The sequence below is a fragment of the Manis javanica genome, chromosome 8 (assembly GCF_040802235.1).
Source record: "Manis javanica isolate MJ-LG chromosome 8, MJ_LKY, whole genome shotgun sequence".
NCBI lineage: Eukaryota > Metazoa > Chordata > Mammalia > Pholidota > Manidae > Manis > Manis javanica.
Window position 1 is genome coordinate 74,144,551 of NC_133163.1, and position 138,865 is coordinate 74,283,415.

Consider the following 138,865-nt stretch of genomic DNA (forward strand, 5'->3'; position numbering starts at 1 on the left):
CAACATTTTATAACCTTCCTCTAATTTATTCCCCATTTATCCCCTTCACTATGTCATCTCACACCTTGACAAACTGCAAAGGTATTTATCAGAACAAGAGTCAGCTTGCCAATATGACTTTGCACCCAGTATTTTCCTCTCAGAACTTTTTAGCTGATCCTCCCGTGAGCCCTGACTCACAAAAGTGTCTCATCACCCACAAAAGCTTGATGAGAATCAGCAAGCTTGCCAATAGGTCTGGGTTCCGCTCCACACACTCGCACCTAAGGGGCCTCTTCCATATCTCCTTTATGAGGTTGACAGACTTAGTAAATTAAAAAATGAGGTGCCCAGTTAAATTTGAACTTCAGATAAACAACAAAGAATTTTTTAGTAGAAGTATGTCCCAAATATTTCACGGGACATACTTATACTAAAAACCTTAATCCTGGTTTATTTGAAATTCAGAGTTACCTGGGCATCCTGTACTTTATCTGGAAACCATACCATTTTACCCTAGTGATGGTGATTCTCCATAGAACAGTGACAACTTTCAGTTACTAATTGATCTTAAAAAATACAAAAATTGTATAAATTTTACATCCAAGGGGAAAGATGAAGACCAACTGTTATTTATAAAGCACACTTAAATGATACCAGTAATACATGAGTACAGTCTCCTTGAAACCATGTACAAAATACAAAGGAAGCAAGAGTCCTCCACTCTTAAGCCACCAAATGCCTGTACCCTTCCCAAAGTAACCACAGTTAACAGTGTGTTCTTCTAGAACTTTTCTATGTGTTTTCATACATATATGTAAGTATAGAACACGTAGATGTGTTTTGTGTGTTATTGTGAACACACTCTTCCATTATTTAGCAACTTGTTACAGGACAGTACATAGAGCTCTACCTCATTATTTTTAAAAGATGTGTAATATTCCACAGAATAAACATGAGCCTAGTTTAGCAGTTCTCAAAGCATGGTCTGGGAACTCCTTTCAGGGGGTCTATGACCTCAAAATTATTTTCATAATAACAGTAAGATGTTCTTTGCCTTTTGCACCCTCACTCTCCCATAGAGAAAATGGCAGAATTTTCTAGAGACTACAAATGTGTGATGATGTTGCTCTGACAACTAATGAAATGGGTATGTGTATTTCTTATGTTTTCCAGAAATTTCTGAAGAAGTAGGCTTACAGTATAAATATGTGCATTTTCAGTAGATTACTTCAGTTTGTTCTCAGACTCCTATTGTATCTTCCTAGCTACCTTCAGTTACACCATCTATAATTTCAATATTATTATCCAATAAATTGTTATCTCAAAATTCTGGAATTTCCCTCACACCCATGTGGAAACACAAGAAATAAGCATAACTTACCTTGTTTTGCAGTAATATTTTTAATGTTTTTCAAAATCCTCTCTAAATTTTGCAGTTTTATCTAAAATTGTTATTCTAAGCTTCAGTAGTATTTTATTCTAACAAAGATCATTTCTTTACAGTATATTTTTCCTTTTATTCAAGGCTTCATCATTGTTTTAAGAAAGATAGACTAAAAGACTTGCCCTCTTAACCCACAGCTGCACCATCCATGCCTAAAAATACTAGAAAAGCCTAAGAAATTGTGCAACACTGAAGAAGAAACAAAAATATGGTAAATCTGTATTTCCCTCAACCATATAGATACTAATCCTTTACCTTATTATGTCTTATGCAATAGAACATATGGAACAGCATTATAGCACAAGGTAAGTTGCAGCATCATTTAAGAACAGTTATTCAGAGTTTAAAGAAAAAGGAATTGCCTATCTTAAATGTGGACATGATGAGCCCTTTAAAAGCTAAAACTTGTTTCCTACAGTTTTTCAAAGTAGAAATGAAAAAGCCAATGACATATCTTACAGAGAAAGTTATCATATTGCATTAGCTGGAGAAGAGCACACAACAACTGAGAGATAATAAAGCCTTGCACATTGTCCTTGCTGAATGCCTGCTGGGTGAAAAGTCAGTCAAAGGAACCCTGGGTGCCACCACCTTGCCACGACACAGTCACTCACTAGTCAGATTAAAGATTCAGCTACAGACATGAAAACGGGGTTCATTGCTGCTCTGAAGAATTGTGCTTTTGCCTCACAAATGGACAAATTGACATCTGGAGGAGGGGGATCTTGCTGTTTTCTTGTGTTCATCCCATGTCAGCACCAACTAGTCGTTAAAGATCTTTTATGTGACTATCTGACACCAGCTGTGAACACAAGGGGGTGAAATTTTCATGGAATGCATGGTTTCTCCTGAAGCACTGATTGTGATACCTGCATCAGTGGCACAAAGGCAGCAATGGGCAAGGCACTGAGCAGAAATAAGGCAATGACACCAAACTGTCCAAGTATTCACTATGTTCTTCAGGCCATGCACTTGCAGTTTGGGGGAAAAAGCCAGTTTCACTTAAGATTATTTTATTAAATCTTGATCCTTGAGAACACATCTTTTTAACATTGTTTGTGAAGAAATGGGAAGTATACAAAAACATTTCTGTTGCACGCTGAAGAATGATGGGTATCTCAAGAAAATGCACTTGTGCAATCCTTTGAGATGTAAGCTGAACTATCTGCTTTTTTCTTGGAACATTATTTTTACTGGAAAGAATGACTGGCAGACGAACTATAATTACTCAGGTTTCTGTATTTGGTAGATATTTTCTCAAAAATGAACAAAGAAGACTGTCACTTCAAACAAAATAATTGACAAAATTTGCTGCTTTTGATAAAATGTGAACTTTCCAGCAAAAATTAGAATTGTGGAAAATTTGTATCTGCCGACCTGAGTTTGACAACTGCTTAACACTATAAGATTTTTCCAATGAGATCAACATTGTTATTGATAAATGTGAATTTTTTATTTTGTTCAATAGAATGTGTCAACATTTGGAGGCTCTGCATATATTGGTGAACCAAAATTTTCCAGATGACCAATGCATGTTGCAACAAAATCACGTGTGGGTGGAAGATTTACTCAAAGTGCAAGATCGATCAAAGGAATTTTAATATAACAGAGTACAAAAAAATAATTGATATGGTTTCAGATTGCACATCGCGGCTAAGCTTTAAAAAACTACTATTTAAGTTTTGGTGCAGTATCAAAGCAAAATGTTCACAATTACCTGAAAAAGCTCTCTTTTCCAACTGCTTATCTGTGTGAGGCCAGATATTCTTTTATACATTTCCATCATACAGCATATTGTAACAGGTTAAGGGTAGAGCAGGTAGGAGATCCTAGTTGTCTTCTACCAAACCTAACATTACAGAGATTCATAAACATGTGCCACTCTTCTCCCTAATTTTTTAGAAAATACAATTATATTTTTCATTTAAAATGGTATTTATGTAGACATGTAAACTGGTGTAGCCACTATGGAAAACAGTGTGCGGAGATTCCTCAAGAAATCAAAAACAGAACTGCGATATGACCCAGTAATTCCACTTCTGGGTGTACAGCCAAAGGAAACAAAAAGCATTGTCTCAAAGAGGTGTTTGTACTCCATGTTCACTGCAGCATTATTCACCAAAGTCTGGGTATGGAAACCACCTAAGAGTCTGTCAGTGGATAAATGCATCAAGAAAATGTGATATAAATGACTGAAGATGCAGTCTCTTGCCTGGCAAAAGATCAGAGAGGGAAATCTGGTGTCACAGCCCCCAAACTCCCTGGAGCCCCTTTTGGGGGCCTTCCATTTTCACTAAGGTTTTAATCTATTTTCCAGCCTGTACCTGCCTGAAACGTCGTGAAGCTACTCCCACCAACCTCCCTCGCACCCACCCCACCCCTGCACCCCATCCCCGCAGCCTCTCAAATCTGAGGAGCCCACTCTGCACCCTGAGGGGCAATCTGCAAGTGTGCCGCTGTCCCAGGAGGTGATCAGGTGGACAGCCAGGCTGTGGCAGAGCTCCCCTCGGGATCCCATCACCAGGTTCTTGCTCCAAGGAAAGTTACTCAGAGAGCAGGCCTCCCACCCTGCCCCCACTTCCTGCCATTCCCCCAGGGGCCAGCCTCTCCCTCTGGGAGACTGTAGCCCAACTGAAGTTCTGTCAGTCCCCAGCTACCCGCAAGGCCAGCCCAGCTGAGTACAGGTCAGGTTCCCGGAAATTACAGATCGTCAGTGGAAAGACTGAGGACCCAGCCTTCAAGGCTGCAGGCATGCAAGAACTTCAGGAGCCTTACCAGCCTCCTCCTCTGTCCTGAGGGTATATTCTACCTGTCAGTCCTAAATATTGACTCAACAAACTGTTGCTAAGCCATAAATTATTTTTCTAAGAACCAGTTAGCTGTGTCACAGCAAATATGCCCAATGAACATCTCACCAGGATTCTGCTCCCCTCTAGGCCCGTCCTCCCTCCCTCAGTCTCCCTGTTGCTCCCTCCTGGGTTCCCAGCTCCGGTGCATCAAGTCACCTGCTCCCTAAACCTCACCTGCCCCCTAAACCTGGAGCACAGACTTAAAGGTTAAACTTAAAGCTATAAAACTTTTACAAGAAAACATAAGAGAATCTTCCTTAGACTGTTAATATGGTAAATTGCACAAGTTGATTTTTGAACATTGAATTTTTAGGCTCGCATCCTCTGTTGGTCATGATTTATAATGATTTTAATGCATTGTTGAATTCTATTTGCTTATATTTTGTCAAGGGTTTTTGTGCCTATACCCATGAGGGATATTAGACTGTAGTATTTTTCTTCTTTATTTTTTTTTAGTACTGATTTTTTTCTGGTTGTATTATCAAGGGAATACTAGCTCCATAAAATGAATTGGAAAGATTTTTCCCTCCTTTTCTATTGCTGCAAGAGATTATATAGAATTGGTCAAACCTATCTTGTATACTCCAGAGAGAGAGGTCTTCTTTCCTTCTCCCTTCCTTCCTTTCACAATGATTAATCTTGAGGGGATGAGCCACTTATCTAATGTAAGGTTCAATTCTGCCCCATTTGTTTTTACATTTCTATAATACTAATACTGCTTTTGCTATGTACCAGAAGCTATTCTAAGCACTTTATAAATAGTAATTCTTTTAATCCTACAACCATTCAATCTAAGTACTATGATTCTCCCTGTTTTACAGATGATAAAACTGAGGCACTGAGAAATAAAGTAACTTACACAAGGTCACACGGTTAGTAAATGACAGAGTCAGGATTTAAACCCATGCATCTGTTCTCTTAACCACAATGCTCCTTCTGCCTAAGAGGATATTAGTATTATTTCCACACCCTAAATACTAAAACTGAAGTTGAGAAAGCTTTCGTGATTTGTCCAGCTGAACATAACCAAAGCAGAATTCTTGATTCACCCCCTTCCTCCCCATCTCTACTGTCCCCTCTCATCTACACCATTATTGAAGGAGCCGCCTAACTCGCCTCCTTCATTCCACCTCTAAATCCTCATAAATCATTCTCCCTCTGTCCTGCAGCTAGAATTACCTTTTCAAAAATAAATCTTCTCTGCTTAAATTTTCCAATGTCTTCCCATTTCACTTAGATTCAAAACTTAAATTCTTTCCCCAACATGCAAAGCCCTGCTGGATGTGTCTCCCAAGTACTATCAGACCACTTCACATGCTCTGCACTTTACCTGCATCCTCTAGCTCTCTCGCTTCTTTCTCCCCAAAACCTGCCAGCTCAAGCCTGCCTTTGCATCTGCTATTTCCTGAAAGCTCTTCCCATATATTTCATAGCCACTAAATGTCACCTCATCACAGAAACTCTCCACACCACCTACTGCAAGGTGGACCTTCAGAAGCCCTCTCTCCCACCATTCTCTCTCATTTTCCTCTTATCATTGCCTAATAGTTTTTCTCATTCATTAATTCCCTTACTAGAATATAAGCTCTGAAAGCTAACATTAATGCATAATGCTTATGTAGCTCCTATTTTGTGCCAGGCATTGTTCTAGCACTGCAGACATGTAAACTCACTTAATCCTTCCCACAGGCCTAAAAAGGTACAGTATGAACAGCTCTATGTTTCATAGGATGAAACTCAGGACAGAGGCAGAGTAACTTACCCCCAGTCACACAGCGTGTAAACAGTAGTTGGGATGCAAGCCCAGGCACCCTGGCTGTAGAATGTGTGCTTCTTAACCCTCCGCTTTATGGCCTTTGTGAGTGGGCCCTTATTTGTATTGTTCTTTGCAATATGTGCAGCACCCATAATAGTGCCTGTCAACCAAGAAACACCAGTAAATGTTTGTAGGATAAATAAGTGAATGTTATGTAACTAAAGACAAGCCTGCCTTTGGGTCAAATTGGTCTGACTCCAAACCCATATTCTCCAAAGTATAGGGATTAGAGGACTATAAAGTTCAAACCAGATGTTCATTGAAAGCTGCCCTCTACTCCAAAGATGCTTATAGCCCTGTGGAAAATGCACATGTAAATAACTATAAAGCAAGATAGAAAAATTTAAGTGCCACATGAAAAGATGCTCCATCACTAACCATCAGGGAAATGCAAATTAAAACCACAATAAGATATTACCTCACACCAGTTAGGACTGCAAACATCAAAAAGACAAGGAACAACAAATGCTGGTGAGGATACAGAGAAAGGTGAACGCTCTTACACTGCTGGTGGGAATGTAAATTAGTTCAACCATTGTGGAAAGCAATATGGAGGTTCCTGAAAAACTAAAAATAGAAATACCATTCCACTAGTAGGAATTTACCCAAAGAAAAAAATATCCCAGATTCCAAAAGACATATGTACCCCTATGTTTCTTGCAGCACTATTTACGATAGCCAAGATATGGAAGCAACCTAAGTGTCAATCAATAAATGAATGAATAAAGAAGAGGTGGTACATATACACAATGGGATATTATTCAGCCATAAGAAGAAAACAAATCCTACCATTTGCAACATGGATGGAGCTAGAGAGTATTATGCTCTGTGAAATAATCCAGGCAGAGAAAGACAAGTACCAAATGACTTCACTCATCTGTGGAGTATAACAACAAAGCAAAACTGAATGAACAAAACAACAGCAGACTCACAGACTCCAAGAAGGGACTAGCGGTTACAAAAGGAAAGAGGTTAGGAAGGGTGGGTGGGGAGGGAGGGAGAAGGTGATTAAGGGGTATGATCAGCACACATAATATAGGAGGGGCACGGGGAAGAGTGTATAGCCCAGAGAAGACAAGTAGTGACTCTATAACATCTTACTATGCTGATGGACAGTTACTGCAATGGGGTGTGGTGGGGGGACTTGATAATATGGTTAAATGTTGTAGCCATAATATTGCTCATGTGAAACCTTTGTAAGATTGTATATCAATGATACCTTAATAAAAAAAAAAAGAAAGGAAAAAGTGCCACAAGTAAGGAGCATAAGAAGTACCATAGGAGTTTCTGGTCAGCGGTAGATAACTTTTAACTGGAAGTTCAAGGAAAGATCTGTGAGAAAAGTAGCATTTGTACTGGATTTTGAAGCATTTGGCCAGGCAGAGATAAGAAGAGTGTAACTTGAGACTATGAGTTGTCCCCTATTACCTGTTCCCTCCTTTCCTTCAGCGATCATACCCCAAAATTTTAGGTGTGCAACTGAGTACCCAGAATAAAGATTACATGTCCCAGTGTCCTTACAGCCAGGTATGGCCACATGATCAGGTTCTGGATAAAAGGATACAGCTGATGCAGGGTATGCAACTTCCAGAAAGTATTCTTAAATGCAAGAAGCATGCCCCTCCTTTCCTTTCCTCCTTCCTGCTGGCTGGAGTGTGAACTTAATGCCAGCTGGAACAGCTCCCTTTGACCTTTGGAGGAAGCCACATATTGTGAATGGTGGATTATAATGGGTCCGTGATGATCATAAATTGCATATGAAACCCACTGTGATCCTGTTTAAGCCGCCATTGCATTAGTGTCTTAGGTTGAGCTGCCAGCAGCAGGTCCTCAGACAAGGCTTCTTTTGCAAGTGAATTATTAAGCAAATGTTCCCAGGAAAAACCAGTAAGGGAGTGTGGGAAGGAAGCCAAGGAAGAGGAGGAAGGCAAGAGTGTGCTTTTGGCAAAGTCCCAGCCTCAGCCTGATCCTGAAGGGAAGCTCTGGAGGCAAATTACACCTCAGAGTGTGTCCTAATTGGAGACAAGGGGATTGGACTTCGTCCTTCTTCACCAGTTTAGCTAAAGGCTGCCCCAGGCCCTCAGCATGTGTAGAAACTGTGGTAGATGATCAGCAGGTCCAAGGATATCGGATACAACCTCAGCAGGCCCCCAACACTGGGGTTTCAGTCACTCATAGCTGAACCTAATCCTAACAAGTACCAGAGCCATTCTGGCAGAAAGAGTGTGAAGTGCACAGAACCGGGTAGAACAAGGGTGTATATGAAAGTACAGGAAAGGAAGAAATGGAAAACAAAGTTGTGAAACCAAATTGGAGTCATTGGGACTATATGGAAAGCTTTAAACACCTGGCCATTCCATATAAAAAGAAGCCAGGAGGATCTTTGAATATATGATTCAGAAGATTAATCTGGCAATTGTGTGTGGGTGATCTGGAATGAGACATGTGTGGGGTAATACCCATTATAAGTCCATGTTTACAGAGTAGGCAAGAAGACACAATAGCCCAACTCAAGGTGGTGGTTCTGGAAAGGGAAAGGAGGGGACAATTGCAGTCTTGCAAAGACTCAGTCTTTTTAATTGCTTCAGTGTGGGAAGCAGAAGGCAGGGAATCTGAACATGAAGCCAGGGCTGGGTTCTAGCCAACTTGATGAAAGGAGAGTGGTGTCGGCAACAGAAATGGGAACAGAGGGGAAGGAAGGCAAGTGAAAGGGAAGATGAATTTTGTCTATTGGACATAGTGGTTTTGAGATGAAGGGGAGGCTTCTGACTGGAGTTGCCCAGCAGGCAGTTAGAAATGCAAGGCCAAGAAGTCCCACATGGGGCTATGGATCTATAGATTGTTGTCTACAGAGATGTGATTATTGAAGCCACGGATGTAGATAGGATCGCTAAGGGAACGCGCACAGAGGAGAAGGCTGAGGCAGAATACTTGGAAACTGTGCTGTTAATTACCTTTTGTCTCTCAAGACCATGGCCATCCACCTGTAATGCTGGCTTGAAGATTGGCAAATGACTTTCCCAGACTCGTGCCAGGGGCTTTCTATTAGATTCTGCTAGTGAGAGGCACTGGGTGTCATTGGAAGAAAGTTGGGTGAAAGTGGAGCTGCCTTTCCTGTTTCAGCTCCTGTCAACATCCCTCCAGGATGGCTGTACCCCAGGGGTCTGCAAATTCTTTCTTTTAAGGGAGAGATATTAAGTAGTTTAGGTTCTGCAGACTATATGGTCTCTGTTATAACTGCTCAGCTCTGCCATTGTAGCATGAGAGCAGCCACAGACAATATATAAGTGACCAAGCTTGACTGTTCTAATAAAAACTTTACTTAGGGACCTTGAAGTTTTGGAATTTGTATAAATTTCATGTGTCATAAGATATTTTTTCTTTTCCATTTTTTCCTCTATTTCAGAATGTAATAAACATTCTCATAGGCCACAGAGAACAGGTGGCAACCAGACTTGGCCTATGGGCTGGAGTTTGCCTTGCACTGGCCAACTGGTTTAGGTGTTCCTACCATGCTTCCTCGGAGGAACCAGCGCTGGCCGCGAGGCACCCACCCAGGGTCCACACACCAGTCACAGGGCATCCCTATTTGAGGTCTGACTAAGAGCCATTGGACACTGCTCCTCTGAGCCCAGAGGTTCCAGCGACACCTCTTATCTCTGTTCCTCCTGTAGTTACCATATCAGGTCACCACGATGCCTCCATTTGTTCTTCCCACCCTGGACACACCTCCCTGTGCACACCCCCTCTGTTTGGAGGGCCTTGCATGGAATTGATTTCCAGCTGGACCCAGACTGACACTGAAATCCTTCCATTTGAGGGACAGGAAGGGTAAAAGGATACCAAAAAGGAGGCAAACTAAGAACATCTTGACACAGAAGGGAAAAGAGTTTCAGGATGAAGGGCATGGTGAGTGGCAGTTACTGCCACTGCAAGAGAAGGAAACCTGAGGAGCAGATGATGATTAGAAGACCAGGAAGAACAGGAGACCCTCCAGAAGCAGCCCCCAGGGATGGCAGGGCTAGAAGCAAGCTGGAGGCCAGCAGCTCCTCTGGCAAGCATGTGAAGGATAGTAGCTTGAGGGCAGGCTCTGGTGTGATGCCTGGGACGCTTACCCCCACGGGAGACAACGTGCCCATGGCAGGACTGCTGATCACCTCCACCTTGGCTCCCAGGAAGTAGCCACCTTCCCTCCTCCAGTAACTCACCCCCCCGAGCACCCTCCCTGCCCTGCCTTTGATGGCAGATCACATGAGGGCAGCTGGCCAAGGGTCCCTGCTCTTGCAGGTGGCCTAGTGCTGGACTCTGCCCCAAGGGTTAGGCAAGTGTAGGCAGATTGCCATATGCTGCTTCCTCAGCCCTTGCGGAGGGCTGACCAGAGCGGGACAGTCAGGGACACCCTGCAAGAGCTGCCACTGTGGGGGCAGAGGGCTGTGGGTGTTTTCAAAGTCTTCATGACTTATTAGTTAACTCGGCAAATGTTACTCAACTTCTTATGTGCCAGGCACTGCTGTGGGTGCTGTGAACACAGCAGTGAGTGAAAAACTCTATGGCTTCCAGGAGTTTACATTCCTGTCCAGGGAGACAGGTCATCAAGGAAGAAACATCAAAGGGCAGGTGCTGACAAGTGCTCTGAGGGGAAATACAGCAAGTGAGGGGGTGGGGGCGTGCAGTATGGAGTGCTTGCTCCATAGAAGGTCAGGTCAGGGATGGCCTCTGATAAGGTGAAAGGTGAGCAGAGGTATGGAGAAAGAGAGTAAAGAATGTTCCAGACAGCTGGAAAAACTAAAGCAGAGTCAAGAGGTGGGAAGGTATTTGATGTCATTCAGGGGTCCTCTTGAATTCCTCTCTTCTCACCTCCAATCAGGGGACTGTTTCCCTGGAAAGCTCGGTCCTTACATGGTCAGAACAAAGCCAAAGCGTGAGGGAGCCACAGCCAGTCCGTGACCCCTTCCTGGAAGGCAGTGGAGAAGAGAGTCCCTATGTGATCTTGGGTCCAGAAAGAATGAAGCCTGGAAGCAAGAGACCCTGGGTGGCTGAGTCAGGCAGGGGACTAGAGCCAGTTCCTGCCCTGCAGAGACATGGGAGCAGCTTGCAAGATGCCAGCCTTGAGGATTCCCAAAGGGTCTGTGCCTCCACGTCCAGCTTCCTGCTCCAGAGCCCCAAGCAGAGTCCTGGGGACTGGACAAAAAGCTGAAGCTCTGAGAGACCACATTGGCTGGGGACAAAGCTCCTGGCCCAGAAACTGTGCAGAGAACAGGTGGTAGCTCTGCATACGCTAACTGCCTGGAGCTAGAGGAAGGGACAGAGGGGGAGACCAGGTCCAAGAACTACTGGACCAGTCATGGTGGCTCACTCTCTGCCAGGCTCTACCCCAGGCTGTGGAGTTTAATTCTCTTAACCTGAGAGTCATGACTATGCCCATTTTAGCCCATAAGAAAACTGAGTCTCACAGAGGTCACACAGATATCCTGAAGACACAAAAACTACAGACCCCAGAGCCTGCTCATACACCCACGCTGCTGGGAAAGCACCTCTGCAGCCTTGCCAGGGGCCCCCAAGATCAAGGCTAACACCCAGGTCTGCTCTTTGGTGAGAAGATGGGTCAGGGAAAGTAGGATGACAAGTGATTCACTCCCTTCTTCTGAGACCCCAGGCCTTCAGCCTTTGCACCCTAAGCCTAGTCAGATCCCAAACTCATCTGATAATGGTACCAATTAGCAGGAATGCGTTCCAAAGGGAGAGTGGGCCCCAGCCCAGGGGGTCGACCACAGGCCTCTCTCCTACAATTGCTCGAGGCTTGTTGCAGCCTCTAGAACTTCTGGGCTTCTCTGTGCCCCTACCACCCACATTTCCTCTCCTTTCTGCAGGGACTTCCATGCTGCCACCAGAGTCTAGCCTAAGGAACAGCCCCTAGTCCCTGCACAGCTCTACAGCACCCTCAGGCCCCTCTCCCTGCCTGCCTCTCCTCCAGGGTGGGGACTGGGCTGAAGTAGTAGCTTGGGCTTTGAATTTCAGAACAAATCGAGAAAACCAGGCCCTGGTAACCCACTGGGACCTTGGAAGGGGCTAGCAGCCCCAGGGGTCATGTGACAGCCTTCAGTTTCTTGTTCCCATCAGGCTTTGCTAAAAGGAAGCCACTGCCCTCTCGGCCCTAGGGGTTGGGTCGGGGTGGCGCATCCACAAATAATGCAATGTCAGAAATTCCAGAGCTGCCCTAGGAACTAAGCCTCATATTCTGCTTGAAGAGCATCCAGAACGTGGTGAGACTGTGAGGGAGAGAGAGTACCTGTTCCCAGGTAAATTCATGAAGACAAAAGCCCAGAAATCGAATCTGAACTGAGGGCAAAGACCAGGGGCTCTGGTATGTCATTGGTCAAGGTGAAAACTGACACAGTATCTCTAAAGTTGTTCAGCAGTCTCCTGGGTAGGGTTTGGGGCCATCCCACTGCTACCAACCTTTAAACCACCTTTCCTGTCCACAGCCCGAGGTCACCACTGCCCCTGGTGTCTGAACTCTAGAAATAGAAACGAGTCACTTGGCCTTCTAAACACTTGGTGCTTAATCTAATGCTTGATTTATGAAGGATGAAACGGTGGCCTTTTGCAGCAGTTGCCTTACTGGGCACTGGAGTTCTGGATGTAGTGTCCGGATCCCAGCATTCACATTGTCTCTGCACCATGCTTTCCACTATACAACAGGGTCATGCTATCCCCTCACTCTTGCCCTAAGACTTTGCTCTGGTAGGGAGGGGTGCTGGGATCACTCAGCCCTAAATATCAGTACAATAAAAGTCAGCTTATTCTCCTTTTCCTGTGGCTTATGAGCGCAGGAACACAGTGGTAGTTGAGGGGAAGGGAAGCTCATCTCCCAGGATGGGATTTTGACCTCAGATACACATCATGGGGAAAGAATGTCCTCCCTCTGAACACAGTCAGGGCAGCTCTTGCCCTAGCATAAACCGGGCATTGACTCAGCTGCAGGACATCTGCTGCGATCCCAGTGAACAGGAGGGCAGCACCAGAGGCCCGGCCGTCAGGGATCCTGGGACAGGATCCCCAATCACTGTGCACTCTGAGGCATGAAGCCACAAGGGCAGACCTGGATGTGTGAAGGAGCCCTCGGACAACGGGGTCCCAGCAAAGCCAGGAGCCAGGAACCACATGGCTTTGAAGCCAAGCCAGCAAATGATGGCCACCTGCTGGGTCCCAGAACAGAGGGCAGAGGAGAGTGTGGAGAGTGGTGTTAGGCAGGTATCCCTCGCAGGGTGACAGAGCCACAAGGGCTATGTGCTGGGAGGCTGGCACAAGGCTTTCCAGGTGGAGAGACTATCAGTGTGATTAGGGTGAAGAGAGACAGGCTGGCTGCCCTCCTCACCCAGCTCGTCCCCCACCAAGGGCAGGGTTCAGGGGGATCTCCATGGAAAAGGCTGTAATGACTTTTGGATCATGTGCAGTGGTTAAAAAACACAGGCTTTAGAGTCCAAAGGAACTGCTCTAAGGACATGACTCTATTAGTATCTGAATGGTCAGGCCAACAATTCTCCAAGTGTACTGCTAGGTCTAGCAGCATCAGCCTTACCTGGGAACTTAATAGAAATGCAAATTCGTGGGCCCCACCCCAGCTTTCTCAGCAACACTCTGGGGGTGACATTCGATGTACTATGTTTGTTCAGGCTCTCTAGGTGGTTCTGCTGGATGAGAAAGTTTGAAAACTGCTAACGTAGAACAAAGTTACCAACCTCTCTAATACACAGTGTTCTCATCTGACAAATGGGGATAACAGTGTCTACCTCAGAGGGTTATTGTGAGGACTAAATGAGACACTGCAAACACAGGTTAGAGCTCAGCCCACAGTAAGCTTTCTGTGAATGGCAACTGTTATTACTGTTGTCTCCTACCTAATATGCAAAATGAGGATCCAGGGCCTGGTGCTGCCCTCTTCCTGGGCCACCCAGTCAGTGTCATCTGTCAACACCCAGGGCTGACAGGAAGATGCCTGGTGCACCTCCCCCTGGGGGGGAGGCTCACCATGTAGTGAGCAAGCCAGAAGGGCTGGTGGGTGCCCTGGGTCAGGTCCTAGCTTGGGAGCTACCAGCTGGGCAAAGCTGTTAGATGTGAAGCTTCCTTTTGCATCTCCCACACCACCTAATGGGGGACATGCTCTCTGCTCAGTCCTCACTGAAGCGTAAAAATCGTGCTCAGCTTCTCTGTGTCTCACATGCCCATGAGCCTGCACCACCCCCAGCTGTCCCCCCTACACCTTCCACCCCCTCAGGGGTATTGGAAAGCTATCAATCGAACAATAGACCAGCTGGGTAAATGTGCTTGTGCAAACACAGACTGTTAGGGATGTGTGGGAATTGCAAGCTAACCTCATGGTGTGAATGCCATTGTTCTCCCACCTGACACTTGGGCAAGGGCACATTCTGGTCTCTATGGTTACCAAGAGCAGCCTTGCTCATGAAGACCTAGAATGTAAACAACAGGAACTGAGTCCGTGGTTGTCTTGTCTGGAAGGAGACATCACACTGGGGCAAGAGAGGAAAAGCGGGATACTTGGGGGCTCCCTGGAGCAGGAGAAATCTCTTTACCCAAAACTGAATTTCACACATGCAGAAATTTCCCTGATTTATTCTTGGCACACAGGATTTTGAAGTCTTTCCCATTTGTCTTCATAGATGTCATTTTTAAAATGTGTTTTCAATTTTTCTTTTTGAGTTAACTACATGTCAGTCTTTCTTTAATACATGTTAATTTCCCATTTAATAAGGAAGCTCTGTGAGAAGTAGTAGTTGCAGCTCCAAGAGGTAAAAATTCCACCTTGGAAAATAAGGTGGGTGAGCTACTGAATTCAGAGTAAACATCAGAAACTAAGAAACCTAAAGTCAAATGTCCTGTATTCACATATGTATGATGATTATAGTTTAAATTCTAGGTCTCTGGTGGCAACCTTCTTTTCTTCATGCAGCTGCCAAACAGGGATATGGGTAATGATATGGTAATGATCACAATTTCCTGGATCCTCAGGTTATTTTTGTGTACAAATATAAACCATTATTATGAGATAAAACAGAGTACTGGTGTGAGATTTAAGAATGCTCAGGGGTTTTTTTCTTCATATCTGATGTGCTGGCTGATTCTGGCCTTAACTCTTAGCCTTTGTAAGCTCCTAGCTCCTCTTTCTGCTGAGATTCTCAGGGGTCCTAAACCCACCTTCCACCCATACATTCAAGGGGGCTATGATTTAGAGCAAGTTGTGGTGAAATAACACTTAGAACAGTGCCTTGGTAGAAGGTAACCTGCCTGGTTTCTCCATCTCTTGGGCCTCTCACCCTGCCATAACCCATGGCTCAGAGGTACAGATTCCAAGATCATCTGGCTTGGGATCAGCCTTCTTCCCCAATCTTCTGCTCCCCATGCTAGTGGTTTAAAGCACACAGACATATGAACCTCCGTGGGAGGCAGGGTGCCTCAGTGTGTACCCAAATCTAGTACAGCCCAACAAATGCCGAGGTACTACTGGTACCTCCCCTTCCCCATCCCATCCCACCCAAGGGCAAAGTCAGGCTCTTTCTGTCAGCTCCACTGTATGAGGCCAGAGGGCCAGCCTGTTAGCCTAACTCCCAAGACCCCCCCTTGTTTCCAACATCAAGCTGCTCCCTTTGCAGCCACCATATGCAGCAAATGAGCTTGGGAGGGAGGAGGGGGTCCTAGAAGATACTGGACTTTGGGAAATACGGATCCCCTTTCAGAATCTCACAAAAGCTATTGTCCTTCCTCTGGAGTGGTATTAGAGGAGGCGTGAATGGATATCCATGTCCCATTTTCCCATTTTCAGAGGGTTCACAGTCCCTAAGGTCCATCCTTGGGTCCCGCAGTCCATGGACCTTGGGATGAAAATCCCTGCTCCAACTTTTTTTTTCTGGATCTGTCTCCTCAGGCAAGGGAAACAAAAATAAAAATAAACAAGTGGGATTACATCAAACTAAAAAAGCTTCTGCACAGTGAAAGACACCATCAATAGAACAAAAAGGTATCCTACTCAGTGGGGGAACATATTTGCAAATGATACAACCTACAAGAGTATATATCTTAAATATATACCAAACATACAAATGTATATAAAGAACCCATACAACTCAACACAAGAAACAAATAGCCTGATTTAAAAATGGGCAGAGGACCTGAATAGACATTTTTCCAAAGACAACATGCAGATGGCCAACAGACACATGTAAAGATGCTCAGCATCACTAATCAGGGAAATGTAAATCAAAACCACAGTGAGCTATCACCTCACACCAGTCAGAATAGCTAGTATCAAAAAGACAAGAAATAACAACATGAATAAAAACAATATGGAGAAAAGGAAACCTTCATGCACTATTGGTGGGAATGTAAATTAGTAGAGCCACTATGGAAATCAGTGTGGAGGTTCCTCAAAAATTAAAATTAGAAATACAATACAACCCAGTAATTTCACTTCTGAGTATTTATCCAAAGAAAACAAAATCACTGATTCAAAAAGGTATATGCACCCCTATGTTTACTGCAGTATTATTTATAATAACCAAGATATGGAAGCAACTACAGCGTCCGTTGGTAAGATGACTGTACAAAGAAGACGTGTTCATCTACACAACAGAATATTATCCAGCCATAAAAAAGGATGGACTCTTAAAAGGGAACCCTCCTACACTACTGGTGGGAATGTAAATTAGTTCAACCATTGTGGAAAGCAATATGGATGTTCCTAAAAAAACTAAAAACAGAAATACCATTTGGCCTGGGAATTCCACTCATAGGAATTTACCCAAAGAAAACAAGTTCTCAGGTTCAAAAAAACATATGCACCCCTATGTTTATTGCACCACTATTTATAATAACCAAGATATGGAAACAACCTAAGTGCCCATCAGTAGATGAATGGATAAAGAAGAGGTGGTACATATACACAATGGAATATTATTCAGCCATAAGAAAGAAACAAATCCTACCATTTGCAACAACATGGATGAAGCTAGAGGGTATTATATACAGTGGAATAAGCCAGGCAGAGAAAGACAAATACCAAATGATTTCACTCATTTGTGGAGTATAACAACAAAGCAAAATTGAAGGAACAAAATAGCAGCAGACTCAGACTCCAAGAAGGGACTAGTGGTTGCCAAAGGGGAGGGGTATGGGAGGGCGGGTGGGGAGGGAGGCAGAAGGGGATTGAGGGGTATTATGATTAGTACACATGGTGTATGTGGGTGTCACAGAAAAGACAGTGTAGCACAGAGAAGACAAGTAGTGACTCTGTGGCATCTTACTACACTGACGGACAGTGACTGCAATGGACTATGGGTGGGACTTGCTAATATGGGTGAATGTAGTAACCACAATGTTTTTCATGTGAAACCTTGATATCAATGATACCTTAATAAAAAATATTCATTCGCCATAGTAAACCCCATCCCACAGAAAGTGTAGAGAAATAGGTAGAGCCAAGTTCACAAACACCCCTTCTGTTTCAAGTAAGCCAAACCTGGCAACAGTGACACAGGGATAGTCACGCAAGGAAGGATATCCATTCAGAACGTTCTGGAATCACTAAAAGCAGTGGGGAGCTGTGTGTCCAGCCATCAGTGGCCAGAGAGAGGAAATGCAGTGTCTGGCTGTTGGCCATTCTTGCCCTCGCTCCCTCCACCAGGATCTCTGGCCCCAGCCTGAAACTTCATGGCTGCCAATGGGATGAGGTGGGCGCTCTTCCCAAGCTTCTCCCTGCCCTGGGGACAGAAGGAAGCTGGCTGGTCTCTGGAAAGAAAACTCCTCACCCAGTGAGCCCCAGCTGGGGTTCCCCAGAAGGTACCAGCTTGTTTCCTAGGGGTCCTTCAGAAGGGTGTGCTCCACTGCAGTCACCAGTTGCTTTATCAACATAAGCCTAGCAATCAACCAAACAAATGTATATAAAGCACTTCCCACTAGTCAACTTGGCAAAAACTGTGTGTGTGGGTGTGCTGTGGGTGTTACAACTGAAGGTCAATGCAAGTCAGGGTGCAATAAGACCAGAGCTCACATGTATAGTTGGTGAAAGCACAAATTTATACAACCTTTTTGGAAGTGATTCCAGCAAGATGCATCCAAAATCTTAAAAAGTGTTTCTGTTCTCTACAGTAGTAATTCTACTGTTAGGAATCCAACTTCAAGAAGTCAATAAACTGAAATAACATGGTACCTGGAATTTGAAATAAATGGGAGAGAAGAAAACAAGATTAGCCAAGAGTGATAACTGCTGGAGCTGGGTGATGGCCACCTAGGAGTTATTTATTCTGTTTTTTTGGTCTACTTTGATATGTGTTTGAATTGTTCCATGAGAAAAGACTTAAAAGAAAGCATCAGAGATTCAAAAATTTATATAAAAGATGTTAATTTTTAATAGCAAAAACTATGCAAATGGCATAAAATTGCTATGCTAGAATGGTTAAACAAATTATAGGCTGCATCCAAATAGTGGAATATTATGCAGCTGTTAAAGTTCAAGGATGCTTTAATGACATGAAAAATGCTTAAAATGTAATGCAAAGCAAATAAGGATACAAAATTGTATATGCAGCATATAACTACTTTTGTTAAATAACAAGTGCATGGAAGGGAAGACTATATAAAATTTCATAATGCAGTAAGACCGTGGTTGATATTTATTCTTGATATCTTGATATGGTGCCTTTTTTTTCCTAATTCTACAGTGAGCATGTTTTACTTTTATAAATATCCCCCCAAAATTGCATGTTAAAGTATACTAACTTGGACCCAGATATATACTCAACTCCAAGGACTGCCACCTATTAGCTTTTTAACATTAATTAATTAAATCTGTATTTAATTAGTTAAAGAGCAAATTAACCCCTGGGTCCCTGATTCCTCACCTGTAAAACTGGCATAATGCCAACCTATTTTTCAAGCCACTGTTTACTAGATATTTACTATTTGCTAGTCACTATGCCTTCTGGCTTTCTCCTTGTGTATTATCACATGCTACTCATACATGATCATTTCAATCCTCATAATAAACTCTGGAGGAGGTTATGGTATTCCCATCTTAGAAATATAAACACTGCAGCTCAGGGAAGCTAAGGAATGTGCTCAGGTTTACCGAGCTGGGAAGCAGTAGAGTTGGGATTCAGACATAAGTCTGTCCATCTTTGAAAACCCAGCTCTTGGCCTCACAGTCATGGTTTTGTGGCTGTGACCCACAGTGCCAGCTCCAAGCACAGAGCTACCCCACTTTGTGTTGGTTCCCTTTTCTATGACCCCCAGACATTGGTAAATGGTGGCAAAAAGAACCAGTGCAGCATCTCTGTCTTAAGAGGCTACAGGACCTGTATAGGGACAGATCAGAGAGGCATTGGAAGGCTGCTTCACTCAGGGAGACATGGGGGGCTGCCACTGTGTGCCCTGCAAATTTCAAAGCAGTTCCTTCAGTGACTTCTTCAGGGGTTCAGCAGCCCCTACACCTTGATTGGCAGCTTAGAATTCAGTGTGGAGTCACTCTACCAACAAGACATTGCCCTCCACCTTCCACTTACCCCTGCTACTCTTTCTCACTGAAGAACAGGGCATATGTCTCATGAGGCTCAAGGTTTGTTTTTTCGTGTTTTCCTCCTTTCCTAGAGAAAAGGAAACTCTTAGGGGCTGAGTAGGACAAGGCCCTGTGTGGAGAAGGAAGGCCTGACTATCTAGGGGTAAGGGACGTGATGCAGCTGGGCCTGCCCCAGAACTCCCTTCTGGATTCATGGGAAAGGCCTCTTTCCCTAGGGAATCAGCATGTTAGGTTCCACCCCTATTGCCTGTTTCTACCCTTCGAACCTGTCACTTTGGACCAGCACTAACTACACTACTATTTCTTTTCAGTTGTCTGTCTTCTCTGATAGACAGCATGCTCCATGAAGGCAGGCACCATGGCCCTCACCACTGTATATCTAGCACCTGGCACTGTGCCTGGCATGCAATAATCTAAGTAAATGTCTAATGGAGAAATGGAGAAAGGGAGGGAGGGAGGGAGGACCTCTCCACCACCAGTCTTGCCCCAAGTGAATGCATGCTGCCCTTTTCCATGCTGGGCACCTAGAAAATGTTGTCCCTGAAAGCTTAACATTTACATTTCTCCAAACTCATATCCACCTTTAGGAAAACAAAGTGCAAGGGAAATTCCTGTTTATCCCAAACTTCATGCTGTTTATTTTACCGAAGTCCTCAAAATGGAGCTCCTGAGTCTTGGAGGTTTCCCAGTACACAGAATCCTGGGAGGAGTTACAGGGTGCAAAAAGTCTGAGGTCTAGTGTTCTAATTGTGTAATTGGACAGCGTCCTCCTTCCTCAATGCTTAGATGTAGGGTCTAAGTAAGCTGAGGAGCAGGAAAGATAGGATATAACTACTTCTGTCTATAAACAGTAAGGCCCAAGATGTGCTGCCTTTCTGGTGAATAGCTGGGGAAGGGTGGTAGGCTGAGGGGGGCTTTGACATAGGGTCCACCCAAACATGTCTATGTGTCTTTACCTCTATGTTTGCAAGAGAGAGGACTCCAAAGCCCAGGATCTTCACTGGACAGCCAAGCAGGAGCCCCTGTTCCCCATTCAAAAACATACCCTGCATGCCTCCCCTCCCCGTTCAGAGGGGCAGCCCAAGGAGAAATCGCTGGGGAGGGTGGAGGACGGCAACCCTGGAAGAGCACTGGCAGGGCCCCATTTCAAGCTTCTTCAGAAAGTACGAGTGGGGGAGACCCCTGGTCCCCTGCAGGGGTTTCTTAGGGAGGACAGTGGACTTGGTGGCCACAGGCATCCAAGCCCAAAGGCTTCCTGGCTTCAGACCAGCAGCTGGCAGGTTCTTCCTTCTCCCCATAGCCCCACAAACACGGCTTCCAGCCCTCCTGCCTGTGCTCTGGCTCTCCCTGCCTGGATTTCTACACCCATGCCTGCTGTTGCCTGTGCAGAGCTTTCTTCTTTTTCCCTCCACAAACCTTATTTCACTGCCTCCATATCTATTTCTTTCTCCTCCTCCTCCTCCCCTGCTTCTCTCCTTGCCATCCCTCACCAGCCCCAGAATGTGTCTCCCTCCCTCCTGCTCCTGCATATCTCCCTGCTCCTTAGCGCTCACCCCTGCACCTTTCTTTGTATTCCTCTGGCTCTCTCCTGGCCACACCAGCATCTCTCCTCCTCTCCTGGCTTAGCCTCCCCCAGCCTCCCCATCTTGAGCTCAGCCTCCTCCCCCTTACTCTTCTCTTCTCCCCACCCCTCCCTCTCACCCCACACCAAGAAGAATCCCAGGGTTACTGTCCACCCTGGGGGTCTCTGTGCCTCATTTTCTTCTCTACTCCCCTCCCCACTCCCTCACTGCTGGTTTACTAGGCACTCATCCTGGTCTGCCTGGGCATCCCCCCCACCCCATGGCTGTCATCGCCACCATCTCATCACCTCCTCTTCTCCCCACCCTCTCCTCCCTTCTTCCTGCCCCTTTAAATCTGCCTGGCCCAGCCTCTCTGGTGATGCTGGGATGGAGCAAACATTGATTTGTGCTGGGATGGAATCAGAATTTTGATTTTTTTCCTCTCCCAAGCATAAGAAGAAAAAATAAAAACACCCCCTCTAGATAGCCTCCTCTTCCTCCATCCAGCTCCCGGCTCCTCTTCCCTATCTCCATCCAAAACAGATTTTTTCCCCCCCTACACTATTCTCATCCTCCCCACCCCCCACCACCGCCGGCTCTTCCAGCTGGGGAGAGAGGGGACTTTCTCCTGCGGATCGCCCACCTTCGTTCTGGGGTTGGAGCAGTCTCTCCGGAAGGGGAGGGGGCTTGGTTTGGCGGGGAGAGGTGGGAGTGGAGGTATCCTGCCATGGATGATCTGCCTGGGAAGCGGCTTGAGCCCCAGCCCACATGGTGAGTAACCTGCCCCCTCCCTTCCGCCTGTCCGCGCATCCCCACCCTCTCCTTTTCCCTTAAGAGACTCCCCCATTCCCATCCTTTCCCCCCAACAAACTCTCTGTCCAGCTTACTCCGATCTCCCCCCTGCATTTTCACACATCTTTCCCCCTTGTCTGGGAAGCCAAAGAACTGGGACAGAGGGGACTTGACAGCAGCCGGGGAAGCGGGTGGCCTACGACTCTGCCCATCCCCCTCTGGGGACCCCCACAAACTGCCATCCACACTCGACACTTTGGGGTTCTAGGTTGAAGTGGGACTCCCGCTTGGGGTTGAGACCGCAATTCCTGGGAGGGGCCCTATACCAGAATGAAAGGGTGGGGGAGCCCCCACGTCTCCAAAGCTTAGGAGCTGTTGGAAAACGCTGCTGAAGGGTGGGGGGTTGGGGGGCAGTGCTGGCCCCGGAGCTACTGGGCCTGGGAGCGGCGGGCAAAGAGGAGGGGCCTCGCCGCCACTTCCCCCCTCTTTCTCCGCAGCCACTCAGGATGAGGGTCCGGCCCTGCCAGCCCGCGCTGGGCGACCCCCGCACGGCCCCGGTCTAACTGCCCCCGCCCCCAGGCCTCGCCCCGCTCCCAGGCCCCCAGCCGGCTCTCCAGCCCCAGGATGCTCTGAGCCGCCAGGGGGCCGAGGCCGCGCAAACTACTTGCATGTCCCCCGGGGGCAAGTTCGACTTTGACGACGGGGGCTGCTACGTGGGGGGCTGGGAGGCGGGGCGGGCACATGGCTACGGCGTGTGCACGGGGCCCGGCGCCCAGGGCGAGTACAGCGGCTGCTGGGCGCACGGCTTCGAGTCACTGGGCGTCTTCACGGGGCCCGGCGGACACAGCTACCAGGGCCACTGGCAGCAGGGCAAGCGCGAAGGGCTGGGAGTGGAGCGCAAGAGCCGCTGGACGTACCGCGGCGAGTGGCTGGGCGGGCTGAAGGGGCGCAGCGGCGTGTGGGAGAGCGTGTCTGGCCTGCGCTACGCCGGGCTTTGGAAGGACGGCTTCCAGGACGGCTACGGCACCGAGACCTACTCCGACGGAGGTGCGGGCCCGGCCCACTACAGCCTGTCTGCTCGTCCGCGTGCGCCTCGCGGTCGGCCTGCCCAGCGTATGCCTCCCCAGCCGCCTGTCCCCAGTGCCCGCCGTTTTCCCATATGCCTTCCCCATCGACATCCGCCCCCAGTGCCCATCTTTCTGCCCTCTCCGCCCACCATCACACTCGCCTTCTGCATTTGTCTGTCCCTTGCCTGCTTCTCCTCTCTCCAGTGTGCCTGCCCTCACCCCTCCCCTATCTGTCCGTCACACCACCTTCTGCCTGTCCCTTACACCTTTCCTTTCCTCTCTGCCTGACCCACACACCTCCCTCTCCATCTGTCTGCCTGTTCCCTCACATTCCTCAGTCAGCTTGCCCCTCGCAGTCCTGTTTGTTTGTCACATGACTGTCTACACCCACCACCACGACCACCACCACCCGTCAGCCTGTCCTTCACACCCTCAGGACTGCCTGTCCTTCACTTCACATGCCTCAGCTTGCCTGTCCCTGCCTCTTTCCCTTGCCTACCTGCACTGCCAAAATCCATGTATCTTCTGCTACCTGTCTTCACTCTGCTTTTCCACACCTTCCAACCCAAACTGACCTGTCCCCAGCTCCCAGTGCTCTTCCCCGACCTTCACGCTGACTGCCCCCACCTCTCGCACCAGACACTTAGGCTTCCAGGGGAGCTTGGGGCCTGGGGTGCAAGGAGCAGCAGATCCTGACTCTTTCTCCCCGCCCTACCCCGTCTGCAGGCACCTACCAAGGCCAGTGGCAGGCCGGGAAGCGCCACGGCTACGGGGTACGCCAGAGTGTGCCGTACCATCAGGCGGTGCTGCTGCGCTCGCCCCGCCGCACCTCCCTGGACTCGGGCCACAGCGACCCCCCGACGCCGCCCCCGCCCCTGCCCCTGCCAGGCGACGAGGGAGGTAGCCCGGCCTCCGGCTCCCGGGGCGGCTTCGTGCTGGCCGGCCCCGGGGATGCTGACGGCGCGTCCTCCCGAAAGCGCACTCCCGCGGCCGGTGGATTCTTCCGCCGCTCGCTGCTGCTCAGCGGGCTACGGGCGGGCGGGCGGCGCAGCTCCTTGGGCAGCAAACGGGGTTCTCTGCGCAGCGAGGTGAGCAGCGAGGTGGGCAGTACAGGACCCCCGGGCTCCGAAGCCAGTGGGCCACCGGCCCCTGCGCCACCGGCCCTCATCGAGGGCTCGGCCACTGAGGTGTATGCTGGCGAATGGCGCGCCGACCGGCGCAGCGGCTACGGCGTGAGCCAACGCTCCAACGGGCTGCGCTACGAGGGCGAGTGGCTGGGCAACCGGCGGCATGGCTATGGGCGTACCACACGCCCCGACGGCTCCCGCGAGGAGGGCAAGTACAAGCGCAACCGATTGGTGCACGGAGGCCGCGTGCGCAGCCTTCTGCCTCTGGCCCTTCGGCGGGGCAAAGTCAAGGAGAAGGTGGACAGGGCCGTTGAGGGCGCCCGTCGAGCCGTGAGCGCTGCGCGCCAGCGCCAGGAGATCGCAGCTGCCAGGTGGGCATCAGGTGCATAGGCCAAAGCTGGGGTCAGGGGAAATGATACCCTGGGGACAGGGAAATGGGGTGGTGCCTAAAGGAGGACCAAGACCCAAGGCCTCAGGCCTGGTGGGCAAGAACAGGCCTAGGCAGTTGTAGCCCTGGGGATTTGGGGTGTTTATATCTGAGTCTGCAGGTGGATATGGGTGACTGGGTATTTGAGGGAAGCCGTGTTAGCCTGTAAGTGTGTCTCAGTGTCTTTTGTGGGGATGTGTGTCATTGTTGTGCATGGGAGTGGCAATGAGCACTGCCTTGTACAGGTGCAGAAACCTCTTGGAACTCAGACTTTCCTAGTCTTCCTTTTATTGCAGCTGATCCAGCCTCCAGGGTGGGAGCAGCAGCAGCCCTGACAGAGAGATAGGGGGTGTGCATTCCTAACCGTATCACAGCCTTCCCACAGTCTGGTATTTCAACACTGGGCCTTGGGGAGGTCGAGTTTGTACATCTGACCTATCCACCTGAAAAGATAGTCCCTCTCAGCATGGCCTCCTCTGCCTCCCTTTACCCAGCTGACAGAGGTCTGAGGGGAGGTGGCTTGCCTGTAAATGAAATTTTCTTTCTGTAATCATATTACATTTCTATGCATCAGGAACTTTGTTGTCCAAAACAGCACTGTCCAGTAGGAATATGATATAAGCCAAATATGTAATTTTAAATCTTCTAGTAACCATACAAAAGAATTGAAAGAAACCAATGAATTTATTTTTATTTAAACCAAAGTTTTCAAAATATTATTCAATGTATAAACAATAGAGAGTTATTAATGAGATATTTACATTCCCCCTTTTTTATAAGTCTTCAAACTCTAGTATGTATTTTCCACTTACAGTACATCATTTCAATTCAGGCTAGCCACATTTCAAGTGCTTAATAGCTACGTATGGCTTGTGACTACTGGTTTAGATATCACAGATCTAAAGAAAGCAAGAAATTCTTTTGTAATGAGATTTATAGGTCCCTGATTTATAAAATTCACACATACTGATTTTTATATATAGGATTTTCTTTAAAGGGGAGGGCACAGTTGAAAGATTTTGTTTAAATTTGAGACTGTTTCAGGGGATCACAGGTCAAGCATATTTGTCCAAAAATGCTTCAGTGGGTTTCTATAATGGGCGACAAGCTGTGTGTGTGTGTGTGTATGTGTGTGTGTGTGTGTGTGTGTGTGTGTGTGTGTATGAACATGTCATATCCAGAGTAGATGCTTGAATCAAAGAATGTACATCTGTAGCTATATCTAAGTGTCTGGGTGGGTAGAGTACAGGACCTTAAACCAGGGAAGTGGGAGGGCAGAGCACCAGGGAGTACTTAGGCTGGATCCAGAGCAAGCATGTGCAGCAAAACTGATTTCAGTAACTGGAGGATCAGGCAGTAGGAGGAGGCTGGTTGGTCTCCCCAGCAACAGGCCTGGTAAACCTGATTGGCTGCCAGATGCCATGGAAACAGCAGAGCCTGAGCAGCAGGTGTCTCTGCCAGGTAGCCTAGCATAGCCTGATGCCTAGATCTACAGACTGGGTCTGCTGCCTAGAACTTGATTATCAAGACGCTCCAAACTCAAAAACACAGGCCCTTGTCAGGGTTGTGGTTTCTCGGCTTACAATAGAAGTTAATGCAACCTGAGACTGTAAACCTTATCTCCTGCCCTAAACCCTGAGACCAGCTCAGTTTCAGGACTGGTCTGGTCTGGTCATATAGAGTTTAAATGCCCAAGATGGAAGAACAGGGTTATCTGAGGTCCCTCCAAGCAGGCTCTAAAGGTCTTTGACCCACCAGGTGTGAGGGGCCGAGACTAACCATATCCCCCAAGAAGATAAAGAGGTGGACCTAAGACTACAGTGGACACTACTGCCCTTCTCCCCATACCCAGATTGCCTTCCGAAGCCAGAGAAAACAGGCCTGAGGCCAGGGGAAGTCATGGGTCTTGATCCATTCAAGCCCATAGCAAGTATATCTGATTATTTCTGTCTCTACTCCTTTGTGCTTCACCTTCAGTCAAGATTACATTAAGTTACTGATTTAATTACTACAAGGCATCCACACTTAACAGCAGAGGACAAAGAGAAGGGAAAATTGAGGAAGCAGCTGACATCAGAGGGAGAACTGGGAAACAACAGTAGGGAAAAGACTGATAATGCTTCAAGGTTACCTTTACCTAGGGGCAAGGCAGGATGGGAGGGAACTGTGGAAGAGAGACTAAGAGTTTACCAGGAAGATGTCATCACCATAGTGAGAAAGCATGCCTGTGGCAGGGAGCGGGAATAGATAATAGCAGAAAGGTGGGACCTACCCTTACTCTAGTTTCCAAAGCTCAGAAAGGGTGAGCTGGGGCAGGGAGACAGTGACAGTGACTGGGGCAGGGAGACAGTGAAGGAAGGAAATCAATGTAATAACAGAAGAGGCTGAAGAAAAGCAAGCTTTGAAATCTCATGTTGGGAAATCTGCAGGGAAGGAGCAGGGTTAAATAATAAGGGATGGCAGAATAAAGAAGGCAAAGCCTCCTAACACAAGGAGAGGGTGGCCCAGAACAAGGGGCAGAGTGGGGTGAAACTGCTGGAAAGAGCTTCGTGCCCTCAGGAAGTGTGAGAGGAGCTGATAAAACAAGTGGTACCAACAGAGCAAAAGGGGGCAGGCAGGAATAGCGTGGAAGCATCAAGCAGGTGCTACCGCAAAGGGATGTGCTAAGAGTGGGTCTTGTTTATTGCCAGGAAGAGCGGAACAGAAATGGAATAACAAAGTTGAGGGCAGTGGGGGAGGGTCTGGCCCCTGCAGCTGGAAGTGTTACTACAGGACATAAAGGTGGAAGGGTGTGAGAAGAGCTGGAGGGTGTGATGACAACTGGTACAACCTAGTCCCAGGCGAAGAAACCAAAGGCCAGATGCCCTGCCAGGCCAGGGGAGGGGAGCAGCTGGCAGGGTGGGAGCAAGGGTGAGGACTCCAGAGGTGAGCTCAGATCCAGAGAATGGTATGTGGTGGGGATGTGGGCCAGGGGCTGGAGCACCAGGACAGATGTGCTCAGTCCCTGTCCCCGGCACCCAACAGGGCAGCAGATGCCCTTCTAAAGGCAGTGGCAGCAAGCAGTGTCGCGGAGAAGGCTGTGGAAGCAGCTCGAATGGCCAAGTTGATAGCCCAGGACCTGCAACCCATGTTAGAGGCCCCAGGTGAGGTGGGGGCAGCCTGCGGTGGGAGCTGGAGAGACTTGGGTTTAGGGGGAAGGGGAATGGAATCCCTGCAGGGGACTGGGGATGAGAAAAGCCAAGGTATGAGGGTCCAAGGCGACAGAGGGTGTGGGCCAGGCCCAGTTGTTTGGGTAGTGGAACTGGGAATTCATGAAATAGGGTAATAAGGACTAGGGTATTAGGGCCTGGCAATGAGAGGCTATAAGCCTGGGGAATGCCAAAGTCCTGGGATGTGCCCAGAGGAGAGACAGCTATAGCTTTTGCAGCCCAAGGCCAAGTTAGGCCCCTCTGATTCTTAGCTATCCCTGCCCCAGGCCGCAGACCCAGGCAGGACTCAGAAGGTTCCGACACAGAGCCCTTGGATGAGGACAGCCCTGGGGTGTATGAGAATGGACTGACCCCTTCAGAGGGCTCCCCTGAACTGCCCAGCAGTCCTGCCTCCTCCCACCAACCCTGGCAACCTCCTGACCACCGGAGTCCACTGCCTCCCGGAGGGGACCAGGGTCCCTTCTCCAGCCCCAGAGCTTGGCCTGAGGAGTGGGGGGGCCCAGGTGAGCAGGCAGAGGAACTAGCTGGCTATGAGGCCGAGGATGAGGCTGGGATGCAAGGGCCAGGACCCAGAGATGGTTCCCCACTCCTCGGAGGCTGCAGCGACAGTTCTGGAAGTCTTCGAGAGGAGGAGGGGGAAGATGAAGAGCCCTTGCCGCAGCTGAGCACCCCAGGGGGCTCGGAGCCTGAGCCTGTGGCCAAGCCAGTGTGGAGAGGCCCATCCTTAAGGGGTTCTGAAGCCAGGAGCCTGACGGAAGAGCGTGAGGAGGCTGCTGCAACCGAGAGGCCTGCCCAGCCGGTGAGACACCCTCCATCCCTGCTCTGGGCCCAGAGTCTCTGCTCCTTTCTGGTCCCTCTTCTCCTCAAAGCCTTGCCTCTCATCCTTTGCAGACCTCTTTCTGATCCTCTGAGGGGCTTTGATTTGGACTCAACTTCCTCTATGACTGCCTCTATTGGATCATACCCCATCTCAAAAAAAATTGAGAACTTGCAAGCTAGAAGGAACCTTAATGACCCTCATGTCCAACTCCCTCTGTTGGCAGATGGAGGAGCTGAGGCTCAGAGCACTTAAACTAGCCCAAGGTTACAAAACTAATAATTAACGGTAAAGCCAGAACATTTTGCCTGCTCTTTTTCCATATCATTTCCAACTTCCAGTTTCCTACTCTACCCCCATCCCACCTCCACACTTTCTCTCTTTGGTGCCCAGAAATAAAAAGGGAAAAGCTTGTTCCCTCCCTACTCTGACTCTCCCTCCCTCTCTTGGGAAGAAGGGAAATGGGAAAGAAGGCAGGAGGGGCGGAGATTCCCCAGAACCATTCTACTCTGATTGGACTCCAGGCCTTCTCTTGTTTCCTAGCAACCACATCCTCACCCTCTCATCCCTCTCTGCTTTACTGCAGTACCAGCTACTGCTGCCAAGTCGTCTGCTAAGGCCAGGCACCTTCTGCCTGGGCCACGTGACATGCTGGTGGGAAGAGAGTGGAAGCAGGAGGGAGGAAGTGCTGTTCCCGACTTGAGGGAGGCAGAGGGAAAGAGGGACCCGACCTGGGAGAAGAAGGGTGCTGTGCAATCTAAAACAAAGACTGGAGATTCCCTGCCCTGGCCTTTGAAAAGAGGTGCCTGGGACCCTTTGGCTTTGCCACCTTAGCCAGGCGAGGAAGGTAGGACCTGCCACTGAACCTGGTCCTCAGGGATTAAGACTGCATTTCATTTCCTCTATCTCTCTAGGGAGCTGCCAACCCCCTGGTGGTGGGAGCCGTGGCTCTCCTGGACCTTAGCCTGGCATTCCTGTTCTCCCAGCTCCTCACCTGAGGCTCCTGCCTGGCCGAGTTCTGGCTTCAGTTGCTGCCTCAACATGTCCTTGGCCTGCCTTTTTCTCTTTTCCCCCTTCTGATTGTTCCTCCTCCTATCTTTCTTCCCTTTCACCCTTTCTTTTGTCTCTCTTTGTTTTTGTCTCTTGCTTTTTCGTTCCCTCTGTCCTTTCAGATTCTCTCATTTATTCTGGATCTGTTTCTGTCTTCCTAACTCCCTTCTCCTGTCCCCCTTCCCTTTCTCTCTCTCTCTCTTTCTCTCTAGATTGTTTACATATGAAGGGCTTTTCTCACTCAGAGTTGCTCTCTTCTCTGAGACACACAAATCTAAGTCATACCTTTGCCCCACACCCTCCCCGCCTTTTCTTTAGACCTAACTTTTATGAGTTTGGGGATTTGGTGTCCTGAGGAGTCTCCTGGAAGCTGAGTAGAAAGAGAGAAAATGAAGAAGGGGAGACTGTATGCAGGGCAAGCTACTGGCTCAAAGGGCCTGTTGTCCATCTGAGGCCTAGGGAAAAAGCCAGAGGAGGTGCAGCCTCCATCTCTGACTTTGGAGAACCTGTGTCACCTCCAAGCACTGAGCCAGGTTTTGCCTAACTCCATCCTTCCCTGAAGGAGCTAAGGGAAAAGAAAAGTAGAATGACTCCCCACCATCTATCACTTTCCTCAACAGCCAGCCCCTCATCCAGCCCCCCAGGGTGGCATGCCATGTCAAGAGCAATGTGTAAAGGAAAGAAAATGTACAGTGTAGCCAAATCCACCCACTGACACTCCAACCCTTCTCTCTCCCCCTAAAAGTTTATTTGGTTGGTCTAGACTCACTTGTGGCCTTTGATTGAATTTCTAAGGGGCCTGGAGAAGACATTTCTACTGCAGAGGATTAGAGGCACTTGAGCAAGGACCCCACTTCCCAGCTCCAGCAGTTGTGGTGTGGGGAGGCACAGTTCCATTCTGGAGAATGGAACCACAGGAGAAAAAAGCTAAATGGGTTATATCCCTTCCCCCATCACATCAGAATCTTGTGAAATGGGAAAACAACAGAAAGAGGGGATCAAAGGAAGCCAATCTCACATACTTTCCAGGCAGGGTAGAGGTGGGAGTCAAACCAGGGTGAGAGGTGACAGAGAGCCCTGTTTGAGGTTGTGGCTGATGCCTGGTGATAGCTTTCCCCTGGGGAAGCCCTAGTAAGAGAGGACTGTAGGGTCCCCAGGGGATCTTTTCTCCCTCCCCTGCATGAGGCAGTGCAAGCTGCCTTCCAACCCCCTGCCTCAAGGAATGGCCTTGCCTGGGAATGCCCACCACACACACCCTCTTCTTTTTTCTAGTCAAACTGTTTACTCCCTGGCCTGTCTCCCCTCCTTCCTCTCCTCTCAACCTTTACTTCTGATTTCTACTTCATGGAATTTGGGATTGAAGTTAAACTACAACAGTGCCGCCAACACCACGTCTTGCAGGAAAAAAAAAAATACAAAGAAATTTAACAAAAAATATATTAATAAAAAAGTTCAAAAAAGCGGGGGACTGTCATCTCCTTTGGGGTGCGATGGCTTCAAACACAGCTGAGGGTCTTCGGGTGGTAAGAATGTACGAAGAGCCCGTGAGGAGCCCCAAGCCTGTTACACAGTCTCGCCGCTCCTGTGCGGGTAAGAGCTCCATCCCCCCGCATCCTCCAAATACGGAGACCTGAGGTCCGCGGATTCCAGGCAGCTAAGCAGAGCGGCCCAGGAGGGGCGGGGTCCCGTGGTGGAGGCGGGGAGAGGGGAGGACCGGACCGAGCACCAACCCCCGTCAGCCCCGTACCAGGAAGCGCTAGGGGGAGAAGAGCCGAGTTGAAGCACAAGCCAGGTGAGGCTGGCGTCCTGGTGTGGGGAAGCTGAGGCCGCCTGGGATATGAAAGGGGGCTGGAATCCCATGGGAGACATATCGCAGGGCTCAGGAAGGAAAGGAATCTAGCTAGGGATGGGAAACCAGGGTGGGGGAGAAAAATGGGCGGGGTCCTGGCGCATGCTCAGTAGGAAAGGGCGCGAGGTGGGGTGGTGACGCACGCGTAGTGGTGATCTCCTGCGGCGAGGTGGGGGCGAAACTGGGAGAAACGCAGGGGGAGTACAGGTAAATGCCCCAGCTTTAGGATAGCTGTGGGACTCGGGCCCTCGGAATCTTAACATAGGGCAATCCTGAGCAGAAAGGCCAGCATTCCCGGCCAGAGAGGGTTAAAACCCTCTCCATTTCCGGGCTCTGACCCTCCCCCCTCAGAATGGTGACACCTTCACTGAAGCTTCAAGATCTAATCGAGGAGATTCGTGGGGCCAAGACCCAGGCCCAGGAGAGGGAGGTGATCCAAAAGGAGTGTGCCCACATCCGAGCCTCCTTCCGCCATGGGGATCCTCTGTACAGGCACCGCCAGCTGGCCAAACTGCTCTACGTCCACATGTTGGGCTACCCCGCCCACTTTGGACAGGTACTGGGCAGGGATTCCTCCATAGGCCTCGGACGCCTTCACCTATTTACGCCCTTAATGTTTTTATTATATGGGATTTCTGAGACCGCCCTCAGCATGCACCACTGACCTCCTTTCCTTTTACAATTGCTATAGGTTATCAGCAGGACTGAACCCTTCATTCTCCGGCTACTCCCATTCAAGGCATCTCCTTTCCTCTCCCATCCTCCTACTTACTCTTAGTTCCTCGAAACTACCCACTTTGAGTCTCTTGAGCTTCGCCTCTTGTTGAAGGAAGGGTGATAGGATATGGTGCCACCACAAGTTAATCTGGTGTTAAGAAGGAAGATAGAAAAGGGGTGTTTGTGCCTCGGTTTCACCCCTGCCCCTTCCTGGTCTGCCCCCTTTTCTATAGATGGAGTGCCTGAAACTGATCGGCTCCCCCAGATTCACAGACAAGAGGGTGGGCTACCTGGGTGCTATGCTTCTACTGGATGAGAGGCAGGATGCCCACCTGCTCATTACCAACAGCATCAAGAAGTGAGAGAGTTCCAGGAAGCACTTGGAATCAGGGAGATGGGAGAGTGGGACACTGGGAAATCCCAGGGGGCTGCCTGCTATGAGGCACTGGGAAGATCTGGATTTCTCAGAGGCTTGACTGACCACCCTCCCAACTCTGCAGTGACCTGAACCAAGGGATTCAGGCAGTTCAAGGCCTGGCCCTATGCACTCTGAGCGCCATGGGCTCTGCTGAGATGTGCCGGGACCTGGCCACTGAGGTGGAGAAACTGCTTTTGCAGCCCAGCCCCTATGTACGCAAGAAGGTGAGAGGCAGGACACTAGGCACTTGCCCCTCCAGAAACTGTCCCTTGTTTACCATGTGGTGGAGGTGGGGGGTGTCATGTTCTGGCACACCCCTGCCCTATCTGAGCCCCCTGACCCCTGCAGGCTGTTCTGACTGCAGTGCACATGATCCGGAAGGTCCCTGAGCTCTCCAACATCTTCCTCCCACCCTGTGTCCACCTGCTTCATGAACGCCACCATGGTAAGGCCACAGAGCTCCCCATCCCTGGCCTCAGCTCTTGCTACGGACACAAGTGAAAAATGGGGACACCAGTACATAGGAGAATAGCTTGTGCACACAGTCGCACACAGGCAATAGGCTCTGTGTCCATGGCCCATCGTTTACTTCCCCAACCTTCACCCCAGGCATCCTGCTGGGCACCATCACATTGATCACAGAGCTCTGTGAACGAAGTCCTGCAGCCCTCAAGCACTTTCGAAAGGTGGGTGAAGGGGCAGGCCGTGGGCCAGGAAAAGGGGCAGTGGGGTTGGAATGGGGCAGAAACTGCAGAGCATTATGGAGAATGCCCAGACAAGGCTGTATCCTCCCTCCAGGTGGTACCCCAACTGGTGCAGATCCTCCAGACTCTGTTGATGACAGGATACTCCCCAGAGCATAGCATATCTGGAGTCAGCGACCCCTTCCTGCAGGTAGGTTCACCCTTCCCTGTTACATCCCCAGAACAAATCTTAGCAGTGAGCCCATGGCCAGTGGTCACCCAGAGAACACTTTGGCTCACTCAGTGTCTTGAGCAGGAGGGTGGCAGACACAGGACTGCCTAGGTCATCGAACCAGTGCAGGGAACTAATGCCTGAAGGTCAGAAAATCCGGTTTGGTAACAACAAGAAAAAGCCTGTCCCCAAATCCCCTGGCCTCACATACCTCCGATGCCCTCATGGGGGCCAAGGGACCTGTGGGGAAGGGGTAGGGAGGCTCACTGGAACCAGCCGGACCCCTCCCAATGCTCTCCTCGATGCTGGACTCACCTCCTCAGCACTGTGACTCCTTACCCTCTGAACCTCTCCACCTTTCCACCTTCAACACAAACTCAGGTCCAGATCCTTCGTCTGCTTCGAATTCTGGGCCGGAACCATGAGGAGAGCAGTGAAATCATGAATGACTTGCTGGCCCAGGTGGGGAACTGGGCAGGGGTCTCTGGCTAGGTGTGTTGCTTTGTAATCCCTGGGCATCCCTCACACGATTACTTAAAATTGCTGTGGCCGTGTAGACTCTCATCTTCGGAAGACGAACACAGTCTCAGTGTGGTAGCCCCTGACATACGTAAGAACTCAGGGAATGTCATTAGATGGTTGAGGGATGACCTGGTGGAGACCTTCGAGATACCTGAGAAGAGGACAGAACCCTTACAGATGTATCTTCTCTCAAACCTATTCAGGTGGCCACTAACACAGACACCAGCCGAAACGCAGGCAATGCGGTCCTGTTTGAGACAGTCCACACCATCATGGATATCCGCTCTGCTGCTGGCCTGCGGGTACCCTCCCATATGCCTCGCTCACTGTGGCCCACTCACAACCCCAGCCAGGCAGACAGGCCCTGTTGCCGAGTTTCTCCTCCCACCTCATCCTCCTGCTCCATGCAGTCCCTATTCCTGAATGAGCAGGTTGCTCCTTCCCTGACTGTCCCCAACCTCTGCCTTCCATAGGTTCTAGCTGTCAACATTCTTGGCCGCTTCCTGCTCAACAGTGACAAGAACATTAGGTAACAGTCTCAGGTGTCTGGCTGGGCTGTGCCTCTGAGCCCCTGGCCCTGTGCCTTCCCTCTTTCAGAGTCTCCTGACTCACCTACCTCTTATCCCATGACCCAAGGCAGGACAGGGCAGGGAGGGGGCTGATGGCCATGGCATGAGCAGGCCTCTCCCACTATGGCCAGGTACGTAGCCCTGACATCATTGCTGCGGCTGGTGCAGTCTGACCACAGTGCTGTCCAGCGGCACCGGCCCACCGTGATAGAATGTCTGCGGGAACCTGATGTCTCCCTCAGCCGGTGAGCAGGATGGAGGGCTCAGCACATGGTGGCCAAGACCCAGACCAGCTCAGAGCAGCTGGTGTGAGGGGCCTAAGGAGACAGGTGCCTGGGCAATGAGAGGGCCTAAGGCATGTCTCAGGGTGACCTGGACATTGTGTAGACACACTTCTTTCTGCTGCCAGGCGAGCCCTGGAACTCAGCTTGGCTCTGGTGAATAGCTCCAACGTGCGAGCCATGACACACGAGCTGCAGGGCTTTCTGGAGTCCTGCCCTGCTGATCTGCGGGCTGACTGTGCCTCAGGCATCCTGTTGGCAGCAGAGAGGTGAGGTGACAGGTGCCCAGGAGACAGAGGGTAGAATCTGGGGAAGGTCAGCACCAGGGCTGAAGAGCCCCATGTCCCTTAGGTTTGCCCCAACCAGGCGGTGGCACATAGACACTATCCTGCGCGTGCTGACAACGGTGAGGCAGGGACTGGTCTGAGAGCTGGGTGGGAGTGGACAGCACTCACCACACTGATGTGGCTGCACCACCATCTCCAGGCGGGCACCCACGTGCGGGATGACGCGGTGGCCAACCTGACTCAGCTGATCAGTGGTGCCCAGGAGCTACATGCCTACTCTGTGCGCTGCCTCTACAGCGCCCTGGCAGAGGACATCTCCCAGGTGCTTTCCCACAACCCAGACTGCCCTCCCCACCTTCCTGGGCTACCTTCTCCCTACACTTGACTCCTGTCTGGTTTTCCTTGAAGCTCAGTTACCTACTTAATGGAGGAAACACTCAAGGTCAGAGCCCTTTTAATTAGAACACCTGGACTTCTGTCCCAGCTTGGTACTTACTGGCTGTGTGACACACATGACTTGTTTACTTTTCTTCATGGCCAGCATACTCAGCTTTCTACCCTATCTTCACAGAGCTGTGTTGAGGACCAAATGAAATAGATGAAAGTTCTTTCTGCATGTCTTAGGTTTTACTACTATTTTGAATGCTGAATGACTTAACAGATGTCAGCCAGTATCTGTAGCCCCGTTACCACATTACTTAAGTAGGGTGCTTAGACACACCATCCCTTCCCAAGGGAGGGAGCCTCCGTCCTTGCTGCACCCCTTGTGGTCGGGCCATGTAGTTCAGAAGCTTGGCCACCAGAGGGCAGAGGAAGCCCAGGAGCCAGGACAGCTGGAAAACAAACGCTAACCTAACTGCTCTGGTGCCAAGGCCCTTCCCTTTCCCTACCCTTCCAAACCCTACCGTTCTGTGCACCACCTTACTGGATGTATCAGGGTCTGGAAGTGAGGGGACCCAGATACTGGCCCACACTTTTCTTACTCCATGCAGCAACCACTGGTGCAAGTGGCAGCCTGGTGCATCGGGGAGTTCGGGGACCTCCTACTGGAGGGTAGCTGTGAGGAAATGGAGCCTCTTCAGGTGGGACCTGCTTTGGGGGTACACTGAGAAGGGACTTGGCAGAGCTGGCCCTAGGTTAACCACCTGTGTGTCACCCTCTCCCCACCCCTCCTAAAGGTGGAGGAAGAAGAGGTGCTAGCCCTGCTGGAGAGGGTACTGCAGTCCCACATGTCCCTGCCAGCCACCCGAGGATATGCCCTCACAGCCCTCATGAAGCTCAGCACCCGGCTCCGTGGGGACAGCAAGTAAGGGCTCCCAGCCCTTCCCAGAGACCCTCTTGGTGCATCCAGTGAGACATCTCTTTACTATGCCCACCAGTTTCTCTGTAGGCACACACCCAAAACTCCAGTCCTCAGGTTTCTCCTTTTGAGCTAAGTGTCATGGGTATCTCCCTGTCTTGTGGGGCCTCCCCCTTCCCTGCCCCATCCGAGAGTTGAAGGGTGATGGCAGATGGCCAGTCCTACTCAAACCCAACCCTGTGGCCCAGCCGCATCCGCCAGGTGGTGTCCATCTATGGGAGCTGCATGGACCTGGAGCTGCAGCAGCGGGCCGTAGAGTATAACACGATCTTCCGGAAGTACGACCACATGAGGTGCGAGCCACACTCTGCCGCGATATAGGACCCAAGCCCCTGCCTTCTTCCTAGATGTCTCTCCTAGTGTCCTTTTCTGAGTATAGGGGCATCCTCCTACCTACAGTTCATTGAAGCTAAGCTGGCTTCCAGGTCCCCTCGCTCATCTGAAAACCAGTAACTATGCCATCTAGGAAATCTGAGGGGCACTTTCAACCTACCATGTTCTTACACCCCCCACATGCCTCTTGTGAAAAGCCCAGGGTCCGCCTAAGAGGGATACACCTTAATTCTATTCTCCCAGGGCTGCTGTGCTGGAAAAAATGCCTCTTGCAGAGCGAGGTGGCCCTCGGGCTAATGAGGAAGCAAAGGAAAGCAAAGAAGTCCGACCTTCAGAAGCAACCCCTGTTCCCACAGAGCCCCAGGTGAGGAGGCCAGAAGCCACAGAGGGAAGAGGACTTGGGCTTCCACACAGCCCTGACCCTGTTGCCCTTTCCCCCAGGCTTCCCAGCTCTTGGATCTGTTAGACCTTCTGGATGGCCCATGTGGGGCTGCCCAGCATCCCCTCGCTCCAGATCCCTCCCCAGGCAGCGCTTTAGGACACCTCCTGGACCTTCCCTGGGCTCCTCCACCCCCTGGTAGGCCTTAGCAGGGGGAAGAAGGCAGATGTCTTGAGGGGTTGGGGGGCGGAAATGTGATGATGCTTCTTAGCCTAAGGACTAAGGGCCATGCACCCTCTTCCCTGCCGTGTGTCCCCATCACACCCGCATCTTGGCAGGTAGAAGGGTTCATCGGCTTGTGCCCGGCCCCCTTCTATACACCACTCACTGTCTTCCTTTTGTTCAGTACTTGTTAATGGCCTGTAGGGCCTGCGCCCCCCCAAGCCCATCTCATATACTTAGCACTACACACACCTCTGGCACCTCAGCTCCTCAGACCCTCTCTCCTCCAGCCCTTGGCAGTTCGTGCTTCTTTTACATAGAATGTGCTTTCTTCAGCACAAATCACCAGCTCATTCTCTTCAGGCCCCAGCGAAAATGTCAGATGCTTCCCTCACCACTTCTTTTTAAGTTCGTTCCTCCAAGTTATTCTGGCATGGTTTATTTCTTTCATGGCACCAATTATAGCCTGTGATTATATTGGTTGTTTTCTTGTTTATTGTTTCTATCCCTCCATTAGACTATAAGCTCCAACAGGGACTTATGTTCTTGTCCACTTTGTCAGCAGCATCTCAAGCAGTGCCCTGCACCCAGTGGGCACTCACCTAATTGTTGCTGAATGAATACATGAACTCATTATCTTCAGCCTGTACACTGAGCTGCTTCTCTCTCCCTACTCTAGCTCCCATCCCAAATCTCAAAGTGTTTGAGCGCGAAGGACTCCAGCTGAATCTGTCTTTTGTTCGACCCCCTGAAACCCCTGCTGTGCTCTTAATCACTGTCACTGCTACCAACACCTCAAGGGGTGATGTCACCCACTTCATCTGCCAGGCTGCTGTGCCCAAGGTTTGTGGAAGACCAGCACTCAGTAATGGCCAGGGCACTCTGGGAGAAAAAGCCACTAATAGAGAAACTGGGTAGGGAAGGGAGTGACATGCAGAGACAAGTACTTGGGGAGTTCTGGGAAGAATTTAAGACCACTGAGTGTAGAGGGGTTGCCTGAGCCCAGCTTGCTGCCTTACTGTGCTCTGCCCCAACCTCCTATCTTCAGAGTTTCCAGCTGCAGCTACAGGCCCCCAGTGGGGACACAGTTCCAGCTCAGAGTGGCCTTCCGATGACCCAGCTCCTCCAAATCCACAATCCTAACAAGGTGAGCTAAAAAGCACCCTATGGATAAGATCCAGGGACAGATGTCAGAGGTGCTAACCCTGGTCTCTGTCTCCCATTTCTAGGCCACTTTACGGCTAAAGCTGCGCCTCACCTACAACCACTTTGGCCAGTTGGTGCAGGAGATCTTTGAGGTGAACAACTTGCCTATGGAGACATGGCAGTAAGGCAGCCTCCACTCACAGCCTGAAATTCTCCTGTGGCTCCAACACCACAGGAGGTCCCAGCACCTTGGAGCCTACCTACACCAGAGGACCACCAGCGCTCTGTTCCTGTGCTTGCCACTGCAGAAACTGCCGGGGGGGCCTGCCCCCTCCCCATTGCCACAAATGAGAAAAGCCCAATAAAGCCTGAGGAGGAATAGCCTTATTTGGGCATATTTGAGGCAGAAAACATCTATGAATAACAGCAAAGAAACCGACTTCTTAGGAAATACTTATCTTCCCCTGAGCCTTAGGATCCTGTTTCAACAAAGAAGGTTTTCTTTCTGCCTCTTTTCAGGTTGGGGAGCAAATCTGCCCCTAAACCTCCACTAGGGGCACTCTGCCTTCTTGGCCAGAGCCTGGCATAGATGCAAAATTAAACCAGGATTTCTGGATTTCTAACACGGATTCCCACCCATTTACCCAACCTGCTGCTGTTCTCCATACCCCAAGGCAGGGAAATCCCTGCTACCTCCCCTCATCTCTAACTCAGCTGTAAGGCAGTTTAGGAGCCGCTGGCAGAATCAATGGCATCGACCAAGGGAGGGGGTGGCAGGGGATTTTCCTGTGCTTAACTACTGATCACAGCTAAGTGGAAATCCTATAAACACGAGCGGAAATCAATGGAGGCTGCTTAGCGGCCAGGGGAGAGGGGCGGCCCACAGATTGCATCTGATGGATGAGGGAGAGGAGGCAGTCTGGGAGGGCTGGAGGAAAGATAGCTGTGGGTAGGGTGAAGGAATAGAAGGCTGGAGAGGAGTCACTGTGGGAAAGGAAACCAGGGAAAGTGGCACAGCGAGCCCAGGAATGAACCTGGTCAGACCCAGAGCTCTCTTCCCCACTGAGGAAGTGACACCCTAGCCCAAGATACTGTCAGGATCATCAGTCCCCTGTGGCTTCTCTCTGGAGCTGTGCACTTCTAGCAGGCGCTGACAGTCCTGAGGCCGGAAGCGCTGGAGGTACACTATCAGCTTGGCAGGCGCCTTCTCTTGCACCGACACACCTACAGGCAAAAGGAGGATGAGGAGAGAACCAGACAGAGCCGTGAGTGCTTAGACTCCTGCTCATGCAGCTGGAGCTCAGTTGTTTCCAAGACAGCCCTGGGATTCTGTGCTGTACAGCCAGCTTCTATAACCCACTAGCCCACTTCCTGAGAAGCCTGTGCAGTGGGGTGTAAAAGGGCCACTTCAGGCAGGAGGGGGGCTGGGAAGACAGGGTGCCTCAGTATCAATTCTTTTTAGTCACTGCTCATGTCCCCCAATCCAGATTAAAGCCTATCTAGGCAAGACAAAGCTCATTAGGTTAGTAATGAAGCACATGCAGAGACATACGTAAAGACACCAAGGGATGTAAAAGGGAAGCAGCTACAACCATGGGGTGGGATTGACAAATTCCAGCCTCTGTGTGATAGGGAACCATGATAAGTCGGTGGCTTACTGTTAGTGCCTGGCAGCATGCTGAGCATACAGCAAGGAATTCAGTGGATGTTTGCAGAGGAGGCAATAGGACCCCACGGCTGTGAGGCCCTGTGGTGCACAACCCCACACTCATGTGGATGACCTGCCTACAGGGGAGCTGAGCCTGGGAACAGGAAAATCATCTCCAATGCTGGCCCTGCCATCACATACATAGAACGCTCTGGTCTTTTACTCACAGCCAATGGGACAAATTAAATGAGGATCTAGGTGGTTGTGAAAATGAGAGGATGGGAATTGGGGTCAGGAAGGGTGGGTTGAAGGACTGAAGCAAAAAACCAGCAAGGAATTGAAGGAAAGTTGACATGGCTAGAGGTATGAAAACCAAATAACACAAACTAGAGACACATGTAAGGATTAAATTCAGGTTAGTCGGCTACTGTAAAAAGAAACTATTTGATAAAGCCTAAGCAAACTGGGTTCTTTAGAAAACTAAAACAATTCCCATTAGAGAAATAACCCTAAGACCCTCCTCACTAACTGGCCCAGTGGGTATATCTGGAAGAGGAACTGGGAAAACACAAATGGGCCTGTCTTCCTCACCAAGCATGTTGCTGAGGCTGTAGATCTTCTCTAGCGCAGCTGGGACTTCAGCCTCCTCGTGCACCATGGCCTCTACCTCACCCACAGTGTAACCAAAGTCAGCTATGTCCAGGTCTACCCTGAGCAGCTGTTCCTCTTTATCAGCTCCAGGTAGCACAAGCTTCCAGGCTCTACGTTGAGTCACGAAACTAGCTACTTCGTGCAGCCCCAGTGGGCCCAGCACAGCGGCCACACCTCCAGTCCCCAGAACCTCAGCCCCCAGGACCTCACAGAGCTGGGCCACAATTGCAGGCTCAGCTGTGAGTTCCATATACTCAGTGTGGGGTCCTGAGACACCTGCTGCTCCAGGGCATTTGAGCTCCCATCCACTACTTTCTCGCTGTCGCAGCCAGTGGTCAGCTTGCATGAGGCTCAGCTCAGGGGTGTCATAGTAGCTGTCTTGGAAGGTGACCAGGTGCTCCAGGGTAGCCCCCAACTCCTGCAGACGCTCCTCTGTGCCAGGCCGAGGAATGAACTTGCGCTCCACCTCAATCAAGCTCTGAGCCATGCTACCTGCAATCAGTCAATCAACAAACATTTGCTGAACTCCCAAGGGTGAGGCTCAGCCTTGCAGGGTGACAGTCTAGTAAAGATCGCCCTGAAGAATTTATGAGGGTTCGATGTTGGGGGCTTCAGCTCTTTCTTCCTGCCTCAGTGATGGATGGCCTGTCTCTGATGTTTTCTGGTTCTGCAACAATACCAGTTCCCCAGTGAAATCCCTTCCACTGCTAACGATGCCCTCAATCCAAAGCGCCCCTAGGAAGCAAGCCATGTAGCAGGTGCCCTCCTCTCAATGTTCCACCTCTACAGTTTCCAGGCCGGAGGCAAGTGGCTCACGGATACCCAGGATGACCCCACCCTCCCCCGCCACAGCCCCGGCCAGCCTCAGGTCTCACCTCAAAGCCCGAGGGTGTCCCTCGCGTGGGGTCTGGAGATGGGGAAAGGGAGCCCACGCTACGCCCGTGAGGAATGCCGGGAACAGTCCCTGGCCCCCGACCTTAACCCGGCCTCTGCGCACCCCACCGGTCCCAGCACTAGCGGCCATATTAGGCCCGATGTGTAGGTGCCGAAGGCAGGCCGGGGCCGAGAGGCTGCTAGGTTATTAGGGGCCGGGACCTCCGCGGTGGGCCGGGAGCGCAGCCGTTCACCAGCGCTCAGCTCCTCATCCTGGACGCCTCCCGGGTCCCTGGGGTCAGCCGGGGTCTCAGGCCTCAGGCTGGGCCGGGCACCCTGGGGCCTGGGTGCATGATGGGAGATGTAGTTCCAAAGGGAGACTTTGCTTTCTTGCCCCACCGTCGCTATGGTGACAGGACAGCTGCGCTCAGTGCCAAAAGGACTCTACCAAAGTTGAGTGGGGAGAGTAAGATGGAAGGAGCTGAGGCCCCAATCCACTTTCCAAACCCCTCACTTTGGGGTAGTAGCTAGTGTAAAAAGAAACTATTTGATAAAGCCTTTAGTAGCATATGGGCCTGGAATACAATCCATTCACTCAGACACTGTCCAGCAGATATTTTATTAATTATTATGGCTGCCCAGTAAGTGCAGGCCCCAGTGGCAATGGGCTGAAAAGAAGGATAACTAAGACCAGTTTAGTTACTCTGGAGTTTTAGAGGAGACAAACATGTCCTGGCCTGCATATTCAGAATAGGGGTGGGTAGGAAGCTTTCTGTCAGAGGAGGAAGTATTATATTGGGTGGGAACTAAAGACATGATGGGATTTCAACAGCTGGAGATCTAGATGGAGACTGGAACAGCATAAACAAAGGCCCAGAAGCTGGAGAGCACCTGGCCAGAATGTAAGGAGAAGGAGTTGAGACTAGAAATAATAATGTTGAAGAGTAGGTTGGAAAATGCCTTGAATGCCAGACTGAGGAATCTGTCACTGAGTTTCCAAGGGACTCTAGGAAAAAACTCAAGTTCATTTAAAACACAAGAAGACATGGGGGTGACTCTTTGACTGCTTTGGGAAGTATTGTGGGGAGCACACTGGTTTACAGACATGCCATCTTGAGTTTGGGATTTTTAGGCAGAGACAGACAGACATAAGCAGGGTGGAAGAGAATAAAGTCAGTAAAGCCCACTAAAAGGGACTCAAAGAGTTAACCAGATAAAACCAGAGAGCCAGACAGACTCACAGACTTAATTAATTAGTTTAAGTTTCAAAGGCCAGGAGTGACTTGGACTGTCCAGATATTCCCCAGATAAAAAACAATTTTCCAGATAAAGAGAAACATCAGAGCACAGCCCATGCCTTCATTGTACCAATTAGATCAGGCCTCTAAGACCAAAGATTGTCAATCAAGGACTTCTCTCCCTACCTCATGAGGTAGGGCAGAGAAATAGGACAAGGGTCACGTCATTATAAAATCTACTTAGTCTGAGAAAAAAGCCCAGTTTATTCTTTAACTTAATCTATTTGCTGTTCTTCCTCTTCTTCCCGCCCCTTAATTAAGTAACTTTGTAACCAGGACAGATAGATAAAGCATGCCAAATCTGAACCAACATAGTCACCTAAATAACCCTGTTCTTAGGACAAACTTCAAAGGAATTATGAATCACTCATATACATCATGTCTTATGCTGATCCTTACTCAAAAGGCCCTATAAAACCCAAAACCCTAAACCCTTAAGTGTGCCTCCTGAGGTTGCCCACATTCCCCTTTCTTCGAGTGTGTACTTTTTGCTTTAAAATAAAGACTTCTTACTGCTCAACTTATTTTTTGTCTCTGTGCTCTTCCAGTGGTAAGCATCTTTGTTACTTCATTTCATTGTATCTTCTAGACTTAAGCACAAGTCTTCACCCTCTCTGTCCTACTTCAGATAAGCAGAGAGGGACTACTGAGATCTCTGATTTGGGCTTGCAAGTTCCCTTCACCTGGGTGACCCAGACAGGACTGCAACTGCACAGTCATACTCTTTAGTAGCCTACCTGTCAGAGCTTGGGCAGGCCCACCCTGTTACTCTTTTACAGGGTATAATAAAACTTACTTTGCTTTCTTGACTTTGTTTTCACTCTGAATTCCCTGTGTCTTTGAACCAATTCCTTCCCAAGGGATGAACACATCTCTGCCCCCACACTATAATAAACACCAATAGTTAAGGGAAGGAAGAGACCCCAGCCCCTAGCTCCTCTCAATGGCCTACTTTTCATCCATACTTTGTTTTTCATTTTTGTTCCCTGGGGAGAAGACCAAATCTTTTCCCTAAGTTTTAAGGTCCAATTCAGTGGTACAGAGGTAGCAGCTTAATGGAAAGGAAAGATTAGACTGAGGAGCCAGACGGACATGGGGTTAACTCCCAGCTTCACTTTCCAGGTATTTGGCTTTGGGCAAGCTACTCTGCCTTCCTAAACCCATTTTTTTCATTGGTAAAGTGTGGACTGCTTCACAGTTATGCATAAGAATTCAATGACAAACTCACATAATATTCCAAGTATTAGTTTCTTTTTCCTTTTTTCCCTGTGAATTCGTGTTTTTTCTTTTCTTTCTTCTTTTTTTTTTTTTTAAAGAAGCTATAGCAGCAGTGTGGGCTTTGGAGCCAGACCATTGAGGTTTGTTTTGAACCCTAGCTCTATCACTTACTGACCCTGTGACATTGTGCCAGTTAATTAACATGTTTGTGCCCTGGTTTCCTCAACTGTAAATGGGACTAGTTATAAAGATTAAATAACGCACGTAAAAGTGCTTGGAACTGTCCCTGGGCACTCAATAAACCTTAGCAATTACTGTTACTAGAATACAGGAGAGTTTATGAGCTGATAAACTAAAGATGAGGACCATAAGCTAGAATCTCCCCTTCCCCCACCCAACTCTGGGGATTATGCGACCGCATGGAGGAGACAGAAGCTCTGAGACTTTGGGGTAATTGCTGTCGGAAAGAAGGTTCTAGCACCCAACTGGAAAGGAAGAGGAGGACTAATAAGGCAGGAAGAAGTTTGTGAAAAAAGAAGCCAAGGGCGGCTCTGGGAAGCTGGTAGAAGCCAGGGCTTGCTCTAGAGCTGATATAAAATAAAAGCTCAACAAGCAGGCGTATGGTTTCTGTAGGCAGGCGAACGAGAAGAAGGGGAAGAGTTTAAAGGCACCTGTTCTCTCTGCAGGCACTTGTTTGGGCCTGGCGCCGGAGTCCAGCAGGTGGCCAGCGCATGGGCCCAACAGTTCACTGGTCTTGGGTCCGCAGGCGGACAGGACGCTTAGGGACTGGCAGGCGGGGCCGGGGCCGAAGCCGAAGGACTACCACTCCCGTCATCCACCGCGGCGGGCGGGCCGCTGCACCTGCTCAGTGGGGCCTCCCCGGGCGCCTGGGTATTGATTATTCCATTGTGTGGGACGCCTCGGCTCCAGCCAGTGAATGTGGCGGAGGAGTGAGGGCGAGGAGGAGGCGGAGGGCGAGGAGGAGGAGGAGGCAGGGAGCGAGCGAGTGCCCAGGGTGAATCAATGGAAACCCCCTCACGAAGCCGGGAAAACACTTCAGCCGCAGCCAAATAGCATTGATTATTTTCCTTCACTTCCCTCACCGCCGTGAATTTATTTATTTATTTTTTCCACCTCCGTCCCCGACGCCCCGGAGTGAGCGCTGGAGGGAGGGAGGAGGAGGGGAAAAAAAGGAATCAACACACCGAAGAAGTCCTTTCCAAGAGCCGCCCCCTCCCCTCCCCGCCTCGCGCTGCTCGGCGGCCGCGGTTCGACTCCTGTCCCTGCTTCCAGCTGAGGTGTAAGTGCATCGATTTCCGATGCTGCTGGGTTGGGTTTTTTTCTCCTCTCCCTCTCTCTCTTCTCCCTTGCTCTTTGGAAGCTTGACACGGAGGGGAGAGGAGGCGCCCGGAGACAGCCGCTGGAGGGCATGGAGAGGGACAGGAAGGGACAGGAAGGGGCTAGGGTGGGGGTGGGGGGCACGGACGGACGGACAGACCGGGAGCCCGAGGAGGAGGAGCAGGGGTTGAGGGGGAGAGGGTGTGCGAACGGGGATCCGGGGGAAGAGAGAGATGAAGGGGTGGAGGGAGACATGGGGAGGGGAAGGCATCGAGGCTGGACCAGGAGCCAGCCGGACTGGCTGAGGGTCACGGGAGCCTAGACGGACTGCGCCGAACCGTGCGTGGAGCGGGGGTCTCAGAGGGAAGGGGAGGCCGAGTGAGTGCGGGGGCTCAGAGCTGTCAGCCCGGAGGGGTCTGGGTCTCGGCCGCCCCCCGCCGGCCGCGGGATGGTGGAGGAACCGCGGCCGGCGGGCTGGCTGATGGATGGGCTAGCGCGCCAAGGGGTGGGGGTGGAAGGGGACGTGGATACCTTTAATCTCAGATCTTCGTTTTTGCCTTGAGCTTTTTTTTTTTTTTTTTGGAAAGGTGTGAGTAGGTGAGGGGAGGTCACTGCTCCATTCAAGGTGAAGTGTGTCTCTCCTGGCCCCCAACTCTCCACTCTTGTCTGCCCCTCTCTCTGAGTAGCCGTATCATCTCTGAGCATTCGACCACGCGCGTCTGTAGCCCCACTGATCTCCGTCCATGTGCCCCTGCCTCTTGATTTTGCCATTCTTCACCTCATTCGTTCTCCCCACCCTTCCATCTCCGGGTCTGGGTGTCACTGTCTCCACATGTGACTCTTCCTATCCGAATGATACTCTCCCCGGGTGTCCCTGCCACGGTGTGTCACGCCTTGGCTTCCCGACTGTTCTGCCCGTCTAAGACTCTATTCCCTCTCCTTCAGGGTCCTTATGGATAATATTTCTGGCCTTTTCAGGCTACCTTGGAGTTGGCTTATCAGCCATGATTGTGATAGTCAATGGTCAGAGGCCTGGAAGAGTGGAGGAATGGAGCAGATGTGTCTCCCCCAAGGACTCCAGTGCCCTTTCAGCACAGCCAGGACTGCCTCGTCAGCCACCTTCACCAGGGAAGCTTTGGGACTTCCTAGCATTGTTGACAGTCTCCTTTGCCATGTGCCTGTCTCCCCCATCAGGACCTCACTTCTGCTCTCCGGTGTGTTGTGTGCCTCTCCAGGAGCTTCCCACCACAAACCTCTTCCCTGCTGACTTGATTTTCCTCCCTGCCCTCACTTTACTATTGAATATTTTTTCATCTCCCCATTTTGTTTCACCCTTTTTTTCCATCCCTGTCCCCCATCGTCTCCCTTGACTGTTCACCTTTGTTCCTATAATTTGCCCTCTTCCTACCTTTTCTTCTTGAGCAACCTAATTTTCTTTTTTATCCTGTATCCTGTCATCCAACATTTTAACCCCAGAAACAGAAGGTACCACAGAGCAAGGGGCTGGAAGAAGTGGGGAGTATTGTTTGTGAAGGCACATAAACAGGCCAAGAAATCAATTTAACAGGCTTCCAGGGGCATATAACTCCTTCATCGGTCACAACCATTATGTCCATCAACTGTCAGCTTAAATTTTGTAAGAGGAAATTCTCTGGGATTCTGAGCTCCACCCTGCTTGGTTCCCCCTCATCCTTCAGTAACTCTCCACTTTCTAGTTCATCTTCTTCCTGGGCCTCTATTATTTTCATATTTGGATTCAGCATGAGTCTTTAGGAGGTAGTTTTCATTTGTGTGACAGAAGCTATCTTATTCAAGGGGCCAGGTTCACTCAGCGTAAAAATGGGAAAGGTGAATTATGAGTCTGGAGAGTTTACCTTGTTTTAAGACCATCATTGTTTCTCCAGCCCTTGGGAGCTTGGAAGGGAAAAGGAGGAGGTAGACAGAGGCAGAGGTGAACACAGTTACAGAAAGGAAGGAGAGGCCAATGCAATAAATGCATGAGGTAGAGAAATGCATGATGTAAGGAACGTGCAAAAGAAAGGGAAGAAAATCCATGTGGAATGGAGGGCAGGAGAGAAAGCCAGGGGTGATTAATGAAATAAAACACAGGTTACTAGTGATACAGCAGGAAAGAGGGAGAGAAATGATAGCCTATTCCTAAAGAGGAAGTCAACGGAAAAAGCAATATGAAATTAATACAGTGGCAAAGTGGGGGAAGGGAAGAATTGAAGAATAAGATGAGGTGGAAAAAGAGTATGGTACCAAGAAGATAAATGGAAGGAAATGGAGGAGTGTGGAGGCAGAGCGGAGCTGCATGGAGCTTGGTAGGGGGAAAAGAGGAGATGATGAGGTATCAAAGGAAACAAATGCCTCTGGTGTGCTAAGGGAGACAGTGTGACTGGTGCAAAGAGAGAGCACACTGCAGGAGCACCGATTTGGAAAAAAGGCAGAGCAGAAATACCACTGGGCGAAACCCCAAAAGAGAGAGATGCCAAAGGAGAGGGAAAGAGCATGCAGAGATACTGGTGAAGAGAGAGGGAAAGAGAACCTCACAGGCATTCATTCCAATGGGTAGGTCACTCACCACCCAACCAAAGGCCTTTGATTTCATTCCTAAGCCTGAGGGACTGAAGCAAAGAGATGAAAAACTAGAATTCCCATTTAGTGTAGCTAACAGGAAGGTGGATCTTTCTAGCCTCCTGAGAATCAAAAACCTCAAGCCTCTGATGTCATAAATTGCTAGTGTTGCCTTGGCAACCAGACAGGGTGCCTCCCTCCGTGATGTCAGAGCAGCTGGTGCTACCTTGAGACCCAAAGAGGAACAACTTGTTGCTTTGCTGGGGTGCTGTATGTGCGCATGAGGCTGGGGCCTGAGTCAAATCTGTAGGATTCCTGGGTTTGGTAGCTTGACCTGCCTCTGTGCAGCTGTTCTTAGCTCAGAATGAAGTCTCATTTGTGAGTGCCTGAGGTTCACTAAGCCTACAGGAGCCAGAGGAAGGGACCTCGGGGGACAGGGCATTGAGGACGGGATGGTAGGGCTGAAAGGTAGGCAAAGAAGGAAGAGAATTGGAAATGGCAGTTACATAGTGTGAAAGGAGAAGGGCTTTGTGAGCAGGGAGGAGAGGTAAAATTTAAGATGAGCCTAGTTTTGGATTTAGGGATGGAGACTGAAGCTAGAAAAACAGAAGGGATTGGAGCTGTGTGAGTTGTAAATGACTGCAGGGATTGAGGAAAGGGAAGGGTTCTGAGAAGCCTGAGGGCACAATGGGAATTGACTGTAGAGGAAGGAAAAAAAAATAAAAAAGGGACTCTGAGCCAGAGAGAGAAGCTGGTGGGTGAGAAACCAGGTTAGTCATGATGACCAAATGAGGGAGGGCCTCGAGGTCTAATTTCTGGTCATTTCCTAACACCTAGCATGGTGCCTGTCACACAGAAGATGCTTAATAAATATAGTGATCAAATGTTGAATTAGTTGAGAGAGGCTAAGGAGAAGAGTTGTCCACCTTTCTCTTCACCCACCCTCAAGCCTAAGTCTGCATAAATGGGCAACAAGTTGGGAAAGCAGAAACGAGGAGCGGGGAACTCACGGAGCAATAGTGAAGGTTAAGACAAAGAGAGGAGGGACTGGGTGAGGGCCTCACGTGGAGGCAGCCAGGGCTGATGCTAGGGTCTGATCCGGGAGTCTCTGTAGAGGCAACGGGAGGAAAACATGAATGAACAGTTTTAGGAGCCCAAGAGGAAGATGCGGAAGAGGGTGGAGAAAGGAGGTGGTTTCCAGAAAAGGTTGGGAGTGGTTTCCAAAGACAAGAGTGGGCAGATTTGAATGGAAACAGCATCCCCACCTCACCCCATTCTCAGTCATGAAACTGCAGCTGAATCAGTCATACCCATATATATACACTGGTCACAAATAGAGAGCTCATAGGTCAATACCAGGCCATCCTAAACTCCCCGAACCCATCCAGACATTGGCCACGTGGACCAAAGGCAGAGGGGAGGCACAGACCTGGATGTAAGGAACAATGTGGAGGATGGCATGACTGCCCTTTGTTGAATGAATCCAGAGGTACCTAGGTGAAGAGGGGGAGGTAAGATGCAGAGCTCTCCCCACTCTCAGTGGGGAGATCGAAATACACAAAAGCCATAGAGGAGAAAGACGTACCATGTCAGGGATTATAACCTGTCCTGTTCATGTGGTAAAGAGTCAGAAAGACCCTGAATAGGTTGTGGACTCTAGGAAAGACACCTGGAAGAAATGGAGTGGGCTGGGAGCTCTGGGGGAGAGTCTGGCTATAGTAACAGCCAGGGCAGCTGGAGAAGGGGCTGGTGGGTGGGGGCCTGAAGGGAGGACAGTGGTGGCTGGATGCATTGTCAGCCGCAGCCATGGACTCAAGCAGCTCATATTTTGCATCAGACGACAGGCTGTCGACACAGCGGTCCTTTACCTCACCGTTAGAAACTCATTTCATTGATTTTTCCATCTTTCTTCTCTAGCTTCTCAGTCATCCCACCACTCACTTTCCCAGAGCCCCTTGCCTCTCTGGAGAAAGCCCCAGGGGACCACCTGCCCACCCCTCCTCCACCCCAGGCTGCTGAGATGGGGTGAAAGATTTAGAGATGCTGTGTAGCACCTGAGGTACTCCTACCGACTCTCAGTGTTCCCCTCATGTAGGAACTACTCCAGAGACCAAGGCCTCTGTACAGTTACTCACAGTGCCCATTTAAGCGGGGACAGGACTAAGATTTGCCTACTCTCCTGTCACCAAGCTGTGCCACTGGAATGCAGGCTGTGACGTCTTTCTCTAATTCCTCCCCAGACTGCTCAGGACCCCTCAAACATTATTTTCAGTCAGGTGAGGGAACAGGAGCTGCCTCTGTGTATTCAGGCAGGACTGTGGAATTACATAAAGCAAAGGTTCCAGCCCTGAACTCACAGCAGGCCCATCAGCGGGAACACTGCTTGCACAGTGGCCTGTGCAATTAGGAAGGCATAGTAGTAAGAGCTCTGTGAGAAAGAGGGTTTATGTATGCAGGAGCTGGTCCTGTGTGGTGCTGACACACAGTCGTTAGAGCAGGAGGGTATGGGTCAGAAATTTTTACTTCATGTGTGGACATTTCCCTAGTGCCTCTTCCAGTCACAGCCAACTACCCTCAGCCTGTCCCTTTGGGGCTGGGATTGGGCAGAAGATCAAGAGTCAATTGCCAGTCGTTTGGCTTCTCTGTAAAGGAGGGCAGAGGCTGGGACAGGAGTGTTAGATGTGTGTCCCTGAAGAACTGGTGGGGTAAAGACCATTTCCCTCCTCCAATTTTTCATTCCTTGTTTTGTCAATGGTGGCCCCCCACTCAGTCTCAAGCTCAAGGCCCTCTGGCTCTATCCTCCTTTTTCTCTGGTCTTGGGGAGGAGGCTGTTTCTCTGGGGCCCAATGTGTCTCCAGTCTTGGGTGTCTAAGTTGAGACTCTGACTGTGATACTTCCCTTGACTCACAGGCCTGTCACCCCCATGGCAGCTGTCTTCCTTTCTAACCAGCCATTGCCATGTTCTGTGTCACTGGCCTGCTTGGGCCACAAACACCTTCTTCCTACCTTCTTTAGGCTAGGTGTTTTAGCTCTGTGGTTTCCAAAACCTTGAGATAAATCCTGCTGCATTAGAGAAAGGTGTGCACTTGAGGTTAGGAAAAGACAAGACCAGAAAAGGCCAAGAAAGGAGTTTGGGGTGGATGGGGCAGGGACACGTGGGAGAAAGGAGACAGGCCCAGTAAGACGGGAGACGGAGACCAAGGCAAAACCCTGTGACTTTAGCTGGGAAAAAGCCCGAGAAAAAGCCATGATTTAAATGAAAAAAGGAAGGAGTGTTGTATCTTAGAAGACTGAGAAAAAACTGGAATAGAAGGAAAGGACGAGGCTGACCCCCTGCCGGAAAATGAAGGCAGGGAGGAGGAGGAGGAGGAGGTTCAGTGGTTGTGAGAGGCTTAAAGCAGAAAAGGCAGCCCCCATCTCGGCCTCCCTTGTCAGTCCTGAGTTCAAGCGGTGCAGGCTTTGACCCTTGTGGGAGGAACTGAATTGGCAAATTAATGACGATAATGAAGTCACTGCTCCTTGTTTGTCTTTGCTGGTTTCCCCTTGAGATTTGTCCTTTGGCCAGACGGGGCACCGTGGGGGAGGGGAGGGACAGCGGCAGAGGAGGGCGAGAAAGGGGCTGGGAGAGGAGGCCGGGGATGCGAAGCTGGGGAGGACAGACAGACGGAGCCAGGAAGAGGACCGGGAATGGAGGAGAGGAGCGCAGGGAGGCGCGGAAGGGGAAGGGACGAGGAGAGGGGCGCGGAAAGACGGAAGGAGAAAGAACAATGGGGCCCACGAGAGGGACGCCTGGAAGGAGGAGCAGAAGACCGGGAGGGACAAGGAGAGGTGGACCTGGGAAAGAGCGAGCCGGAGGGAGAGAACGTGGCCGGGCAGCGAGGGCTGCAGCTGGCGGGGCGGTGGGCGGGGCCTCATCTCCATCTCTAATGGCTGTGAAATGAGGTTAGCTCCATTAGAGGCGGCGCGAGTGTAACGGGATCGCACTCATTAGGGCTGGGCCATCCCAGTAATTACCACCTCCCCAAACACGCCCCCGCCAGCCGGGCCACCGCGCACAAACAGGCACGCGGCCGCACACCCGACACCCCGCCGCTGAACGGGAAGCCAAGGCCCACAGCCGGGGGCTTCGGCGGAGCCCCAGCACCCACAGCCAGCCAGAGGCCTGAGGGCCAGCCAGCACCGTCACTAACCTGAAGAGGTGCTGGGACAGGGCCACACAGCCATTCACACAACAAAAAGCAATAAACACACCTACACCCCAACTCAAGAAATAAGGCACGTGGGTGAATAATTATCTTTTCCATTTATTGATCACATTCAAAGTACAAGTCTCAATAATGATCATTTCGATACAACTCTGTGAGGAACTCTTTCTCATTCCATGTGAAGAAATAGGGTTTCAGCAAAACACTCCAGGTCATTTACCTAAGGGAATGGAACTAGAATTAATTCCAGGCCTGACCCTAAAGGTTGTGTTTTTTTTTAAATACCATACTGCTTGTCTGATGAAGCTTATATGTTATTATGGATATAAATATATAGACTTTGAACTTTAAGAGACATTATCACGAATGAGTACACATATAAGTAAATAACCTTTGATACTGATCTCCACCCACCTCCCAAAGGTGCACACAAAAAGAATGGCCAGGGCCCCTACCTAGATTGCAGTGTGCATAGTGCCCCCTGGAGTTGCACAAAACAGTGGTCCTGGGCCATCTTTTACTAAGAAACTAACCAGAGATGGCCATCAAACATGACACCTTCAAGCTGAGAGGAGTATGACATATGCTCAAGGCGACACACTTAAGGGCAGTACACACTCAAAGACCTCACTCAAAATGCATGCCAGCCAGAGTCCAGTCAGAAGCTTATAAATTAAGCCAAGATAAAAGTGCTGGGATCAGGCTACCTGAGTCCATTCTTGACTCTACTTCTTTCCAAGTGTGAGACCTTTAGAATTACTTTACCCATCTAAGCCTGTTTCCACATTTGTAAAATGGGAATGAATAGCTGTATCTATTTCAGGAGACTGTAATGGAGGATTAGGTCATGTGATGTTTGCAAAGGGCTCAGCTCAGTGGCTGGCACGTGGTAAACATTTGAAGATACTATTATTATTAGTTGTTTTTTTATTGTAATAGTATTTAAATAGAGTCATTACCATCAGAAGGGTTCATGTAGAATTAAAGAACCAGAGGATCTATTCATATATGCACTTACAATGCTATCCTTCCAAATAATTCTAGAAGAATTGCATGTAATCCCTTTGATGCTACAGGGGTCCCCCTGCCAGGATCTGACAGGATCCTGAATCTGAATTCAAGGGCACAACTCCCTGTCCCTCAACTCCTGAGTGCTCCTATAGAGGAGTTCAGAGCTGGCTTTGTGTGGTTGTCTAAGCCCCAGTCTCTCGGTGTACCAACAAGATCACACAGCTCTCCAATACTGCCCTAACACTTATGGCATCATCAAAGGAGATGCATGGGCAAGAGGCTCCATTCTTCTCAGGACACCCACTCTCCAGCAGCACACCTCAACAGGGCCTTGCAAATGTGGAGGCACCTCCCACTGGCTGGTTGTGGCTTCAGTCCACCCACAGCTTCCCGTCTTACCCTTGTCTACTCCTTACCCACCCCGTATTCTTCCTCAGCCTCTCCTTTCTCCTCACACTTCACACAGTTCTCTCCTGCCCACCTTAAACATCATGTAAGGTGGGAGATGAGGCCTCTTGGCTCCATCCCTCTCATCCACCTGCCCAATCTGATGCCAAAGCTGGGAGGCCTCAGTGGAGTAAGATTTACATGCAAAAATGGAGATTCAGCTTCCCACCTGCTTCCCTATCTCTCCCTCTCCACCCCTTCCTTCTTCCTCTGCCTTGCTCTCTCTTTACCCTCTGTGACACTCCTGTTCCTACCTGTCTATCTCAAACCCTGCCATTCTTATTTTCTCTCTTCTGGACAAAACTGATCTTGCACAAAGTAAGTACTCCCTAAATATTTGGGGCAGGGATGGGATGGGAAGGAGAGGTCTAGGAGAAATAGGTAGAATTAAAATGGAGGAACGAAAGTACCCTTTTTGTTTGTTTTCTTTTTAAATATAGAAGGTAAGACTTAGAACCAGAGAAACTGATAGTTTTGAATGCAGGGAGAGGCCATATAGTTTGATCCAGGTATTAGCTGCTTCTGCACCCAGCTGAGTATGATCCTGGGCAAAGCTTCTGGTCTCTGCTCTGGGATAATGGGGGCATCTCTAGGCCCAGCAATCAAGAGAACCAAACGAGAAAGGAATTCTGCTGCTGGGCAGACTAGATTTAAATCCTGCCCTTATTATTATTAGTTGTTTTTTTATTGTAATAGTATTTAATCTGCCCTCAGTTGAAAAACGCAGAGGTTAGAGTATGAGTGGTGGTGAAGAAGGGGAGGCGGCTGGAAGTTGTCAGCCCGCCTGCAAACACCTTGCTCCTTCAGTGGGAGGAGACAGTCAAGAGAGAAGGAAAGGATTGAACCTGGTTCATGCCTAGAGTCTGCACTTCTCACATTTCTTAGTTCAGTCTTTACAACATCCGAGTAAGGAAGGTATTATTCCTATTTGCTCAGATACGGAAACTGAGACTCAATAAGTAACTTACCAAAGTTGCACAGCTAGCGAGTGGGGAACTGGCCTGGGTCTGTATGAATCCTAAAGCCCATCATCTTTTCCTGCCTTAAAAAATAAAGTTCATCTAGTTAGTTTATTTGTTGTTCATACCAAACAACCCCCTTTACACAGGGCATACACACTAGATCTTTTCTGTTTCTCTTCCCCTTCCTCCCTCCAAGGCTGCCTCTTTTTGAAAGCAACAGGTTGAGACAAAAAGGGGGAAAAGGCTTGCCTTGTCAGTGTGGAAGAGAGCAGTGCTAGAGGCAAGAATTTCAGGGGAAAGAGAAAAGAAAGGGTCCTAAAAATTGACTCCGTAAGGGAAGAAGGGTAGACGTAACAAAGGGAAAAGGGAAAGGGAAAAATGTTTGGAAGGCTCTGATGTGGAAATCACATGCAAATTTTAGGCAGACATGTCGATGCCTTCTGGCAGGTTTTGCTAGGAAAGTGTTGGCCCCGTCAGTGGGTTTGGAGAGAAGCCAGTCCATGCCCCCCGCCCCGGCCGCGCCCCCATCTCTGTCCAGGCTTCTCTTCAGGGACGTTCCCTTTGTAACCAGGAGGGAACAGCCGTATTTCTCTTCCTCTCCTGTTGGGCCGAGGTCAGCGCGTCCCAGCCCAAGGGGAATTCTGGTCTTCCTGGGCTCCAGAGTGTGCCTGGCCCACCCACCTGAGCCCACGCCCTGGCTTCTCCTCGGTGAGGGGCAGATTCTCTTTCCACGGGCCTCATTTCTTTGGCCCTTCGTTCGTTAGCAGCTGCCATTTGGCTCCTGTAATTCTCTGGTTCTCAGGTCTCCCTGCATCCTCCCTGTCTTGCCTCATCTCAGAGCCTGCCTTTTCAACTTTTCATTACTTCACAGCCAAGCCTTTCTATCCGATCCACTACGTCTGGGTTTTCTGGGTCCTACTGTCTGTCTTGGATCATCCTGGCTCCCTGGCTGCTTTCTCTTTTAAGTAACTATGTATCTGCCCTTGACCAGGGAATGCCTATGTACAAATTCTTGCCCAGACATTTCCAGGTGCCTTTCTGCCCTGCTCCAGTGTTAGAATATCTGCAGATCAGTGATTGTTTTTGTGGGGCAACAACTCCCCAGCTGAGCTGGAACATTTCCACTCTCCCCTTTCATCCTGAGGAATAACAAGGTCTGGAAAGAGGAAGAGGGCAATACCAAAAAAACCGCTCTCCTAGTTCTCATAGCTTTCACTCCATCTTCCCTTGTCCTCTCTCCCGCTGTGAGGCTGAGAAGCATTAGGGAAGGAGGCAGAATGAAGGGGCAGCGAGAGAGACTGAGGGCCATTTTGGAGCAGGAAGATTCATCTCAGGGGAGGTCTCCACTCTCCCCAGGCTCCAGGCCTGCCTCCTCCCATCCCCCTCGGTGGCAGCAGCCTCGTAATTTAAAGCTCTCTCTGTCGCCTCTAATGTGATCCTCTCATTTTATTGACTCTCTCTGCTGTCTGTGGCGCCCCTTCACATCAATCTCTGCTCTAATCACACTGCCACCACTAACTGCTGTCTCCCCAAACCCCTCTCCTCATGGGCTCCCAGCCCTGCCTCTACCCCAGACTGTACCCCCCCACCTCCACCCCATCCACCCTCTTCCTCCTGCCTTCCAGAGGCCGGAATGTCTGGGCCTCTGGAGGGGTCTCCTTCTCCCTTTCCCATATCTAAAATGTGTTCCAGGGGAGAGGAGATGCTCTTAAGGAAAGCTGGGGTCTTCTGGAGGAATAGCAGTGGTCTGGGAGAGAACATGACTCTTGGCCAGGGGTTGGTAGGTGGGAGTGACTTTAGGCCTGTCACCTGGTTCTGTATCATCTCCACAAACAGATGAAAACTGAGTTCAAGGCAGGAAGGGCAGAGAAGGGACGCAGGAGACTAAGAAAGGGAAGGAAGAAAAGATTGAGGAGGAGGAAAATGGAAGGCGGGTAGTGAAAAATAATTGCTGCAGTTAAAGGTTTCTAATAAATAGTGGATGATGGGAGAGGCATGGAGGAGAAAGAGGAGGGGGAGCCGCTGGTGGGCGTGGGGGTGCACTGAGGCAGAGATCAATTTGCAATGGAAATTATTTCCTTAAGGGGAGGAGCGGGAGGTGGGGAGGTGGGGAAGAGATTTGCAATTTAAGCAGTTGCCGACCTACCCTTGGCGATCCGGGTCTCACCCACAAGCTAAGCTGCTCTGGTTTCTAGGTGGGACTCTGCTGTGCCTTTTTCCAATCCTGGGAAGAAGAAGCTGAGGAGAGAGCATCTGAGGCTTTGGTCTTCCTAGTCCTCTGAAATTTGATCGAGAGTTGTGAGTTAGAAGTCAGGGAGAGAGCTGATCGTTGTAATGTAGGCAGGGTGGGCCCGCGTGGAGAGGGCACCCACCTCCTGCAGCCCTTAGCATCAGGGTCCAGGAAAAGCCCCTCTTGCCCCACCTCAGTTCTTCCCACCAGGTAGAGCAGTAAAAGAGTGGTGGACCCGCACTGTGGGGGTGACAGTGCAATGTCAGACCCTCACAAACCAGCACACTTAACGCCCTCATCCCTTCCTGCACTGGGATTCTGTAGGAGGAATGCCTTTCTTCCACAACTTCAAGGGCTTCTGCTCTCTGGTGACCCTGGATAACTCCACGCCATCTAATTCCTTTACTTTCCTTTTGGTTCTGCAACCACCCTCCCATCCCCTCCAACCCTAGCCCAGGTGCCAATTTGCATTTTCATTAGCATGCCAGTCTTTCCCCAGGCAGAGCCCCTTAAAGGCTCTGACTGCATGCCTGGCTAGCCCCCCAGGAGGAGGAGCAAGGTGGGAATGGGGGTCTACAGGATAGATGGGGACAGACCAGAGCACACTACAAATCCAGAATCTGAAGGTGACAATTAGAGCTGACCCAGGAAGGAGAGGCCACACCCCTTCCCCTGAAGCACTCTGGCTTAGTTTAGGCGTTAAAGGTTAATCAGTCATTAGAGATCTGCTGATACTAAGAACTGGAGAGGATAATGTTGGGAGAAGTATGGGATGGTGAGGTGTGGGGAATTGGTGGTTTTGATGGGGGGGAATCAAGAAAACTTGGGGGCAGCATGGGAGGCTTGGTGCTTCTAGTCAGCTGGAAGGAGCCTAGGAATCCTGATTTCTAGACCTCTGGAGCCTTATATTGCCTGTACTGTTTCAGGGACAGTCTAGCTGGATGGAGGAGCCCAGGCCACAGTTTGGGGTACAGCTCTGTGCCTTCAGGAGTTTCATTACCTTAGAGTTGTGTGACAATCAGCAGCTTACTCAAACTGCTTCTTGGCTGTCTCATCTGTAAAATAAGGTTGTTGTGAGATTAAATGAAATAATTGATTAAAGCATTTAGCACAGTGCCAGGACCATGGTATATGTACCTTAAAACTATGAGTAATATTGTTACTGTTACTTATTATTACTATTTTTATCTCTTTGGGGAGGAGGCAGCTAATCACGTACAAGTGGTTGTCTTTCAACTGACCAGGGAAGTTCCCACCTATTACACATGCTGTGACCAGAGACTATGTTTGACATCTGAGAGCACATGTGCCTGCAGGCCAATGGAAATTCACTACAGCCTCTCTGGCAAGAGGCCCTTGACTTAGGGATATTACCTCTTCAGGGTATGGAAAATCTGAGGTGTTTCCCAGAACCAATCATTCAGTGGACATGTACTGACTATATGTACAGCAGGCATCTCTCTCAGCACTAATGACAAGAGCAATAAATAAAGCAGACAGAGCTCCTGCTCTCATAGAGCTTTCCTTCTAGAAGGGAGAGATAAGAACACCAGGAAATAGCAGGTAGTGATAAATTTCTGAAGAAAGTAACTTCCCCAGGGCTATGCTACCTTCTGTAGAGAGGGAAGGGAAGGCCTTTTGAGGAGGTGATATTTAAGCAGAGACCTGCTACTGAAGCAGATGACAAGGAGCCACCACGTGAAGGTATGGGGGAACAGCATTCCATTTAAAGTAAGCAGCTTAGGCAAGGATGAACTTGGTGTGTTTGAGGAACAGAAAGGCCAGTGGGCTGGAGCTATCCAGCCAGGTGGGGTGGACAGAGAGTATTAAGATACATCAGAGGTAGTCAGGTATCAGACCAGATAGTTCCTTCTGTAGGTCAGGGAGAATTTGGATTTTATTTACAGTGCAGTGAGAAAACATTGATAGGTTCTAAGCAGAATATAGTATGATTTACATTTTAAAAGGTGATTCTTTATGAAATTTGCTTTAAAACAATACAGGAGAAGGGGAAGTGAGTGAGGATACAGAGGAAACAAGATGGCCGTGGGTTGACACCTGCTGAAGTCAGGTAATGAATGCAAAGGGGTTCCTTATAGTACTTGCTCTATGTTTATGGATGTCTGGCATTTTTCATAATTGAGAGTTAAATGAAAGCTCATTCTTGCTGCTGGGTAGAAGGAGACTGGATGGTAAGGCCAGTAGTGGAAACAGGCCAATGTGGACTCCATTGCATTAGTCCAGGAAAGATAGAAGGGCTTGGGTATGATGGTGCTGGTGAACATGAAGATAAATGGAGGGAGTGACACCTGTTTGAGAGGTTGCTGTTGAATTGCAAGAGGAAACTTGTAGGTCTTTAGCCTACACAACTGGATTAATGGTGGTACCAATTTCTGAGTAGGAAAGATGGGGAGAACAACAGGGAGAAATATAGATTTTTGATTTGGGACATGTTAAGTCTGAAGTCTGTTAGACACTAAAGTGAAGCTTCCAGTTGGCAACTGGGTTCCTGGGTCTGGTGCTCAGGGAAGAGGGGCCAGAGTATCTGAAGAGTCACCTGCCCAGTTGGGTGTCTCCTCTGCCACCTCATAGCACTGCCCTCTTTGTGCTTCCCCCACAGGGTCCTGGCTGTTAAGCTGAAATGAACCCCCAGCACGCCTCCATCTGCCATGGCCACCCTTAACGCATCCTTTACCACTGGCACCACTCCATCCCCTGGGCACGATGCCCCATCCCTGCCTCCGGACATTTCCTCCCCCAGCACTCCCTCTGATTCTGTCACCAAAGATTCCCCTGCTGCCCCCTCCAACTCTGACAGCATGAGGCCCTCGGAGCCAGGAGGACAGCCCCTGGAGTCAGGCTGTGGCCTTGTCCCACCAAAGGAGATTGGGGAGCCCCGGGAAGAGCCTGGCTGTGGTGGCTTCCCACCAAAGGACCTGGGGGTGGGAGAAGACAAGCAGCAGGAGGAGGAAGGAGGGCTCCCTCCTGTGGACCTACGTAACCACTTACTCTTCACAGCTGGCGGTGAGGCCTGCCTAGTGGCCAAGCTGTCCCTGCCAGGTGCCAGTGAACTCCTGTTACCAAAGGGCTTTTCCTGGGGTGAGGGGTGCATCAAGGAAGAGTCCAGCCTGTCCCTCCTTGCCCACTCACCCCCTGCACACCTCACTGTCCTTCATATCCAACATGGCTTTGACCCAATCCAAGGCTTTAGCTCTTCTGACCAAATTCTGTCCCACGATACCTCAGCGCCATCTCCAGCCGCCTATGAGGGAAGGGATGGAGCCTTCTGGAGCTACCAGCTGGCTCCAAACCCCCCCGGAGATCCCAAAGACGGCCCCATGGGGAGCAGGGCGGGAGACCACAGGGCCCTCTTCTGGCTCTGCCTCCTGTGCCGCCTGGGTTTCAGCAGGCCCCGGGCCTTCATGGGCCACACACAGTCTCACGGGGTGAAGCTAACCCCTATCCAACACCAGGGCCTGCCAGGCAACCCAGCCGTGCTCCAGGAGGGGGGCAAGGGCTGCGTGGCCCTCCTAAGCTTTCTGGAACCAAAATCACCTACTTGCTCCCCTTTGAAAATAGCCCTTGACAACAGCAGCACAGTGAACATGGAGGCAAATATAGACCAGGCTGAGGATGGCCCCCCTGAGGCAGAAGCCCAGGCCCCTGTCCTGTCCGCAGAAGACGTCATGGCCCTCAGCCCACCCTCCCCCTCCACAACCCTGGCCACCTGGGACCCCAGCCCAACCCAAGCCAAAGACTTGCCAATGGCAGCCGGCGAGGCAGGGCCAGATTGGTTCCCTGAGGGGCAAGAAGAGGATGGAGGGCTCTGCCCCCGACTCAACCAAAGCTCATCCACCTCCAAGGATGGGGGCACTCTCCCTGCCCCAGTGGGCTCCCCTGAAGACCCCAGTGACACACCCCAGCCCTTCCGCCTGGCCGAGGACTACACCCCAGGCCCTGCAGCCTTACAGGGCCTTAGCTTGTCTAGCCACATGTCTCTGCTCCACTCGCGCAATTCCTGCAAAACGCTCAAGTGTCCCAAATGCAACTGGCACTACAAGTACCAGCAGACCCTAGATGTACACATGCGGGAAAAGCACCCGGAGAGCAACAGTCACTGCAGCTACTGCAGCACAGGGGGTGCCCACCCCCGCTTGGCCCGGGGAGAGAGCTACAACTGTGGCTACAAGCCCTACCGCTGTGATGTCTGCAACTACTCCACCACCACCAAGGGCAACCTTAGCATACATATGCAGTCCGACAAGCACCTGGCCAACTTGCAAGGCTTCCAGGTGGGGCCCGGGGGGCAGGGAAGTCCCCCGGAGGCCTCACTCCCACCCTCTTTAGGAGACAAGGAGCCCAAAACCAAATCATCCTGGCAGTGCAAGGTGTGCAGCTACGAGACCAACATCTCTCGAAACCTGCGCATCCATATGACCTCCGAGAAGCACATGCAGAATGTCCTCATGCTGCACCAGGGGCTGCCGCTGGGCCTGCCACCTGGGCTGGTGGGGCCAGGCCCCCCTCCCCCTACAGGAGCTGCCCCCACCACCCCCTCTGAGCTCTTCCAGTACTTTGGACCGCAGGCCCTAGGGCAGCCTCAGGCACCCTTGCCTGGCCCTGGGCTGAGGCCAGATAAGCCCCTGGAAGCTCAGCTGCTGCTCAATGGCTTTCACCACCTCGGAGCGTCTGCCTGCAAGTTCCCCACACCTGGTAAGCTCCCTGGGCTCTGCTCCTCTTCCCTAGGACCAAACTCAATTCCCTGCTTTTTCCTAAGGACCAGCCCCTAACTTAGGTAACCCCAGCTCCTGCAGCACTATCCCCGTTTGCTCACTTCCCCACATTCCCAGAGCAAATCTGCCTGGCCCCATTCTCTCCTTGGGCCACTAATCCACCTTTGTTCCCTAGCCCCAAAGTCAGCTCCTGGGCTCCTTGTCTGACAGCCTGTCCACCTCACCACCCCCAGATGACAGCCCATCCCTGAAGGTGTTCCGCTGCCTGGTGTGCCAGGCCTTCGGCACAGACAGCCTGGAGCTGCTGCTCTACCACTGCAATGTGGGCCGCAGCCTCCCAGAGGCCGAGTGGAAGGAGGTGGCCGGTGACACCCACCGCTGCAAGCTCTGCTGTTACGGCACCCAGCTCAAGGCCAACTTCCAGCTCCACCTCAAGACTGACAAACATGCTCAGAAGTACCAGCTAGCAGCCCACCTGAGGGAGGGGGGTGGGACCATGGGCACCCCCTCCTCCGTGCCCCTGGGAGATGGGGCTCCTTATGGGTCTGTCCCTCCTCTGCACTTGCGCTGCAATATATGTGACTTTGAGTCCAACAGCAAGGAGAAGATGCAGCTACATGCCCGGGGTGCGGCCCATGAAGAAAATAGCCATATCTATAAGGTGAGAGCAGGCAGGAAGGGCCTGGGACTTGAAGAGCAGAACACAGAGACTTTGGGGAGGAAAGAGAAGGGGATGGATATGGAGTTGAGGAGATGTAGAGTGGGAAAATGAGGGAAAAACCCAGGGGGGCACAGTTGGAGAAAAAGGCAAGTATCCCCCAGGGCAATAAACTATTTGGAGGCAGACGTAGAGAAAGAGACCAAAGGCTGGTGCACTCTGGTGACGTGGATCCAATACTTTATTCAGTGTTTCTGATGGTTGGGGCTGGAGGGTAAGGGGTCCATGTCTGCTCAGTCCTTCTTATCACCAGAAGTTCAAAAGGATGGAATCAGATTCCACTCACATTCTAGGAGGGAATCCAGGATTGGTAAGAGGAAGAGAAGGAAGTTGGGGAGAAAAAGCAGTAATACTTAGGTGGCCATAGGCAGGGGAAAGGGGGTTCAAGCGGGTGAAAGGGACTGGTAGGATGGCATGCTGTTGGCCAGGCCCCCTTGGGGGAAGCAAAGGAGTCCCCTGATATCTGGAGGTGTCTATCCCTTCTGGGCCTGAACAACCTCTTTCTGTGCTTCCAGTTTCTGCTGGAGATGGAGGGGGCAGTAGCTGGGGCTGAGCTGGGGCTGTTCCGCTGCCTGCTGTGCACATGGGAGACGCCCTCGCGCCTGGCAGTGCTGCAGCACCTCCGCGCACCAGCGCACCGTGACGCCCAGGCCCAGCAGCGGCTGCAGCTGCTACAGAGTGGCCCTGCAGCCGAGGAAGGGCTCGCAGCTCTTCAGGGCATCCTGAGCTTCAGCCATGGGCAGCTCCGGACTCCTGGTGAGGAAGAGGGGACTGGAGAGAGGGCAGCAGGTGCAGGAGCTGGGGCCTGATGAGGTGGTTCAAGGAAGGAGAAACAGGAAACAGGTCTATAGGCAGTGGAAGGCAAGTGGAATGGGGTGTGGAGGGGTGATAAAAACAGATTTCAGGAACAGTAGGGCTGCCAAATGGGGGCACAAGAGGCTGTTGGAGGGAGGTGGCAGGGATGGACAGGGACTTTGTGGGGGGAGAACAGAACAGGAAGAGAGAGGTGAGGAGGAATCACCCAGTGATTCTGAGTAGTGACCAGTGTCCTAGCAAAGCTGGGTGTGACGGGTGGTAGGAGGTGGTCAGGGAGGAAAACAGCAAAGAATGGAATCCGCTTTGTGCTGGGGCCAGTACATGTCAGAAGATGGGAGCTCTGGGCATGGCCTGAGGGCACCAGGAATGGGAAGCCTCATCCTGTCTCCTAGGAGGTCTTCAGTCCAAAGGCTGAGCTTAGGGTCCCTCTTAGGTAGCTGAGGTTGTACCAGCAGAGACCACAAACAGCCCACCAGGCACCATTGATCCAGAGGATGCAGAAGAGCCTGGAAGGGGCTTTCATGGGTGGGCTTGGGTGTCCAGGATTTGTAGAAGCCAGTGGTGGGTGAGGGTGAGGGCACAGGCAGTAGGAACCAGGGATAGGCTGCACTGACTGGTGCTAATTGAATTGCCAATATGCTGGCTGGAGTTAAGTGCCAGAGGGGCCCGGATCAATAGCTAATGATCCTGGCGCAGGGCTGAATGGAGTTAAGGAACTTTAACTTTAATTAGGCTGCCACTGAAAATAAATTCCTAAGCCATCTGTCAATTCTTACTTGAGTGGTAATCTCTCCCAGCTAGACCTGCTGCCTCCTGCTTACCACAGCTGCTTCAGTTGAACCCCCTTCTTTCCTTCTATAGTGCCCCTCCTACGTTTCTGGAATCCCTGCTTCCAGAAGCAGCTGACACAGGGAGCTGAATTCAGTCCTGTTTCTGTGGCCTCCTGCTGGACTTGTTTCCTCATCCTTATATGAGGGTGGCTGGGCTCGCAGAGATCTCTTAAGCCCTGCCAGTTCTAGCACTAATTTCCTCCCTCATCCTCTGAACTGTGTCTGCCTGTTGATTCACCCACCCATGTTCTCCTTCTGGCTACTTGTCCTGCTTCCTCTGCCCTATACCTTCCTTTCCTGGTGCTTCGTCCTTTTAAGCTGACTCTCCTTGTCCTACACAGGGAAGACTCCTGCCACCCCCTTAGCTGAGTCACCAGCCCCCGAGAAAGATGCCCCAAACAAGATGGAACAACTGGGTGAGTTGCTTTTCTGGTCCATTTTCCCTCAGTGCCTTGCCATCCCTGGCCCCTGGTTCTCATACATTCTGAGCACCATGAGGGACCTTGAAGTAGTCCAGGTGCCCACCAAGACCTCCTGTGCTTGGAGGAGCCAACCTGGCCAAAGGAAAGCTCAGCAGAGGGAAGAGAGGAGGAGCCCTGGAAGGAGAGCGCTTGCCCAACCTTTAGGGTCAAACCTGGTGGTCAGCACCATAACCCGGGCTCAGCCCCGTAGAGATGAGCCTGCCTGTGCTGAAGCAGCCTTGTGCTTCCCTGTCCTCTCTCCCTTCCCCCAGAGCCCACCAACCTCCCCCGGAAGCCCTCTGCTACAGATCAGGTCATCCTGAGAGCTGGGGTCTGGAAAGGAAGAGGGAGGGCTGTCAGAGTCTCTTAATCTCCTCTCCTTTCATCTTCAGCTTCTGAAGAGGCAGAGGACAAGACTGACCTTGCTGGAGATAGTGCTAACCAGACCACGGTCAGAACTGGGGTAACTGGGAAGAGCTCAGGGTGGGAGGCCTAGTTTTACTGAGATCTGCCTATATTTGAAGGCCTACAATTCTAATTAGTAGAGCTTTAAGACATTTGGCCATGCTCAAGACTTACTTCACTCAGAATATATTAAGAAATTCCATCTAGGTCTAGTTACCATGTCAGCACCATGCAGGGAACACAGCTAGCTCTGAGGAGTGGAGCACAGAGAGAAGAAGGGGTGACAGGAATTTGAGAGAAACTGTATTGAAGATAAGAAATGTTGGAGGTAGGTGGGGGGAGGAGGGGAAGAAATAGAGTGAAGAAATGAAAAGAGAAAGGCAAAAACAAACACTGTCTGCTGCCAGCGCTTTTACTCCTGTTAGGAGACAAGACAACTGGCCGTGGACGTCCACTCCTACAGAAAGCCCACAGTCCGGCCCTGTGGGTTCAGGCAACCCACCCAGGCAGCTTACCCTGCCAATCTCCGTCTCTAGGACTTGGCCCTCTGCCTGACCTCAACAAGTCCCGAGGCAGTTTAGCTCTGGGGTCTGGGTGTTTATTCAGAGGGGATTCCCACCGTTTGGTCTTGGCTTGACACCTGTGCCTCACAGTTCTCCAAGCTAGACTGCAATACGTAATGCTGAGTTACTGCCAACTGCCACCGCTAAGGCTCTGTGTTTAGCTCCTCTTTTTCTTAATCCTATTTCCTCCTACAGACCTGTGCCCGATGTCTGCTTTTAGGGCTAGTTGCTTTAAGACGAGCATCTGGACACCGTTCCTTTATGGCCATCCCTTCCCTGGCCCCCCCGGGGAGGAGAGGAAACTAGCCAGGGAGACAAGAAATGCAGGCGGGAAGTCAGGCAGTCAGGTGACTGAGGAAACAGAGGGGGCCCCCCGAGGCCCCGCCCCAGACCCCTGCCCTGCCCCTCGGGAGGTGCAGGCGCGAATGCGCCCGCAAAAACCGGCCAGTATTCTCCTGGACCACTGGGGGAGCTGTGGCACTTGTTTACATTAAGAAGGAAAGAAAAAAAAGGAAGGAAAAGAAAGTGGGAGCTGCTGAGCCTCTGAGGGAGAATGAGCTGCCTTCTGAGCAGACAGGTAGGGAGGGCTCTTCTTCAGAAGACACCTAGTTCGAGGACCCCAGAGAGGCACAGTGTGGGCAGGAACCAGGAAGCCCCAGGATCCAGGAAGCGCCAAAGGGCAGGGGGGCCATTTCAAGGGAAAAGGCAGGGTGGGGGGTGGATAAGAAAACTTAAGTCCGAGGGAGGTAGGCAAATAAAAGGCCACACTTCCGTGGGAGAACTGAGTATGACAGCAGAGACAGGGACAGGCAGACCAAAGAAAGACAGAGGCCAAGATGGCAGGAGAGGGCCAAAGAAGTCAGGCAAGGTGGTCTAGCCTAGGCCTTTGTCCCATGGAAGGGAAATGATGGAGGAGCCAGGTTTCAGGACTCCCACTGGGTCTGTGATGTCTTCCTATCCCGCTCTTAAATCGGGAGTGGGAGGTTGGCCTGTGTCCATAATCCCAAAGGGCTGAGGAACGGGGGATCCTGCCCTTCTCTGACGCCTCCTCCACCACCCATGTGCCCCCAGGTGTTCTGCTGTCCGTACTGCAGCTTCCTGAGCCCAGAGTCTGACCAGGTGAAGGCACATGCACTCTCCCAGCATGCACTGCAGCCTAAGTACAGGTGCCCGCTGTGCCAGGAGCAGCTGATGGGTCGACCCGCCCTGCACTTCCACCTTAGCCACCTTCACAACGTGGTGCCTGAGTGCGTTGAGAAGCTGCTGCTTGTGGTGAGTACAGGCTGGACAAGGACCTGTTCCAGAGGCCCCATCAGGGGCAGGTAGGAGGCAGGAAGAAGCAGGCCTGTGTATTGGCAGGAGGGTACTGGTGAAGGAAGCAGCATCTCACAGATTTGGGGTGAATTTTTGAGTTAGAGGAAACCTCATTGCTGAGGCCTACCTAGATGCCTCCTACTTGCCAGTGAGGAAGCTCAGCATTTCTTTCACTTCACTTCCATTAGGTCCTGAGAACTGTTCACAGCAGGCATAGGCTGCTGGATGGAAAAGGTGGCAGCCCAGGCCCTCTTCTCGTGGGAAAAGCAAAAGTTAGGTGGGAGGTTTGACCAGAGAGAAGGCTGGGGCATGGGCTGGGCACAGGCACAGGTGCAGAGCAGGGGGTCAGGAGTAGTGGGGGGCGGTGGCAGTCACTGAGAGTTCTTCTGTTACAGGCCACGACTGTGGAGATGACCTTTGCGACCAAGGTGCTGCCAGGGCCTAGTCTAAGCCCTCTGGGAGATGACCCAGATCCCCCTGTTCCTGGGCCAGAGCCTGTGCCCAGTAGAGACCAGACAGTAGGTAAGAAAAGGGATGGCAAGCTTTCCAGTGTGGCAGGAAGGGGACCTGGCTCCACAGATCAAGAGGGTCTGAAGATAACTGAGGCAATGGTCAGTTGCCCTAGATACTGAGTGGATGGGGTTTGGCTTACACAAACTTCCCTTCTCATTGCCCCCTTCTCTCTCCCCTAGAAGGCCCTCACCTGACCCCAGAAACCAGTCCTGATCCTCTTCCTGAGCCTCCCACACCCTCAGCTGAGGCCCCTGACAAGCCCATGGGAAGCCCTGACCAGCCCCCTTCTCCAGCTCCTCGGCTTGATGTACCAGCTGAAGAAATGGCTCCTCCACCCACCATGGCTGAGGAGGAAGAAGGGATGGTTGGGGAGCCCCGCCCTGCAGAGCCAGCTCCACCTGACTCTCGCCACCCTCTGACCTATCGGAAGACCACTAACTTTGCCCTGGACAAGTTTCTTGACCCTGCGCGGCCCTATAAGTGCACTGTGTGCAAGGAGTCCTTCACGCAGAAGAATATCCTCTTGGTCCATTATAACTCTGTCTCCCACCTGCACAAGATGAAGAAGGCTGCCATTGACCCCTCTGGGCCTACCAGAGGAGAAGCTGGTGCCTCACCCACCACTGCTGCAGCCACCGACAAGCCCTTTAAATGCACAGTCTGCCGAGTCTCCTACAACCAGAGCTCCACCCTGGAGATTCACATGCGCTCAGTTCTGCACCAGACTCGCTCTCGAGGGGCCAAGACTGACGCCAAGGCTGAGGGGCCAGAGCGTGGCCAAGAAGAGCCCAAGGAAGGGGAGACTGAGTGGGGGGTGGGCGCTGAGAAGAAGGGCCCTGACTCCAGTGGCTTCATATCTGGCTTGCCTTTCCTGTCCCCTCCCCCACCTCCCCTGGACCTGCACCGGTTCCCAGCCCCCTTCTTTACCCCACCGGTCCTGCCTCCCTTCCCTCTGGTGCCCGAATCACTGCTTAAACTCCAGCAGCAACAGCTGCTCCTGCCCTTCTACCTCCATGACCTCAAGGTGGGGCCCAAGCTGGCTCTGGCTGGGCCTGCACCCCTGTTGTCCCTGCCAGCTGCCACCCCTCCTCCCCCACCCCCACCCCCACCCCCACAGGCTGAGCTTGCTGAGCCAGAGTGGGAGCGACCCCCCATGGCTGAAGAGGGGAATGAGGTAGGGCCCATCTCACCCCTACACCCAATGCCCAATGAAGCAGCCCGCACTGCAGCCAAAGCCCTTCTCGAAAACTTCGGCTTTGAGCTGGTGATCCAGTATAATGAAGGGAAGCAGGCTGGGGCCCCTCCCCCAGCCCCACCCCCACTGGAGGCCCTGGGAGGTGGGGACAAGCTGGCCTGTGAGGCCTGTGGTAAACTCTTCTCTAATATGCTTATCCTCAAGACACATGAGGAGCATGTCCACCGCCGCTTTCTGCCCTTTGAGGCCCTGAGCCGTTATGCTGCTCAGTTTCGAAAGAGCTATGATAGCCTCTATCCACCCCCTGCAGAGCCCCCCAAACCTCCTGATGGGTCTCTGGATTCACTTGCTCCCCAGTTGGGCCTTCCCTTCCTGGTCCCAGAGCCTGATGCAGGGGTGGTGCGTCCTGCTGAGGAGCGAAGCCGAGCGGGAGGACTCTGGCCCCCAGAGGAGGAAGAAATCTCCAAAGGAAATCTTCCCCCACTAGTGCCACCAGGCCGCCGGTTCTCCAGAACCAAGTTCACAGAGTTCCAGACCCAGGCCCTGCAGTCTTTCTTTGAGACCAGCGCCTACCCCAAGGATGGAGAGGTGGAGCGGCTCGCAAGTCTTCTGGGCCTGGCTAGCCGTGTAGTGGTAGTGTGGTTTCAGAATGCCCGCCAGAAAGCACGCAAAAATGCCATTGAGGGTGGGCCTGTGCCAAATGGAGGTGTTGGGGGAGCCTCCGGCTGCAGGCGCTGCCATGCCACCTTCTCCTGTGTTTTTGAGTTGGTACGGCACCTCAAGAAATGCTATGACGACCATCCCCCTGAAGAAGAGGAAGAAGCAGAGAGAGGGGAAGATGAGGAAGAGGTAGAGGAGGAAGATATAGAAGAGGAACACCTAGCAGGGCCCAACGGCCCCTCCCTAGAACCTCCAGACAGGGAAGAGCCAAGCCAAGCAGAGGCAACAAAGCCAGGAGGCAAAGAGCCAGAAGGGAGGGCCACCCCTCCCTCACCTTCCCTAGTCCAAACCTGTGACCAGTGCACCATGTCTTTCCCCAGCCAGGACCTCCTGACCAGTCACCGCCGGCTACACTTCCTGCCATCTGTGCAGCCCAGTGCTGCCCCCCACCTCCTGGATCTGCCTCTGCTGGTGTTTGGAGAGCGAAACCCCCTGGTGGCAGGCACACCACCAGTGCCAGGACCACCCCTTAAACGGAAGCATGAGGATGGCAGCCTGTCTCCCACAGGCAGTGAAGCAGGGGGTGGGGGGGAGGGCGAGCCCCCCAGGGACAAGCGCCTGCGAACCACCATCCTGCCAGAGCAGCTAGAGATCCTGTACCGTTGGTACATGCAGGACTCCAACCCAACGCGCAAGATGCTTGACTGCATCTCCGAGGAGGTGGGGCTCAAAAAGCGAGTGGTTCAGGTCTGGTTCCAGAATACCAGGGCCCGGGAGAGGAAAGGCCAGTTTCGAAGTACCCCCGGGGGGATGCCCAATCCAGCAGTCAAGTCCTCTGTCACACCTGCCTCTGCAGCCTTCCCCAAGTTCAACCTCTTGTTGGGCAAGGTTGATGAAAGGACTGGGAGGGAGGCCCCAAAGAGGGAGGCACCTGCTTTTCCCTACCCCCCAGTCACCCCTGCTGCCAGGCCCCTGCCCTTCCTACCGCCTGGGAAGGAAGCCCCCACCCCAATGCCAGAGCCACCTTTACCTCTCCCACCTCCCCTCCAACCCAGTGAGGATGAGAGCCCAGAGGAACTGACTAAAGTGTCTCCAGAGATCGAGGCTTGCAGTCCATCTGCAGGGGACCTAAGTGATTCATCTGCTTCCAGTCTGGCCGAACCAGAGTCCCCTGGGGCTGCAGGGAACAGTGGGGGACCAGGAAGTGGGGCTGGGGTTCCAGATGGAATGGGGCAGCGGCGCTACAGGACCCAGATGAGCAGCCTACAGTTGAAGATCATGAAAGCCTGCTATGAAGCCTACCGCACCCCCACCATGCAGGAGTGTGAGGTGCTGGGGGAGGAGATTGGGTTGCCCAAGAGAGTCATCCAGGTCTGGTTCCAGAATGCTCGTGCCAAGGAAAAGAAGGCCAAACTGCAGGGGGCAGCTGCTGGTGGGGCAGGGGGCAGCACTGAGGGCCCCTTGGGAGCCCAGCGCACCAACTGCCCCTACTGTGATGTCAAGTATGATTTCTATGTCTCCTGTCGAGGCCATCTCTTCTCCCGCCAGCACCTGGCCAAACTGAAGGAGGCAGTCCGAGCCCAGCTGAAGAGTGAAAGCAAGTGCTACGACTCAGCCCCAGCACCGGAGATACCCCAGGCCCCCAAGGCCCCACCTGCTGCCACACCCACCTCTGTGCCCCTCAGGGCTGCCCCAGCCCTGCCTCGCCTGGCCCCAGTTCTTTTGGATGGCCCAGCTCTGGCCCAGCCTCCAGTGGGTGGCTTAGCTTCTTTCAGTTCAGGTGAGTGAGAGTGGGGAGGAGCTGGACTTGAAAGAGCGTCTCCCTCCAATGATGGACCCTTCCCTTCCCATCTCCAGTCTCCTCCTGGTCTTCCTCTGTTGCAGGCTCTTGGGGGAGGGGAGGGAGGGAAGGGAGGAGGAGGCTGGGCTGTGGGAATGGGGGTGTGTGGCTGGGGGTCTGAGAGCAGGAAGGGTGCTGGCCAGGTGGCTGATCCTTCATCACTCCTCTCACCTTCCCAGGCCCTGCAGCCTCCCCAGGCCCCCTTGGCCTTGCAGCTCCGGTCCTGCCTGCTACCACAGTGGTCCAGACTGCTGGCCCAGGCTGCCCCTTACCTCAGAGACCCGGGCCAGACCAATCCAACACCTCCACAGCTGGCACCACTGACCCTGCCCCGGGGCCACCTACTGAGCCCTCTGGGGACAAGGTCTCTGGTGAGCGAAAGCCAGTTACAGTCCCTACCAACTCCTCCACTGATGCCTTCAAGAACTTCAAAGCATTGAAGGCCACTGTCCCAGCCCTGTTGGGGGGCCAATTCCTGCCCTTCCCATTGCCCCCTGCAGGGGGAACCACACCACCAGCTGTCTTTGGCCCCCAGTTACAGGGGGCCTACTTCCAACAGCTCTATGGCATGAAGAAGGGGCTATTTCCCATGAACCCTGTGATACCTCAGACCCTCATTGGACTGCTCCCCAGTGCCCTCCTCCAGCCCCCAGAGCACACAGCCACGGCACCTCCAAAGCCTCCAGAACTGCCTGCTCCAGGGGATGGGGAAGCTGATGAGCTGCTGACAGGTAGCACTGGCATCTCTACCGTGGATGTGACCCACCGCTACCTGTGCCGCCAGTGCAAGACGGCATTTGATGGGGAGGCCCCAGCCACTGCTCACCAGAGGTCCTTCTGCTTCTTTGGGCGGGGCTCTGGAGGCTCCATGCCCCCCCCACTGCGGGTGCCCATCTGCACTTACCACTGCCTGGCGTGTGAGGTGCTGCTAAGTGGGCACGAAGCCCTGTCCTCCCACCTGCGCTCCTCGGCCCACAGGCGCAAGTCGGCCCCGCCCCCAGGGGGCCCGCCTGTCACCAACGCCGCCACTGCCGCCTCAGCTGCTGTGGCTTTTGCCAAAGAGGAAGCAAGATTACCTCACACGGACTCCAACCCAAAAACTACTACTACCTCTACACTTCTAGCTTTATGAACAGATAAACTAAGATGGGAGGAGCGGGAAGGGCCTCAGGGCTCCCTCTCTTCCCCCAAGGGGTGTTTGATGGGAGCACAAGTCCCTCACCCCCACCCTTGGCTCTGCCCACCTCATAGGACTCTCAGTTCCTGCCCTCAGTGGGCTTCACACACCTCACTTCCAGCAGAGTCCTGCCTCCTCCCCCACCCCAGACACAGACTGATCCTCTCCACAGCTCCTTGCCCCAGAATTTCAGGCACCATCCCTTCCTGTCACCCTGATGATTCATCACGTCTGCCCTGCCCACCATACACAAAATCTTCCTCATTCCATCTTCCTACAACCTCTTCCCCACTGAATCCCCAGTCGCTGCAACTTTCATAAACACATGCAAGTACATGTTATCCCATGTTGTTCCACTGACTGAGAAAACACCAAAAAAAAGGAAGAAAAAGAAAACCCAAGACAAAGAAGGGGGCAGGAAAATTAACTCTGCTGCTCCCCTTCCTACCCCCTTCATCTGGAGCACCATACTGCTTGCAGACTCTTCCTAAATACCCAGCTTCCGGGGCTGGAGTCTGGGATAGGCAGGGGGCCCACAAAACTCTAACCAAACTGGAGGATGGCAGGGGGAGGAGTGCTCCCAGCTCTTTCTCCCCACACCCCTGCCTCCTAACCCTCTCCTTGCCTGACAGAGGAGCCCCTGCAGCCTGGACTCTGGGGGAGCTGCCGCCAGGAACCCCTCTGCCAACCCCTACCCTGAACCCTGGGAACTGCAGTAACTTATTCTCAAAGGCTTTAAACACAGAGATCCTCTCAGCAGCCGTGGGCCCGCCCCTTGCCCCAGCCCTGCCACGTGGGGGTCCAGCCTCCAGGACCAGCGCTGCCCAATGGCAAATCCAAAGTTCTTTTAAAAAAACTGAAACACATACATAACCAAAAAAAAAAGCGAGAGAGAGAGAGTGCATGTGCAAATGTGCACGGGAGAGAGATGGAGAGACCAGAGGAATGAACTAAAGAAACGCATAAACTTGGAAAATACAAAAAAAAAAAAAAAAACCCTGAACACTCTCCCATCAAACAAGTGTTTTTTTTTCCTGTTTGTGTCACTCCCTTCCTGCACCCTCAACCCCCAATATTAAGGGTTTCTTTAAACCACTTATCTTTGGAAGATGAGATGGCTTTCAGTCCTGGCATGGGTACTGTGATCCTAGAGACTGAAGCAGTGCCCCTTGGCACTGGCCATGCCCAGCTTCAGAGGCAGGAGCTGGTAATGGGGAGAAGAGCCTGGAGACTGGGGGAGAGAAGCGTCCTTGCCCCTGAATTGAGTATTTATTGGGACAGGTAATCATCCCCTCATTTCCAGATGTGAGTTAGAGAAGTGAGTGTCACCAAAAGGTACTTGGGCCTTCCCAGGAGGAAGGGAGTGGATAGGGCAGTTAGGTTTCTGAATCCTGGGTCTGCTTCCCTTTCCACACCGAACCACCCTTTCCTCTCATTCACTTCTTTCACAAATCCCTACTTCTATTTCCCTTCCTAGTAGCCCGTACACATTACAGGCCACCTCTTGAACCTCCTTCCCTTTGTGGGAGTCCTTGTTCTCCATCTGTTCTTCCCCATCTTCTGCCCTTGTCCGTGTTCCCTCTAGCCAAGCCCAGCTCTCCCAGAAAGCAACAGCTGCTGGGGGTACCCAAAAAGAGTCAGGGCCTATCCATGGGCTCATAGGGGAGTCTACTGTTAACAGCTGAGGGGATAGGTGGGCAAGGAGATGACTGAAGCACAACATAAATCTCTGATAGGGTGATACCCCCAGGGGAACCAACAGAAGAGGAATGAGCTGGAAGAGGGTCCCCACTTCTAATTGTTCATGTAAGCATCAGGCAGCAACCCCAAAGCCCAGCTAAAGTGGTATAGGGTGGAAAGGCAGGCATTTTATTTTATCAAAGAAAAGCCTGCAAAAAAAATTCCTACCTCTCCAGAGAGTTTCTTTTACAACCCTTGCCCCTAAGACTTCCCATTTCAAAGTAGTCTCCTTCTGAACTTCTCCCTTCAAGCTTCTTCCCCTACCATTATTCATTTCATACACTCGCACAGATTGAGCCCTGGGATTGAGATTTCCCAGTCTCTGTCATTCTGCTCTGTGAACATGTCAATACCAAAGCAGTGGCTTATGTGCAGAAAAGATGGGAGGGGAGGGGAGTGGGTGGGGGGCTCAGCTCGTCCCTAGTCCCCGTATGTTCTGTGAATCTCATGTCCAGTCCAATTAATTTCTAAAATTAAAAGCTCCAACTCTAGTAAACCGGGGTAGGGTGGACTTCGTTACTATGATGATTCAAAAAATGCCCGTCACAAACGCAGGCCAGAGGGGAGGGCCTGCCCTGCTGAGGTCTTGCTCTTGCTGCCCCTTCCCCTGCCTCTCAGTGTCTCTCCTGCACCCTCCCTCCCTTCTACCTTCTCTCTCCCATTGAAGTTCTGCGTGTAAAACTATTTTCTTAGCACCATGTGTATGAAGAAAAGGAGCTTTTCCACTCTGTACTTTCTGCCCTTTCAGGCAGGGCTTACAGACCATTAATCCCCAAATCTCCACCACCCTGATTTGTTCCCAGACATTTGCTTATCCAGTCATTCATCCCTGTGGAGATACTCACAACTAAAAGACTGAGCTTTGTGCATATAACTGCACCAAGGAAACAAGCAAGCCCACCTTCAGAAACAACGGAACAGAGAGCACTGTAAGGATTCACACGAGCACAGCAAGGATGCACCCCTGGGCATGTAGGCACAAGATCTATCACTAATACTCCCTTGTAAAACATGGAGTGTGCTGGGCTGGGACCCTGTGCTACAGGAAGGACCGGGAATGGGGAGCTTTTCTCTCTAGGTGGCAAGCTCAAACCACCAGTTGGGAGCAACTAGCGAGAAACTTGTAAGTCATGAGGATGTCATTTCTAGAGGATTGAGTAAGGAAGAAATGCCCCAATACGAAGGAAGCTCTTGCTAACAGCAAGGAAGGCTATAGACCATGCTTCAGGTCTATGGGATTTCAGGTTGGATTCATTGTGAAAAAGTCAAATGAAAGAAAAGTGGGAGAGAAGATATTTGTAGATGTCTTGTCATGGCTTTATGAGTTTGGGGACAGATGGGAAGTGATTCCCAGGGAAAGCCTCCCAGGTAGAGATTGCACTTAATGGGAAGAACACAGTATCAGGTGAGGATCCCCCCTGTCACACTCCTTTATGTAAAGGACCTGGACAACCCTCCACAAAGAGGACAGACAAAGGGTAAACAGCATTACTCCTTGTCAGTGGTCTGAGCCTGGTGTTTTCTTGCAGCTCCCCAGCCATGGAGAGGTGTCTTGCTAGAAGCTGGTGGGGAAGCAGGTTGATTATAGGTGGACCAGAAAGTTGATGTGGAAAGGTGACCTGGGACTGATTTACAATCCTACCGGACTGACATGCACTCTTACACAAACAGTTGCTAGAATACTGAAGCAAGTAATCAGCAGGAGCTCAGCACTGCTCCACGTATCAGTCCCTCTCTGATTTCCAACCCTGCACCATGGCTTTCCCACTGGCCTTAAAAGGACAGTGTACACTGAGCTCACTCCTTAATAGCCCTGCCAAGTACTCAAACAACAGCACCATCAGCTACTTGCTGAGTGGGGGCAGCACGCTAGGCCCTGCACTCTGCTGCCTCCTACTTCAACCACCCGGACCCAGACCTGCCTCCACGAAGCAAACAAGGACTCAGCCTGTACTGAGCACCGAATCCACACAAATCCAACCAGAACATAGAGAGCCATCTCGTGACAATGCTCCTAACCTGGTGGTTCTCTGGTGCACTTTCAGAAACAGGGCAGAGTCCATCATCAGAACCTGGGGCTGAAAGGAAGACTGACTTTTGAAAATGTTCCTAGGGGGTTTTCTGAAGCAACTGCTGCCCATGAGAAGCATCGTTCCAACAAGTAACACCTGCCTGATTGGACCTCACAACCTCTCCTTTTCCCTCTGCTGTCCCCACCCGAAACACCCACATACACGTCCCACAACACACATATCACATGCATGGCAGCACAAAGACGTGAATGTAGTTGGGGATGAAGAAGAAAAATGCAAAAGGCATGAGCAATCCATACTAGATCGACTGTCCTACAAGGTGACTGTTATGTCCTAGAAGAGCGTTTCTCCAAAGTTTTGTCCACATGCATCATGGTTTCCTGAGTGTGCATGTTTAAAACACATTCCTGGAGCAAATCACAGCCCAACTGAATCGGAAACTCCTGAAGGATTCTATGCTCCCTGGAGTTTGAGAACCACTAATTTAGGCTGCTCAGCCCATATACATCTGTGACCTGCCCCCAGTGCCCACCCTGCCACACAGGGGCTACCACCCAGGGGCCTGACATCACCTTGGATTTGTCATCTTCGTTATCCTGGCATCACCCCCACCACCAACATTTTGCAGATCTAACTGTGTCTCCTGCTTATGTTGGCTGTTCCTGAAGAGGAGAAAAGATACAAACATTGTCCACTCACCCCTTTGGCTGAGTGCCTCCCTGCTTTTTCCTCTGCTCTGGAAACTACCTTGCTGTGTCTGAAGCTGCCATCCACTTCCAGAGGTGCTGCAACTGGAACTCTCCCAGCCCCAGGCAGCTCAGCTCAGCCCAGCCTGGCAATGGCTTTACTTCCCTCTAGGCAGGCCCTATCCTCCATCAGAGACACCCAGCCCCCACCCCCCCATCACCCAGAGCCAAATCTTCTACCCAAAGGGCTTCCTAGTCACTGATGCATGCATAGTGTCGGGCTACACAAAAAGCAAGGAAAGCCCACCCTGCTGGCAGTCTTCCAATGGAGCCCCGAGGTCCAGTTTTGTGGGACTGCCCATGGCACTGTCCCTGGAGGTCACTGTCACCACAGATGTTGGAGGCTCTCCTCCTAGGGGCCTTCTTCTCTACCAGGGCTCACTGCTAATCTGTGGTCTCCCTTCCATGGGTGGAGTTCAAAGATATGGAGATTTATCCAACTGTAAGTGGGGTGCCACTGAGAAATTCCTAAACAAAACTCCCTGAATTGTCTCTGCAGAAGGACAAGTTCCCAGTGCTTTGTCTTCTCTCAAGACCCAGAGCGCTTCTCCATGGTTCTAGGCTTGTTACCAAATATGGGCTTTTTGACAAGGGTGAAAGAACTGGTTCTTCTCACCCACAGCTCAGATACTCACAAAGCACAGGGCAGAACGAAATACAGGCACACACCACCTCACCATCCAACAGCAAGTCCTGAGGGGCTCCCCTTCCTCCTCCTTCCCTTCCAATCTCTTCTGGCACTGCCTCTGTGACAACATGGCTGGCTGGCCTTTCTCCAGGCTCTCACACCATCATCCTCCCAGGATTTCCTCTGTCCTTGCTGCCCATAGAGGTGCATGGTCCACTGGCCCGGAGTCTTGGATGTGTCTCTCAGCTATGCTCTTGTCCCTCTATCAACAGCTCCCCCTGGAAAAACTGTTCAAACACTGAGTATGGTGCCATCTACATCCCTTTCTTAAGAGCAGTGAGGGCAGGAGGGAAGTGGCTGTCTAGCTGGGAGGAAGGTAGAGCTGGGGTTGACTGCAGAGCGGTGATGCAGCCCAGCTGTGGAGGGCATCCTTTCATGCCACTTCCGGCATGCAACTCCGCCCCGTGCCTGGCACCATGGCAGACACCATGCCCCCACCCCTCTGCCACCAAGTGGTGGTCGTGAGCACGTCTGGCGGCTTCGGGTTTGCCGCAGTGCCAGGATCTGAGACACTGATCACGTGCCAGTGCAGCACTGCCAAGCATGGCAGCATCTAGTTGGTTGGGTGCCAAGCCGTAGGACCCAGGTGGTGATGAAGAGATGAAAGAGTGGAGTGGAGGGAGGAGGAGCAGAGGAAGGCACCAGGAGCAAATCAGACTCCTCACTTATAGAGTGAAGTCCAAACGGGATCCGCAGAAAGGTGCCTTTCTCATTCTAGATCCCAGCTCAGCAAACCAGCCCTTCCCCTTCCCCCTGTGCCCCCACAGTGACATATACAGACCAGGCAAGAAGATCTGGCCACCTTCAGCAGGATACCAGTTGGAAGCCAGGCAGGACTGCCAGCGCTCTCCACCCTCTTACTTGGGGTCCTGGCAATGGCACGTTTCCTCCTTTGTGTCCTCACGCCTTTCTCAGCCCGTTGCTCCAATCCCCGTACCTAAGAGGGAACAGGAAGGAGGTCCTGGCAGAAAAAGTCTCTCCTCCCAAATACACACACACACACATCACTCTCCTCCTCCCCTCACTCCTGGCACAGCAACCCTCCCAACCAGATTGGCAAGAGGTGCAGCTGCCCTCCCATTCCACACGGCGCCAGAGTCCATGCCAGGCTGCTGGCCAGCACCCACCTGCCTTGTGCCCAGGACCCCCTGCCTTCTCACAGAGGGCTAGCCTGCCAGCCCCAGTGAGCTCTCCCTGGGGAGTGCTGGCGCAATCCCTCCTGCTGGCTCCCAGGCACCTTCTTGGCACTTCCTAGCTACTCTTCCCACCACTTTACTTTCTTCAACTGGAAGAGGGCTAATACCTCCTAGTCCAGCCGACGGTCAGGGCTGAGGTCTAGGACAGAACAGCAGCAGTCCTCCCCTGCCCTCTCCACCTCCTGGGCCCTGTTCCCACAGCCCCACCGGCCACCAGACTGACAGATGTGATGCCAGTGGCTTGCGGGTACTGAGCCTTCCTCCCAGAGTACCAAGACTCCTGCCGCTGCTCTCTCCCCATTCGCCTCCCCCCACCTCCGCGGGCACAAGGGTGGCAGCTGCAGTGCCACGAAGCAACTCAAGTACCCTCTTCTGCCCTCCCAGGCCCCAAACCTCTCCACTCTTTCCCCCACTCCATCCCTCTGTCCTTCTGGTTGGACACTAGGCTGGCAGCTGCAGTGCCAACCCCCACCCATGCCCAGGAGGCTCACATACAGCACGCGTTTACACGTACATGTACATGCACGCGCACACACACACACACACACACAGACACACGACCTGGAGTGCCAGGCAGCGGTGGCAGACACACAGCAATGCGTAGTGACTGGTATACCCGAGGAGGCGGCCAGATTCGATCCAGGCGGCCACCTGATCCAGCACCCATTTGGGACTGAGTGGGTAGGCAGGCGGGCAGGCGGGCGGAGGGGTGATGGAGGCAGGCGATGGCCCTAGGTTGGCAGCCGATGGAGCTGGGAGAATGGAGGGAACAGATGCTCTTTGCCCAGCCTCCCTCCCTCTCTCTCTGAGATTAGTGCCAAGCTGGGGGGATGGGGAGAGGGGAGGATGGGGGAAGGGTGGCATTTGGAAAGCTGGCAGGCAGTGGGGAGCTGGGTCCGCCCGGACTGGGCAGTGCCGGCACTGGCTGCCGCCTCTCCACTCTGCCATCTGTTTCGCTTCGCTCCCCACCCCCTTTCTCTCTTTCTCTCTCTCCTTCATCCACAGCAAAAACGAAAAGAGGAAAACAGGGTCCTCATTCCACCCACCCCCGACCTGTCAGACCCCCTCTCCTCCTCCCCACAACTCACCACACCATACCACCACCAAGCATCTGTGCTCTCCTCCTGGCTCGGCCACCTTCTTTATTCGCCTTCGCCCTCACACCAAAATGGGTGCAATGTTTTTAAAAAATATATACATATATATTTTAAAAGGAATTTAAAGGAAAAACTATTTTCTTTGGGAATGTCCTGTCCTTCTAAGTCTGGGTCTTCAGTGCCAATATTTATGGCAGGCAGAGGGAGGGAACCCTGTCCTCAGCTGGTGCCCATGAATCCCATGCCAGGGAGGAGGGGTGGCTGGGGTGGGGTGGGGGTGGGGTGGGGTATCGGGAGAGCTCTCTTCTCTCTGCGCCTGTGGTGGTTTCTTTTTTTCTCCTCTTCCACTTCCGGAGCAGATTCAAATAGATCTAGAGCTTCCCCACCCCCAGTTCCCAGGGCCCCTGTGCCCTTCTCTCCCTGCTTTTGATTTTATTCCTCGATCACCCTTTCCTTTTTGTGTGTGTATGTGTGCGTGCGCGTGAGTGTTTGCATCCATGGCGGTGGGCACGGTGCCAGCCACCGCACAGCCATCTGCAACGCCTTCTGCAGTCTCCGCTATTTCTCCCTCTGCCACTTCTAGCCCCCAACTCCCCTGCACCCCAGCTACCCACCCCCCAGTCCCCAATCATTAATTAGCTACTGAATTAATTAAATCGTGAGTGCTAATTAACATTCCTACAGGGCAGGCTGCCAGGCTGGGGGGGCAGAGGGAGTGTGAACAGGAGATTGGGAGATTGGGTTGAGGAGGAGGAAGGAGAGCCTGTCTGCTTAGAAGAACAGGGGGGAGATGGGAAGAACCCAAAGAAGGATGAAGGAGAAACAAGGCAGAGCGATGAGACAGGAGCACGGAAAATGAGTGTGAAAACTGAGTCCAAAGAGTGCAACCCAGTCTTTCCTGCCCAAATAAGACATGGCCAATTCCTCATCCCCAGGCTTACCTTCCATCCCAGTCCAGCCCAGAGAAGTATATATTCCTAGGGTGGGGGACTCAGGCAGCTTTTTTCCTGTCACTTACGGAAAACCAACTCCAAACCAGAGAGTCAACAGCTACTACCTGTCAGTCCAGTCACAGTGACCCTCAGACCAGTTCACCGAGAAGGCGCTCAACTCAGAGGAGCTCATGCTGACTTGCCCTTCTCTGTCAAGGTGAAGGGGGCATTCTGTGAACATCTGCTGCAGGGAGACATGGAGGATCACTATGGGGAATTGTGAGGTGTCAGTTCAATGGGAATTCAACAGCAAGTAGCAGAAAATCACTGGCACTGACTGCCAGGCTGCCCTAGGAAGACCATGACAAAAGACTGCCTGCCTTTGGGGTCCCAGAGTAGGAGGAGGGGACATTCCCACTTGCTTCAAAGGTCAAGAATTTGGGGACGGTAAGTAAGGGCCATCTCTTTAAGTTGCTATTGTTTTTAAAGAAAGAGAGATGCCAAGTATCATGAAACTTCTCACAAAAATGGATTCTACAATCATATTTGTTTGGGCAATAGTGTATATTTTCCCCTCTTAAGAGATTCAAAATGCACATTGGTGGGTTAAGGGCTCTGAGGCGTCTTATATAAAAAAAGAAAATGTTAATGGATAAAGAAGATGTGGTACATATACACAATGGAATGTTACTCAGCCATAAGAAAAAAACAGATCCTACCATTTGCAACAACATGGATGGAGCTAGAGGGTATTATGCTCAGTGAAATAAGCCAGGTGGAGAAAGACAAGTACCAAATGATTTCACTCATATGTGGAGTATAAGAACAAAGGAAAACTGAAGGAACAAAACAGCAGCAGAAGCACAGAACCCAAGAATGGACTAATAGTTACCAAAGGGAAAGGGACTGGGGAGGATGGGTGGGAAGGGAGGGATAAGGGCAGGGAAAAAGAAAGGGGGCACAGGGAGGGCTGTGCAACACAGAGAAGACAAGTAGTGATTTTACATCATCTTACTTTGCTGATGGACAGTGACTGTGAAGGGGTATGTGGGGGGGACTTGGTGAAGGGGGGAGCTTAGTAAACATAATGTTCTTCATGTAATTGTAGATTAATGATACCAAAGTAAAAAAAAAAAAAAAGAAAAGAAACTGTTGAACATGTTTAACCCACAGATACTCAAACTCATTGGGCTACGGAACCCTCATTTTTTAATTTTCTAATTTAATTAGTTTTATTCCCACAGAAGCAGTGTTCCACTTAAGGAAAGTGCTATCAAGTGGCCAGGGGTGCCTCTGGCCTGGAAGCTGGTGGATGGATCAGCTGGATTCCATAAACAAAGGGACAGCATCAGGCCCCAGTCTTCCACATGTAATGTACTGGATCATGGTGCAAAAACCATACCACTTTTTAGAATCACAGACCCACACTTTCATAGTGGAAAGAGACCAGTAAGCCTAACTTCTTAATTTTATAGTAGAAGCAACTGAGACTCAAGAGAGGGGAAGAGATTTATCCAAAGTCACAGAGATACTAAATCACAGCACTGACATTAGGGCCAAAATTTCCTGATCTTTAGCCTCACTCCATTTCTCTATGTTCTGTTGTTAAAACTCCAGGACAAGGTCACTGTGGGGTTTATCACTTCCATATGCTCTTAAAGAGCTTCACCTAGACCCCTTTTCCCTCTGTTGACTAAGGCTTGGGCCTGGTCTTTTCCACTGCTGCACTTTGCCTTCACCCCAACCTTTGGAACCCTGCAGTACCTACCTGACTGTGGAGTGTATTCTGTCTTCCAGTGGTAATGAGGCTGGGGACAGAAGTGTTTACAAAATCTCCCCAAGTGTTCCTGATATTCTGGTGTCAGAGCTTCTCTTCTAGGATGCCTACCCCATGTACCATTGGTACCAAACCAAAGCTTCTACTCCCTCACAACCTCAATCTCTTCTGGTCAGGAAACCCCAAAGGTCTCCTGGGACATCTCCTGCTGTATTCCTAGCAACTTTCCCATTCCCTGTCCTTCTTACTTTGGCATCTGGAGTCCCTGAGATAAGTTAACCTCTCTACCAGAGTCCTCAAGAGGCGGTCTTTAACCTGCAGGGACACGACTCACTACAACAAGGAGAATGAGGAGGCAGCCTCAGACACCTGCCAGGCCTCACAGCCTCCCTGAGCTTCTGAGAATCCATCCTACTGCCACAGTGTGAGCCCCATCTTTCTTGCATGGCCCTTTGGGGAGCTGGAGAACAATGCAGAAAGGTGGGGTCTAGCTCATTTCAAAGGTTGAAGAACATTATTGAACTGCTTTTGCTTTCTGGGTCCTATTGTGTGAACCCATCCCACTACATACCCACCCTCCCAGTATAGAAACACCCCCACAACTTCACAAGAGTGATTACTCTCTTCACAAGATAAATCACCACACCATTTTAAGGAAGAACAGCTTTGAAATACAATTTTGACTTGCAAAGAGATCTACATCCAAACATCCAAGAATGATGTTTGCAGCTCTAGAAGTCTATCAACACACTGGCTAATCCCATCTCCTCCTTCCCTCCCATGATCCTGACAGGACAGTGTCCCTTTGGCACTGGGCTGACAGAGCCACTTCAGAGTGTGACCCATTGTCCACCTGCTGACCACTCCTCTAGATGAGGAACGATCTGATAAAAGGGGGGATAAAATGGAGTCAACTACCCAACCTGAGAGAGAAAGGGGTAAACCCAGATGTTCTCACAGGACACATTTTATAAAGGAAGTATCTCAGGGCTGCTTTTATCTTTGAGTGGTATTTTTGCTAAACTACCAGCTTCTCAGTGTTCAGTCAGTGAGCCAGGCCAAAGTCCAGCTCGGGTCACAGATTCAAACTCTATTTATTTTCCCTTCTAGAGCCCATTTTGTCTTTCCAACACCCAGGCACCAAGTCATTGTCAGTAGCACAGGCTCTCCAGAGCTGTGATATAAATAATGATTATTCTATTATCAAAAAACACTGCCAAGCCTGGCTGACTCTTTACAATGATGGCAGCAGAAGTGAGCTTCAAAATTTTAATATCAATAAAGTGTATATTGTCTTCTAGAACCATCACTCTGCTTGACAGCCACTCTCTAAGCCTCCCACCATTAGCAGCAAAGAGGGGGCAGATACTGGTTAGTGATGGCCCCTGGCAGCAGGAAGTCTATGCAGAGGGAAAAGCAAAGGCATTCAGGAAACCCTGGGAAAAGTGAAAAGTCCTCAGTGGCCACCACTTCTACAGCCCCCACCATCGACCAGCTTACTTCAACCCTTCAAGCTGTGCCCTGATCCCATCCACCTGGAAAGTTAATTGCAAACAAAACTGCCCAGCAAAATCTAACACTACTGAGCAGGAAGGGAGTCTATGGACTGGTCCTATTTTGCCACCCCTTCAGCATGGCACTTTACTTTCCTGCATGTCTGTTATAAAGACAGAAGTGTGCCTGAGGTTCTTCCCAGGGTTACCCTTCTCTAATTCTACAGCTTAGCACATGTATCCTAAGGCTCCTGTTAGATACCTTTGAGGTCCTATGCATGAAAATATGTAGTGCCATGGTAGTAAGTTTTCTAGAAAAGTGGTTTAGGACCTTGAGCCCCAGAATGCAGGGCACACCAGATCTGTTCTCTACCCCCAGGAACTTTGCACTGACTGCTCTCTGTGCCACTGTCTGCTGGTGTGCCTTACCCCATACAACTGCATGGCCAGTTCTCTGCCCTCCTGCTCTTTCCTCAGGAGGCTGACCACCCTATTTAATATTGACACTTGCCCCCCACCCGGCCCTGCTCGACTTCTTCTTTTCTCCACTGCATTTGTTACCTTCTAACATAACTATATAATTGACTTATTTGTTTATTGTTTATTTTCTGTTCTCACCTCTGGCATACTGAACTCCACAAGGGTAGGGATCTTTGCATTGTTCATGAATGTATCCTAAGCACCAGTAACAGGGCCTGACACAGAGGAGGTGCTCAATAAACATTTGCTGAATGAATGAAGCTAAGATTAAAATGGTACCTGTTTTGGTCAGACCCATCTGACTGTTCACATCACTTTGGGGCTAGAGGCAAGGAGTGATGGGTCATTTCACTGCTCTCAGCCTTCTGGCAGGATGGCTGGTAGATGCCCCATATCCTCCTCCATCTCCATCAGAGCCTCAAGAACTGCCACTGAGGAAATCCCGGATGTTTGAGTGGGATGTTTTCTGCTGAAGCCCAAGAACCTTCCTGACATGTACTCAATGTGGTTGCTTAGCCTTCCTCCAGACTTTTGTCCCCTGCTCCACGCCATCCCAGACTAAAAACACCAGCCTCTAAGGCCATGATTCTCCAACTTGATTAAGCATAAGAATCACCCAATAAGCTTGGTTACAACACTTACTCCCAGGCTACCCTCCAGAGAATGATTCACTGGGACAGGGGAGAGACCCAGAATATGCACTTTGACAACTCCCCCCAATCTCTAAGATGACTGCAATAACAAGTACTGTTTGGACCACCCCTTGGGAACTTTAGTGTAGACAGACAGCTAGGTGACTTATTAGGTGAGCCTTATTGCTGTCTCTTCTCTGAATCTGACTAACTTCAGTATGTGGCTCTGCCCAGGATTAGGACCAGAAGTGAGGGACCTGCGTGGTGGGCTTGCTACTTTATTTTTCACCTGAGGAGCAAAACAATTTAACAGCACTTCAGGAAGCAAGGAAAGAACCCAAGAAAGTGGAGGTCAACAGTGTAAAGCTAAGATGAAGCACAGCTCATGGGGAAAGCCACATACCAGTGTCCTGACTTTGCACCTTGTATTTCTGGCAGCCTCTTTAGCAATTAAGTGCTAGGTTTAAGTATCTCATCTTGGAAAGTAAGCAGATAAAAATGAGCATGTCCAGAATGATGGAAAATATCTCCTTCTGTCCATTTTATATGGAGAAATCGAGCACAAACCAGGGCAGTGACCTGGGCCTGAGCTCAGCTGGAGTGTTTCTAAGTGGCAGGCCCAACAGACTTGCCTAGACAGGCTACAATGGACAGAACTGAAAGGGATTCAGCATTCCAACCACCAAGGACACTACTCTTCAGGGCAACTCTGCCTGTTCAAAAAGGGCAACAGTTAAGCAGATGTTCCCACACAATGACCATTAGTGAGATTCTCTAAGATGAACACCTGGAAGAACAGAAACAAGAAGCAGGACGGATTATCCTGGCTGTCCCAGGGTGCTAGAACCCCAGGGCTCTGGAAGCCTAGGAGTAAAGGCATCTAGGCGGAGGATGACACAGGCATAGGGAACAATCTGCAGTCTTCTTTTACCTCTGTTCTTTTTCTTCTTTGGCAATTCCACTCTTCAGGAACTTGTTAGAGGAAAGTCTTATTCCTGCCCATTCCACAGATAGGAAAGACTAAATTGCTCTGATATAATTTGCTAGGAGAGATCCCAGGAGCAGGGACTGAAAAGGAGCCCTGGGTTCCCTCTACCTTCATTAGGTTATATGTATGCTAAGAACTGTCTATCATTTGGAGGTCTCTCAAGGCCAGCTGTATTTCCTTCAATAATAAAAATAATAATAGTGACCAACAATTACTCAGCACTTCCTTTATATCAGGCACTGTATTAACTCATCTAATTTAACAACTCTGGGGGATAGGGGCTATTACTATACCCATTTTAGGGATGGAGAAACCAAGACAAGGAACCAAATCACTGAGGAGCAACTGGAGTTCCAACCAGGCAGCCTGGACTCCAGAGCCCATTACTTTAACTGCCTTGCTCACTGACTGGTTTAGGGCCTAGAGGTGGGATGGGAGTTGCCCAAGTGACAAACTCAGATTAGGTCTACATTTCCTGAATCCCAAGACAGTGTGGTTCACACACACCCTCAACTGGAGACAAGTTTACACTTTCTAGCTAGTTGGTTCCCTACTATCCTATTCCAGAAGCTCTGAAAACTGGGATACTTCTAGTCCAGTGGTTCTCACACTTGTATATTTCACTATCATTCAACTAATGAGCACCTACTGTATGACAGGAGCTGCACCTGCAAAAAAGCAACAGTGAGTGCAAAGGAAAGCAGATTGTTGCTGCCCAGCAGAAAGCATAAGGCAAAGACATACAGGAGATGGAGCAGGAAGGCTTCTGTGTACACCACATTAAGGAATGTGAACATTATTTGGAAGGCTCTCAAGGGCAACTGAAGGAGTCTAAGCAGGGGAATGATGGTAAGAGTTGTGTTCAGAGAGATTACTTTAGTGGCTAATGGGAGGCTAGATCTGAATGGGTACAAAACCAGAAACAGGGATACAGGAGGCTGTGTCTGGTTGAGGTTAGAGATGATTAGGAACTGAACAAAAACAGTGCTAATAGGAAAGAAAAATAATATTGGATTTCTTTAACTTATGGCATATTGGGGACAGTGAAGAAAAAACTCCATAATAATGCTCAGGTTTTATGCTTGGGTGATAAGGAAGATACTGGAACCACCTACTAGGAGAGTGAATGAAAGAAGTAGATTTGATGGGAAAATAATGAAGTTCATTTTAGAAATGTTAAGCTAGATGGACAGTGACTGTAAGGGGGTTTGTTGGGGGGACCTGGTATAGGGGAGAGCCTAGTAAACATAATGTTCTTTATGTAATTGTGGATTAATGATAACAAAAAAAAAAAAAAAAAAGAAAGAAAAGGGGGATTACTCTCTGATAGGATAAAACTAACTGCAAATCACTGATTAATGCATGCTTTAAATATCCTTAATTTTGATCATTTAAAGGGTGTCAGATGATCAGCTATGGAAGTACATTTTTCTGATAATATTCCTTTCTCTTAAAAAAAAATAAAAAATTTAAAAAAAGCAGTTCCTGTGTGGTGATCTCCAATAAGTTCTTCACAATGGTATAAAGGTCATACCAAAGTGTGGGCAAAGGGTTAGTTTGTGTTTATACAGAGGATCAAAGCCTAATTTGGCTACCCAGAAAATGAATTAAGATACAATATGAAGAAGAATTTCCAACATCAACATTCTCTGGAAGAGTCATTCCAGAAGATGATCATCAAAAAACTTCAACAAAGATCCTGGTGCTGTTGCAGTTGTGGCTGCATTCATCCTACTGGTTCCTGGACTTGCCATTGGAATGAAGAAGGAGATATCTAAGCTGGCCTGTGCATACAGTAAAACAACAAATTTGACTGGATCTATACTGTCAGAATTCAACCAAGAATTAGGAGAAGTGCAAGTTGCAGTGCTCCAAAATCTTGCGACTATAGACTATCTACTGTTAAAAGAACATATGGGATGTGAACAGTTCCCAGGAATGTGTTGTTTTAATTTGTCTGATTTTTCTCAAACTATTCAAATTCAGTTAGACAATATCCATCATATCATTGATAAGTTTTCACAAATGCCTAGGGTGCCTAACTGGTTTTCTTGGTTTCACTGGATATGGCTGGTAATTGTAGGTCTGCTTTGGTTATGTAGCTGCATTCTTATTATGTTAATGTGTGCACACAATTTAACTAGTAATTTAAAACCTATACATGCTTATGTTACACTACAAGAAGATACATCAAAGAAATAATCAATCTTCCCATGTTTTCTTCCGTCTGCTACTTCTATAGCTTCTCTTCTTCCTTCATAATTACAACCCCTAAGTAGAATTCGTGCCTCATATCGAAATTACCGAGTATCATAATTCTTCAAGTGGTAAAGATACCTCAAGACAAATGCTGGGCACGGAAGCCACAGGGCATAAATCTGCAAAAAAGTAAAAAGCTAACTTTTTCAAACAATATTGCTTCTCTCTCACTTGCCAACTTTACATTTCCCTATATGGCCCCGGAAGACGACTGGTTAGCCAGAGACGGGTAAGATTCCTCAAGGGAGGAACAACCTAAGACAGGCACAGTCGCAGGGGGCCATCAGGTGAGAAATTGGGGATCGACAGAGGTGAGGCTTAGAACCTCACCCCCCTGTTTTGAGAGAAATCTTCTGCATCCGTGGATGTTTTGTTGCCCTTGTCTAGCTTGGATTAATACTTAGTCTATAGGCACACACCTGATTATCTACATTTGCCCTCTTACAGCACTAAACTATGTTCTACCTTTATCTTGCATCTACCTATCACTTCAGCATTTTATTAAAAAAAATAATAATAATAAGGGAGAAATGTGGGATTCACATATAAATCAAATATAAAAATCAAACAAATAATCATAATTGACCTGATTGTTTATAGTTCATGACGCGTGATCAAAACTGAAAGTTTCTGTGATGACTGCCCTTGCACTGTTCACCATGTAAGAACTTATTCACTATGTAAGAACTTGTTCACCATGTAAAAACTTGTTCGTTATGCTTCAGAAGATTGGAGACTGTTGAGAATTAGGCTTGGGGTTGATTAATGACTGTGCATTGAGTCCCCTATATAGAATTTTATTGTCGTTAACAATCATATGATGAATAAATATGAGAGATGCCCTCTCAAAAAAAAAAAAAGAAATGTTAAGCTAAAGTTTGCTTAGATCATCCAGGTGGAAGTACCCATCAAACATAGGAATACAAGACTTGGAAGCTGAAGGAAGAAATCTATACTGAACATAGAGATTCAGGAATTACTAGGAAATTGGTGGAGTTAAAACCTTGGGAATGAATGACATCACCTGGACAGAAAATGCCAAGTGAGAAGCAAAGAAGAGGATAGGCTCTTAAGATATCTTAACATTAAAGGAGTAGAGAAAGGTGCTGGAACCAAAAGAGACCAAGAAGAAATGCAGAGATACAAAGACAAATGGGAGAGTGTGTCACAGAAGCCCAGGGAGAAGACCGCAAGAAGAAGGTGTCAGCAGATAAATGCTGAAGTCTACTGGGTTTGGGAAAAACCCAAAATCTTGGGACCACTCTAATCTATCCCATCCAGGCTACTGACACAGAACATAGCTTAGGACTGCTATGTTTCATGACTCCCATTTTAATACCACTGAATAACAATAACCATTTATTTATCTTGAACTTTGGTGCAGAATCATGTGAGGACAAGCAGCAGCACTCTGAGGGGCAGTCAGGGCAGGGTCACCTGGAAGTCTCCTAAGCACCAAGACCCAAGTCCTAGGAAGCAGCTCATGCGTAGACCCAGAACCCTAAAAAAATTACTGAGTGGAAAGACAAACGAGCCTCAGTTCCCTCGTCTATAAAATGGCCCAAGTGATTGTGAAGAATTAATGAGTTAATTTTTCTGTGGCTAGCTCTTAGAAGTCACCTAATATGTGCTAATATTCACTTCCTTCCTTTATATGCTTTAAAGTCTTTTAAACCTATGACCTCACATGATTCCTACAACCCAGAGAGAAAGAGGGAAAACCACCTTAAGAAAAGTTAAGTGCCATACCAAAGGTCACCCAGAAAATTAGTTGCAAAGCCAAGACTGGAACCCAGAGCTGTGAAGCCTTAGTCCAGGGTTTTGTTATCTATAGCACATAAACACCCAGAATCCTTTTACAAATAAGTAATCCATTTTCATTAATGACTATACTTTGCATAAATCTGAAACTTTAATGTAGTCACCTTATTCATAACTGGACTAACCTGTATATTTTGCTGTAAGGAACCTGAGCCCTTAGATCTCTCTTGTCCTCCCCCAGGACCAAGCCCAAGAGCAAAGGAACCCGCAAGTCTAATTTCTCCGATATCTTCTTCCAAACATTATGTATGACTAGCTTAATCCTTCACCTAGAAGCTGAACCCAACTAAGTAGACTTCCAAGATCCTTTTACTTGGCAGAGTCCCTTCTCAATAGAAGTCAAGGCCCAAAACCCACAATGTCCAAGGCACATTCTTGTCACTGTTTCATTCCTCTGCTTCTGGAATGCCAGCTTTAAGTGTACCAAAAGGCACCATTCAGTAGGTAAGCTATCTCTAATTACATGTAATATGTTAAATGATAACTATGCTATGGAGAAAAATAAAGCAGGGAAGGGGGATAGGGATGTATTCAGAGGGAGAGGCAAGGGACAATTTTAAATAAGGTGGTCACAGAGAAGGTGACATTTGAGTAAAGATCTTTCTCTGAAACAAAGATAAGATCAGCTTGAAACATAATCTGCAAGTCACTCAGCCTTTCTAGGCCTCAGTTACTTCATCTGTAAAGTAAGGATACTTTAGGACCTGCCTGTAGGCAGAAGGTTGAATGCCTCTGAGGAAGGTGTTTTTGTGGATAAGGTCACATTATACTTTAAGCTTTGCTTTGGACATTTCCTGAACTATATATACTAGTCCCCCATATCTGCAGGGGTTATGTTCCAAGACCCTCAGTGGATGCCTGAAACCATGGATAGTACCAAACCCTTTAAATACCATGATTTTTCCTATACATATGTACCTATGCTAAAGCTTAATTTATAAATTAGGCATGGTAAGAGAGTAATAAGAACAATAAAATAAAAATTATATGAATGTGGTCTTCTCCTTCTCCTTGGGATGATATGAGGTGACAAAAGGCCTGTGTGATGAGATGAAGTGAGGGGAATGATGCAGGCAGCGTGATGCAGCATTAGGCTACTATGTTTCCAGACTGCAGCTGACTGCAAGTAACTGAAACTGTGGATGAGGGGGTATTAATACAGGGTAGATATTATTGCATCTTTATACATGACATGACTTAAACACAGGCTGACTCACCCAGATTCACCTGTGACAAGTGGCAGAGTGGAACCCAGATCTTCTGACTTAGAGTCCAGGCTACTTTTCTCTACCCCATATGGCCTGGATTGAAGCCAGAGACAACTCACATCTCATAACGTGTCAATGGCATGGGCCAGACTAATGATGGCATTCTGCATTTAATTCACCACCTTCCTCAAAGAACCTAAAACACGATATACTCATTTAAGAGCTGAGGGAGTTTTTTTGTGTTTCTTCCAGTGGTGCAACATCACTCACCAAGACCCTCAGAAATGGCCTTCCTTTCATTGACAAATCGTAGTCAGTCAACTAATATTTACCAAGGGCTTTGCTAAGTACCTAGTTTCAAGCAAGGAGTACTGAGTACCTATCAAAAAAAAAAGACGTAACTATAAATAACTCAATTCATGACATTAAGCTGTTTTCAACAGTAATTACCTAATTTCTTATCCTTCTTCCTTTTAGCCCATGCAGGCTGTGCCCTGAATCTTGACTATGGGCTCTGCAGTCAAGAAAGCCATCATATATGCCCAGTTCCTGTACCTTCCTTGCACATGGTAGGTGCTCAGGAATGTTATGGATTAAGTGATCCAGCTCTAGGTAAGAAAACTAAGACTTGAGAACCTAAGTCTCATCCCTCAGTCAGAATTCTTGCTACTTCACCACACCAGAGCTGCATGGAAGCATGTGAAGACCATCTCTCCCCCTAGGTGTGACTGAGAAATGCTATGAAGGCTTCTGCTCCACCAAAAAAATTCCTCTTTGGCACGCTGTGCTTGTTCCCATATTAACTCCCCTCAAGAGCTCTGCCAGTAGACTTCCCAGCTAATGTGCGGGCCCCTACGACTATCCACCAGGCCTGGACAGAGGCCCTGAAATCTCCCTGACCTGTCTGATGAATCAGGTCAGTTGACCTTACATAGACCTGACACAAATGGTCCGCTCCAGAGTGTACTCTATATCATAATGACTATTTGGACACGCCTGACTCCCTTCCAAACTGTGATCTCCTCTCTAAGAGCGAGTTCGTGTCTTATCCCAGCACCTAGCACAGTGCCTAATACAAAAAGAAAGAGTACACACCTAGCAATGCTCCCAGTTATGGATACCATGCTGCCCAACTGCCCATGCCTAGAGTCATTCCCTTAGGGCCTTCTGCAGAGATTTGCTTCCCACACCTAGGTTAAGCCATTATGTCACTTGGGAAGGAAGTAGGGAAAAATAAAGGCAGGTAATGTCCAGAGGACAGGGTGCCACAGTTGAAAGGGATCTAGCAGCCATCCTTGTCAGAACAGAATACAACAGCCCCTGACAGAAACTCAGGAAGGAGAGTGGCTGACTTTATCCACTCAGGGAATCTCTGCCCAGAGTTTAGCAATAAGGCAGCTGAGGATTACCAGACACCTGCATCTTTTTACTTGGTGCCAGACTCTCAGCCTTGGACTTTCCAGTTTCATCTCCTCCTCCCTTCTTCCCTCTGCAGATTGCAAAAAAACACCCCAGAGGCCTACTAGCTATTTTCTACTTTCAGCAGCTCTTGGTTAGGAGGAAACAGAATTGGCCAATAGGATACCGGCTCAAATCAGCCTCATCCATTTGAAGTCCTGGCCAACCAGAGGCTGAGATGGCAGTAAGAAATAGGCGGGAGGGAGTGCGGGAACTCAAAGTACATTTCTCACTGCTTACAGCCAGCGCTGGACGCTGGATCCAGGACCACTGGTTTATTGCCAGCTTGGCAAGACTTTTTGATAAGCTGGTTAATTAAGTCTCTGTAACAGAATAGTTCCTCCAATCCTGAACCTCACTAGGGCTCCTGTCCCAATTACCTCTCCATACACAAAGAAGGACAAAGAATTTATACTGGGGGTGAGGGCAGGGGGTGGAGGGTGGAGGTGACATATATATATATATATATATATTTTTTTTTTAATAGAGAATGACTGAAAAAAAGACTCCATTATAGGGTGGTGAAAGGAAACCGGGCAAAAAGTCAAGAACTTGAAATCCAGGACCCGTCTCTGCCCCTCACAAGCTCTGCGACCTTGGGCTGTCCACTTCACTTGCCTGAACCAGTTTGCTCATGGAAATGAGGGCACTGGGCCATATGATAACCACACATACCAAGTGCCTCACATATGCTAGCACAACAAGAGATGCTTTATACTTGTTTCTATTCCTCAGAAAAATCCAAGGAAGTACTTATTGTCTTCATTTTGCCAACAAAGTAACTGAGACCCAGAAAAGGTAAGTAACTTGCCAAAAGCTGTGCAGCCAGGAAGTGGCTGAATGTCAAGGTCAGTTTTTTTCAGATCCCAAAGCCACAAGGCAACGTATATGCTATTGTTAAATGACCTCCAAACTCCCTTTTAGCTCCAATGCTCTGAAATTTCTTGAATGATCCCTCACTGTTAGTTTTTTCTTCATCAGTTCATGACATCAAGATCTAGAAGCTAAATTTCTGAATTTGTACTTTCTATGGCTACACAGACAAACACTCCAAATTATTCAAGGATTCTAGGTCCCCAGGGCTAGAAAGGCCTCTTATTCCCTCCATATAGTTACTCTTCCATTACTCACACGCAAGAAAAACCAAGGAATGCCTTAAGGAATAGAAGAGTCCCTGCATCACCTATCTCCTTTATTTTTTCTCTACTATAAAGGCAACTAAACCTGTTAATTTCTTCTCATTTAATTTCACTAGTGCTTGTCTTTGCTGTTTATTTATTCCTGTGTTTGTGATACAGTCAATAGGGCTTAAAGTTGCCCGGCCCCTTTCCATCAGGGCAGACCCACTTTCACTCTGGGTACTAGCCGGTGCTACCTGACGCTCAAGAGGCCTCGGGGTGACCCGACCTGTCAGTGATTTCCCATTAAGGAAGCCTACCTCACCCTTCTACAGATCACAAGAAGGAGAAATAATAGCTACTAAACAATATGTTAAAACAGAAGAAAAGCAATTTATTAAATCAAAGTGTAATGTATATCTTCAACTTGCCTTTCCCTAGGCGCTGACAGGTAATGGAGAGAAGTCATTCCAGCTGTAAGCAAGGTTATGCCTAAACCATTCCAGGCATTATGAGCAACTGCAAAAGAGAGATGCACACAGGCAGGAGGATATTCCAGAAGAGACACAGGATTTAGACAATTACACTCTTTAAAAAAAGTCTATCTCAGAGAACAGGCCCAGGACAGAGGTCAGAAAAAATAGGGGAAAAGTTACCCTAGAGTTTAATCAAAAGAGATCTGTCAATATTTGGCTTGTTCAACAAGAGACCATCCAGAAGAAGCAATTAACATAAAGCAAATTCAGGGAAGGGCTGCAGTGTGTCCCATGCTGGCATGGGAAATGGCACTCTCATACACCACTGGTGAAAGTATAAACTGCTTTAGCCTTCTTTGCAAAGCAACCTCAGTCTCCATTAACATTTTAAACTTCTATCCAGCAATTCCACTTCTAAGGCATTTATGAGACAAGTAACTCAATGTTCTTTACAACAGCAGTGTTTATAATAATTCCTGTCATTAGGGAAATAGTTATATAACTATAGACATTATGTAGCAGTTAAAAGATTGAGCAAGATCTTTAGGTAGAGACATGGGAAGATTTTCAAGATACATTATTATGATAAAAGAGCAAGTTATAAAACTCTATGTATAGTGTGCTCCCATTTATGTAAAAATAACTATAAAACCCTCACAAAACCATGTATTTCTATACATACATAAATGCATAGAAAACAGCCCAGATACACATGAATTTGGTAACAGTGGTTACAAGAATTGAGCGAGTGAGGATCAAGGGGGTTTCTCTTATCTGTATTGTTTGAAATTTGCTTTAGAAATGTATTCATGTGTAGTGAATAATAAAAGAAAAAAAGCCCTAAAAAATGAACAAAATAAAAAAGCTACCTTTACATATGACACAAAAGATGTTCAAGATATGTGTTTAGTAAAAAAGCAAGTCACCAAACACCAGGCATAGTATAATCTCCGGATGAAAACTGAGGGTGGGTGGGTGGAGGGGAATGAACATCAGCCTAGAGTAAGAACATCAGCCTAGAGTAAGAGGTCTGAGTTCAAATCTTTACTCTGTCACTCAATGGCCTCTTGATCATGGGTAAGCGGCTAATCTCTCCAAAACGGTTGTTTAAGAATTACCTAGTTCATGGGGTGCTAGGAGCTTTAAGAGAGAATGTACAAGGTACTTTCCATGGAACCTGGCACAGACAAGCACTCAATAAATGGCAGCCATTATCTGTAATAAAAATAATAAATTCAGTATCAAAAAATTGGATCCCTGAGATCATTTCAAAGAGAATCTTTATGACACTTGATTATGATTTAGTCTTAACATTAATCATTATTATTTTTTAAATTACTAATTCAGTGAATTTCAGTCATTAAACTTTAAAGCTGGAAAGGATCCCAAAGGTTCATCTAACTTGGTAGTTCCCAAATTTGGCTGTACAGTAAAATTAGCTAGCCAAGCTTTAGGGGCAAAAAAAGACATTCATTCAAAGGTTCTACTTCAGACTGGATTAGAATTTCTATGAGGTGGGACTGAATGATTTCTATTTTTTACAAACCTGTATCTATACATGTGCTTATACATGTATAGGACACCTCTGGGAAGGAGTTCAGAGAACAAAGATGGAAGGAAATTTCACTGTATTCCCTTTTATAAGTCTGAATTTTTTTAATTCAAAAATGAAATCCTATTAAACAATTAAATAATAATCAGCTTCCCCAAATGAATCTAAGGTAGTTAGTGCAGAGACCAGAATAGGGGTCTTCATTCTTTGCCCCAGAAATTTCACTTAAGAAAAATCCAAGATTTAAGTATGAAGATGTGGGTATACCTCATAGAAGGAAAGCAAATAACGAACCTGGAAACATCCTAAATGCTTAACAATAAGAAATAGTTTTACAAATTATGGCATATCCACAATGGAATATTACATGCTCATTAAGTATTTTTTAGTCCAATTTTTTTAATAGTATAGGAAAAAATATGACACAATGTTAAGTGAACAAAATAGGATACAAATGTGTACAAATGACCTCATCATAATTTTGGAGTGAGAAGATGATGGGGAATGTCTACAAAAAAGCAAAAGGAAATACAGGACATACGAAAACAAGCCTGGGTTGGCTCTACACTCTACACTCATCTGCCTCTCATAAGCCTGGCCCTTCTTTAGGAACTTGGTTCCAACCCCACTGAGGAGCCTAAGCAGTATTACCCTGTTTAATCGACTACCTTACTCATCACATCCTTTCTGTAATTTTAAAAACAAGAGTTCCCTTCAGAGGACAAATACTTGCCACAACTAGGAATGTCACAGACTCTGAGGCAACTGTTACACCTTGGTATATGGCTGTATGTAAATCAGCATGTGTTGAATCACTGCAAATGCGTAAGGTTTTAGGCTTTTGCATGTTTACTTCATTCAGAACACCTGGGTTTCTGCCCTCAAGGAGCTACCATCTCTGGGGACAGATAAGACACACAATAAAGAATAAGTGACAATAGATAAGAACACAAAAGCAGCACATGTAATAGGTGCCAAAGGAGTTCATACACATTGGCACATATATACCCAGAGGTGCTGCATTTTATTGCATACATCTTTTTTTCCCCTGGACCAAAATATAAATCACTGATATAGTAGCTCTAACTCATTCCTTATTTTTGTACCTACACCTAATGCCTAGTATGCCTGGCAGACAGTAGATGCTTAATAAATGTTTCTTAAATGATACACTATGCTCTCCACAGTTAATAAGCAAATATTTTTGGGTGAATTAATTATTGCAGTATAACAGTAGGGATGCTGTCTACGTGAATGGTGGTTGGGGGTGTGGGCAACATCGTACTTGCTTCTGGTGTTTCAGACTGAAGAAGTTTGGGAAACATGGGGTAGCTGCCATCAGGAGCCTTCTCTAAGCTGCTGTTCTCCTCTCAGACTTCAGTTCTTGGTGGATGACTAGACGATGGGGGGTGGGGTGAGTTTAGATCTGTACTGAATATCATTTTCTTTACTTTTCAGAGAATAGCAATACCAAACAAGCTGTCCACACTTATTTCAGCTGGGTCACAGCAGTGACCTCATCGGAATCTTCTGCACCAGCCATACCCTTGTCAATCACCACCCCAAGCTCCCTTCTTCTGCTCCATAGATAACTCCAGCTATTCTCCTGTCTTTCTACCCCTTAGTCAAGGACAGAAGCCATGCTAACTATCAGGCAGTCATCTTTCTGAAGACCTAACTAGGAATCAGTACTCTAAACCTCCCAGGGAAGCAATTAACCTGATTTGAGGAGAAGGCTCACCCCAAAACACTGACAGGACCACAGAGAGCAAACTCTAAATTCACCCTGAATGCAACAAGGACAGGGAACTGAGAATGAATCCCCAATTTCCCACCCTGGATTTTCTGGGTTCTCAAGGACACAGACCTCATTTGGAGATTAATATCTGTCTAGCTAGGAAAGACCTTCTACATTCATCACTTCCTCTGGCTTGGGGCAAACTTTAACCATTCTAGAAATTCATCTCCCAAACAGTTCCTTTAGTGGAGCGTGCCACTGCCTTGCAAGAACAAAGTTCTCCTTCATTTCTAAGTTGAAGCACTCCTATTAAAATGGAATTTATTTCTTTGGAAGACATTCAAGGCAGGAAATGAGCATCCTCTGTATTATTTCTCAGGTTATTCAGACATGCTAATGTTGGAGACCCACAACTGTACCTCTAACCTTTAGAGGCTTCAAGATACTTTCATTTCTCCAGTATTATAATGCTAATTCTTTCCTTTTTAATAGGTTCTGCTTTCCATGATTTCCCCTCTCAGTCTCTTCATACCTCTCTCAGGCTTCTTTCCATTCTTAGATTGTTCTTCCCTCATCAACCTTTTATTCCCCTTCCCTCTACCTTCCCATCCCCAAATCTATTCCAAGTGGACAGAAGCCTTGCTGTACCACCTCTTACTTTTCTGATCTGGCATTCTTTCCTGTAGGAATGCTAATTAGCATGTGGGATTTAATTAATTCAGCAGCTAATTAAGAATGGGAGAGGAAGAGTAGACGAGAAGGAGGGCGGGAGGCAGAGCCTGCTTCAGTGCAGAAGGCACCACAGATGGTTCTGGGTTGGCTGGCACCATGCCACCTCCCTCCACCACCCCCCTCCAACAGCACACACAGCGAGGAGGGAGGGGCAAAAGCAAGGGGCATAGACTGGCAGAGCCTCTGGACAGATCTGTTCAGTCCTGCCACTGCTTTGTGCTGGGGGGAGAAAGAGGGAAAAAATGAGAAAGGGAGGGAGAGACACAACAGACCCACTCAGGAAGAGCAAAGGGGGCATTGGAACTGAAGGACTCCTCTCCTCTTCAACAATGGAAGAAACAAAGAGGAGAGCTTGTTCATCTCCAAGGAGAGCCAGCATCTTGCAGTTCCCTGCTCTTAAGGACCACTGAGGACAAGATGGGAAAAGATAGCCACTGATCCTCTGGAGAAAAAGGGGTAGCTTTCTCTGACAACCAAGGACCCACTCTGCAGCCATTCCTCCCACACCATGCTGCCTCCTCAGAGTGAGCAAGCACTGAGGAAGCTAGCTCCTGAAAATGAAAGATGGGGCAGAGGGAGTAGGCACAGATGGGTGACGGTGGGCAATGGACAAGAAGGAGCTTTCAAGGAAGAGGAATGGAGGGTTTATGTGACAAGGGAAGGGAGAAGTGAGAGAAAGCAAGAGAGAATTAAGAATGGAGAAGGAAGAGGAAGCCAGAGGCAGAGCCATGCTTTGTTTGCCAAGATGGATAAAGAGGGCTGCAGTGTCTGTGCAGAGGACTTGCACACTGATCCTGCCCAGCCTAGGCCAGGCAGAGGGGGAATGGCAGAACTGCAGGGAGGGGCAGGAGCAGATCCTTCAGACGGTCAACTAAGGTGCCAGAGACAGGGGACTCATCCACAGGATCTTCCTAAATACTGGATATTTCTGTGAACCCAGGTATTAATCAAAAGCAATGTAGAAAATCTTTCAAATGAACAGAAAAGGAGGCTAGGATGACAGGAGGCTGCAGAACCCAATTCCAGGAGCTCCTGTGGGGAGATGGGTGAGGAATGGGATTTTTAGCAGCACCCAGATGGCTCTATAAGGGTGTCATTGATACTCTGAGGGAAATATATCCATTAGGGGATTGACTTGAGGGATGAGAAAGAGAGGAAAGCCTAGGTTTCAGACCCTTTGGTGGGAGGCATCTAGGCAGCTTTGGAGCTTAAAGCCTTGGAGGGAATAAAGGAGGGCGAGAAGGAAGCCTGCCATCAGTGAGCGATTACACAAGACTGGACAGAGAGAAACAGAAGGAGGGTGCGAAGTCAAATGAAGCTTTTCTGGTGTTAACTGCCAGAGAACTGAATGCAGTGGCAGAAGAGGGTCACTGTAGCTAAGAGACAGGGTATTCCTGGCTAGGAATTCTGATTTTATCTCTTTACCACCTAGGGCTTCCTATAAGAACTAGTTGTGAGTGAATCAAAATTGGGAGAGGGAAAGTAGAAATTCAGGGGCTTTTTATTCTCCTGAGCTCACCCATGGGGCCAAACCTAAGGCTGGCAGATGAGACAAAGCAGTTTTCAGAGTAAGTTGCTATAGGCTCACTAAAACTGGAAATGTATGAATGCTTTCTGAGCCTATTTTCTAGTCTAGGTTTTAATTAACAGTAAAAACTATAAGTATATCTATTAATATACACAGGATTATCAATACTAGTAGGAAGAAGTATGGTTCATAGAGCCTTTTGTTATCTTAGTGGCCCTGGGACTTAAGAGTTAGTTGCAAAGGTGAGAATGGAGACTCTAGAGTTTCCAGCATCCACTACCATGTGCTATCCAGCCCGAAGATATTTCTGAGGGGGACAAGTCTTAGGGGAAGGGGTATATCAGTTAGCAGTAAGGTCAAATTAAATCTGGAATGGGAACTAGAAGCGGGCTTTGGAAATCCCTACCTTGGCACTGGGCTGTGGAACACAGAGAGGAATGCTAGCCCCTTCCTGGTGAGCCAGGTACCCCAGCCTGCCCACACACCCTAGCATTCCCACAGCTGATGCACTCCCTCAGCAGCCCAACCAAGGCTGCCTTCCACACAAAACCTGACGGTGCTGCTGGCTTCAAGGCTGTCAGTGACTCAGGGGATGAAATGGGAACATAATTTCCAAGAGGTAGTCAACAAAAAGTCAGACCTAGATGTTGGAGAGGATACAGATTCTAATTTCGGCTCTGCTAATGATTTATTTGTACAGTTCTGGGCAAATCACTTCCCCCATAGGGCCTAAGAGGAAGAAAACAAAACCAACCAATTTTAGCTGCAGTACCATAAGCATCTAGAGAAGAAATGATGAAAACTTAATTTATAACCCCTCTGGAAGGATTCTAAAGCTGGAAAGTCTCTATCATTTGTACAACAAATATTTACTGAGCCTTACTTTTAAGACAGGGACCTTAACAGGGCTCATCATCTAAGTTACATGAGTCCATGACCCTAACTAGAGCCCCTGAAGAGGACAAAACAGGTCTCTGGAAAGGGCAATAGGAAAATCAACTGAGGAAATAAAGAGGCCACTGGGCCATCTGCCTCTGCCAATATACATACCTTAGGAAGGCCAAAGAGGCAAGCAAAGGGAGATTTCCATAGGTACCTCTGAGGTTCAGATAATAAAGGGAAGGGTGTGGTATGAGTCCCTGGTTTTCACTGTGGCTCTTTCCAGGGTTCTTTTGGACAGACAAACTCTGCCTCTCTCCATAGTCCAGGAGTCAGCCTTGACTCACACATGCTAGGGAAATGGGAGCCAGTCATTCTGGGCCTGCCACGTTAGCTACGGAAGATCTCCTTTCACCAGTGAATGAATGAAGAAGGCTACACTGTCTATCTTGTGGACAATTTCTAGGGCATACACAAAGCAAGGTCTCAACAATATTATCCAGGGACTTACTAGGAAACTACCAGTCCATACAATAATTCAGTAAGAGGAAAATTAGCTATCCTAGAAATTGGATGACTTTACAATCAACAATGCCACTGAGTTAGCTGACAGGCTGTACTGGTCACACAATGAATAGTCTCCAGATAAACTTAAGAAGCAAGGTGGGACCAGAGCAAAGGTCATGGTCTGATGAGTTTAGGTTATATCCTGGAAAGACTGAACAAGAAAAGGAGATGTGATTGAGAGGGACAACTACATGAACTCAGCTGAGATAAAGAAGCATGAAATGACAAAAATAGGAAGCAGGCTCCGGGAGCCAACAGAGGTCCTACAGCCAGAACTGTGTTCAGCAGCGAGCAGACAGCCAGGGTGCCCATCAAGCAGGTGTCAGAGTTGTTCCAGCATAGACCTGCTGCTAGGATTCAAAAGATTAATAACAAGACCTCTCCTAAGGGATCAGAGAACAGGTTTTACAGCCTGGTTTTTCTCCAGTCTTCAAAATACAAGATAACAAAAGTACCACTATCTTTAGCAATCAAAACCAAAAGTTTTTGGATGGAGCCCTTATTATCTGAATTCTCGTGACTCCCTGTCTCCCATTTTCCCAGCACGTGGAGCCAAATTCTGTAGATTCAGATAACACAGCATCCCTTGCCAGCTGAATTCACACTGTCCAAACCCAGGAACTGAATAGATCTGGACAGCAAAGGATTCCTTTACTTCCCCATCTTCATTCATTTCCCTCCCAGAGCTTTGTCACTCTCCTGACCTAGCCCTCAACACTGACCCCTTGGTTCCCCTCACCCTCTTCTTTTCTGACCCACTCTCATGCACAGCCCCTTTTCATTAGGTGAGTCATCTGTAAGATGCCAACAGTAGGAGAGATAAAGAAAAAGAAAGGGTGAAGGAAGAGTGTAGACATTAGATAGGGGAGTGAGACAGAAACCCTGCAGACAGACAGAAAGGGAGAGAGAAACAGCAAGAGAGCTGAAAGCAAGGGGAGGGGAAGATGGCACTGCGGAAAAGAGTGCCACAAAATTAATTTGAGGAAGGGAACAGTAGAGGCGACTACAGTAGAATAACAATCAGGCAGTGGAGGGCTGGGGAGAGGGGGAGGGCACCGGTGGGAAGGTGCTGGGGAGGAGGGCCTGCTGGCCCAATGACAGCAGCACCACCTATGGGCAGGCAAAGGGCTACAGAGGCAACAAAAGCCGCCCCCACCTGGGCACGGGAGTCTGGGGGGCAAGGCGGGAAGAAGCCATGGCTTCTGCCCTTCAAACTTCTCTCAGTCCCATAACACGCAGGCTAGAAGAATAAATTTTATATGGCTCTCCCGGGAAAAGAGGGACTTAACAAGGTAAGGGAGGGAGGACAGAGAACTCCTGGCCTTTTCCATTCCAAGGGGGTTTCCCCCTCAGCATTCAGGAAGTAGAAAAGAAACGGGTATGAAAGGAGAGGATTGCCAGGTGCTGACAGGACCAACTGCACCTGCTTCTTCTTTCGGTAGCTGAAAAAAGGATTTTATCTTTATTTCCAAGTGATTTCCTTTCTCCACTGGATACTGGAGTACAGCTCCCTCCCTGGGGCAGTGGATGCTCCTCACTCAGCTGCTTTCTCCCAGCAATGCCTTGAAACTCCCAACCATCATCAGAAACCCTCAGGGAGCCACCAAGCTCGGTGATGGAAAGGGAAGGGTCCCCTCACCAGTCAAGCAGACCTGGGAAGGGGATAGGGTGTTAGGAAAGAGAATGCAAAAGCTCTGCAGAGGGAGGGGAGAGGGGAAATGTGATCGGGTGATACTTGTGCTTCCAGAGGAAGGATATGTCATATTTTTAATAATAATAAATACGTGAAGACAGCTTTGCCAGCACTGCTCTGGCTCCTTGGGTAGTTGGGGGGAGGGGACCCATGCAGCTGCAGAGCAGACCAGTCTCTCCCCTCCCCCATTAGGCAGGCTAAGGATCGCAGCAGCCACCCCTCCCCTGAAACTGCAGTAGCCACCCCTCCCCTGAAACTGCAGTCCTCCCCCCAACAGCCCACCCTCTAGCGGTCCCTTCACAGAGCTCAGCCCCTCTCCTCTCTCCCTCTCCACTTTCCCCAACCCTACATCACATGCTTTCAGCTCTTATGTTCCTGTAACACAATCTCACTCCAGCTCTCAGAAACCCTGGTACCCACATAGTACTCGCCAGTCCTGAGGCCCAGCTCTTTCCTGGCGGTGCCCTTCACAGCTGACAGTAATCACCCCATACCACATCCCACAGAAATAATCCAGTACATTTCAGCATTTCCTGAATTCCATCAAAAAGGATTGCTTTTTCCCCCATTTTTATTTCAATGTGACCTCCTTTCTCACAACCTTAAATATAATGGCCATCAAATGTGTTTGTGTGTTCAGGGGGTGTCTGGGCCTCAGGACTAGGGGACTAGTGCCACCTATTGACCCAAATTTGTTCAAGATAGACCTTTAATATACTTCTTACACAGCAATGCTCTGTTATTTCAAAAGCATCAATAGCTTAAACATGCAAAGGCATGGCTCTTGGGGCTTCTCGGAGACCCTCTGAACAATGAGATCAAAGAAATACAAGAGCAAGACTGGGCACAGAGCCAGAGCAATGATGCCTTTCTCCACGCAGAGGCAGAAAAAGAGGCTGAGCCCAAGGAATGAAAAAGGAACCTAAGGTTTTATAAGCAAAGAAGAGCAGGGGACAGTTTTTCTCAAGGGCTATAAAAAACCTTATGCATCACAATATGAATGATATTATCAATAGAGCAGAAGAGAGGATTTCACTGGTGCTTCTGCCAAGTTGGCCAAATCCTTGAATAAGTATAAACATGAATCTGAGATTTATACATCAAATAGGTATCAGGGAGGAAGGGGACACTCAGGACTGCTGCTGACCCTCACTAATCCACTATGAAGTGGAGCTGGAGGCTGGACAGATTAACTAGGCTCTGCAAAATGGGTCTACACCACGCAGCTCTATAGATTGGTTTAGCCATGTACCTTCCCCAACCCAAGACAAGAAAAAGCTCGAGCTTTCCATGGTGCTGAAAACAGACACAATCAGATCATTCTTTCCTCACAAAAAAAATTTTTTTTTATCTAGTAAGATATCCAGGAAGATGGTGTGAACTCCTGACAGGCATTTCCCCAAGCCTTCATAAAAATCATAAGAAAAAGCTTTAGAGACAACAACAGGCCTTGGTCAAACCCTCTTCCCCACTTCCTCGGATGAAAATCCAAGGCAGAGATGCTAAATTACTTGTTAAGAAAAAAGCCAAGACTGTCTTTAGTCACATGATAAAACTGAACAGGTGCTCATGTGAACTAATGATAGACATTATTTAGTGAACACTGGAGATGATCTGTTGTTAACACTGCACTGAGGAAATCGGACTTTCATGGGGTCCTCGTGATCAGAGAACTGAATTTATGAGTGGGAGTAAGAGAAAGAAGAAAAGTGAACAACAGCCATAAAGAAACCCTGAATTTCTTAGTTCCCTTGTAGCTCCTCAGAATTCTTGGGTAAAGCAGGCCCTGAGAAAATGGAGCTCCAGAACACTACATCCCCACTTTAACTAAAGTAACACTGATGCCTGTTTTATACACTGAGAATCCACATAAAACTTTGTCAACAATGTATTCTGAACATTCTTTGATGACTCTGGTGCAAACACCCTCACAAAGTATTCAACTTTTTGTTGGAGATCTCTTTCAAATAATGCCTGTCATCTAGGAGCTTAAGGATAGCAAGATGTCCTGCAAATTAAAGACTGGAATGAATTAATGTAAGATATCCACAAAGGAAGGGATTTTTGTCTGTTCAGTTCAGTGCTATACTGCCAAGAGGGCAGAATACTGTCTAGAACTTGTGGTTTCTTTGAAGGCAGGATCTTGAATAGAAATGGGGCAGTAGGGAGCGGGGAGCTAGAGGTCACAAACTTAGAACATACATATTTTTGGAGGAAAAAAACCCAGACTTTCATTAACCCTAGGACCCTGAAGGGCCTCCACACTCTGTGTTCCACAAGAACTGGTTCTTTAATGTAGAGGTGATGTAACCTTGGGCAAATTACTTAACCTAAGAGTCTCAGTTTCGCCACTAATTAAATAGACATGGCATGTATTTTATAAGGATTAGGTATAAAGCGCTTAACTCAGTATGTAACACAAGGTCAGACTTTTTTAAAAAGGTAATTCCTTTCCCTTGGCAGCTACTATAATCCAAAAATCTTAATTAGAAGCAAATGCAATAGTTAATCCTAAGAAGCAAATGTGGTGGTTCTACCTAAGGCTTTTTTAAAACTAAAATTCCTGTCTAGTTAGTTCAGCCAGAAAGGGAAAAGAATCTTAAAAACCTATTTTTGTGACTCTTTGTTTATCCATTCAAAGAAATAGAAGTATGAGGGCCCTGGGTACATTAGGCTCCCTCTGGTCTGCCAGGGAATAAAAGTTAGAGGCCCCAGAAGCTCTTCTTGGTGGCATCCATGAGAAAAAGCTCTAGGCTCTTTGGTTTGGAGGAAGACTCAGAGAATCAGTCTAACACATTCAGTTTTCCACTGAGGAAAATTAAAGGCTAGGGATGTTAAGCGATTTGTCCAAAATCACAGAGTTAACAGAGAACAGAACTACATTGTCGCCTCTTTGTACAAGGCTGCAGCTGACTGACAACAGACTCTGCCCCAGTTGGGCATACCAGTATAAATCGATTCACAGGGCTTAGAATCAACAATGTTTAGGGATGTACTGACCCGAATCGTATCCCTTTCCATGGCACTTTCCAGGAATGCCAGACATTAAAGTTAGGTGTTTGTGAGACCCCCAAGCCCTTACAAAACCCCAGGGAATTCATTCTAGACTCAACTTCTGTCTCTTTCCATTCTTCTCTCCACTTTCTGTATAATCCAGGGCCTAAGGGATCTCCCACCAACTGAGGTAATTCTCCAGAGGACAAGGTTTCCTGAGCTGCTAATGCCACCTGGTGGCCAGCAAGACACATTAATAAAACTACTTGTATATTCCAACAAATCATACAGGAACCTGGGGCAACGTGGGTACTATGGTAATCTCTTAATTTTTCCTGTTAAATAACCAATTTCTAGTTTCTGAGGAAAATATATTACCGAAAAAACAAAAACAAAAAATATATATAAAACCCAACTTTTCTCACTCTCCCCCAAAAATTTCATCTTTCCCTTTTCATTATCCTCTCACCAAAAATACCTCATACCCAATGATGCCAGTCGTACAATACATGTGCAAAAGGGGCTTTAATTCGTAGGTAAAACCAATTTTATTAATAGAGATCTTTCCACATGTCCAGAGCAAACAATTAATGAATTCCAAGGAAAAAACCTACAGTGAAATGAGAATCCCAGGATGACAAAAAATGATATATAAGTACACCCATAATCACCGCCGCCTCCGAAAACCTGAAAGGAAGGGAAACCAAGAATGAGGCAAAGGATAGTCGGAAAAACTGAAGTGACAGATAAAAAAGGCATCTAGAGAAAAGGGCTCCAGAGGGCTGTATCTCCTCTATATCCTCCCAGGACAAATGACTACAGTAGGAATGAAATTGAAACAGGATAATGGTTCCTTTAAGTGACACTTTTACAGTTCCATTTAAGGAGGCCTGGGCAGGAACTGTGGGACCTTGGAGACAGAATCCAGTTGCTGCTCTGTGAATCATGCTGATTTTCAGCTTGGGAAAGAAAAGAAGTAAAAGCTCACCTCTAAAAAGCTTGATACTTAGTATGGAAGAGATAATATAGGAGCTGGTAAGACCACGGATGGCAAATCTAGACAGCTGGCATCCCAATTCATACTCCCCACCCCGCACTGGACCACCAAAGCCTAAGCCATTCACTGACCTTTCTTCTTCCGACCTTTCTTAGGTATCTTCTTGCGCTTCTTAATAGGATTCTGATCCTGGAGACAGATGGAGTAGTGAAGGAATAGCACTGCACTTCCAAGTGTCAGTACCCCTCCCCAAGCTCCTCAGGGTCATAAGCCCCACATACATTTGCATGAAAGCAAGGTTGCTCCCCACCACCCTCACCTCCTCAGGATGAGGGGTTCCTCCTGTCAAAGCACTGATGTCACTGAAATGCGTGAGTGAATGAAGCTGTGAGCTCATGACATTTGCTCGTTTTCGCCGTCCTTTTTCTCGCTTACTGACACTTAAGCGCACCATCATGCTCTCCTCATAGTTAATCCTGCCAGAGAAACACAGACTATTTCCAGCATGCTCAGTCCCAAGAGACAGAAAGCTGCAGCCAAGAATCAGGGTCCAGGTATTTACTCACCCCTTGCTCAGATAGTTCTCAAGACATTTCATAGCAGGTCAGTATAGAAAGTAGAAAGGACATACTGACGCTCAAAACTGAGCTTCCTCGATGAAATGGTTCTTTGTGCTAGAACTTCTCTCTTCCTTCAAGATGAACTCACAGCCCATCCACAGGAGCATTTAAACTACTGTATCAGAAAACTCTTATATTTCAGCACCATAAACAGGATTCCCTATATGAGCCCTTTCACTCAAATCTATCAGCTACAGAGACAGCGACCTGTGCCAAGTTGAGTCTGTATTCAAGTTACCATTGCTTTTCCACTTTTCTTCCCTGAACTTACCTGGCAGTCTCCATGCCATTATAAAAACTTGCCTTTATTGCCTTTTGCACAGAAGTTAAGAGCTATAACAGTGAACAGAACTTTAAAGTGCTACTAGATGGAACTGCTTATGTTCCTCTTCATAAAGGATCTGCTCAGCCTCAATGGGTAAAAAAGAAAAATACATTTCCCCCTTAGTTTCTACTCTGTACTACAAGTCCCTAATTCTTAGAATCTGTCATCCAAGTTTTCTACTCCACTTTCTATATCATGTCCGTTCTCTTGGTATCAGACTTAGTCATGTTCATCCCAAGCATATGGACAATCTCTACAGCACAGAAAACAATTTCTAATTGCAAGGGATCAGACCTATGTTGGTCTTCTTGACTCTGGCGAGTGACATGAGGATGTCGAGCAGCCCGGATTTCCTCTGGTGCATCTGAGTACTGCTCCTTCAGTTCACGGATGACAGAGCTGCTCAGCGCTCGTCTCTTGGCCCGTTCTAGGCGCTTCTTCTCCCGCTCAGCTTCTGTTTCATCTATGTGATAAGAATCAGCAAGGGTTATCCCTCAACGGAAAAAAGAAGAGAAACACAATTCATGCAGAGGAGGCAGCAGTCACAGTTCATACCATAATGTACTGGAACCAAGCGTGGTGGAACATACTTCTTTACTGCTTTTAGAGATTTATTCCCTGAAGCCTCAGATTGGCCTTCCTCCGCTTCATCTTCCTCCTCATCCTCAGAGTTAAACTATAAAAGGAACATAATGTTTACAAACTTAGCAAGTGTCAGTCAGACAAGAGATAAAAAAGCCAAAGCTGTAGTGCTCTAGGGAGGCAGGACTATAAACAAATGGGAAAAAAGAGAATCTCATACTCGATATCCTAAGGCACAAGCTGGGGGTCTAAAGGAATGAGATTCCCAGGAGATCCAGGCTCATCCAAGTATAGATCCTTCAGAACAGTCAGGACAACATAGCTCCTTACCTTGCTCCTCATACTGCTAGGATGAGGCTTAAAACGAAGCGGGTCATTCTCACCTGAAATAAACAACCCAAGAGATTTCACAAGATTTGGAACTTTATGATGGTCCCCACACAACTCAATAGCTTCCCCCACTTACTGAGGCTGCCTGTCACTGCAGTCTTGACCAGTTTATCAATTTGATACTTCAGTTTTTGGTCCAACGGACGAAGCTTTTCCAAAACCTGTGACATGTAAATGGGATTACATTCCCTTCCCAACATTACGTATATACAAGAGTCCTGACAGTAAGCTGACACATAAAGCACCTAAAATATACAGAAGCAGAACAAATGAAGAGAAAAATACTTTTTTCATTTGGTGTCCTCACTTAAACATGAGAACACCCACTTATATGAGAGCTATTTTGTGAGTCCTAGAATTCATGATTTGGAAACCTAGAACTCTAAGATGCCAAATGCTTCAAACCGTGCGAATCTCCACCAGTCTCAAAATGGCAGTGTGTCCCTGTAGAGACCCTCCTGAGGCTTTGTCCAGGATGAGATGGCTCAGATCCATAAGGTACATGAGCAGCAGCTGGTCTTTCACTTCCAAGAGGCTGAGACCCTGAGTTGAACAAAACAGTAAGGGATGCAAATTCTGTTTAAGCCAGAAAATCAGGAGAAGAGCCTAACACACACAGAATTTTTGCCAAGTTCAAGTTTTTCCCAGTCAGTTCATATACGGTATCTGGAGTTGTCTCAAGGAAGTGGCTGTAACCTAAAATGGCCACAGAGAAAAGAGCATATGCTATGACAACAGAAGCAAAGCTTAGAGAATTAATGGAAGACACTAAAAGCAAGAAAATAAATAAAGTATTCCCCAAAAAGACAACAGCAGAGTTTCTCAACCTTAGCACTAGTAACATTGGTAAACTATAAAACAGGTAATTCTTTGGAGCACTGTCCAGGTCCCAGATGTTCAGCAGCATCTCTATCTGTGGATGTCCCCTCGCCAGTGGTGATGATAAAAAAATGTCTCCATCCAGTGATGAATTTCAAATTAATTTAATTAAAACAATTACTGATTTTATCCCCATACAATCGAATTGTATGATACAGGTAAAAGCAATGATACATACTAACATGGACTTAATTCTAAATAGACTTTTCTATGGGAAAAGTATGTACAAAATGATTCCAACTGGGGGAACCGGGGGGATACAATACACAAATACTATACATACAGAAGAATATCTAGAAGATAACATACAATCAACAACTGCTACCCCTGGGGACCGAGATGAGGAAAAGGAAGAAATGGAGTGCTTGCACTGTGACAGTGTTTTGGAAAATATGGAATCAAACATATTATTACTTTTAAGAGAAATCTCTACAAATTATACCCTGATGGTTGTTTCAGAATGGTGATTACAGTGGTTTTTAATTTTCTTCTCTGTTTTTATGTATCTTCTAAATTTTCTAAAATTAAAAGTGTATTATATTTATGGGCAGAAAATCAAGCAAAGGTTATTTAAGTTTTTTCTTTTACATAGAAGAAAGTGTGAGCAGACCTGTTGCATTTATTAAATAAAAAAAGTTGCTGTGACTGCAAAAAATTAAACTGAAAAAGTCCACAGCCCTGGGAAGATCTATTTCAGAGAGGTTAAATACTCTGCCTAAGGTTACAGTTAGGATTCAGACTCAGTCTGACTCCAAAGACTCCAAAACCTAAGTCCTGGGTTATCTTTAAACCAATCTGCTAACCTTTTGAGATCAGCACTGGAGAGGTATAGGAGAATGAGTAAAGAATTTAAAGCCAGACAAATTAAGTTCTGAAATAGGTACTTGGCAGTCAATTACTAGGTAAGTTCATTTAACCTTATAACCCCAGTCTCATCTGTACTATGTACAGTGTTTCCTTCCTGTACCAAAAAGTAATTATGAGGCTCAACTAAGATAACACGCAAGCACTTTGGAACCTGTCAAGTACCTCATCCTTGTAAAAGTTTTTGGTCCTGAAAAATAAGTTAATAAGTATCTGCTCAATGAATAAACAAATATACAGTGATACACACCCACATACATATACACATGCTAGCAGCCCATCTTAAAAAGGCTTTCAAATGGATCAAAGCATGGTACCCAGAATAAAGAAAGACAATAATTTGAGGAGTAGGCTCTTCTGACACATGTGGGCATTGTTAACTTCAAATTGGGTTACAGACAAATGAGAGAAAAACAGAAGAAAGGAAAAGCAAAGATTAGAAAACTCAGAAAAAATAAAAATAGACAAGAACAAAACTGAATGATTAAAGGCAAAAGAATATATTAAAAATACTATTAGCTTTCTTTCTAAAGCACATATCTGCTGTAAATCCCATGTTTAAAAATCCTTCACTGTTTCTTACTGACCTACTACAGTGATTTTCATACTTTTGCTGACCTACGGAACATTTTGCTTAAATAACACCTTAAGACAAAATCAATATAAAAAAGGTGACACCAGAGGTTTCCAGTTAAGCAGGTATAAGGGATCTTTCCTTATCAGTCCCATACTCAATGAGCCCTGAAAAGGTTCTGTAAGACCTAAATTTGAAACTACCATTATTTCAACTTTAAGAAGCACAGCAATTTTATATTTTAACATCTTTGAAATCAGGTTGCATATTTTAACCATTGGTACTTTAGTATTATATCATAGGAAAAATCTAAGTATATGAAATATGTAGTATGTCTCCAATTAACAGCATCTTAGATTAGATGATATACAACTATAACTTCTCAGTTGGCCTACAAGGCTCTTCATAGACTGACTAGTTTTCCAGTCTTATTTTCTACCCCAGACACACACATTCAATGTACATCCAACCACACCAGATGACTTGCCTCCTTTCCCAGAACATCACCATGTGTTCAGGTCTATGTGCCTTTGTGCATGATGTTCCTTTAGGTCTCTCTGACTCCTGCTTATTCCTTATAATCCTGGCATCTCCTGGGAGAAACCTTCCCCGACTTTCTCTGTTCCTCCCACAAATATTTAATCTCTCTCTTCAGCTTGTACAGCACTCATCATGGCTCTGCAATGTGACTGCTACTAATTATGACATTGCTTTAAGCTGTCTTCACTAGACCTCAGCACAGAAACTGGATCTTATTCACCTTTGAAGCTCCAGCACTTAGGATATAGAAGGCACCTGATGTATCTATGATGAAAGAGCTGTTGAGAACACTGAGTCAGGGGATGCTTACTCTTCAAGTATGTCTTACCTTCTCTGTAGGATAAGCTCTAGCTTGAACTTTTTTTGTCAGAGCTTGCACTTGTGCAGTTACAGCCATCACCTGAAATTAGTCCAAATAAAACAACTAACTAGAATATGTCAAGTCATTGCTGTGAGCTGTGCAGGGAAAAAGCTAAACAATGCCAACTAAAAAAATCATCTGCAACACTGCTCAAAACACAGTACTCTCTCCTTTTCAGTTCTTGCAAAGTATAGGAGAGATGGTTTCTGATACTTCTTCAAAAGGTAGAAAAACTTCCCACCTCTTCTTAAAGCTAAAGAAACCATCTTACCAAACCTTGTGAAGGGAAAAGAACTGGAACGGTGGTGATGGGGGAACTGTACCCTTAACTATATATGGGCTGAATTTGCAATTCATAGAACTGCATAAATGTCTATTAGCTGGGCCCCAAATGGTAAATCATACAATCTTTCCCAGCATAGGTTTCCTTAGCTGTAAGATTCAAGTAAATTGATTCAGACGACTTCTTTTTAGAGTTTTTTGTGTTGCTCTGGACGCAGAAATCAATTACTTTGGATTCTACCCTGAAAAAGTTTTCATTAAGTCATTTTGCTCTTACGGTATTTGGTACCAATCAAATATGTTCCCCCAAATTACCAACGTTTGGAGGTGAAGCACACAGTCAGAACCAATCCATGACTAATCTATTGTCAAGGGGTGACTGCTCACCTGTTCCTGTAGGTTTTTCAGAAGTGTTACGGCACTTGTCAGGTCTGACTCCAGCACCTCCTATAGGAGGGAAAGGAATAAAGAAAAGCCAGTCTTTCCTCAGGATTATGGGAAGAGACGTCCCTGGCAGAAAACCCTCCTCTCTCCTTCACACACCCCAGATTTCCAGCCTTCCCAGTCCAGTGCACGTGCAGCCTCGTCTCACAGCTGGCCAGCCCTCCGGATTACATGCGGAACCTAAGTGCAGCCCCGTCTCCTTCCTGCCGCTTTTGCCCCGCTGTGCCAGGGAGGTTGTCTCCCTGAAGCTACTCATCACCACCCTTCCTTCGCGCCAATAATCTGCCTCGAGCCGCTGAAAGAAAAGGAAACTGCCACATTAGCAATTCGAAGAAGACGCGCGACACTCACCAGCGCCGCCATCTTCACAAAGCCCGCCCTTTCCGGGGCTGTTCTTTCCGAGAACTAATGTAGTCCAGAGACACTTGAGACCCTACCGCCGCCTGCAAACCTAAGCCACGAGGAGTAGGGGCTCCCTCACTTCCGCCCCAACAGGATGTTCTAGAGGAGGGGCCGGGTCCCGCCAATGGAGTAGAAGAACTGGCTAAATCCGTCAGATTTAGAAGATTAATGACGTAAAGATGCTCTTGGAAGGAAGCACGTGATTAGTGGATTGCGTAGAATGATTGAAACTAAACGAATAAAAACTAGGCAAATTATTGATTGACACTTAGAGAAGCCCAATGGAAAAAGGAGTGGACAGCGCGAACTGAACGCGTACTGACTCGTGGACGCCGCAGTAGCCCGAATGGTTCCCACAGTGCTTGCCTGGCGTGGCTGGAACCGGCCGCTAGGTGACGGGCCTCGGCTTCGCCGCGAGGTGACGAAGCGGCGAAGCCGCCGTTGCCGGCTGCTACTCCTGCGTGGGGCACGGCCGCGCGAAATGCATCACCGGTCCCACGGCCCTTGGATCCATTATGTGACAGTACTGTGTGGCCGTGGAGAAGTCACTAGGTCTCGGAGCTTTTATTCATCTGTAAACGAGAGGCCCAGAGAAGCCCAGGGCCAACGTGCAGAAACGGACAACCGATCCTAGCCCTCACTGTACGCACCCACCGGGGTGCGTTGCCGAAAGACCCTCAGGTGTCGTCCCAGAACTCCTTGGTCCTCCCACCTGGGGGACACGAAAGGGAGTACGTTGTGCAAATGAGAAAGCCAGTTCAGATTTAGTGACTTGCCCCCAGTCACACAGGTCTACGGCAGAACTTGTTTCAAATGCCACCTGTACATATTTCCTTATGCCCTGCCTCACCTTTCCTCTGTAAAGTATGTTAGCTTCACTCCTGCTTCAGGTTGGTAAGGTTGCATGGGTATCAACTGTTTGTTCCCTTATGAACATCATCTGCCTTAGGAAGTAAGCACTGCAGGGGCAGGTGGTCTTGAATTTTTCCCACAAATACAAGCCAATTTAGTACTAGAAATCAGATCGCCTGCCTTGCAGCTGTCTTCTGGAATTAAGGAAGGTATAACCCCTGTATGTTGCCAACCAGGGTGGAAAATAATGGTTTCTAAATATTTTGCTGAGCTCAGGAAGTAGAAAGCAGGGGGTGCCCAGTCTCCATCCCTCTTTAACATTGGTTTGCTGCTGCCGGTTGTGAAGGATTAGATGGGACAATCTGTGGCCAGCTTATGAAGTGTCTTTAGATGCCAGCTAGAGGAGCCCAGGCTTAGTCTCACAGACAGAGGGAGCCCTGAAAGTATCTATGAATGACAGATATGTATGCAGTGGTACTTTAGAAAACTGAGTTTTCCAGCCACTGGTGGAATGAACAGCTGGAAGACTAGTGAAGGTGTTATTGCAATTATGCAGACATGCAAAGGAGCCTTACCTAGCAATTTTAAAGAGAATGGAAAAGAAGGGAGGAAGCAGGATATTTTGAAGATGGAATCTACAGAGTAATAGATACGCTGTTGGGTGCCTTTCTCCCAAATCCTTTTCCCTTTTTTATATCTAATCTCCAGCTTCTCTTCACAGTTCTCTTCATTCCCTACATGTGACTGCAAATCTAAAATCCCCTGTACAAGTGAATCAAAAACTAAATTTCAGGTTTCCCAAGAATGACTAGTTATACAACCTATTCTGTAAAATCAGATTGTATTTCTTCCCATTCTTAAAACACATTAATGGCTGCTCTGTGTCTGTAAGTTAAAGTCCAAACCACCTCAGTTTGGTTCATATGGCTCTTCATGACCAACTCTCACCTGCCTCCCAGGCTCTTCTCTTGCTGTATTTCTCCTACTCCCACACTTTAGCCACAGTGAATTCATCTCAATTCCTCTCAGGCCTTACATGCAGGTGTCTTTGCTGAGCTTCTTCTTTTCATGACTTACTCTAGCTCATCTTTCAGTTCTTGTCTTATAAGTCCTTTCCAACAACAAATGTTGGTGAGGTTGTGGAGAAAGGGGAACCCTCCTACACTGCTGGTGGGAATGTCAAATAGTTCACCCATTGTGGAAAGCAGTATGGAGGTTCCTCAAAAAACTAAAAATAGAAATACCATTTGACCCAGGAATTCCACTCCTAGGAATTTACCTTAAGAATGCAGCAGCCTAGTTTGAAAAAGACAGATGCACCCCTATGTTTATCACAGCACTATTTACAATAGCCAAGTAATGGAAACAACCTAAGTGTCCATCAGTAGATGAATGGATAAAGAAGATGTAGTAAGTACACACAATGGAATATTATTCAGCCATAAGAAGAAAACAAATCCTACCATTTGCAACAGTATGGATGGAGCTAGAGGGTAATATGCTCAGTGAAATAAGCCAGGCAGAGAAAGACAAGTATCAAATGATTTCACTCATCTGTGAAGTATAAGAACAAAGAAAAACTGAAGGAACAAAATAGCAGCAGACTCACAGAACCCAAGAATGGACTAACAGTTACCAAAGGGAAAGGGACTGGGGAGGATGGGTAGGAAGGGAGGGATAAGGGGGGAAAAGGGGCATTATGATTAGCATGTATAATGTAGTGGTGGGGGGACATGGGGAAGGCAGTATAACACAGAGAAGACAAGTAGTGATTCTATAGCATCTTACTACGCTGATGGACCGTGACTGTAATGGGGTATGTGGTGGGGACTTGATAATGGAGGGAGTCTAGTAACCATAATGTCGTTCATGTAATTGTACATTAATGATAGCGAAATAAAAAAGTGCCATTAAAGCAAAATGTTACACCATGTATAATCCAGATTCAATTCTCTTAATAGAGTATTTTAGCATTTTATTATTATATAAAACTGTAGTCCCAAATACTTACTTATGAACCCCGACTAAATTCTCATTAGCTTACTTATAAGCCATGAAGACTTTGTTCCCACTGAGAGTTAAATCAAATCCTTGAATCAAACGGTTTTGTAAAAAAACCTACTATCTAAGGGAGATGTCACAAGTTCAGATTCTTATTCTTTTTGCTCCAGTAAAAATTTAATGTTAATTGTGATTAAAATAATCTTTTGTGTGAGGAAGGAAATACATATATACTGAAAATGTTTCTGTATATATTTATATATATCTTTTAAATGTTGTCTCTTTATTGTTTCAAATATTTACCTACTATTTCCCTCTTTCCTCTATTGTCAATTGATATGGTATTCGCCAGTAACAATAAAACATCATACATTTTTTAAAACTAAAAAAAATAATAAAAGTCCTTTTCTCCAGAGAGCCTTCCCTGATCCTCTGTCCAGATAGGTGTCCTTTTTTATGTTCCATGACTTCTTCCATCATAGCACCTGGTACCTCTTCTTTATTTGACTTAAAAACCTACACCCTTAGCTATTAAGATATGCTGTCCCCTTCCTTCAGCAGGAAACAGGGCCCCCAGCTTCCAGTCTGAGGCTCAAGGGGAAAATCTAATCACTATGAAGAAGATGGGAGCCAGAAAAACTAAGAGGGTCACCAAAACAGGGCCTCTGGCAGAGGGAACAAGCCCAGGGCTGAGTTACCAGACGGGGGCACAGGGTGGGGCCCAAGTCTTAGGAACAAGACGGAAGCTGAATTTCTAGAACTATGGCACAGCAGCAAGGATGACATGATGCTGAGACTCCAAGTGTGAGCAAGAGCTTGCTCTGTCCCTCCCTCCGGGGCCTGAAACGGGGCCAGAGCAGGGCCAGGACTGGCGTTGTGGGTGTGGCAGGCATAGGGGAGGAGAAAGAGGGTGCGGGGCTTGGAGCCAGGCCTCTCTGTGCACTCTCATCCTCAGGAGCACTAGCCCTGCCCAGAGAGGACGGGCCTTCCTAAGGGCTCACCCATGTCTTTGGGGGCTGTGCATCCCCTCCCTGCACCCTCCATTTCCATTTCCATTCTCTTGATTTCACGCCTTCTTCCCACATTGGTCCTCCACAGGCCTACTCCTTGTTTGACAGGCTCACAGGAGGGGTCCATATGTCAGGCCCTCCGCCTATTGACCTTGCTCTGTCAAGATCCACAATTGTCTTGCCTTTTCTTTCCTTTTTTCTGCCCTTTGACCGGACAGGGCATAGGGTGGGTCTATGGGAAGTGGCAGAAACCAGAGGTGCTAGTATTGACTCAGTCTAGGGTCTACAGTAGGTGTGGGGGGCCCAGGGGAGAAGCACAGAGCAAGATGAGAGCGGGGAATGGTATGTCACACGCTTCTGGGCTTATGCTTTTGCATTGGGAGTCCAGCCATCCCTGCTGCACCAGCTGTCAGCACAAGGGCTGCATCAGAATCATCAACTATATTTGGATCTTGGTCAGAACTTTTGATTGACTTTGGCTAAAGGCCACTTAAGGACCTTCACAGCAAAGGACAGGTACAAATCTAACCTAAAGGATATGTTACAAAGCTCAAAACAGAAATGCAAGTAAATTTCTAAACATGAAAAATGTGACATTGCAGAACTGGCCTTGCAAAAGAAATGATCAGATATCATTATATCAGTGTTACTGTTGTGAAAAAAAGTCGTTTTCCCGAACACCCAGACAGTAGCCTTTACTATATTAGGATAATTCCTGATGTCCCAAGAGCCTATCATGTGCCTCTGTCACTTCTGTCCCCAAGCAGAGTTTCTTCTCTCTGCCCAAGAGGAGGATGTCCAGGGGCAAGAAAGAGCTGAGGCAGAAAGGGGATATTTGTCAGCATCCTCTTATCGGAAGCTATCCTTCCTTAACCTCTTTGGTTCATTTTAAAATTCATTTTTGAAAACTCATTACTGTTGAGCCTCTGGAGACGCTGTGATCATCCAAATGCAAGTTTCTAGACAAGGGCTCCCTGGACTAATCTGTGACTTGAGAAGTCTCCAATAACTACAAACATTTCATTTTTATATATCCCAGAAAAACAATCCCAGTGTGTATTTTATACATATACTTAGAGAGGTCATCCAGTCATTTACTGTGGTTACCTTTGTAGAATGGGACTGTAATAGTGGAAGGGGCTTCACTTACTTTTCCTTTTAGAAGATTTGTTTGAATTTTTAAAGTAATGAGCATTACTCTTGCAGTCAAATGCTCTACTCCATGAGCATTACTTTTGTAATTTGGGATGAAGGAAAGGAGGAGGAAGGGAGGAAGGAAGGAGAATAAGATTTGAGAGACAGAAAAGAAAAAAAGACAAAAAAAAGAAGGAAGGAAGGAAGGAAGGAAGGAAGGAAGGAAGGAAGGAAGGAAGGAAGGAAGGAAGGAAGGAAGGAAGGAAGGAAGGAAAAAGAAGGAAAGGAGGAAAGGAGGGAGGGAGGGAGGAAGAAAGAAAAAGAAAGAAAAACAGAGGAGCTCCTTCCACTCTCACCTTGAATAAGGTCCAGGGAATCTCGTATATGTCCCTCATCCTGCAGGAGCAATCGGAGCCTTTATAGGAACAGAGAACATCAGCTGCTCAGCCCTCTTTGGTACCTTATTCATCATGTATGTGTTTTATTTAGAGTTGTCAGAGTTGAAAGTTAAAAATATATATAACTTTTGGCCATTTAAAATATCAAAATATTGAACTGTATTTGGGGAGACTAAAGCCAAAAGGCAAGGCAGGGGAAAACATACAAAGAACATAATGGGCAAGAAAGAAACAGCAGCTTCAAGAAAATAGCAGCAAATACCCGTCTGCTTATAGAACCCTGGAGGTGCTACTCCTTGTTTAAGTCATGACAACTTTGTTCCCCAGAGGCTGGACCAGAAGGGTCAGTGTGGAAGCCCTTGTCTCCCTTACTTCCCCCAGGACGCCCACAGCATTGGCCAGTGGCTGTGGATGTGGTTGCTCAAGACCCAACTCTTTCAGGGCTCCCCTTCAGCTTACCTTCTGCAGAAACCTTGCCTATCTGCCCTCTTCCCTCATTGCTCTGCCTTCAGTGACAGGACTTCTGCATTCCTGTATTTATGGTCTTAGTTTTTTGGTGTTTTGCATGTTAACTGTTGTCACTCAGGACGTGTGATCATGTTGGCTATGTGTTCATTGATCTGAAAACTCTTTGAGGCCAAAGAGCCTCTGATCTGCCTCTTTATCCCTCTTGGTATCCAGGTGCTGCCTTGTCCACAGAGTGTGTGTCGTGACCTTCCCATCTCCTTGCCACCACCTCTCCACACTCTTCTCCAGGGACATTGCCAGGAGCCAGAAGGGCCATGGTTAGCAGACAACCATGCAGGCACGTCTGTCTAATTCTAGCCAAGGGCATGGGGGAAAGGACAGAGCCCAGGGACCTGTGGCCTCTTCTCTGAGAGAACGTAGGGCTAATAATAGGAGGGGAGATTAGGGAGGGATTTAAATTGCATTGTTACCTCACAGGAATGGTGCTTGCTGGAGAACCTTTTCCCCAGCTTTTCCAAGAGCAGCACCACCCCCTCCTCTGCCCTGTTTCTAGGCGTGCTCACTGTCTCCTATACCACTGTTTCCTCTTCTCTTCCCAGTTACTGTTCTCTGTTAACCCCTATCCATTCCCTCCCTCTCCTCCAGTACCCCCCATTGTAATTTCTCATCTCTTTTCTTCCTAGGGTCCTGCCTCCTGCACCTGCTAAGCCTGCTTCTCTCTGCCCTGACTGGCTTCCTTGCACACCCAGCACCAGTCTCCCAACCTAGCCGTCTTCCCCATGTCTGTCTCCCTCCTGGCCCCACTGCTTCACCTCCTTTCCTCCCAAGTTCCTCACTGCCTTCAGCTTCAGGCACCAGATTTGTTTTCCAGGCTGGTGGCCTTTTCCCCCCTTTCCTAACACATTTAGACCAGTTTCTTGTCCACTCCTCCCTCTTTCCCATTGCTGTACCCTCCCTCAAAGCCAAGCTGGGCAAGGACTGGTAACAAAGGTGGAGTTGGGCTGACAATCTCCACTCCCCTAACAATGAAAAATCGTCACCACTGGATAGCAGGCATAGGGGCCCCTCTGAGAACAAGGTTCAGGACATGCAAGCCATTGGAGACTCCTCCCTGAGCCCAGCCACAGCTATTTTTAGGAACTGAGCACCACAAAAGGGCCTTTTGCTTTGTTTCACACCACCCCCATGGAGCTGCTCTTGGCAGCCAAGGCTGTAATCTCAGTGATAAGGGGCCCAGGCACGGGAGGCCAGGCTGAAAACTGTGACCCCTGCCCTGACTTCTCAGAGCCTTGAGTCTTTGCCCTTGGGACAAGGTCACCTCCACCCATGACACACAGGCACATAGCTACAAGCTCTGCCACTCTTTCTGCAGTCTTGACATATTCACTCCACAGCTGAACCTCTGCTTGGCCAGCCCCACCCCTACTACTGCTCTGGACCACCTGGCCTGCCCCTCTCGCCAGCTCCTCAAGGACCCTCCCTGGCTCTTCCCTATCCCCAACAAACCATCCACCTCACTAGCTCCCTTTCTTCCCACTTCTGCTCAGAATGATTCAGGCTGATTTTATCTAATAAACCCAAAGCCCTTTGATAAAGGCCCTTCTTTCCTTGCTACCGGTGGGGAAGCTAAGTCCCAGCTCTGGTCCCTTCAGGTGTCAGGCCCTTGGAAGCAGCCAGTTCCCCTGGCTCTTCTGTTTTAGATCAGGCCCACCTTCCCCCATGGCTGTAAGGGCCTGCATAATGTGTGTATTTCTTTGTGTTCTTAATCAGTTTCTAATATTTTTGTAGAATTTGGGGACATGGACAGCAAAGGACTGGAATTAAAGTCCTGCTCTAAACTGTGGACTTGCACCCCTGGCAGCAGGAATGCCATGTGGCACTGCAGCCCAGGAGCACCAGAGAATGGTCAGCCTCTACCTTCTGCCCTCTGGGGACACCAGCAAGAGCCCTGCTCTGAGACACTAGCAGTAATGCCACAGCCAGTTAATGGCTTGTGACAGGTGGAGGCCCCTGCACTATCACGGCAGGAACACCATCTTTCCAAGAAAAGTAACAAGACTGAGGCATAAGCAAGGAGAAGAAGCTGAGTCGTGGCTTCCAGATCACCCTCTAGGGGTCTTCCCTGCCCTCCAGCCCTACTTTGTCCTGTACGGTGTTATGCAGGAGGCCAAGGCCTTTCTCAGGCCAGTCAGTAGGGCCAAGGGATGAGAAGAGGGCTTCCCCGTGCTCTGCTCCAAGCTCCCTGCATGTGTCTGGAGGTAAGGGAGCCAGCTGAGTCTCCTGTTTGCAAACCCACCTTAACAGAGGCAGGAACCTCAACTCTCCAACTATTCCCAAAGTACCCCTCAGCCTTCAAGAAAAAGATGGGAATAAGAAAATAACCAAAAAAATGTCAAAGGGATTGGGGGACAAAACAAGGGCAACTTTTGTCATGCACTCTTCACAAGTTCAGGATTGCCAACCGTAAAATCTAAACACACCATGCTAAGTTGGCCCTCTTTCCCTTCTAGCCACTGTCTCATGTCTCACTTCACTGCCAGACTCCTCAAATGCATGGTTCACACCCACTGCCTCCACTTCCTGTCCACTCAGCCTTTTCTCAGTAACCTCACTGCAGCTTGGCTCTGCCCAGATCTACAGAAGGAGCTTGCTCCAAGATCACTCAAGTTCCTCTCTCCCTGACACTCAGCTTTCCCTTGGCATCTGACACTATGGCCACCTGCTCCTCTTGGAACACTTCTGGCTTCTAGGAAACTGCTCTTTCCTCATGCTCCTTGGCTCTTGTCACTTTCTCCCTTCTCTGTGGCTTCTCTTCCTTCTCCCATCATTGTCCTGTTGGTATCTCCTGGGGCTTTTCCTCTTCTCTCCAACCTCATGGCTTCCTCCACTGTCCCCCAAGGCAGGCGGTCTCCTTCACCAGCCATGCCCACCAGTCCCATAATCCCCCCTTCCAACAGGGATGCACAACAACTTCTGTCAGATGCCCCACTGTTACCTCCAACTCCCCTAAACCAAACACTTGGAGTCTACTCCTGCCCACCTAAGCCCTTCCCATTTGCCGCTCCCACCATCCTTGCCAGCAGCACACAGTCATGAGACTCCCTCCTTTCCTGTGTCCAGTCTGTCAGCAAAGCATTTTATTTCTTCCTTCGAATTCCTTCTAGCCTTGCCCTTTCCTCTTCAGGCCTGCCCCAGTCTCCTCCTGACCTTGATTGCTATGCTGTTCTCCTTTTGAGCCTCCCTTCCTCCAGCCTCTTCTCCCTCAAAGTACCCAATAATACCCTTGCTAGGCCCCTCAAACTCTGCTCTCATGATGTCACTATGACTGTTGTTGATCCAGAGCTGTAGTTGTTCTTCAATGCTTCCAGAATGTTGTCCATTTTGCTGGTCTGGGAAACATGGCAGGGTCAGTAGAAAGCATGTGGGTGCAAGACAGACCTGGATTTGAATCCCAGAGCCACACTTGCTGCATGATGTTCAGCAAATATCTTAGCCTCTCTGAACCCTGTTGCTCAACCATAAAAAGCAATTTAATTGGCAGGCAAATGTGAGATAACATATATAAAATGTGGTGCATGGTACCTGGCACAAGTAGGCACTCCACACACAGTCACTTCCCCTCTTCTGCAATGTGGCCCCACCCTAAATCCACATGCCCCCATAGTCCAGCCAGGCATATGCCCTCTGAGTCCTTACTACCTCGCCATACCATTCCCCTGCCATACCTTTGGTCACCACCTAGACCACATCCCCATTCCCAGTGTTTCCTCAAAGCCTTACCTCCCTTCAAGCCCCAGTTTCAGGTTCCCACCTGGAAACCTTTGACTATCCCACTTCACACTGAACAAGAGCTTCTCTGCCCTGGGTTGTTCCAGGTCACGACCACACTGTGCAGCCCTGACCATCCTCCTTTGGTTTCCAGTGTGTTACCAGTAGCTTCCTGAGCCAAGGGGAATGGCTGTGAGTCAGAGGCCATGTAATCCTCCTGTGACCCCCACAGAGCTGGGCATACAGCAGGCTCAGTAAGGTATCTGATTAAGTGACTGACTGGGACCCAGCTAGTGGGGTGGAAGGAAGAATGAGATAGGCTGGAAGCTGGGAGGAAGGCATTCCTGGCAAGTTCATCAAACACCAATGCTCTGTCTTGAGACTGGCTGCAGAAGGCAGTTCAGACCTTGCTATGGGCATTTGGGCAGAGCTATATGTGAATACACACAGTGTATATGTGTATAGGCATGTGTGCATGTGTGTGCTCACCTGCATTTTTGATGGGCAGCAGTAGAGGTGGGGAGACAGGTAGTGGTCCCAGGGAGTCCTGTTGAAGGAAGTGGGGCCCCTGACAGAAGGAATGAAGTACAGAATCCCTTCTTCCCTTGGGAAGGGAGTAGCTGATCATTCACCTCTTGGCTGCTCACTGAGCAATTCATTCCTAGTGAATTCCATGGTCTCTCCAGGTCCTGGGCTGATCCAGGCCTGGCAGCTACAGGATATGCTGAGGGCTGCCTGTGACAGAGCAGAGGTCCTCAGGGGGAGGTGCAGGGCCTATGCTGGGTCCCTAGATGGGGCCCAACATAGAGAAAGCAGTGTGCAGGGCTCTAGGTCTAGGAACCAAAGGGTACAGCAGGCAACCCCAGGATGCTGGTTTTCAGTTTGCCCAATTATTTTGCATCACAGTACCCTGGCCATTCTCCTTCCAGAGGTTTCTAGCCCTCTATGTCCTAAGTCTGGCTCTAGTCCAGAGGTGAATGGGACTGTTAAAGGAAACTGGGTCAGCCTCATCTCTGAGAGCCTCAGTTTAATCTGTGTCTCTCTCCACAACCCAAACCCCAGACCCTAGGGCCATCCTAGTGCCACCAGGAAGCTCTTTAGAGAAAGTGCCACCAGGATTCCTAAGATCTTTAGCCAGGATACATACAAAAATCTAGCTGATAGTTGTCCCCAGTGGCCAAGTAGGCCCTCCCTTGGGGCCTCTGCTCCTATTAGATGTTCTTGGCCAGTGTTACCACCTCACTTGGTTAACTCCTGGTTGGCCTCAGTTCTGCACATTGGCCTGTCAGGAGGGTGAGCCCATGGGTGCCTCTCCAGCCTCAGGGCTGGCCTGGAGGTGGACTGAGCCTAGGACAGCACGAGGACTTGGCCTCTTGGTCAGGCTGTTCCAGGGGCAGCCACGATCTGGGCAGAGCAGAGGGGCTGGATCTCTGATCTACCCTCACCTGGACTGTCCCTTGCACCAAGCTGACCTCGTGGGGCTGAGGGAGATATGCAGCAAAGAACCCATGGCAGCCAGCCTTCCCACCTGTGGCTGGACCTGTGTTCCTGACAATAAAAGCTGCCACTACAGGTGGCAATAAAAGGGCCCACTATGTGTCTGGGGCTGTGTTGGGCCTTTTACCTGTGCAAACTCTAATGGTCTTAATTAGCCTAAAAAGTAAATGTGACTATCTCCATATGATGACAAAAACTGACTCTGAGCGTTTTCCTCACAGGCATCAATCACACAGCTGGAAAATGGAAGGGCTGAGTTCCAAAGTGGGTCTTTGTGAATGAACCCAAAGCTCACCAAGCTGCCCCTTGCATGCAGAGGCCTCCAGCCCTGGATCCAGACTGGTTGCACTCCCAAAGCCTCCCTTTGCAGAGTTCTGCCCCTCCAAACACTTCCTGAAGGCAAGATCTACCTTCCCAAACACCCCGAACTAAACTGTCCCAGCCCCAGCCCCTACTACCTCCCCACTCCTCTTGTCAGCTGTCTACTGTCTATCGGAAAGCAGACACTCTGGAGTAGGGAGTGCGGGCAGGGTGTCGAGGGGTACAAAAGATTCTGGAGTCAGCAGGAAGACAAAAGAATGACAAGAAGGAGCAGCTGTTTGTAAAGGGAAACCTGAGACAAGCACAAAGCTCAGGCCCTAATCCCATGCTTGAGTGGAGCCAGGGTAGGGGTCTCCCCAAGGGCAGGGATTCTGGGTGCAGGAGGATAGGAGTGCTTGGCCCCACTCCAAGGCAGGTCCCTTTTCCCATGTGCACAAAATAAGGACTCGTTCCTCTTCTTGGGCCCAAAAGCCTGCCTCCTTCAGCTTCCCTTTGGGTTTGGGGGCTCCTCTCTGATTTCTCTTTTTCCAGTCTGAGGCATCCTCTAACTTACCCCCTCATGCCCCCTCCTTCCTCCATTACTGGTAGTAATTTTAGCAACTTTCCCTCTGGACTCCTGCTGGCATGTTCACAGCAGATGGCCCCTGTTTGGGCCTGACACTTGATCAGGGTGCTGACAGAGCCCAGACAAACCAGGCACAACGCTCAGGAGGGAGGAGAGGGCAGCGAAGGCAGATCACCTTCCTCCCACTCCAGCCCTTATTTGGTCTACCTTGGGGAAACTGCCCTCCCTCCAGCCCCTCTTTATTTATAGCATTTTGCTCTGCTCTCCCTGGTCTGCTCTCACTCTGTAGTACAATCTGCACTGAACCCACCCACTCCTGCACAGTGGGGCCCTGCCACCAGAAGTGTGCATGTGCACAAAGCCACTGGCTATAAGCTCAGGCCTGGCTTTCACTTCTACAAACAGTTGAAGAGAGCTGCCCAGAGGACGGGTCTCTCTTTTGGTCTCTCTTAGATCTCTATTGACTAGAACAATGCCTGGCACATAGTAGGCACTCAATAAATACTTGTTGAATGAAGGCATCCACAAAGCTGCTGCTCAATCTTCAGACAGGAGTGAGTAGAAGGGAGGGAATCATTATGGGGCCAAGAGCAGGTTCTGGAGGGCTGGGAATGAGTGGGGATCTTTAAGGACATGAGACCCTCCAATCTGTCTTCACATTGGGGAGACAGGAGGCAGAGTCCAAAGGCAGGCAGGAGAGTTCTCTTCTGCCAGGGGTGTAGAGGACAGCAATACTGAACACCAACAGGCGAGGGGCCCCCAAACCCAGAAGAAGGAAACAAAGGGTAAATGATTTACTAAATGTAGAGAAGTCCTTCCCAGCGCACAGCCACGAAAGCTGGCCCCCGGAAAATGAAGACCCTAGCTTTGAAGTGGCTCGGCTCCATCCCAGCATCCTTTGTGCATCTCAGTTACTTGAGCCCTGGCAAATCAGGGAGGGGTTTGAATTTGGAAAGCTGGAAGGGGTGGATGAAGAGAGATTTTGCTCTTTATTGCCAAAACCTGAGGTCCCTACCACTGGGCCTAATTCCTCAGCACCTGGCAGGGCCTGGTCTTATCTCCCAGTGTTGTTTGCCAGGTGTGTTAGCAGCTGTGCACGGCGGCATTGCCACTGTAGAGCTGCTGGCCTACGCAGTTTCATAGTCTAACCCCACTTGCTTGTGCCCTCCCCCAACAGCTGTTCCATGCCCTCCAACTGGCCTTGATTACCAAAAGCCCCACGGAGGCCCCCAGCTACAGTCGCCTTTCCCTGCTGTGCCCATCCACCTTCAAAATGTACCCGCTCTGTCCCCCATCCCCCAGGCCTGTGGCTCTCCCTCCAAACTGAAGGCTAATCAGATGGATTAATCCGCATGCGCTGAAGAGCCGCAGTAGGGAAGGGGGGCGGTTTCAAACCAAACCACTCAGTGGTTGCCTAGACACGGAAGAGCGGAAGAGCGCGTGAAGCTTGAGTACCCTGTGGCTGGAAAGCTTGGCCTCCACTAGTATGTGCTCAGCGGAGCCCCAGCCCCCTTTCATCCCCACCTCTGTGGCTGCTCCTAAGGCCTGCAGGAGAGGGGGGGAGCTTTTTCCTGTCCCTCTGCCCCACTTGCCAGAACACCAGTCTTACCAGGTCTGCACAGATACTGCCCCCCAGAACAGGAGGGTGGGTGGGCCAGACAACAGCTGTCTTGGTTAAGGTTCTCCTTCTAGCTCCCAGCAGCTGTGTTATCTATGGCTCCAAAAGTGTGTGGCTGGGTTGGAGCATTTAGAACCTGCGGGCAGAGCTAGGAAAACGAGTCAGGCAAAGGGCTGCAAACTATGAGCAGCAGGCAAACGGGGCCTGTCCTCTGCACATAGTGGATTCTTGCTTCTATGGACCACCAGCGCTCCCTCCCAGGCCTCCCTCCACAGGCTGGGCTCCATTCCCCATCTGCTGAGCTTTCCCTCTTGAATCATGCTGCCCTGACTAGCTGCATGACCTTAAAGAAGACACTTACCCTCCCCATAAAATGAAGAACTTGGACCTATTACTAACAGCCTGCCTGGCTCTGCAGCTCAGTGACCTCACCATGATGCCAGGCTGCTCCAGGGAAATCAGTGCCTGAGCCAGAGTGTCCATCTGTAAGCCCCCTGGTCGTTGTTCTTGCCACCTGGCTGGGAAACCTCCTTCCAGCTGCCCCCATCCTGCCCCCACCCAGGGGCCATGCCCCCAACTCTGTCCTACCCCTCTGCTGCTGACACTTGGCCCCCACCCCTTTCACTGTGGGGTGCAGGACCCAGGCCAGGGAGCAGAAAGGACACTGTGCAAGTGTAGCCAGGCCAGCCCAGAGGCAGGGGGCCTGAGGGGCAGCAGTGTCAGAAGCCAGGGAGCCCTGGGGGAGGGCCAAGGCCTTGCCTGCCTGAGGTCACGGTGGTCGTTGTCAGTTCCTTCTCCTGCAACCATGGAATGTAAGGCCTGCCCTGGGAGATATTTTGGCTGCACTTTGAGCCATCCCCGCCCTCTGGAACTCAGACCCTGCATACTCCATGCCATGACAATGACGACCACTTCCAATTGTTTCCTGCAGGAGGGGGGAGGGGAGCACTGTTTGGGAAAGGGGGGAGGCTGGGGGAAATGCTTCTAGTGACAACAGTGCTTTCTAAATCCGTCTAGGGACTGGGTGCAGATGGGGGTGGGGGCACCTGCTGCCCCATATATACAGCCCCTGACCATTTTGGGCTCCACAGCTCTCTTCTGCGCTCTGTCTTTCCTTCTGCTCTCAGGTAGGAGCATGGAGCTGGAGGCCTTCCTTTGAGATAAGTGGGCCCCAGGTTTAGGAAGGGGCTCCTCTAGGAACAGCAAGCTTCATGTAGGGCTTCATGCAAAGTATCATGTCTGGTCATTGAGCACACATGTGCAGGTCTAAACATGTATGTATGTGCCCTAGGAGAGGGGACTTGTGTGTTCCAGGGGAATGTCTGTATCTGAGCACATGGGACCAGAATGCATGAGAGGTGTGTGCGTGTGTGTGTACAGCATGAACGGGCTGCATGGGTGAGGGAAGGTATGTACTTCATTGCCTAAAACACAGAAATATCAAGTGGGAGATGTATGTTTATGATTATGCCTGAGGACAAGCAGGTCCATTTGGGGCAAGGGGAAGAGGATGGCAGAGAACTATTACTTAGGAAGTATGTATGCTTAAGAGATAGTTCTGTGAGATCTGTAATGTGTGATTACCCATGTCCATGCACGTGGGGGTGCTTGTGTGTGCATCCAGGAGTCATGGCTGCCACAGTGTGTGTGCATTCCTCAAAGGGAGCTCATGGGCATGTGGTATGGCTATTTCGAGTCTGTATACTTGGCAATGTGCAGCACTGTGAGCCTATTTATGCGGGACATATTTTTAACAGGCGTCTCTGCCAGGCATAGCAGCACACTGGGAGGGCTGTGTGTGTGCCAAGGTATAGGAAGGAAGCACCTCTGTGTGAGGTATGTGCATGAGCAGCAGGCAAGTGTGATCACCGGAGGGCATCTGGAGAGCTTTCAGCTGTGTGATGGGTGTGTCTATGAAGGGATGCCCACAGGGTCTTCTCTCTGAGAATGACCACCAGGACTTACAATCAAATGGGAACAGGATGGAAAAAAACTAGCTTTGGGGTCATGAGATGTGAGTTCAGTCATGGCTCCAGCACTTACTGTTACATGTTCTTGGACAAGCAAGCCCCTTAACCTTCATTTCCTCTTTTGTAGGATGGGGTAAGAGACTGTACATAAAGTGCTTTGTAGGCTGTAAGGCACTGAGCAAATGTGGCCATTAACTGTACATCAGGTAGCTCAAGGAAGGCAAGTTTCACTGGATAGGCAAGGGCAGGACCATCTCCCAGGAGGGAGGAGAACTAGGGCTCAGAGTTGAGTTAATAGGAGAAAATTCTTAGAACTAGTGCTCAGGAAAAAGGGAGTGATGTTTGGAAAGCAAGAGAGAGGACAGGATAAGAGAAGCTGACCACCACTTCACCCCTGTTTTCCAGCAAGAGGCAGGGCCAGGGAGCAGCAGGGAGGCAGCCCTGACACAGCCTTCCCTTTCTCCAGGTTTCCTGCAGGCTTGAGCCCCTTTCCTCTCTTAGACACATTCGAGAAGCCAAGGTAAGGAAAGATGAAGATAGGGTGGAGGGACCTGGGGAGACTGGTCACGACAGTCCCAAAGCCGGGCTATAGAACTCTTGCCTTGGAGAGAATGTCTGGGTGACCAGGAGCTCCTTCACCTGTGACTAGTGAGTGTCCAGGGAGGTACAAGGGTCAGAGATGGACATAGTCAGCTTCCTGCACCCACTCGAAGCCCAGGGCACTCCTCCCTGCTCTCAGAGAGCCCCAGGCTGACAAAAGTTAACCTCCCCTTCTGCCCTGACAGTTTGCTAGGCTGTTCTCAAGTTAAGGGATAAACTCAAGGAGCAAGGGGTTAGTGGTGACCACTCTGGACTCCTGAGTCTGGTGCCAGGCTGTGGGGCTCCCACTGAAGGGGAGAGCCAGGGAGGGGAGGGAAGGGCAGGCGGACGGCAGGGTAGCCATCTCCTCCTCCTCCTGCAGGCACAGCCATGGGGGATGCGGAGATGTCCGCGTTTGGGGCCGCTGCCCCCTTCCTGCGCAAGTCAGAGAAGGAGCGGCTGGAAGCCCAGACCAGGCCTTTTGATCTCAAGAAGGATGTGTTTGTGCCTGATGACAAAGAGGAGTTTGTCAAGGCCAAGGTTTTGTCTCGAGAGGGTGGCAAAGTCACTGCTGAGACTGAGAATGGCAAGGTGGGTGGCAGGGCTGCTGTGGGAAGCACCCGAGATGCCCTCTACCTGGCGTAGACAGAAAGGGGCGCCCTGGGATCCACCACACACAGACCTGAGGACCGTCCAATTTTCCCTTCCTTTGTGAGGGATCCACACCCTCCAAATAGCCCATCTCATTCCCAATATCCAGTCTATCTTCTCTGTGATTCTGGATACTTCTGTCTTGAACATCATAGTCCTGTGATTTGCTCAGCTCATTTCCCTGCTGAGGGAGGGCTGACAGTGGAGCTGCATGTGGGCTGTTGTAGACGGTGACGGTGAAGGAGGACCAGGTGATGCAGCAGAACCCACCCAAGTTCGACAAGATCGAGGACATGGCCATGCTGACCTTCCTGCATGAGCCTGCGGTGCTCTACAACCTCAAGGAGCGCTATTCCTCCTGGATGATCTACGTGAGTGCCCCACCCAGATAGCCCTCTGCATCTCATAGCTTCCCAGTCCGTACATGTCTACCTCCTGGAGCCAAGCATTCCTGTTCTTTGTGTGCAGGCAGTATTACACTCTATCCTAATCCCTATGTCCTTGGTTCGGTTCTAATATTCTGGAGGTGAGGATTACTCAGTTTTATGCATTTATAGGCTTTCCTTTCTCTTCTTCCCTTCCTGAGATCTTTCTCTAATTTCAAAACTGGCACCCCTCCCCCATCATAATTGGACACTTGCTCCTCCTTCCTACCTTAGACCTACTCTGGACTCTTCTGCGTCACCGTCAACCCCTACAAGTGGCTGCCGGTGTACAACGCTGAGGTGGTGGCCGCCTACCGGGGCAAGAAGAGGAGTGAGGCGCCTCCGCACATCTTCTCCATCTCTGACAACGCCTATCAGTACATGCTGACAGGTGACAGGCTGCAAGTGAAGGGTTGTCCTGAGGGTCCCACGAGAGGGAATGCATATGCCGGCTCTCTCCCTCCTCCCAGGGGTTCAGGAGGCTGGGAGATGTCTGGGGAGAGGCAAGGCCTGGCATACAGGCCACCAGACAAGAGCTAACATTCGGTGTGGCTGACTTTCCTCCCCATTTTCTCCCCACAGACAGAGAAAACCAGTCTATCCTGATCACGTAAGTGTAGTTCCTACTCTGTTCTCTTCCCAAATCTCCCTGATCCCAGCCCCCATACATGGACTCACGTGCTACCTTTATGCCAGCTCCTCTTTCTTCTCTGACCTATACCTTCTCTTTGCTCTCTGCTTTCCTTCCTTCTTCCCATCCCTCTCTTATTTTTCCTCCTCCATCTCCTTCACTCACTTTCATCCATCTCATCATTCATTTACCCAAAAAGCCCACTGTCACCATGCTTCTTTATCTCTTCATTTTCTTTCACCTTTTCCTTCAGGAACCTTCCCCATTCTTCCAGCCACACCCTCACCCTCCCTTCCCGCACCCCCCCCAAAACAACCTGGCCTATCCCCTTGGATTGACCCAAGGGCAGGTTCCACTTGCCCAAGCCTGCACCTTCTTGTGGCATCCTTTCTGGTTGCTGTGTACACCAGAGTTCAGCTGTGTGTTGTTCTGGGTGCATACAACCTGGCAGCTCCCTGCTTTACGGCTTCCACTGTCAAGTAGGACCAGGAATTCTCTCCTGACTTGAGGCTTGTTGGTTTCAAGCAGTGTTTGCTCACTACCAAATAAGTCCCTGACTGTCCCAACAGTGGAGAATCTGGAGCAGGGAAGACAGTTAACACCAAGAGAGTCATCCAGTATTTTGCTGTTATTGCTGCTATTGGGGATCGCAAGAAGGAACAGACCACAGGCAAGGTAGGCCTTTGTCTTCCAATGGCCTGCACTACAAAAAGGGAGGGGGAGGCCTCTCACCTGCCATCCTCCTTGACCTCTGTAGGGCACCCTGGAGGACCAGATCATCCAGGCCAACCCCGCCCTGGAGGCCTTTGGCAATGCCAAGACCGTCCGGAATGACAACTCCTCCCGCTTTGTGAGTGGTCCCTGACCTTGGACTTGGGATTTGGGCTCACTGAGGGATGGCATCAGTTATTAGCCTTGCCTCAATTCATCTCTACTCCCCTCTGTCTTTCCAGGGGAAATTCATTCGAATCCATTTTGGGGCTACAGGAAAGTTGGCGTCCGCAGACATAGAGACTTGTGAGTGCCACAAATCTGCTAAGACTCAGCCTGAACTCATCCTCTTTCTAAACTATCTCAATCTCAGCCTCTGTCTCTGTCCCCTTCTAGTTCTCTGCCCTTCAATCTCTCTGTCTCTGTCTCTGTGTGCTGTGTCTCCAGATTTGTATATTTGTCTCTGAGACTTACTCTGGTCTTTCTCCGTCTCTGGCTCTGCATGTCTGTATGTCTTTCTATGTGACTTTTCTCTGAGACTGTTTCTATCCTTCTGGGTGTCTGTTCCCATCCGGCTCTGTTGTCTGTATATGAGTCTTTGTCTCTCCCTCTCCCTCTGCTTTTTGCTTGCTACATTTCCCATTCATTTTCCTCTGTTTCCTTGTACCTAAATCCCAACCTTTTCTTTCTCTCTTTCCATTCTCCTACTGTACACAGATCTTCTGGAAAAATCCAGAGTTATTTTCCAGCTGAAAGCAGAGAGAGATTATCACATTTTCTACCAAATCCTATCTAACAAAAAGCCTGAGCTGCTGGGTGAGTCAGAGCTACCAACTGAGACCAACTATCTCCATGGCAACCTGGTCCCCTTGCTTATGGCTGCTTGTTGGCATGCCCTGGGTTTGTGGCACTGCCAGATTCAGTTCTGTGGGATGTGGGACCACAATAAGCCCTGTCATGTGCTTTCCTGCAGGCCATGTGTTGTGGCAGGCAGCCCAGGGAAAGCCAGGGGGTTGTGCCATATCTAACCACATCTTCTCCCCCAGACATGCTGCTGATCACCAACAACCCCTATGATTATGCGTTCATCTCCCAAGGAGAGACCACTGTGGCCTCAATTGATGACGCTGAGGAGCTCATGGCCACTGATGTAAGTGTGTGAGGACCCCATCAGGTGGTGAGGGGATTGGTGGTGAGGGACACATGGGGACAATTCACTGACCTAAGAGTAGAGCTGCAACACTGGCTGTCTGTTGCTCAAAGTGGCAAGGCTGTCTCTGAGGGCTAGAATGTAACCTCTGGTGGCGGTGGGCTGGGGTATGGGCGTGAGGAGACAAGGCTAAACAGGGTTTGGTATTCAACCACACCTTAGAAGGCTGAGAGCCATGGAATAGAGAAGCAGACTAGCCAAGAAGCAAGGCCTCCTCAAGGGAAGAAGCAGGTTAGAGTGACACAGATGCCATGGGGCTGGGGCAGCTGTCAGGTCAAGAGCAGATATAGACAGGTATAGAAGGTCCAGGCAGGGAAGCAAGTGTGAGGCCTAGAGGAGGGCCACAGTAAGAAACATGAGTGCGTGACCCAGAGCAGGTTGGGAGCACAGCCGTGGCCACTGACACTGGGGCAGTGGCAGCCCACACCCCACGCTGCTCTTGTACCTTTCAGCTGTGCTTTGGAGTTCCCCACTGAGCATGGGAGTCTCAGAAACCACAGGGGTTCAGGAGACAAGTTCTCTCTCCAACTGAAGAAGGGTCTCATTTACCTGACGTATTTTCTTTTCTGGGGTCCATTGATATGGGGCTGCCTATAGAACGCCTTTGATGTGCTGGGCTTCACTTCCGAGGAGAAGAACTCCATTTACAAGCTGACAGGCGCCATCATGCACTTTGGAAACATGAAGTTCAAACAGAAGCAGCGAGAAGAGCAGGCTGAGCCAGATGGCACTGAAGGTGGGAGTCTGGGATGCTGGGGGCAGCTGTGGGTTCACTGAGGTCCGCATCTGCAAAGGAATCACCCTATCACCAACTTTGCTCCCCGTCCTTTCCTTCCAGAGGCTGACAAGTCCGCCTACCTCATGGGGCTGAACTCAGCTGACCTCCTCAAGGGGCTGTGCCACCCTCGCGTGAAAGTGGGCAATGAGTATGTCACCAAGGGGCAGAATGTCCAGCAGGTGAGCCATCTCCAAAAGAAAAACGGGGGTGTTGGCATGCTGCAGTGGGATCTTTGCAATTCACTATTCCTGACAACTCTGCTCATGTGGGGCTCTCCCCTGCCTTCCAGGTAGCCTATGCCACTGGGGCACTGGCCAAGGCAGTGTACGAGAAGATGTTCAACTGGATGGTGACGCGGATCAACGCCACGCTGGAGACCAAGCAGCCGCGCCAGTACTTCATAGGAGTCCTGGACATCGCTGGCTTTGAGATCTTCGATGTGAGTGCAGGGAGCACAGGAAGAGGGGAGAGCAATGACTCACTTGCATGTGCAACAACCATTTGTTAAGCCAGCGATAGACCAGGGGCAGGAAAGCCCGTGGGGGTCAGCAGTGACAGACGCAGTCGTCTTCCTGTCTTCGGGAAGCCCCTGCCCCACCAGGGGAGGGGACCAGCCTCCCCCTTGCTGGGCTTAGGCACAGCCCCGACTGACCCCACTGGAGACTCAGACACCTGCCTCCCTGACCACTGCACCCTCTCTCGCCTACAGTTCAACAGCTTTGAGCAGCTCTGCATCAACTTTACCAATGAGAAGCTGCAGCAGTTCTTCAACCACCACATGTTTGTGCTGGAGCAGGAGGAGTACAAGAAGGAGGGCATCGAGTGGACGTTCATCGACTTTGGCATGGACCTGCAGGCCTGCATCGACCTCATCGAGAAGGTGCTGCCTCGGCAGCCCTAATTTCCATCACCCTGTGTTGTCTTGGTCACCCAGGACAGGGTGGCACCTGGGAGGGCTGAGTTCCCAGGGGCTTGAGAGTGGATACACGGACTATGGGCACCTGCAATATGGCCTCCCAAACTGTGCTTAGTGGCCATGGTTTACCCACTGAAGGAGCAGGAAGTCTGAGGGTGGGGTGGGGGTATTGTAAGAGTGCACCTATTTTTAACCTCAGCATCTCAAGGATCTGGGTAATGGAGTGGTGTGTAAATCACCTATAGCATCCACATTCCCAGACTTTCACAAAGGTCCTTTTGGAATCAAAGTCTTTCACCTTGTGACTTGGACAGGTGCCAATTAGCAGATAACAGTACTCAGAGCTGAGCCTAGTACTTTAATATCCAGCAGGGCACCTCCATAAGCAAATAATTGACCCCAGAGGAGGATCCGTCTCCATCTGCATAAAGCATCTCAGTGACACTCTCCCCTCCACCCTCAGCCCATGGGCATCATGTCCATCCTGGAGGAGGAGTGCATGTTCCCCAAGGCCACCGACATGACCTTCAAGGCCAAGCTGTATGACAACCACCTGGGCAAGTCCAACAACTTCCAGAAGCCACGCAATATAAAGGGGAAGCCGGAAGCCCACTTCTCCCTGATCCACTACGCCGGCACCGTGGACTACAACATCCTGGGCTGGCTGCAGAAGAACAAAGACCCACTCAATGAGACGGTGGTGGGCCTGTACCAGAAGTCCTCCCTCAAGCTGCTCAGCAACCTGTTTGCCAACTATGCTGGGGCTGATGCCCGTAAGTAGGGACTGGGACCCAGGGGACTAAGGAGCGAGGTTCCTGCCAAGGTTGTGAGGCAGGTCAGTTGCTACCCCCCACCAGCTCCATGGCAGGTTGTGCCCCAGGGTTTACAGGTCCAGTGAGGTCAAATTGGGTGGAGAGGCTGAGGCACCCCCAGGGAAGACCCTCATCTGGAGGATGTGAAGAGGAGCTGTGATTCTTCTCCCCGGCCTTGGCCACCTCACACGCCCACTCATGGGCCTCTTCTTGACTCTCCTTCCCACAGCTGTCGAGAAGGGCAAAGGCAAAGCCAAGAAAGGCTCATCCTTTCAGACTGTGTCGGCTCTGCACAGGGTGAGTGTGGGACCCCAGCCTGGTCCAGCACAGCTCCCCAGTCCCCAGGGAACCAGCTCGGTTCCCTCCCACCTTGTTCTTCCCAGGCTCTGCCGCATCTCCCGGTCAGTGCAGGATCCTTTCCCCTCCTCGTCTTCCCTTCTCTCCATCTCCATTTCCGCCCTTTCCCCTGCTGGCCATTTTTCTTACCCATATCCCCTCTCACCTCTTTCTTTCCTTCCTCCCTTCCACCCTTTCTCCTCCTCTTTCATTCTCTTTAGCTCCTTGCAGTGTCTTTGTTTCTTTTCCCTTCCTTTCTCTCCATTCCCTTTCTTACTTCTCTTTTTTCACTTTCTTTACTCCTCTCTCTCGTGTTTTTGGCCACAGGAAAACCTGAACAAGCTGATGACCAACTTGCGCTCCACACACCCCCACTTCGTGCGTTGCATCATCCCCAATGAGACGAAGTCTCCAGGTGAGCCCCAGAACTTGGGCCCAGCCCACTGCTGGAGACATCCTGCTCTGGGTCAGGACCTCCTAAGTCGTTTTCTAATCTCCCACCACAGCAGTTTCCAAATCACACTCTTCTTCTGTCCCACAAGAGGTCTTGCAGACCACCCCTGCCCCCAGTGCTACTTGCATATGGGATGCATAACTCAGTAATGTTTAAGACACTTGGTGGGTATTGCCTCATGAGTGCCTTACAACCCCCACTGAGACTTACAAGATTATCCCTTTTTGACTGATAAGGAGATGGAGACTCAGAAACCTGGGTTCAATACCTGGCTTTGTTTTGATCAACTTTGTGACCTTGGTCAAGTCTCTTAAATTCTCTGGGCTTAGTTTATTCTCCAGCAAATGGGATATATTTGCCCTGGCTACCACCTATGATAATGCACATAGTCATAAAATAAGAAATGTGAAAACTATTTGGTTAAACTTAAAAGTATGGCTGGAAAAAAATAATTTAAAAAAGGATCATTATTAACCGATTCACTAAAGTTACCAGCTAATAAGTGGCAGAGACAGAATCAGAACCCACAATGTTTGGCTCTTAGTCCAGTGCTCTCCCCATACACTCATCTCCCTCCCCTCCTGCCACAGGGGTGATGGACAACCCCCTGGTCATGCACCAGCTGCGCTGCAATGGCGTGCTGGAGGGCATCCGCATCTGCAGGAAGGGCTTCCCCAACCGCATCCTCTACGGGGACTTCCGGCAGAGGTGGGCATGGGAAGCCCCAGGGTGCGGGGCGCAGGGGAGCCGGGGAGGCCTTGGCGGGAGGAGAGGCTGCAGGTGGCCCTGAGTTCTGTGGGCAGGGCAGATCAGTGCAGACCGTGGGTGACTCTGGGCACCTCCCTTCCCAGGTACCGCATCCTGAACCCGGCGGCCATCCCTGAGGGCCAGTTCATTGACAGCAGGAAAGGGGCAGAGAAACTGCTGAGCTCTCTGGACATTGACCACAACCAGTATAAGTTCGGCCACACCAAGGTGAGAAAAGGGAGGAAACAAGCTGATTACAAGAAGACTTCTCTTGGCCTGTGACTCCTCACCTCGTGGCACCTGTCCTCTTTCCAATTATCTCAGCAACATCTCTCAGCCACATGCTGCTCCCCACATCACCCCCAGACCAGCCAGCACCACTCCCCACTCTCAGCTCCAGCAGCTGTGGACCTCTCTGCTCCAATTCTTTCCTAGGTTGTCACCCTCCTTCAGATACCTCCTGTCCACCCACTCCAGACCCCCGAAATCACACTGCCTACCCCTTGCCCGCAGGTGTTCTTCAAGGCAGGGCTGCTGGGGCTACTGGAGGAGATGCGGGATGAGAGGCTGAGCCGCATCATCACCCGCATCCAGGCCCAGTCCCGAGGTGTGCTCTCCAGAATGGAGTTCAAGAAGCTGCTAGAACGCAGGTGAGGGCTCTCAAGAGGAGGCTCCCAGTCATCTAAGGCCAGGGCTGGTTCACAGGCAGTGTCATGAGAAAGAGCTCACTGGGGTTTCCAAGCCTCAGGCAGGCAGGAGGGGCTCACATGGACCCAGGGTGGGCCTCAGGCTAGAGTGCAGGGTGGAGGAAGGAAATGGCCATTACCTAGATGTGAGGGCCTCAGGACAGGAAGGAGGGAGGGGCTCTCTGACCACCCTCCCACTGGGTCCCTGCAGAGACTCTCTGCTGATAATCCAGTGGAACATTCGGGCCTTCATGGGGGTCAAGAACTGGCCCTGGATGAAGCTCTACTTCAAGATCAAGCCGCTGCTAAAGAGCGCAGAGACAGAGAAAGAGATGGCCACCATGAAGGAGGAGTTTGGGCGCCTCAAAGAGGCGCTGGAGAAGTCCGAGGCTCGCCGCAAGGAGCTAGAGGAGAAGATGGTGTCCCTGCTGCAAGAGAAGAATGACCTTCAGCTCCAAGTGCAGGCGGTAAGACTCCTGGGCCACTACTGGCCCCTCTACCCTCCTCACCAGCTGTATCTCCCTACCCAGAGCTCACTCTCTTGTCCTCTCACAGGCAGAGGATTTTTAGAATCAATACTTCCAAAGACCTCCAAAGAGGTCCCTTGAGAGAAGGAAAAGGAAGGGAAAGAAGAAAAAACTTTTAAAACACAGACATTCTGTCTGGGCTCAGCCTGGATCCAGAGCTTAATAATTGTGTGACCTTTCTCAAACCATACATTCATTATCTTAGAGTCTCAATACCCTCATCTCCAGACAGGGAATAAAACAACCATCTGGCTAGACTGTAAACATGTAAGGAGATGGTATCAGCAGATGCAGTTCCCACCTT

At 49.2% G+C, this 138,865-nt stretch overlaps 6 protein-coding genes across 23 annotated transcripts in view; 4 read left to right on the forward strand and 2 right to left on the reverse strand.

Annotated features, from left to right (window-relative positions):
• Positions 1-21,242: 21,242 nt before the first annotated feature.
• On the forward strand, positions 21,243-31,199 carry JPH4 (junctophilin 4). Of its 2 annotated transcripts, none has more exons than XM_017644960.3 (6): positions 21,243-22,012; positions 22,531-23,080; positions 23,827-24,598; positions 27,679-27,797; positions 28,460-28,662; positions 29,595-31,199. In XM_017644960.3, the coding sequence occupies exons 2-6, from the start codon at positions 22,702-22,704 to the stop codon at positions 29,676-29,678; spliced, it is 1,557 nt and encodes a 518-aa protein (XP_017500449.1). In that variant the 5' UTR covers positions 21,243-22,012; positions 22,531-22,701; the 3' UTR covers positions 29,679-31,199. The 2 variants fall into 2 exon arrangements, with proteins under 2 accessions (XP_017500449.1, XP_017500448.1); XM_017644959.3 differs by having other exon boundaries at positions 21,251-22,012; positions 28,130-28,662; positions 29,595-31,197.
• Positions 31,200-31,399: 200 nt separating this feature from the next.
• Positions 31,400-39,115, forward strand: AP1G2 (adaptor related protein complex 1 subunit gamma 2). Of its 6 annotated transcripts, none has more exons than XM_017644954.3 (22): positions 31,400-31,522; positions 31,931-32,135; positions 32,530-32,654; positions 32,797-32,938; positions 33,063-33,159; positions 33,324-33,400; positions 33,495-33,608; positions 34,011-34,091; positions 34,355-34,453; positions 34,625-34,680; positions 34,852-34,965; positions 35,130-35,270; positions 35,353-35,407; positions 35,488-35,610; positions 36,281-36,370; positions 36,467-36,594; positions 36,837-36,941; positions 37,225-37,345; positions 37,423-37,558; positions 38,262-38,425; positions 38,631-38,729; positions 38,812-39,115. In XM_017644954.3, exons 2-22 carry the CDS (start codon positions 31,932-31,934, stop codon positions 38,911-38,913), a joined length of 2,373 nt encoding a protein of 790 aa, XP_017500443.1. In that variant the 5' UTR covers positions 31,400-31,522; position 31,931; the 3' UTR covers positions 38,914-39,115. The 6 variants fall into 6 exon arrangements, 5 of the variants coding, with proteins under 5 accessions (XP_017500443.1, XP_017500444.1, XP_036873260.1 ...); XM_017644955.3 differs by having other exon boundaries at positions 33,513-33,608; XR_012120603.1 differs by lacking the exon at positions 37,423-37,558.
• On the reverse strand, positions 38,055-45,219 carry THTPA (thiamine triphosphatase). Of its 2 annotated transcripts, none has more exons than XM_017644958.3 (3): positions 45,088-45,219; positions 40,968-41,519; positions 38,055-39,952 (listed from the first exon to the last, which is right to left on the reverse strand). In XM_017644958.3, exons 2-3 carry the CDS (start codon positions 41,512-41,514, stop codon positions 39,807-39,809), a joined length of 693 nt encoding a protein of 230 aa, XP_017500447.1. In that variant the 5' UTR covers positions 41,515-41,519; positions 45,088-45,219; the 3' UTR covers positions 38,055-39,806. The 2 variants fall into 2 exon arrangements, with proteins under 2 accessions (XP_017500447.1, XP_017500446.1); XM_017644957.3 differs by lacking the exon at positions 45,088-45,219 and adding an exon at positions 41,903-42,265.
• A 7,396-nt stretch (positions 45,220-52,615) lies between these two features.
• Positions 52,616-113,626, reverse strand: NGDN (neuroguidin). 9 transcript variants are annotated; one of them, XM_073211494.1, is made up of 18 exons: positions 113,446-113,621; positions 113,038-113,097; positions 112,336-112,407; positions 109,556-109,693; positions 109,227-109,311; positions 109,091-109,143; positions 108,734-108,854; positions 108,473-108,641; positions 107,553-107,709; positions 107,365-107,422; positions 79,431-79,566; positions 78,480-78,555; positions 76,757-76,846; positions 60,337-60,448; positions 58,187-58,241; positions 57,103-57,234; positions 54,963-55,036; positions 52,616-52,756 (listed from the first exon to the last, which is right to left on the reverse strand). In XM_073211494.1, the coding sequence occupies exons 1-12, from the start codon at positions 113,455-113,457 to the stop codon at positions 78,519-78,521; spliced, it is 1,098 nt and encodes a 365-aa protein (XP_073067595.1). In that variant the 5' UTR covers positions 113,458-113,621; the 3' UTR covers positions 52,616-52,756; positions 54,963-55,036; positions 57,103-57,234; positions 58,187-58,241; positions 60,337-60,448; positions 76,757-76,846; positions 78,480-78,518. The 9 variants fall into 9 exon arrangements, with proteins under 9 accessions (XP_073067595.1, XP_073067594.1, XP_073067599.1 ...); XM_073211493.1 differs by having other exon boundaries at positions 78,400-78,555; XM_073211498.1 differs by lacking the exon at positions 79,431-79,566 and having other exon boundaries at positions 113,446-113,614.
• On the forward strand, positions 59,580-73,750 carry ZFHX2 (zinc finger homeobox 2). Its single transcript, XM_017644951.3, has 10 exons — positions 59,580-61,899; positions 61,992-62,037; positions 62,103-62,580; positions 63,153-63,393; positions 64,625-64,699; positions 65,137-65,195; positions 66,784-66,984; positions 67,422-67,548; positions 67,719-71,174; positions 71,414-73,750. The coding sequence occupies exons 1-10, from the start codon at positions 59,856-59,858 to the stop codon at positions 72,364-72,366; spliced, it is 7,680 nt and encodes a 2,559-aa protein (XP_017500440.3). The 5' UTR covers positions 59,580-59,855; the 3' UTR covers positions 72,367-73,750.
• A 14,535-nt stretch (positions 113,627-128,161) lies between the features above and the next one.
• LOC108400001 (myosin-7) overlaps positions 128,162-138,865 on the forward strand; it is a 21,558-nt gene continuing 10,854 nt past the window's right edge. Inside the window, exons 1-22 of one of the 3 annotated variants that reach the window (XM_037017434.2) lie at positions 128,162-128,255; positions 129,565-129,618; positions 130,060-130,268; positions 130,556-130,699; positions 130,988-131,144; positions 131,336-131,363; positions 131,954-132,059; positions 132,142-132,234; positions 132,338-132,401; positions 132,813-132,911; positions 133,142-133,245; positions 133,903-134,041; positions 134,144-134,262; positions 134,373-134,522; positions 134,793-134,963; positions 135,463-135,772; positions 136,041-136,108; positions 136,475-136,562; positions 137,192-137,309; positions 137,453-137,576; positions 137,862-137,998; positions 138,246-138,501. In XM_037017434.2, the coding sequence (XP_036873329.1) occupies positions 130,068-130,268; positions 130,556-130,699; positions 130,988-131,144; positions 131,336-131,363; positions 131,954-132,059; positions 132,142-132,234; positions 132,338-132,401; positions 132,813-132,911; positions 133,142-133,245; positions 133,903-134,041; positions 134,144-134,262; positions 134,373-134,522; positions 134,793-134,963; positions 135,463-135,772; positions 136,041-136,108; positions 136,475-136,562; positions 137,192-137,309; positions 137,453-137,576; positions 137,862-137,998; positions 138,246-138,501 (2,676 nt within the window). In that variant the 5' untranslated portion in view covers positions 128,162-128,255; positions 129,565-129,618; positions 130,060-130,067. Of the gene's footprint in view, positions 128,256-128,893; positions 128,965-129,503; positions 129,619-130,059; positions 130,269-130,555; positions 130,700-130,987; positions 131,145-131,335; positions 131,364-131,953; positions 132,060-132,141; positions 132,235-132,337; positions 132,402-132,812; positions 132,912-133,141; positions 133,246-133,902; positions 134,042-134,143; positions 134,263-134,372; positions 134,523-134,792; positions 134,964-135,462; positions 135,773-136,040; positions 136,109-136,474; positions 136,563-137,191; positions 137,310-137,452; positions 137,577-137,861; positions 137,999-138,245; positions 138,502-138,865 lie in introns of those variants that run through there. The other 2 variants (XM_037017433.2, XM_037017435.2) reach the window with 2 other exon arrangements.

What these genes read in the sequence shown, in the direction of transcription:
- NGDN (XM_073211492.1), bottom strand. An exon ending in AGTCAAGAAGACCAACATAG is followed by an intron (nt 107,710 to 108,472) that starts GTCTGATCCCTT and finishes TTTCTCTGGCAG; the next exon opens with GATTAACTATGAGGAGAGCA. An exon ending in GAAAGGTCGGAAGAAGAAAG is followed by an intron (nt 79,567 to 107,364) that starts GTCAGTGAATGG and finishes CCATTCTCCCAG; the next exon opens with CTCCATCGGCTGCCAACCTA.
- JPH4 (XM_017644959.3), top strand. Translation starts at nt 22,702, where the DNA reads ATGTCCCCCGGGGGCAAGTTCGACTTTGACGACGGGGGCTGCTACGTG. An exon ending in CGAGACCTACTCCGACGGAG is followed by an intron (nt 23,081 to 23,826) that starts GTGCGGGCCCGG and finishes CCCCGTCTGCAG; the next exon opens with GCACCTACCAAGGCCAGTGG. An exon ending in ACCCATGTTAGAGGCCCCAG is followed by an intron (nt 27,798 to 28,129) that starts GTGAGGTGGGGG and finishes TCCCTGCCCCAG; the next exon opens with GCCGCAGACCCAGGCAGGAC.
- ZFHX2 (XM_017644951.3), top strand. Translation starts at nt 59,856, where the DNA reads ATGGCCACCCTTAACGCATCCTTTACCACTGGCACCACTCCATCCCCT. An exon ending in CACTTCCCCACATTCCCAGA is followed by an intron (nt 62,038 to 62,102) that starts GCAAATCTGCCT and finishes CTAGCCCCAAAG; the next exon opens with TCAGCTCCTGGGCTCCTTGT. An exon ending in ATAGTGCTAACCAGACCACG is followed by an intron (nt 65,196 to 66,783) that starts GTCAGAACTGGG and finishes ATGTGCCCCCAG; the next exon opens with GTGTTCTGCTGTCCGTACTG.
- AP1G2 (XM_017644954.3), top strand. Translation starts at nt 31,932, where the DNA reads ATGGTGACACCTTCACTGAAGCTTCAAGATCTAATCGAGGAGATTCGT. An exon ending in ATTACCAACAGCATCAAGAA is followed by an intron (nt 32,655 to 32,796) that starts GTGAGAGAGTTC and finishes CCAACTCTGCAG; the next exon opens with TGACCTGAACCAAGGGATTC. An exon ending in ATCCTGTTGGCAGCAGAGAG is followed by an intron (nt 35,271 to 35,352) that starts GTGAGGTGACAG and finishes CATGTCCCTTAG; the next exon opens with GTTTGCCCCAACCAGGCGGT.
- THTPA (XM_017644958.3), bottom strand. Translation starts at nt 41,514, where the DNA reads ATGGCTCAGAGCTTGATTGAGGTGGAGCGCAAGTTCATTCCTCGGCCT. An exon ending in CAGCCTCAGCAACATGCTTG is followed by an intron (nt 39,953 to 40,967) that starts GTGAGGAAGACA and finishes TTTTGCCTGTAG; the next exon opens with GTGTGTCGGTGCAAGAGAAG.